Raw genomic sequence first — 132987 nt, forward strand, 5'->3', positions numbered from 1 at the left:
AGCGTATGATAGAGTTGATAGGGAAGCAATGTGGAATGTGATGAGGTTATATGGAGATGGTGGATGGTTGTTGCAAGCAGTTTAAAGTTTCTACAAAGGTAGTAGAGTATGTGTTAGGCTAGGAAATGAGTGAGTGATTGGTTTCCGGTGAGAGTGGGGATGAGACAGGGATGTGTGATGTCGCCGTGGTTGTTTAACTTGTATGTTGATGGAGTGGTGAGAGAGGTGAATGCTCGAGTGCTTGATCGAGGATTAAAACTGGTAGATGAGAATGACCATGAATGGGAGGTAAATCAGTTGTTGTTTGCGGATGATACTGTACTGGTTGCAGACACAGAAGAGAAGCTTTGCCGATTAGTGACAGAATTTGGAAGAGTGTGTGAGAGAAGGAAGTTGAGAGTAAATGTGGGTAAGAGTAAGGTTATGAGATGTACGAGAAGGGAAGGTGGTGCAAGGTTGAATGTCATGTTGAATGGAGAGTTACTTGAGGAGGTGGATCAGTTTAAGTACTTGGGGTCTGTTGTTGCAGCAAATGGTGGAGTGGAAGCAGATGTACGTCAGAGAGTGAATGAAGGATGCAAAGTGTTGGGGGCAGTTAAGGGAGTAGTAAAAAATAGAGGGTTGGGCATGAATGTAAAGAGAGTTCTATATGAGAAAGTGATAGTACCAACTGTGATGTATGGATCGGAGTTGTGGGAAATGAAAGTAATGGAGAGACAGAAATTGAATGTGTTTGAGATAAAGTGTCTAAGGAGTATGGCTGGTGTATCTCAAGTAGATAGGGTTAGGAACGAAGTGGTGAGAGTGAGAACGGGTGTAAGAAATGAGTTAGCAGCTAGAGTGGATATGAATGTGTTGAGGTGGTTTGGCCATGTTGAGAGAATGGAAAATGGCTGTCTGCTAAAGGTGATGAATGCAAGAGTTAATGGGAGAAGTACAAGAGGAAGGCCAAGGTTTGGGTGGATGGATGGAGTGAAGGAAGCTCTGGGTGATAGGAGGATAGATGTGAGAGGGGCAAGAGAACGTACTAGAAATAGGAATGAATAGCGAGCGATTGTGACGCAGTTCTGGTAGGCCTGCTGCTTCCTCCGATGCCTTGGATGACCGTGGAGGTAGCAGCAGTAGGGGATTCAGCATTATGAAGCTTCATCTGTGGTGGATAACAGGGGAGGGTGGGCTGTGGCACCCTAGCAGTACCAGCTGAACTCGGATGAGTCCCTTGTTAGGCTGGGAGGAACGTAGAGAGTAGAGGTCCCCCCCCCCCTTTTTTTTTTGTTTCATTTGTTGATGTCGGCTACCCCCCAAAATTGGGGGAAGTGCCTTGGTATATATATGTATGTATGTATGATCAGATTGTGGAATGATCTTATTCAGGAAAAATTAACCCCTGGAACTTCATTAGTTCAAACCTGCAACAAATGTTTAGATGTTGAACAGGTTGACATAAGTCTCTCTTCAAAGTTTACACATGAGATCTATTTCAACACTGTTACTGATCTTAGAATATTTTATATTATTTATTCATTACTTTTCATTTACTTTTATTTCATTTCCTCACTGAACTATTTTTTCCTTGTTGAAGCCTTTGGGCTAATAGCATCCTGCTTTTCAAAATAGAGTTGTAGCTTGGCTAGTGATGAGGATAATAATATAACAACAACAATAATAATAATAATAATAATAATAATAATAATGGAACTTGGAAATATACTGGCCTCAAAAGTGAATTAATCAAAGTAACCAATAAGATTAAATATGTAACTTTCTTTGATTCTACTGTATCTGTACTAGGTTAAATACTTAAATGCAAGATGCTTTTACTTGGATAATATATGGGTGTCAATTTAAAGGACACATCAAAATTACAGTACTGATGTATAATGCTTCAACTGTAACATCTGCTCCGAAGTTCATGGCTTCTGAATACGTATGAATGCAATACTAGGATATTTGTTTTGACTTTGAGGCTTAGAGGAATAAAGCAATCTAACAACAATTTAAAATAAGATAAATAAAAATAATTACCATGAGGTAGTTAAACATATATAGCATATTCATTTACCTTTATAAATCACAAAAAATAGGGGTCCTTTTAACTCCTAGTAGTGAAATAAGGCAAAGGGCTGCAGAATACTCATACAGCTGCTAGGTAAAAACTACTGAAGGAAATAAAAGATATACAGTACCGTATGTAGAGAAAGTTAGTCAAGTACTGTAGTTTGCTTGATACAAGCAATGTGTATATTAGGTTTTTACTAAAGAAAAGTTCATTCAAGTGTTATCCAGATGTTGCCTTTTAAGCATATGCTTTAGCTTCCATCACATCCCTTTAATGCAACCCTCTGGTGGCTCACTTTTCCTCACTTGATTGCTCAAGTCCATTGTTAAAGTTTGCTTGCTGAACCATATTTGTTTCGAGTAGCCTTGTCAATCCTGTGCATTAATACTACAAAATACTGTAAAATAAAAAACTCTTAAAAAACATTTCTAAACTCACAGAGCAGAAAGGATGTGTTTCTAAATGAAGTGAAAATTGGAGCAAAACAAAATGATTGAGGTTGAACAGCTAAGTGAGAAGATGCAAAAGAAAACAAATGTCAGCAAGCTTTTAGCAAACTGTAGTAGGCATCAAGCAAATTTATAATAGGATACTTTTATCTCTTAAATGTTCTTTACTCTAAGTAAAGCGAAGAATAAATTACTTTCATTCAATTTTTCTTGTATTTCTATGCAATAAAAATCAACAGAAATATAGAATTAACACTTTCAATAAAACGAATAATTCATAACCATTAAGTTTATCACTTCATATTGCATTGTATATAAAAATTACATGACCAGAATTTAGTATTATTGAAAAGAGAAAGATGAACCATCCCAATGATTCAGACTTGATTCTTACATAGCTGGCTAGGACATTATCCAAATATGTTATTTTTATAATAAAATAAATTTTTGAATATACTTACCCGGTGATTATATAAGCTGCAACTCTGTTGCTCGACAGAAAACTCTACGTTAAAAATCCGCCAGCGATCGCTATGCAGGTAGGGGGTGTACTTCAACAGCGCCATCTGTCGTGCAGGTACTCAGTACTCAATGTAAACAAAGAACTCAATTTTCTCCTCGGTCCACTGCGTCTCTATTGGGGAGCAAGGGAGGGTCCTTTAATATATAATCACCGGGTAAGTATATTCAAAAATTTATTTTATTATCAAAATAACATTTTTCAATATTTAACTTAGCCGGTGATTATATAAGCTGATTCACACCCAGGGGGGTGGGTAGAGACCAGCAATAAATGTTTACATTATTATGAGCTAAGGATTTTTTATTTCATTTTAGCAGTTATCAAAATAACAAACTTAAAATAAATAAGTACCTGGTAAGGAAGTCGACTTGAACAATTACTCTGCCTTTTTAAGTACGTCTTCCTTACGGAGCCTCGCGATCCTCTTAGGATGCTGAGCGACCCCTAGGAGCTGAAGTATCAAGGGTTGCAACCCATACAACAGGACCTCATCAAAAACCTCTAATCTAGGCGCTTCTCAAGAAATGACTTTGACCACCCGCCAAATCAAGTAGGCTGCGAAAGGCTTCTTAGCCTTCCGGACAACCCAAAAACAATAATAAAACATTTCAAGAGAAAGATTAAAAAGGTTATGGAATTAGGGAATTGTAGTGGTTGAGCCCTCACCCACTACTGCACTCGTTGCTACGAATGGTCCCAGAGTGTAGCAGTTCTCGTAAAGAGACTGGACATTCTTAAGATAAAGACGCGAACACTGACTTGCTTTTCCAATAGGTTGCGTCGATTATACTTTGCAGAGATCTATTTTGTTTAAAGGCCACGGAAGTTGCGACAGCTCTAACTTTGTGTGTCCTTACCTTCAGCAAAGCTTGGTCTTCCTCATTCAGATGGGAATGAGCTTCTCGTATTAACAGTCTGATAAAATAGGATAAAGCATTCTTTGGCATAGGCAAAGATGGTTTCTTAACTGAACACCATAAAGCTTCAGACGGGCCTCGTAAAGGTTTAGTTCGTTTTAAATAGAACTTAAGAGCTCTTACAGGGCATAAGACTCTTTCTAGTTCATTTCCAACCATACGATAAGTTTGGAATATCGAACGATATTGGCCAAGGCCGAGAAGGCAGCTCGTTTTTGGCTAGAAAACCAAGTTGTAGAACATGTAGCCGTTTCGGATGAGAATCCGATGTTCTTGCTGAAGGCATGAATCTCACTGACTCTTTTAGCTGTGGCTAAGCATACCAGGAAAAGAGTCTTTAAGGTGAGATCTTTCAGGGAGGGTGATTGTAGCGGTTCGAACCTATCTGACATAAGGAATCTTAGTACCACGTCTAAATTCCAACCAGGTGTAGCCAAACGACGCTCCTTCGTGGTCTCAAAAGACTTAAGGAGGTCCTGTAGATCTTTATTGTTGGAAAGATCTAAGCCTCTGTGACGGAAGACTGATGCCAACATGCTTCTGTAACCCTTGATAGTGGGAGCTGAAAGAGATCGTTCTTTCCTCAGATATAAGAGGAAGTCAGCTATTTGAGTTACAGAGGTACTGGTCGAGGATACGGATACTGACTTGCACCAGTTTCGGAAGATTTCCCACTTCGATTGGTAGACTCTAAGGGTGGATGTTCTCCTTGCTCTAGCAATCGCTCTGGCTGCCTCCTTCGAAAAGCCTCTAGCTCTCGACAGTCTTTCGATAGTCTGAAGGCAGTCAGACGAAGAGCGTGGAGGCCTTGGTGTACCTTCTTTACGTGTGGCTGACGTAGAAGGTCCACCCTTAGGGGAAGTGTTCTGGGAACGTCTACTAGCCATCGAAGTACCTCGGTGAACCATTCACTCGCGGGCCAGAGGGAAGCAACTAGCGTCAACCTTGTCCCTTCGTGAGAGGCGAACTTCTGCAGTACCTTGTTGACAATCTTGAACGGAGGGAATGCATATAGATCTAGATGTGACCAATCTAGGAGAAAAGCATCTATATGAACTGCTGCTGGGTCCGGGATTGGTGAGCAAAATATTGGGAGCCTCTTGGTCATCGAGGTTGCGAAGAGATCTATGGTTGGCTGGCCCCAGGTGGCCCAAAGTCTCTTGCATACATCCTTGTGGAGGGTCCATTCTGTTGGAATTATTTGTCCCTTCCGACTGAGACAATCTGCCATGACATTCAAGTTGCCTTGGATGAACCTCGTTACTAGTGATATGTCTAGACCTTTTGACCAGGTGAGGAGGTCCCTTGCGATCTCGTACAACGTCAGAGAGTAGGTCCCTCCTTGCTTGGAGATGTACGCCAAAGCCGTGGTGTTGTCCGAGTTCACCTCCACCACTTTGCCTTGAAGGAGAGACCTGAAGCTTTTCCAGGCCAGACGTACTGCCAGTAGCTCCTTGCAGTTGAAATGCATTGTCCTTTGACTCGAGTTCCATATTCCCGAGCATTCCCGACCGTCTAATGTCGCACCCCAGCCTACGTCCAATGCGTCCGAGAAGAGAACGTGGTTGGGAGTCTGAACAGTCAGGGGAAGACCCTCTCTTAGGTTGATATAGTCCTTTCACCAAGTCAGACAAGACTTTATCTTTTCGGAAACCGGGATCGAGACCGCTTCTAGCGTCTTGTCCTTTTTCCAGTGAAAAGCTAGATGGTATAGAAGAGGACGGAGGTGTAGTCTTCCTAGTGACACAAATTGATCCACGGATGACAGCGTCCCTACCAGACTCATCCACAGCCTGACTGAGCAGCGTTCCTTCTTCAGCATCTTCTGGATGGATAGTAGGGCTGGGGGCTGATCGTCTTGTTCAGCAACGTCCTCATCAGAGGGTTCCTCATCCGAAACTGATGAGGAAACGGCAACGGAGTGGGCAACGTCTGACTCGCTGAATCCGGTCGCACTGGTGGATGCGTGACGGAGCCGGACGCAATATCATGGAACTGCTGCACAGTCTGTGAACTGTCAACAACCATGGGTGCGCGAGGAAGCACAGCGTCAACCCGAAACTGTCTAGACCGTCTGGGTTGTGCAGTCAACACCCTACCGGGTTGCTGAGGTTGATGCACTGCGTCACAACAAGTCACCTCTGCTGGTTGTTGAACGTCCTGAACGTCAACAACCACCTCCGAGCGTCGCTTAACGTCAACGTGCGGCTGGCAACCCACACTGGGTCGCATCGGTGGAGGAACCACCTCAACTGGCAGACGCGAGTAGGTTACCTCAGCGTCAACAGGGCGCACAACCGACCGGTTGGAAGGTTGTTGGCCAGAAGGTTCTTCTCCGCATTTAAGTCCTCTATCAAGGACGCAAGCTTGGACTGCATGTCTTGCAGCAAAGCCCATTTAGGGTCTACGGGAGCAGGTGTGGCAACAGACGGGGTTAGCGACTGAGGCGGAACCGTTTACCATCCCTGAAAGCCTTGTTATGCGTGACATAATAGTACAGCAAAACTTCAAAGGCTCGACAACAGCTGAGAAGTTGACCTGTAAACAACTTGGAGCGTCTCCTGGCTAGGCGCCAGGGAGAGTCTACCAGAATTGAGAAGTCTATCTGGGCAGAGGCATGAACTCCCAAGCCGAGAACTTCTCTCGTGTCATATCAGACTCTCGCTCTATAAACCAGTTTAAAAGAAGGGAAAGCAAAGGCTGTATCCCCCAAACTCCTCCTGGTGAAAAACCAGTCGCCTAGCCAACGTAACGCTCTCTAGGAGAGCGAGAGAGCACTAGCTTAAAGACAACGGCTTCGAAGTAGCTAGGCCTAGTGTAAGCTCTGACGTTTAGGCGAACGAGGAGCAGCAGTTACAAGATCCGGACGAAGATCCTTAAAAAAATCATCATGATTTAATTAAAGTCCATAGGAGGCTAAGCAGTTTAAGGCTCCTCTCCATCTGACAGAGTCCTCAAGGGAATATCAGTAGGAGGGAGAACAGCAACTTCCTCATCTACAGGAACCTTGTCCGATAAAAGCTGAGTCTCTCACTGGTGCATTAGTAGCGGACCAGAACGCAACGTCATGTAACTGCTTGACAGTCTGTGAACTGTCAACAACTGAACTGTCAACCACAACAGGTGCGTGAGGACGTACAGCGTCCACTCGAGACTGCTTTGACTGCCTAGACTGAGCAGTCAAAACAACTCTAGAATGCGGAGGTTGACGCACAGCGTCAAAACAAGTCAACTCCGATTGTTAGTGAACGTCTAGAACGTCAACAGGAGCATCAGCCAGTGGCCTAACGTCCAAATGCGGCTGAAAAACCACACGAGACCGCATCGAGTGTGGTTCTAAACAACCTGACTGACGTGACTAAGCTACGCCAACGTCAACAGTAAGCACAAAGGAACGTTAGGTTGGCTGAAAGCCAGGATATCGATGAGATAAACGGCTAGACTCAACGGACTAATCGGCAGAATAGTCTTCCATAAGGGAGGCAAGCATATACTGCATGTTTTGCCATACCACCCCTTAAGGATCAACGGAAATGGTTGTGGTAATAGATGAGGGTAACGTCTGTGACCGCAACACTTTGCCTACAAAAAAAGACTTTCGGAGTCTGTGTTACGCTTTTGTTAGGCGGCGAGCAGTTATCCGATGACTGCATAGGGTCAGAGCTGTCCTAATGGCTGTAACCAGGACGCTGGACCTGTCCTGAAAGGACTGACTTTCGCTTAAGGGCTTCGAAACCTTGTGACAGGTTTCTTATGCGAAAAGCCTACGGATGGCGAGGAGAAACAACGTCTCTCTCGTCTTATGGTAGGGGAGATCTTGGTAAGAAACACCCGATACCATAGAGGGAAAACGTCTGTTCGTTGGTCAAGGCCTCTCGAACCCATAAGTCTTTTGACATTACTTCTCCCCTGGGCTTGGGAGCTTGCAAGAGGTCCCGGACTAGGTGAACGACAGGCACGAACAGACGAACCCTCGGACGCAACACTGTAACACTTTGCGCCTCGGACGCAACACTGTAACACTTTGCGCCTCGGACGCAACACTGTAACACTTTGCGCATATCACTTTATCACTTCGATTTTCTGTTTTGCACTTATTTCTATCTGAAACACGCAATTCTACCCTTCATTAAAAGGTAGTAATTGCGAAATTAGTCGTACAATGCAAGCTCATAATACCAGCAAAAAACAGAAAACATATTTTAAGATAAAAAGAAAAATCAGTGGCTGGGAAAGAGACTAAACACTAGTTCATATAACTACGTTTTCAATCTCTCACCGCAATTAGCCTGGGGACGAGAAAAAAAACCTAAAAACGTTTTATCTTCCTCCCCGTACAGAGACTAGGGACGAGAGTAACACGAGAACAACGTTACCCGCTTGAACGGAACGTTTTCTCTACTCTCTCTCCCTCCGTCTCTATCTCTCTCTCTCTTTCTCTCTTGATTTCGCACCTAAGAGAAGAGCCCAATTATATATCGTCAAAAAAAACATGTTATTTGACTAAAGGAAAAAACTGAAAGGTTTTTCAAATAAAAAGTTCCTTTAAATTAGAATTTAAAACATTTAAGCTAAGAAAGAATGAACAAAACGTCAGAATCGATTTACTCTTACTGCAAAGTGAAACCGTGATACACTCTCTCTCTATCGTAACGATAGAGCGCATGTTGAACGTCCTGAACGTCAACAACTGCGTAGCATAAAAAACTAAACGTTAGTTCATCTTAAAAACAGTACGAAGACTATCAAAGAAATTCTTTCATAAAATATTACATTTAAAAAGTTTTAAATCCTTTAAAAGCTAAAGACGATAAAAGGGCTCAATGTTGATTAACTTCGGTTTCCAAGTTAGGACCGCCTACTCTCAGGAAAGGTCTATATAAACAAAGCATTAAAACTTATTTTATATGTTTATAAAAAATGGAAAGTTAATCGAAGAGGCCTAATAAAGGCGGAGAGATATAAAATATATAGAGGAAAATCTATAACGTGATAAGATAATTACTAAAAGCCTAAACACTCTTCCGTCTAAGGGAAGGGTCGGCCACTTAAAAGTGAAAGAAAGTCCATACTCTCTTTGTCACCATAATTAAATCTATCCAAAACGTGTTCAAGTTTTGAGATGAAGATAAAACACCTGCATAGCGAAAGCTCAAAACTAGAATAGTGTACTTCACCAATAGTTGTGAAAACAAATCCAGTTAGCAATAGCGAATTAGTAGGTCTTGCCGGTAGCCCGACAGAGAGAAAATTGAGTTCTTTGTTCACATTGAGTACTGAGTACCTGCACGACAGATGGGGCTGTTGAAGTACACCCCCTACCTGCATAGCGATCGCTGGCGGATTTTTAACGTAGAGTTTTCTGTCGAGCAACAGAGTTGCAGCTTATATAATCACCGGCTAAGTTAAATATTGAAAAATATATGGCATCATGATATAAAAAAAGAGTAGTTGAATGAAAAATCATAAGCCATAAATAAACAATTTTAAAATGCCCCCCTCCCCGCCACCCCCCAAAAAACAGGTTCCATAGTGGGTTGTGAGGCAGTGAAACATTTCATACAAACTTTCCTTCATTCAGTTATTAAAAGGATGACGATGAATAAGACAGCAGGTGTGATAAAAGTAGATCTCCTTGTCTCAGGTTTTGATACAGATAAATAATCTATCTTTAGTGCAAAAACTAGTCTCAATACCTAATCAAAAATTTTCCCAATCCTCTATTTTCTGAAGGCAAAATTTTCATTTTTGATAAAGAAAATAAACCAAATTTCTGTATAAATTTATTAAAAATATTTAACATCATGACTAGTAGCTATGTTGTACATTAATCCCCAAATAATTAATTATTTACAATTAATGTCTGACATATAGTCAGAATAAACTTATATTCCCCCCTTCCTGATCGACTTGGGCCATACAAAAACTTTAACAGGTTTAACTAGCTGTATAGTTGTAGCTGAATCATCTGACTTAACTACTGAGTGCCTCCTTGAAACCAAGACTTCTTGGTCACTAAGATCCAACACAAGTGATATTCCAACTTGACAGGCCTCAGACCACGACATCTGTGCAGATACTAAAACAGTGGTAAGAAGGCGGAAGGTTCCAGGACCAACAGGCCTCAAATGACCTTTAGGAGGTACGATTAAATGAGTGGAATGGTCTGGATACGCTACGCGTATGCGTAACGTAGAGGGATCTGGAATGTGAGACACCTCGGCATCTAAAGGTACTCCAACAACTAACCCGGCACTCAGTTTGTGGATTGATTCACTATCTCCCTGAGGTTCTGAAATTTCAGCAGAACACATGAGCACTTGAGCTGGATTTGAGATAGGAGCCAGTGCTGGAACAGGGTGAGATAGTAGCAGTGGCTGTAAAATACGTGCCACTGCTCCAGGTCGAGGCTCCTCCAGTTGACTTAACTCTTCAAATATGGCTTCTAAGAAGGAATCTGCTTTCAATTTTTCGTCTGTAAGGAATCTATGTAAAGCTTCAGTGTGCTCCAGAAAGTTATCACACAAACCCAAAGCAGATCCTGTGGATCCATGAACAACATACACCAACTGTAAGGCTAAAGTTCTAACACGGAGATTTCGTATGCTTGCTTCTTCAGTAGGACTCAAGTTAGTAAAAGCATGACGTAGCCGAAACGTGTTTCGCAACAACTGGTCCACATTACTTTTCAGAGCTCCACTCTGTTGCAAAGAAAGTGATGATGGCGTTAACCAATTCCTGGTGGACATTATTTTGTTAAACAACAACATACACTGTGTGTACAATGCAGAAAAATGAGCAGCAGGTGATAAAGCTGGATCAATATCTGCCAGTTTGATTAAATCTGAATAAACTGTTTGATAAACGGAGAGTCTCATCTGGGTGGAGGAACCATCTAAGCAGGCTACTTTCTCCAAGGACTCCTTTAAAAACCGCAGGGTGTTAGTGGTCACAGTTTCAATAGTTGGCTGCCATTCCTCATCAAGCTGTAAATTAAAAATAAAGATAAAGAGTCATGTAGTTATCAACTACACCAAATTCATACTTCTAATTTGCTTCAATTATTCCTTAAAAAAAAAAAAAACAAAGAGCATAATTCGATCATTATATTGAAATTCAAGGTACTGGTAATACAATAACCAAGTTATTCTTTATACATACCTCAATGTCACTTATCATATATTGTATATGATTTATAAGAATGTGTCTCAAGTATCTCTGGTATACCAGTCTAATGTTTGTCAGACAAAAGTTATCTACTTTATAAGTGCAAGTCACACTTGCAAATAGTATATAGAGAATCTTACTTTTGTGTAAATCTACTGTCTTTTATCATTTCTTCCCAGATTTCTTGCTGGAAGACTGCTGTTGCAGCCTAATTTTCACTCAAATAACTCGGGACAGGCAAAAGAACCTAAGTCCTCAAATTAACTGGCGCTTGTAAGCTACTTGCTTACTTGAATATGTCTAACAACTAAACTGTAAGTGTTCAACAGAAACTTACTACAGGTAGCCTACTAGGTACATCATTACGGTGTAAAACTTTAGAAGTAGGGCCATTTTGATTGGCTTCTAATGGCATCAATGGTATCAGGGTTGAAGCCATACTCAAATCCACTGTTCAAACTTTCCAATCACTAAAAATCAGACTTGGATTGGATTTATGAAATTGGGCAATATAGCCCAGTGCTTGGGCCTGTGAGGCTATTCAGCATCACAGTGCAACTAGAATACCCTGAAATTTCACTTTGAGGTAAAAGTAAGATGTGGACAGCAAAATGGAAAAAAAGGAAGTGGAATGGAGGTAAAGTAGCAGGATATCCAACAGGTCTAGCTAAGTGCTGAAGGAATGTTGCAAAGATCCATAGGTAATGTCTGAAGTGAAGTGTAAGGTGCATTGACAGCACTAACCCCCTACAGGGGAAGTCAGACTTAGGATCCATGAAAATTCGTTAATTTATGCTAGTCTTACATATATTAGTTATGAAAGCAACAAGGAGTGATTTAATTATAATACCAGTGACCTGTCTCAAAGTTCTTTGCTGAAGGAGTTGGTTCTCCTGACAGATGACAGGATAATATGACTATTACTTTATTCAGCGGTTCTGATAAAGTTCTCCTCCTACAGCTAAGACACAGCAATCCATAATTGGTCATTTAATGTTCTTGAGTAGCTGGTACCAAACTATTGCTCTGGTCTCTCAAACATCAGCTTTTGAGGGGTCATGGTTAGTAATGATGTTGCTCCAAGACTTTCCAGTACCAGCCCCTGTACAGTTACTGATAGACCTTAAGTGGTGGCAGATCTGCTAGCATCTTTTAATAGTTTCAGTGGTACCACTAATTCTAGAGATTTGGATATCTACAGATGTACTGAAACAAAGTTGGGTACACTTCTACTGGATATTTATGTGGAAGGTTCTTGGATGTTGCATGACTATGAGAATAATACTAACTTCTTACTTCTTGGCCTCCAGGCATAGCTAAGTAAATGGTAGGGAAGAGTAGTTTACATGCAGAATCAAGGAGACACTTACTCTGAAACTTTAGGATGCTTGGTAATGAAATTTTTTTTATGGGCAAATGAATTTGACATAGGATTTGGGTAAGTACACAAATATTACAGCTACCCTTCTGAACAAGATAAAAAGTGTTATAATACTAATAGACAAGGAACTCTAAAACCTGCAGGGCTCTTTGGTGTTTGTAAGGCACATTGTTCAGGGACTTGTCCAGCTTCAACATCTGAAACCTTGCTGGATAAACATAATGTTGTACCCTTGGAATGGATTCTGTGACTATGCCTTTCATCCTTCTGGCCTAACATGCAGGTTACCAAGTAGCTCTGTTCCACACTGAACATACAGAAGACAATAATAGATTACAGCAGAGTGATTCACATAATCTTTATTCAGGTAATAGAGAAACCACCCAAGAGCCTTTTGGTCTAGCAGAAGAGCCTCTCAAGCAGTCATTCTTATAAAATTTCACAAAGTTGAATATTTATCATTTTATGTAGATTAACCAGCAGGACCCTGTCAGAAGGAATTTTCTCTGGTTGCAAGAGCAGTTATTACAAAACCTTTTTAAAATTCAGAGAACAAACTCTCATGGGAAGTGGAACCGATTCCGGCACAGATGTAACTTGAGGGGCATTCAGTAGAGTGCAGTGTTTTGTTTAAACCAATCGGTCATATTAGAAGTGTCCTTCTATCATCTCTTTAACTAGATTACCTATGTATCTTCGATCAGACTGACATCTGAGCAGTGGACACCCTTCTTCTGTCTGGCACATACAAGAATGACAAACCTGGGATATTCTGGACACAAATATAAGGCATACAGTACTGTACATATGATAAATGGGTTTATAAGAAGCAGAAAACTTAAGAAAAAACATAAATTACTGTTTTAAAATGTACCTATCTTCAACATAGCATGTTATTATTATCAAGCTTCTTAACCCTACCATAAGTTCTTATAATAAATGCTATGGCTATAATGATGTATACTCTGTTCACTTTTTTAAACTCTTAGAGTAAATATATCAAACCTTTAAACATCAACTTAAAATATATTTTAAGTACAATTTTAATCTTTTAGTTATACAAATCTTTCTTTGAAATAGGCATACGTCCTTAGTGGTGATAGAACAGCCATTGAATCATTAACAAAATGGTTGGTTAATGACAAGAGGTGTGAGGCGGAAGCCATACCCACCCACATGTCATAAAATAGCCACTTTTGTCCTTAGGGCTAAGACTGTTAGGGGTTGGTTAAAGGTTTAAAAGGATTTAAAGGCCGCTCATGAATGTCAGAGGCAAGGGACAGTGACATTGCCCTAGCAAGCAGGACAATGCCAACCCTAGAGACTGACCCTGCAATGGCTGATAAACCTATAGGCTCACCCAAACCACCCATCCTTAGCTCACATGGATAGTGAGGTTGCAGCAATCAAGGGAACTAACAAGTTTGAGCAGAACTGGAACTCCAGTCTGGTGATCACCAGTCAGGGATGTTACCACATACACCACCACATCACATCACAAGAAGTGTTCCATCATGTACCTCACCAGCAGCCCACCATTTAAGGGTTGCTGCTGCTGCATACCCTCAAGAGAGGAACAACAAAGAGGTTAAAAAGCCAGTCCTTCTACCCCTCCACAATTTCAGGCAATTTGATTTCCAAATCTTATTTAACCTAGCCATTGTCTGATTAGCTTTTTCCAATCCTTCATTAAACTCCAATTCTATATAAAAAAAGTTTATAAATATAAATGAAGCAGGTAAAAAATATCAAATAAATATATATTCATTAAACATTAGCAACAAGACTTAAACTTACTAATAAAATAAAGCTGTCAGGTAAATCATGAATACGCAGATATGGATTGTGGGTCAGTAGTTTAGAGCTTACCGTACTTAAAAGAAGTTAAACAAAGGCAAAAATCACAGTTATAACGTAGTGAAAGACAAAACTTAGAATATCAAGCAAACCAACAATTAGCCAGCCTGGTAATTTTCAATATTTAGCTCGGCAGTCTAGTTAAACTATTCATCATAAACAAGACATTCTCAACATGAAAAATGAACATCAATAATTTTCTTGTTAACCCTTTTACCCCCAGGCTCTTTGGAAATTTCCAACCCTTAACCCCCATGGGGTTATTTTTTTCCCAGCACATTTTGCAGTATATTTTTTTTTAATTGATCTAACAGCCTTAATTTTTGTTGTAGAGAGGTCAGGTTGGTCTCAATCTCTTGGAAAATTCCTGAATTTTCTCAAAAAATTATAAAAAATATGAAAAAAAAAAATTTTATAGCATTTTTTTGCAAGGACGTACCAGTACGTCCATGGGGGTAAAGGGATGAGTTCTGTGAAACGTACCAGTACGTCCTTTGGGGGTAAAAGGGTTAAAAAATACAGGGTCCTTATAATTTGAGTTTAATGAAAGATTGAAAAAAGCAAATCAGACAATGGCTAGGTTAAGTAAAATTTGGAAATCAAATCGATATAAAAATCGGACTATATATCAACTTAGAGAGATTGGTGTTACTATATGGACACGAGTCATGGCATGACTATGAAACATTCTTCAACAGCTTTGGCAGATTTGAGAATAAAGCCCTCGGAAGGATATTGGGGGTTAAATGTCAGGACAGGATTAGAAATGAAACTATAAGTGAGATTATTTGAGTGCCATATGTGGAAGAGATCATGATGAGGGGTAAATGGAGATGGTTTGGATATGCTCTCCACACTCCCCACGAGAGATTAGGTCACCAAACATTCAGCTGAGCTCCACAACGGACTAGAAGAGTTGGAAGACCCAGGCCTACATGGCTGAGGTCTATGGAGCGCAAAGTAGGAGATGATGAATGGAGAAGTATTGAATTAGAAGCTCAAGATAGGCAACTGGCGAAATCTAACCGAGGCCCTGTGCACCAATTGGCGTAGGAGGAAATGATAATGATGATAAAAAAAGTAAAGTTCTTTTGCTAAAGACAATAAGATAGTGTATACTTCCTCATGCAATACTTTACCTTTAAAACGGGAACGAGCTGAGGCATAGTGTCACGAAGATAAGCGTAATGTCTGAGTGTGTGCTGTTCAAGAAGAGGTAGAATGGTTGGGCAGTGTTTGGCTGCATTCAAAACAAGTATCAGCTGAAAAAAGTGATAAAAGTACATTATAATCTGATCGGGTCAAATCACTTTTGCACCATTGTATACATAACCTAATTGAGATTTTATTTTTCAAGTCTTATGTTTAATCCAGTGTTGGAGAAATCCATGTTTGAATATTTCTCTTAAAAGTTAGATTAAAATAAGAGTATTACAAGAAAAAATAACTGAAGATATATAAAATATAGCACAATATTAGTATAAAAAAATTTGCAGCTCAGTAAACTAAAATTAGTGCATTAATCTTTACTTTTATTATTAGGTATCTTATTGACAAATTTATGCAGAGATGATTAAAAGGAGGCAATGAAGTTTATTTATGACTGAATAACTAGTTACAGGTAAATTCTTATTTGATTTGGAACCAACCATTAAAATACCCAAGAAAAAAAAATTACCATACACTGTACAAGACATTTAATAACCCTATTTATAAATGACGCCATTCAATAATTGTAGTTTTACCTCCTTATTATGCTTCTTTAGTTACTTTGCTTTTAAAGCTTAGTTAAAAGTCTGAGGTAATTACTGCATGGCAATAGATTTAGTTTCTACTAATTTGAAGTGTTCTTTATTTACAAGTGTTTATTGCCTCAGTATACCATCTACTTGCTATATTATATCTTTGTAAATCTTTTAACATTCAAATGGCATCTACAAGGTAATCTAACAAAAAATCCCAAAGGAATACTTGTAAGCCTTGAACCAATAAATGTGTGTTTCCACAACAGCTAATTGTGCATAACATAAAATTTTTGCATACAGCCTAAAATAGCAAAATATGACTTTGCCAAAAAATTCTTGTACTGTATATATTTACTTACCTTGCATATATATTCACTATCCTGTACGCTTGGCTCAACCCCATCAAAATAAGGATGTATAGCCAAGAGTTGTGGTACCAAACTCTGCACAAGGATAGGGTGGTTCGAGCCCATAAGACGCAGGCACTTGTGAATGCTGCGTTTATCCTGCAGAAGGAAATGCAATTCATTGTGTAATAGAAGATTGTCAACAGAAGATATTCAATTTTATTACAATATAAGTACAGCAAAAATCCCCTATCTATTTCTTTATCAACACCCAAAAATTTATTGGTAAAACATTTTCCTATGATCAGTAAAGCTACTGTACAAGTATTATTATTAATATCGATACAACTAGCCGAGCAACAATTAAGTTGTAAAAGCAGGATGCTACAAGCCCCAGGACTCCAACATGGAAAATAACCCAGTGTGGAAAAGACAGAAACGCAATAAATAAACTATAGATGAGAAGTAATGAAAAAATTTAAAGTTACTCTATATCAGTCACACAAAAACCATGATAAAATGCTTATGTCAACCTATTATAAAGGTTTAAAGGCTGCTCATGAATAGTAGAGGCAAGGGACAGTGACATTGCCCTATCAAGCAGGACAATGCTCTAGAGACTGACCATTATATACGAATGATCAGCGCCCAAGGCCCCTCTCCACCCAAGCTAGGACCAAGGAGGGCCAGGCAATGGCTGCTGGAGACTTAGCAGATAGACCTATAGGCTCCCCAAAAACCCCAATCTTTAGCTCACAAGGATGGTGAGGTTGCAGTGACCAAAGAAACTAACAAGTTTGACCGGGACTCGAACCCCAGTCTGGCGCTCACCAGTCAGGGACGTTACCACATCGGCTACTACGACCAACAGAAAAGAATCCGCAACAATTTTGATCTTAAGTTCAACATATTTAACTGCCAGATTAGAAAGATCAATCAACATGAGTGGGATATGCCCATCAATTATGCTGACCAGATTTCCATTCAAGAGAACAATAGGCTCAACTTCTTTAAATAATTGTCACCAATTCAAATGTAAAAAATCCCTCAAAGTGCCATTTCAGTCTGACTATAATATATCTTACAAAAATATGACACATCAGGGCCAGAGTGCTTAGTTTTAATTATCGAAGAAACCAAGGCATGTTCAGACGTCCCAGTCGGTGGACGAAGCTTTTTTGTTTTAATGCTAGGTGAATCAGTGTAAGGTAGACTAGTTCCAAGTAATTACCAGACTTGTAAGCAGCCTAACTCAGTTTGCTGACGACCTGATTCAGAAACAAAGTAAAAAAATTCTTCAGCTATGGCAATCAGAAGGAAAAATAGAACTTGACCACTTTCTATGGTGAGCACCAAAATTACCAACAAGCATAAGAGAGGCATTTCTATCATCATCTTATATCTTCGTCATAGCGTTAACCAGGTAATCAAAGCTGGAATCATCCAAGTCTAGATTTTAATAGATGGAACACAATGTTGTAAATGAGTTTTAGCTACCACAAAATTAACTAATGAATACACTAAGAAGCCATTTTATCCTTTAGAAACAAAACATAACTATATATTCTTTATAGTGATCTTTTGACAAAAACTGTAACTAAAGTTCAAGAATCCCATCAAATACAGAAAAGACTTAGGGAAGCTATAAGAAAATCTGACAAAAAACAACTGACCTGAGGATATCTTCTTAAATTCTCCAAAAGACCAGTTACACAAAGCTTAACACAGTCCATGGTGGAGAGCAATGTGGTTGCGAGAAAAGTGTGTAATGATTCTCGAATATCCAAAGATGCATCTTTTAAAGCATGGAGGATTTCTCCTAACTGGTCTGCTCTTAAAGTTATATGTGGGGCCACTTGTTGAAGAACCTGAAAAAAGTTGTTAACAATTAGATGACATTGGGTTAACAGTACTGTACTCCATATTTAAGCAATATGAGTACCAAATACTATTACCCTCCAATTTTTTTTTTATATCTTGTAAATAAGAAAATGTTTATTAATTACATTGTTATTTTATTTGACACCATCAACAGATATTATGATTCCACATAAAAAATACAAAAAATTAATAAAAATAAAAAAAACCATGCCCATCTCTTGTACATTCTACCTGATATCCTTAATGATCAAGGTCTCAATAGTTATAGATACAAAACCTATACTTTTATATCTAATTGTTTCTCATCACTGTCATAACCATCTCAATCTTTTATCTCATTCTCCTTTCCAGTCACTGGACAACATCCCTCTTCTGACCACACTCTAGACATGAACCTCAAGTGTTCTGTAGCAAATTTGTTTCATAATCTGTTTCCTTGACTAGTGGTGATGTCTCTGAACATAGATTATACATAAATCTTTATTGTTCTCCCCAGCTGTGATTACTCTACAATATATCTTACTGCCACCTCATGTCCCTGAACTAGCGATGTTCGACATATCATAAATACTGCACTTTGTCTTAATAAATGTGTATTTTACAGTCCTTTACATCGCTTATGACATCAACTGTTTAGATTTGATATATGGTGCTGAGTGCCAGTAGTATGTCTTTCTCAGGATTCACTTGGTCAATATTGATAGTATGTTCTCCCTTCCCATCATTAGCAACTGAGTTTTATCTTATGTGACTTTCTATCCTCTCACCTCAATTCCACCTTTCCTTCACTTGAGTATTTCTTCCAAACTATCCTCTAATTCTACAATTAATATTGGTCAATCTCTTATGGCAGGTCCCAGTGTCCTCCCTTTCTAAACTTCACAATAAGTTTTCTGCATCACCATGATAAAGAGCAATGAACTTAAGGTCGATCCATAAATAGCATTAACCTCAAATTCTTCTATATCTTGGGTTATGGTAAGAGTAATAATACTGTATCAATAAGCAGTCATCAGAAATAAAGGCCCAACACAATTTTATATAAGAATTATAAATTATACACAAAAAACCATACCTTTTATGGTCTTTTTTTATCCACTATTGAAAACAAAACTTACTGTACACAAAATAAGTTGCAAAAAACAAACTTGGCATCATTCAACTTATTTAACCATGTAGTGAAGTATTTTAGTTCAAGTTTACTGCTATTGATTATAATAGGGATGAACACGGATATCCTGCTTTTACATATACACACAGGGAAATACATGGATACATATGTACCTTATATCATTGACAGTAATCAGAAAAATTACATTTAAAAAACAAAAGTAAACTTTACCTGAATTGCCTTCAGTCTAACTTCTTCAATTTCATCATTGAACATGTCAACAAGGAAATCTAGTGACTGGTTTGCAAACTGAGCATTATTAAGAGCCAAGGCACATATTGAATCCAACGTTGCATTTCGAACCTCTGTTTGAAAGATAAATATGTTATTTTGATAATAAAATATATTTTTGAATATACTTACCCGGTGATTATATAAGCTGCAGCTCTGCTGCTCGACAGAAAACTCTACGTAAAAAATCCGCCAGCGATCGCTATGCAGGTAGGGGGTGTACTTCAACAGCGCCATCTGTCGTGCAGGTACTCAGTACTCATTGTAAACAAAGAACTCAATTTTCTCCTCGGTCCACTGCGTCTCTATTGGGGAGGAAGGGAGGGTCCTTTAATATATAATCACCGGGTAAGTATATTCAAAAATTTATTTTATTATCAAAATAACATTTTTCAATATTTAACTTAGCCGGTGATTATATAAGCTGATTCACACCCAGGGGGGTGGGTAGAGACCAGCAATAAATGTTTACATTAATATGAGCTAAGGATTTTTTATTTCATTTTAGAAGTTATCAAAATAACAAAAATAAAATAAATAAGTACCTGGTAAGGAAGTCGACTTGAACAATTACTCTGCCTTTTTAAGTACGTCTTCCTTACGGAGCCTCGCGATCCTCTTAGGATGCTGAGCGACCCCTAGGATCTGAAGTATGAAGGGTTGCAACCCATACCACAGGACCTCATCAAAAACCTCTAATCTAGGCGCTTCTCAAGAAAAGAATTTGACCACCCGCCAAATCAACCAGGATGCGAAAGGCTTCTTAGCCTTCCGGACAACCCAAAAACAACAATAAAAACATTTCAAGAGAAAGATTAAAAAGGTTATGGAATTAGGGGATTGTAGTGGTTGAGCCCTCACCCACTACTGCACTCGCTGCTACGAATGGTCCCAGGGTGTAGCAGTTCTCGTAAAGAGACTGGACATCTTTAAGATAAAAAGACGCGAACACTGACTTGCTTCTCCAATAGGTTGCGTCCATTATACTTTGCAGAGATCTATTTTGTTTAAAGGCCACTGAAGTTGCGACAGCTCTAACTTCATGTGTCCTTACCTTCAGCAAAGCTTGGTCTTCCTCACTCAGATGGGAATGAGCTTCTCGTATTAACAGTCTGATAAAATAGGATAAAGCATTCTTTGACATAGGCAAAGATGGTTTCTTAACTGAACACCATAAAGCTTCTGACTGTCCTCGTAAAGGTTTAGTTCGTCTTAAATAGAACTTAAGAGCTCTCACAGGGCATAAGACTCTTTCTAGTTCATTTCCAACCATATTTGATAGGCTTGGAATATCGAACGATTTCGGCCAAGGACGAGAAGGTAGCTCGTTTTTGGCTAGAAAACCAAGTTGTAAAGAACATGTAGCCGTTTCAGATGAAAATCCGATGTTCCTGCTGAAGGCGTGAATCTCACTGACTCTTTTAGCTGTGGCTAAGCAAACCAGGAAAAGAGTCTTTAAAGTGAGATCTTTAAAGGAGGCTGATTGTAGCGGCTCGAACCTTTCTGACATGAGGAATCTTAGTACCACGTCTAAATTCCAACCAGGTGTAGCCAAACGACGCTCCTTCGTGGTCTCAAAAGACTTAAGGAGGTCCTGTAGATCTTTGTTGTTGGAAAGATCTAAGCCTCTGTGACGGAAGACTGATGCCAACATGCTTCTGTAACCCTTGATAGTGGGAGCTGAAAGAGATCTTTCTTTCCTCAGGTATAAAAGGAAGTCAGCTATTTGAGTTACAGAGGTACTGGTCGAGGATACTGATACTGACTTGCACCAGTTTCGGAAGACTTCCCACTTCGATTGGTAGACTCTAAGGGTGGATGTCCTCCTTGCTCTAGCAATCGCCCTGGCTGCCTCCTTCAAAAAGCCTCTAGCTCTCGAGAGTCTTTCGATAGTCTGAAGGCAGTCAGACGAAGAGCGTGGAGGCCTTGGTGTACCTTCTTTACGAGTGGCTGACGTAGAAGGTCCACCCTTAGAGGAAGAGTTCTGGGAACGTCCACTAGCCATCGAAGTACCTCGGTGAACCATTCTCTCGCGGGCCAGAGGGGAGCAACTAACGTCAACCTTGTCCCTTCGTGAGAGGCGAACTTCTGCAGTACCTTGTTGACAATCTTGAACGGGGGGAATGCATATAGGTCTAGATGCGACCAATCTAGGAGAAAGGCATCTATATGAACTGCTGCTGGGTCCGGGATTGGTGAGCAATAAATTAGGAGCCTCTTGGTCATCGAGGTTGCGAAGAGATCTATGGTAGGCTGGCCCCATGTGGCCCACAGTCTCTTGCACACATCCTTGTGTAGGGTCCATTCTGTTGGAATGATTTGTCCCTTCCGACTGAGGCAATCTGCCATGACATTCAAGTTGCCTTGGATGAACCTCGTTACTAGTGAAATGTTTAGATCTTTTGACCAGGTGAGGAGGTCCCTTGCGATCTCGTACAACGTCATAGAGTGGGTCCCTCCTTGCTTGGAGATGTACGCCAAAGCCGTGGTGTTGTCCGAGTTCACCTCCACAACTTTGCCTTGAAGGAGAGACTTGAAGCTTTTCAAGGCCAGATGAACTGCCAGTAGCTCCTTGCAGTTGATATGCATTGTCCTTTGACTCGAGTTCCAAGTTCCCGAGCATTCCCGACCGTCTAATGTCGCGCCCCAACCCGTGTCCGATGCGTCCGAGAAGAGAATGTGGTTGGGAGTCTGAACAGCCAGGGGCAGACCCTCTCTGAGGCTGATACTGTCCTTCCACCAAGTCAGGGAAGACTTCATCTTCTCGGAAATGGGGATCGAGACCGCTTCTAGCGTCTTGTCCTTTTTCCAGTGAACAGCTAGGTGATATTGAAGAGGACGGAGGTGTAGTCTTCCTAACGATACGAACTGTTCCAGGGATGATAGCGTCCCTATCAGACTCATCCACTGCCTGACTGAACATCGTTCCTTCTTCAGCATGTTCTGGATGCATAACTGGGCTTGACTTGTTCTGGGGGCCGACGGAAAAGCCCGAAAAGCTAGACTGTGAATCTCCATCCCTAAATACACAATAGTTTGGGATGGGACCACTTGAGACTTTTCCATATTGACCAGGAGACCCAATTCCTTGGTCAGATCTAGAGTCCACTTTAGATCCTTCAGACAGCGATGACTGGAAGAAGCTCTTAGAAGCCAGTCGTCCAAATAGAGGGAGGCTCTGATGTCCGCTAAATGAAGGAATTTGGCTACATTCCTCATCAGCCTCGTAAACACAAGAGGAGCTGTGCTTAGGGCAAAGCACAGGGCTTGAAACTGGTAGACAACCTTTTCGTAAACGAATCTCAGAAAAGGTTGGGAGTCTGGGTGGATGGGGACGTGAAAGTATGCGTCCCTTAGGTCTAAAGAGACCATCCAGTCTTCCCTTCTGACCGCTGCTAGAACGGACTTTGTGGTCTCCATGGAGAACGTCTGCTTTGTGACAAAGACATTCAGCGCACTGACGTCTAGCACCGGCCTCCACCCTCCTGTCTTCTTTGGCACTAAGAAGAGACGGTTGTAGAAGCCCGGGGTTTGATGGTCCAGGACTTTGACTACCGCTCCCTTTTCTAGTAAGAGAGACACCTCCTGTTTCAATGCTCGTCTCTTGTCTTCCTCTCTGTACCTGGGAGAGAGATCGATGGGAGACGTTGCTAGAGGGGGTTTTCGTACAAACGGGATCTTGTAACCCTCTCTGAGCAACTTCACAGATTGTGCATCTGCGCCTCTCTTCTCCCAGGTCTGCCAGAAGTACTTGAGTCTGGCTCCCACTGCTGTCTGAAGAAGCTGGCAGTCAGACTCTGCCTTTAAAGGACTTGGTTCCTTTCTTCTTCCCACGTCTCCCTTCGGCACGAGCACCTCCTCTGCTGGAGGCTCTGCCACGAAAGGGCGGAATAAATCTGGACGCTGGAGTGTCCATCCTTGGTCTTGACAAGGTAGGCAAAGGGGTGGCTTTGCGGGCAGAGGACGCAACCAGGTCATGGGTGTCCTTCTGTATCAAAGAAGCAGCAATCTCCTTAATCCAGTCCTCTGGAAAAAGGCACTTAGAGAGAGGAGCAAACAGAAGTTCTGATCTTTGACACGGTGTCACTCCAGCTGACAGGAAAGAGCAAAGGTTCTCACGCTTCTTGAGGACTCCGGATACGAACGATGCCGCAAGCTCACTAGATCCGTCACGTATGGCCTTGTCCATGCAGGACATGATGAGCAAGGAAGATTCCTTCTCAGTCGGGGAGATCTTCCTGCTCAAAGCTCCCAGACACCAGTCCAAAAAGTTGAAGACCTCGAAGGCTCTAAATACTCCTTTCAACAGATGGTCTAGGTCCGAAGGTGACCAGCATATCTTAGAGCGTCTCATGGCTAGCCTGCGGGGAGAGTCTACAAGACTTGAGAAGTCGCCCTGGGCAGAGGCAGGAACTCCCAAGCCGAGAACTTCTCCCGTGGCATACCAGACGCTCGATCTGGAAGAGAGTTTAGCAGGGGGAAACGTAAAGGCTGTCTTCCCTAGACTCTTTTTGGACTGCATCCAATCTCCTAAAACTCGTAAAGCTCTTAATTGGTACTGCATGGTCTGCAGCAAAGACCACTTAGGGTCTGCAGGAGCAGGTGCGGCGACAGACGGTGTAACTGCCTGAGGCGGTACCGCTTTGCCTCTCTTAGGAGGTGAGCAGTCATCGGAAGACTGCAGCGAGTCCGAACTGACCCAGTGGCTACAACTGGGCCGTTGGACTTGCGCGGAAGGGACCGACTTGCGCTTAAGAGGTCGTGAGACCTTGGTCCATGGTTTCTTACGAGAAACCTCTTCCGCAGACGAGGAATAAATGGGCTCTCTCGTCTTTGTGTGGGTGGGGCGATCTTGGGTAGATACGCCCGAAACCACGGAGGGAACGTCTGTTCGCTGATTAAAGCCTCTCGAACCCAGTGGTCGTACGACATTGCTTCTCCCTTGGACTTGGGAGCTTGCAAGAGGTCCCGGACTAGGAGGACGACAGGCCCGAACAGACGAACCCTCAAGCGCAACACTATCCACAACACTATCACTCACTTTATCACTTCCCACTGCACTCTTACACTTCAGCTCCTTGACGTCCGCCATGAGCTGGTTACGGTCACTAGCCAAGGACTCAACTCTCTCACCCAGAGCTTGGATGGCACGCATCATATCAGCCATCGAAGGTTCCTGAGTGCCAGAAGGGGGATTAGGAGCAACCACTACAGGGGAAGGAATAGGTTGTGGGGCATGAGGAGAGGAAAAATCAACAGAACGAGATGAACTTCTCCTGACTCTATCTCTCTCTAGCCTACGTGTATATTTCTGGAATTCGATAAAATCGAATTCCGAAAGCCCAACGCATTCCTCACATCGATCTTCCAATTGACAGGTTTTATCCCGACAATTGGAACAAACGGTGTGAGGATCGATAGAGGCCTTCGGAAGATGCCTTGAACAGTCCCTAGCATTACACTTCCTGAATTTTGGGACTTGAGAAGGGTCAGCCATTTTGAATTGGTCAAAGGGGAATTCAAAAACTATCCAAAGTCATCAACAAATAATCCGATATCAAAAAAAGAATGCAAGGATTTATTGAAGAGAAAGCCTGCACAGCGAAAGCTCAAAACTAGAAACGTGTACTTCACCAAATAGTTGTGAAAACAAATCCAGTTAGCAACAGCAAATTAGTAGGTCTTGCCGGTAGCACGACAGAGAGAAAATTGAGTTCTTTGTTTACAATGAGTACTGAGTACCTGCACGACAGATGGCGCTGTTGAAGTACACCCCCTACCTGCATAGCGATCGCTGGCGGATTTTTTACGTAGAGTTTTCTGTCGAGCAGCAGAGCTGCAGCTTATATAATCACCGGCTAAGTTAAATATTGAAAATTTAAATATAATCACATTGAAGCATTTATTCTCCTCCAGAAAATTAAAACCAATACAACATAACAGAAATATCACACAGGTGACAGTAAATAATCCTTAAACATTTGCATCTTTCACTTAATATGTAACATATTTAAAAAAAGAAATTAGCAAAAGAATGAAGATAATTTATAACATTTTCAAAGAATGTGCTGGTGACATTTAAACAAAAGATGAATTTGCATAAGAGAGAGAGAGAGAGAGAGAGAGAGAGAGAGAGAGAGAGAGAGAGAGAGAGAGAGAGAGAGAGATCCATTGGTGTTTGTAAGTAATTAATGTATTTTCTAACAAGTGTTAATCAAAGTACATGTGTCATGTAAAGATTTTAACTGTACAGTTCCCGTACACTATTGTACGTTTACACTTCACGTTCAACGAATGCTACCACTACGCCTAACCTGTTTAAGTGGCCCCCGGCCTGGATGACCCATATTAATAGCTTTTAGTAAATATTATGGTATTACAAATATTTTAAATACAAATTCCTTCAGACGTAGCAAAATAGGAAAACCGTTTTGTTTGCGTTTAATCAACAATAGCAAACTGCCGCTAATGACAGTATGATAATTTACAATTATTCTAAACTGTTACGAAAGATAATTGTCCTTTCCAAATCCAAAATACTTTTCCTAACTTCAGTTATAAGTCAACTTGTACCCACCTCAATTATGGGGCCATCAGCAAAAGAAAAACAAAAAGTATTAGGCCGGTTTTTAAAGTAATCGAACAATTGGGTTACCGCTATAACGTTTGATGTGACAGAGATGGTGCAAGATTGGAGAAAGTAAGGAAAATTTGAACCATAATTGATTTTAATATAACAAACTTTATGAAGCAAAAAAGATTTCATATGCTAGAGAGAGAGAGAGAGAGAGAGAGAGAGAGAGAGAGAGAGAGAGATTATAATGATAGTTTTAAAAGTACTAAACAAAAAATACGATAGGTTATAACACATTGGTGCTTATGTAAGATTAACTGTATTGATGTTTTGAATAAGTTAAGAAATGGTGTAAAGAATACTTTGTTATTGTATTCGTACGCTCATATTCTTGAGAGCGGCAGCTACACATCAGCTGATCTGATCACAGCCAAAAGTTGAACAAAAATAAATCAGCAATACTCGATTTATAAAAGTTCCGAAATGTTACTTCTATAACGTTTGATGTGGCTGAGATAGTGCGAGATTGGAGAAAGTAAGGAAAATTGAATCATGAATGCATTTTAATATAACAAGCTTGTGAAACAACAAAGATTTCATTTGTTAGAGAGATAGAACGAGGTATGAAATGAGAGGTAGCGAAAGGTAGCCTAGCGAGAGAGAGAGAGAGAGAGAGAGAGAGAGAGAGAGAGAGAGAGAGAGAGAGAGAGAGAGAGAGAGAGAGAGAGAGAATAATGATAGTTTTAAAAGTACTAAACAAAAAATATGATAGGTTATAGCACTGTTATATTAACTGTATAAATGTTTTGATTAAGTTAAGAAATGGTGTAAACAATACTTTGTTATTGTATTCGTACGCGTATATTCTTGAGAGCGGCAGCTAGACATCAGCTGATCTGATCACAGCCAAAAGTTAAAAAAAAAATAAGTCAGCAATACTTGATTTATAAAACATTTCCAAAATTTAAAACACAAGTACAGCGGTTTCTTGAAGCACAATTAACTATTTAAACAGTAGAAATTTTCTAGAATAAAGTGATGTTTCCTAAAAAAATAGTGGTTTGCTGACGAAATCGGATGTCATATATTAAGCAACGATTGAAATGGATTTATACTCGGCATATTTTTTTTGTTTCATATTTAATTGACGCTTTATAAGGAAACCTATTTTAGTTTCTTCATCTACAGTATATGTAAGTATTGTATAACACCGGAGAGAGAGAGAGAGAGAGAGAGAGAGAGAGAGAGAGAGAGAGAGAGAGAGAGAGAGAGAGAGAGAGAGAGAGAGAGAGAGAGAGAGAATGCTGTGTTTTTGTTTCTTGTACCTGAAGCGAAGATTTGATCACCACAACTAACAATTTCTCTCTCTCTCTCTCTCTAGAGAGAGAGTGATTTTTATAATTACACCTTGTACTATACAAAACCAATCATTGTGAAGCAAATCTTTACTGTTTAGAAGATGACAAAATATTGCCAACTTGTTACCGAAATTTACGCTATTCACTGCCGGTAAAGGAACTCAGCCTACGTGTGAAAACCTTGAACACCCACAGGGAAAACAAGCTTTTAAATATACTGTACTAAACAAAAATGATGCTTGAATATACCATCATTGACACTACCATTAATATTATCGAAAGGTTAGTGAAAGATAAAGATTGCCGAGAACTAACCACAATTGTTTACACGTCGTCAGCTGGACTCGCATAGTTAAAAGCTGATTTCATTGTTGATATGGAATTTTTCCTTAACCCTTTAACCCCCAAAGGACGTACTGGTACGTTTTACAAAACTCATCCCTTTACCCCCATGGACGTACCGGTACGTCCTTGCCAAAAGCTGCTTTATACACTTTTTTTTTTGCATATTTTTGATAACTTTATAAGAAACTTCAGGCATTTTCCAAAAGAATGAGACCACCCTTACCTCTCTATGACGAAAATTAAGGCTGTTAGAGCAATTTAAAAAAATATATTGCAAAATGTGCTTGAAAAAAAAACAACGCCTGGGGGTTAAGGGTTGGAAAGTTCCAAATAGCTTGGGGGTAAAAGGGTTAAAATGGCTATTTATTATGAAATTATAACAATAAAATGTAAGATAAATATCACTTGGCAACATTTATAATCAAGCACTGTATTTGGGGCTACCAATATACTTAAAAAGACAATAGATTTGATATGTTTTGTAATGCTTGACTTTGAACAGCTTTGCAGATACAGAAAATTCGCATAATTCGGGACCATACTGTGTGTATGTATGTATGTATGTATGTATGTATGTGTACTGTACATGTATATGTGTATATATATATATATATATATATATATATATATATATATATATATATATATATATATATATATATATACACCAAGGCACTTCCCCCAATTTTGGGGGGTAGCCGACATCAAACAAATGAAACAAAAAGGGGACCTCTCCTCTCTACGTTCCTCCCAGCCTGACAAGGGACTCAACTGAGTTCGGCTGGTACTGCTAGGGTGCCACAGCCCACCCTTCCCCGTTATCCACCACAGACAAAACTTCATAATGCTGAATCCCCAACTGCTGCTACCTCCGCGGTCATCCAAGGCATCGGAGGAAGCAGCAGGCCTACCTGAACTGCGTCACAATCACTCGCTATTCATTCCTATTTCTAGTACGTTCTCTTGCCTCTCTCACATCTATCCTCCTATCATCCAGAGCTTTCTTCACTCCATCCATCCACACAAACCTTGGCCTTCCTCTTGTACTTCTCCCATCAACTCATGCATTCATCACCTTTAGCAGACAGCCACTTTCCATTCTCTCAACACGGCCAAACCACCTCAACACATTCATATCCACTCTAGGTGCTAACTCATTTCTTACACCTGCTCTCACCCTCACTCCTTCGTTCCTAACCCTATTTACTCGAGATACACCAGCCATACTCCTTAGACACTTCACCTCAAACACATTCAATTTGTCTCTGTCACTTTCATTCCCCACAACTCCGATCCATACATCACAGTCGGTACAATCACTTTCTCATACAGAACTCGCTTTACATTCATGCCCAACCCCCTATTTTTTACAACTACCTTAACTGCCCCCAACACTTTGCATCCTTCATTCACTCTCTGACGTACATCTGCTTCCACTCCACCATTTGCTGCAACAACAGACCCCAAGTACTTAAACTGATCCACCTCCTCAAGTAACTCCATTCAACATGACATTCAACCTCGCACCACCTTCCCTTCCCGTACATCTCATAACCTTACTCTTTCCCACATTAACTCTCAACTTCCTTCTCTCACACACCCTTCCAAATTCTGTCACTAATCGGCCAAGCTTCTCTTCTGTGTCTGCAAGCAGTACAGTATCATCCGCAAACAACAACTGATTTAGCTCCCATTCATGGTCATTCTCGTCTACCAGTTTCAATCCTCGTCCAAGCACTCGAGCATTCACCTCTCTCACCACTCCATCAACATAAAAGCTAAACAACCACGGCGACATCACACATCCCTGTCTCAGCCCCACTCTCACCGGAAACCAATTGCTCACTTCATTTCCTATCCTAACACATGCTTTACTACCTTTGTAGAAACTTTCACTGCTTGCAACAACCTTCCACCAATTCCATATAACCTCATCACAATCCACATTGCTTCTCAACTCTTATCATATGCTTTCTCAAGATCCAAAAACGCAATATATACCTCCTTACCTTTTGCTAAATATTTCTCACATATCTGCCTAACTGTAAAAATCTGATTCATACAACACCTACCTCTTCTAAAACCACCCTGTATTTCTAAGATTGCATTCTTTGTTTTATCCTTAATCCTATTAATCAGTACTCTACCATACACTTTTCCAACTACACTCAACAAACTAATACCCCCTTGAGTTACAACACTCATGCACATCTCCCTTACCCTTATATAGTGTTACAATACACATACAAACCCAATCTACTGGTACCATTGACAACACAAAACACACATTAAACAATCTCACCAACCATTTAAGTACAGTCACAGCCCCTTCCTTCAACATCTCAGTTCTCACACCATCCATACCAGATGCTTTTCCTACTCTCGTTTCATCTAGTGCTCTCCTCACTCCCTTTCTCGTAATCTCTCTCTCATTCTCATCTCCCATCACCGGCACCTCAACACCTGCAACAGCAATTATATCTGCCTCCCTATTATCCTCAACATTCAGTAAACTTTCAAAATATTCCGCCCACCTTTTCCTTGCCTCCTCTCCTTTTAACAACCTTCCATTTCCATCTTTCACTGTCTCTTCAATTCTTGAACCAGCTTTCCTTACTCTCTTCACTTCTTTCCAAAACTACTACTTATTCTCTTCATATGAATGACCCAATCCCTGACCCCACCTCAGGTCAGCTGCCCTCTTTGCCTCACTTACCTTGCACTTTACTTCCACATTTTTCTCTCTATATCTTTCATACTTCTCTACACTATTACTCTGCAGCCATTCTTCAAAAGCCCTCTTTTTCTCTTCCACTTTTACCTTCACTCCTTCATTCCACCACTCACTGCCCTTCCTCATGCTGCCTCCAACAAACTTCTTGCCACACACATCACTTGCAATCCCAACAAAATTTTCTTTTACTAACTTCCACTCCTCCTCTAAATTACCAGTTTTTCTTACTTTCACTTCGTCATATGCCATTTTCAACCTTTCTTGATATTTACTTTTTACCCCCGGTTTTATTAGCTCTTCAACAATCACTAGATCCCTTTAACATCCACCTACTCTATTCCCCCACTCTTTTGCTACATTTAGTTTTCCTTCCACCAAAAAAGGATCAGACATACCGTTAGCCACATCCCAAAACATGTGCACGTCTTTCAATCTTTCAAACATTCTTTTAGTTATCAACACATAATCCATTAATGCCCTTTCTACCATTCTTCCATTTGCCACTCTTACCCATGTATACTTGTTTTTATCTTTCTTTTTGAAAAAGCTAGAACTTATCACCATCTCTTGCTCAACACACACATCTACCAGTCTCTCGCCACTCTCATTTTCACCTGGTACGCCATACTTTCCAATGACGCCTTCTAACTCTCCAGCGCCCACTCTAGCATTTAAGTCACCCCTGACAACTACATAACTCCTACCCAGTCCTTCTACACACCTAGTTAATTCACTCCAGAACTCATTCCGCTCTTCTTCCCTTTTCTCACAACCTGGCCCATACGCACTGACAAAAACCCAACATTCCCTACCCAACCTAACCCTTAACCACATTAACCTAGATGATATCTCCTTCTATTCCACTACTTTACCTGTCATCCATTCACTCAGCAATAAAGCCACACCTTCTCTTGCTCTTACCCTTTCAATCCCAGACACTCTACCAGACATTTCACCAAACATCACTTCACCTTTCCCTTTTATCTTTGTCTCACACGAAGTCAATATATCCATCCTTCTATTCCTAAACATACTTCCAATCTCACATCTTTTACTCTCTATCGCACTATATCCATGCACATTCAAACACCCCAAAACTAGAGTGCGGGGAGCACTCTCTCTCCCCTCAGCTCCACCTTTTTGATGTCTCACAGGGTTATAATACAGGAAAAGGGGTTCCCAGCCCCCTCGTCCCTTTTCTTTTAGTTGCCTCTTACACACATACAAAGCCAGAAACATTCTCTTTATGATATAGGGGAGATGAAGCTAAAGATTAAAACAACCAAACGAGGCAGCAGGAGGTACACCTGTATTAGCTTGTGCCCAACTGTCAGGTGGGAGGGCTTTACCCTCCAACAGCCAGCAATTGTAACCACCTCATTAAGTTTAAACGACCGCTCTACCTTTGTCAAAATCACACTCATATTAAAGGACAGTGGTTTGTATTTGTTTAACAAATGAGCACTGAATAATGTGTGATAAATAAAGAATATTTCAAATATATTAGGTTTACCACTACTAAAGGGTTTTTTCTCAACAAATGTAAGAAACTAACATATAGGTATACAGTACTGTACTAAAAAAATTTTGCAATTCACTCACCAAGGAACTCATCCTCCAATCCATGCACAAAGGCACCACAAGCTCCAGTGTTGATGACTGACACAGAATCTGCCTCTACTTCCTCTTTAGGTGCATCATCTGCCCATCGTTTGCCCGATGACCATTCTCCTGACGCTACCATCGCCCGAGCACGTTCATGGGCAGAGCGTTTCCTCTGCAATTGAATGACATGTTAACTGTTCTAGTTAATAATTAATACAACTACAGTAGTAATTGCATCACTATTATTTATTTAAACACATCAAAAGGACCGTTAGGACAGACAATTTGACCAACACTTTTCTGGAAAACAGCTGGTTAAGCCTTTTTAAAAATATGATATTTTGATTATAAAATAAATTTTTGAATATACTTACCCGGTGAATATATAATAGCTGACGTCTCCGACGGCTCGACAGATTCCAAAAACTCGCGAGCGATCGCCGTGAAGGTTGCGGGTGTGCCCACCAGCGCCGACTATCGGCCAGATACCGCATATACTTGTAAACATCTCCAGTTCTTCTCAGTCCCCTAGGTCTCTATCGGGGAGGAAGGGAGGGCCTTTAATTTATATATTCACCGGGTAAGTATATTCAAAAATTTATTTTATAATCAAAATATCATTTTTAAATATTAAACTTAGCCGGTGAATATATAATAGCTGATTCACACCCATGGTGGTGGGTAGAGACCAGTATTAATACAATAAAGGTGTATATGCTCAAGAGTTTTTGACAATTATTCAAAAAACAGACTTAAGTATAGGTACCTGGTAAGGAAGCAGACTCTGATTATTACTCTGCCTCATTAGTCCGCTTTCCTCACGAAGCCCAGCCATCCTCTCAGGATGCTGAAAGACTCCCAGGAGCTGTTATATCCAGGGCGAACACCCCTATAACAGGACCTCATCAATACCCTTAATCTGGGCGCTCTCAAGAAACAACATTTGACCACCCGTCAAATCAAAAGGGATGCGAAAGACTTCCTAGTCTTCCGTACAACCCAAGACAAGATTAAAAACATTTCAAGAGAAGATTAAAAGGATATTGGGATTAAGGGAATGTAGTGGTAGAACCCTCACCCACTACTGCACTCGCTGCAACGAATGGACCCAGGGTGTAGCAGTCCTCATAAAGAGTCTTGACGTCTTTTAAGTAAAATGAAGCGAACACCGACTTGCTCCTCCAAAAGGTCGCGTCCATAATACTTCGAAGAGACCTGTTTTGCTTAAAGGCACCGAAGTCGCTATCGCTCTCACTTCGTGCGTCTTGACCTTAAGCAAACAACGATCTTTCTCATTTAAATGAGAATGTGCCTCCCGGATTAAAAGTCTAATAAAGTACGATAACGCATTTTTAGACATGGGCAATGAGGGCTTCTTAACGGAGCACCATAAGGCCTCAGAACCACCTCGTAATGGTTTAGTTCGAGCTAAGTAAAACTTAAGAGCTCTAACGGGGCACAGCACTCTTTCAACTTCGTTACCTACGATTTCTGACAGACTAGGTATTTCAAAAGATTTAGGCCAAGGACGAGAAGGCAGTTCGTTCTTGGCCAAAAAACCAAGTTGAAGCGAACATGTAGCTTTATTTGTAGAGAAGCCGAAGTTCTTACTAAAAGCATGGATCTCACTGACCCTTTTAGCCGAAGCCAAGCACACCAAAAAAAAGCGTCTTGAGGGTGAGATCCTTCAGGGAGGCTGAATGCAATGGCTCAAACCTGTCTGACATTAGGAACCTTAGGACCACGTTTAAGTTCCAAGCGGGAGTTGACACACGACGCTCCTTAGAGGTCTCGAAGGACTTAAGGAGATCTTGGAGATCCTTGTTATTTGACAGATCCAAGCCTCTATGTCTGAAAACAGACGCCAACATGCTTCTGTAGCCTTTAATAGTGGGAGCAGAGAGGGAGCGAACATCTCTCAGATGCAGGAGAAAGTCCGCAATTTGGGCTACAGAGGTACTGGAAGAGGAAATAGAGGAGGACTTGCACCAGTCTCTAAATACCTCCCATTTCGACTGATAGATCCTGATGGTAGAGGATCTTCTAGCCCTCGCGATCGCTCTAGCTGCCTCCTTCGAAAACCCTCGAGCTCAAGAGAGTCTTTCGATAGACTGAAGGCAGTTAGACGAAGCGTGGGGAGGCTTTGATAAAATCTCTTTACGTGAGGCTGTCGCAAGAGATCCATCCGTAACGGCAGACTTCTTGGAACATCTACCAGCCATAGAAGTACCTCTGTGAACCACTCTCTCGCGGGCCAGAGTGGAGCAACCAATGTCAACCTGGTCCCTTCGTGAGAGGTGAACTTCTGCAGCACCTTGTTTAGGATCTTGAAAGGTGGAAAGGCATAAACGTCCAGGTGAGACCAGTCCAGCAGGAAAGCGTCTATGTGGGCTGCCTCTGGATCTGGAACTGGAAAGCAGTAAGTCGAGAGCCTCTTTGTCAGAGAAGTCGCAAAAAGATCTATGGTGGGTTGACCCCATGTCATCCATAGCTTCTCGCACACAGTCTTATGCAACGTCCACTCCATGGAGATGACTTGTCCTCTTCTGCTGAGGCAGTCCGCCAAGACAATAATTTTTCCTTGCACAAATCTCGCCAAAGGAGAGATGTTACTTGCCTTAGATGGAGTTCCTTCTGATCCGTGGATCAAAGACCTGAGCATTCCAGACTGTCCAGTGGAGCTCCCTAACCCAAAACCGAAGCATCTGAATACAACACATGGTTTGGGTTCTTGATCGCAAGAGAAAGACCTTCTCGAAGTCTGATGTTGCTGTCCCACCAAGTCAGACATGTCTAGACTGGGTTGGAGATTGGGAAAAAGATACTCTCTAAGCCCTTCTCCTTGTTCCCATGGTTTAGGTGAAATTGGAGAGGGCATAGGTTGAGTCTCCTCAGAGAGATAAACTACTCCAGCGATGAAAGAGTTCCCACGAGACTAGTTCAAACTCTTACAGAGCAACTGTTTTCCTCTTGTAAGTGAAGGACTTTTAACAGAGCTTGTTCCATTCTTGTGGGAGACGAAAAGGCCCGAAAAATCAGACACTGTATCTCCATTCCCAAATAAAGAATAGTCTGGGATGGGGTACTGTAAGTTACGACTTCTCTACGTTCACTATGAGACCTAGCTCCTTGGTTAGGTCTAATATCCATTAGAGGCTCTCCAGACAGTGATATAATGACGACGCCCTGATTAGCCAGTCGTCAAAATAAAGGGAGGCTCTGAATCCTCAAAAAATGTAGAAAGCTTGCTACATTTTGCAAGGGCCTTGTAAAAACAAGAGGAGCAGGAATGAGGCCGAAGTACAGTGCTCGACATTGGTACATTACTTTCCCGTCCACAAACCTCAGATGTTGTTGAAAGTTTGGATGAATCGGGATGTGGAAGTATGCATCCTGAAGGTCGAGAGAGACCATCCAGTCGCCTTCCCTTACTGCTGCCAAGACAGATTTGGTAGTCTTCATCGTGAAGTTTGTCTTGACAATGAACACATTGAGCGCACTTACACCTTAAGTACTCCTGCAGTGAACGTGGCTGCCAGATCATTGGAACCATCCCTGATAGCCTCGTTCCTGCAGTGAACGAGGCTGTCAGATCATAGGAGCCATCCCTGATAGCCCTGTTCATGCATGACATAATTGTACAGCAAAACATTGACAGCTGGAGAGACCTTCTGACTTAAGGCTCCCAGGGACCAACCAACAAGTAAAAACTTCAAACGCTCGAAAAAAACTCCTAACAGGAGATGGTCTAGCTCTGAAGCCGACCATAAAATCTTGGAGCGTCTCATGGCCAGGCGACGGGGAGAGTCTATGAGGCTTGAGAAGTCTCCCTGGGCAGAGGCAGGAACTCCCAAGCCGAGAACTTCTCCCGTGTCATACCAGACGCTCGCTCTAGAAGCCAGTTTAAAAGGAGGGAAAGCAAAGGCTGTCTCCCCCAAACTCCTCCTGGTGATCAACCAGTCGCCTAGTGACGAAGGCGAACGAGGAGCAGCAATGCCAACAAGCAAAGGAGTAGCAGTAGAGGAAGCGACGTCAGGTCGCTGCTGAAAGGACTGAAAACCTTGTGACTGTCCAACAACAACAACAGGAGTTGATGGACGCTCGATGTCACGTCGGAACTGCATTGACTGCCTAGACTGAGCAGTCAAAACAACCTTCGACTGCGGTGATTGACGCTCAACGTCAAGTCGAGGCAACTGAGCTGGTTGGCAAACGTCCTGAACGTCAACACGAGACTGCGGCAGCGGCTGAACGTCAACACGAGACTGCGGCAGCGGCTGAAAGTCAACACGAGACTGCAGCGAGGGAGGATCCATGTCACGTGACTGACGTGAAAAACTCCTGACATCACGTTTCAAAGTACAAGAAACGTCAGCACTAACGTCAAACGGACGAGTAAATGCTCGTTTGGGCGGCTGACGGCCAGAGTCTCGTTTAGCGTAACAGCAACTCGAAAGCGAAGGTTCATCGTGAACCTGCTCAACGTCATACTTCTCCATAAGGGAGGCAAGCTTAGTCTGCATGTCCTGCAGGACAACCCATTTAGGATCAACGGGAGTCGGAACGGGCCGAGACGACGGTAACGTCTGTGTTGGCAAAACATTGCCTTTACCGCGACCCTCGGAACCCGTGTTACGCTTGCGTTTAATAGGCGAACAGTCTTCCGACGACTGCAAAGGGTCAGAGCTGTCCCCATGGCTACAGCCAGGACGCTGGACCTGTCCTGAAGGGACTGACTTTCGCTTAAAGGGTCTAGAAACCTTGCGCCAAGGTTTCTTTTGCGAAAAGTCTTCGGATGACGAGGAGAACACAGTCTCACCCGTCTTATGGTAAGGGCGATCTTGACGAGAAACGTCCGATACCAAAGAGGGAACGTCTGTACGTTGGTTAAAGCCTCTCGTCCCCTTAAGTCCTACGACATTACTCCTCCCTGGTGCATGGGAGCCTGAAAGAGGTCTCGGACTAGGGGAGCGACAAGCACGAACAAACGAACCCTCCGCAACACAGCACATGTTTTCTTGCACTCACTTCACTGATATCGTATTTTTCAATAATTTCACATTAGGCATGAATAAAACTGATATCTACCTGAAGCACGCAATTCTCCCTTACATCAAAAGGTTATAATTGCGAAATGAGTCGTATAAAGTAAGCACATTAGTACAAAATGAAACACACATGCAAAAATCAAAAAACATATACATATATATCGAATAAAACGGAAATATATAAAGTTAAAAAGGATCAGTGACTGGGGAGGAGACTAAACTCTAGTTCACTAAAGACTACGTTTTCAATCTCTTACCGTACAGTGCCTTGGGACGAGAATAAAAACTAAAAACGTTTTATCCTTTCTCCCCGTACAGAGACTTGGGACGAGAGTAAAAAACTGAATCGAGAACAACGTTACTGTACTCGCTCCCAAACTCCTTACTTGGGACGAGAATAAAGATCGGATCGTTCTCTCTTTCTCTCCGTCTCTCTCTCTCTCTCTCTTGTCACACACAAGAGAATTGCCCACTCACCCTTCGTCAATAAACAGGTTATTTGACCAAAGGAAAAAACTGAAAGGACTAAGAAATTGAAAATTAACAAGTTCCTTTAAAATCACAAATTTTAAGTAATTTGTATTTTTCCTAACAATACTTACCGAAGAAACACTTTATAGGAGATTACTGGTAACTCCTCTCCGACGACCAGATTTTTACGTAGTTTCCCCCTACTTCCATGTTCTATACTGTCCTGAATAACGGGAAATAACATGACCTGGGGGCATTGCCCAGGCAGGTCGCCCGTCTTTGAGAAGCTCTCCCCAGTAAGTTTTATGTAATGAACAAAACCACGAGGTCAGTGGGGCACTGCGGGGACGGTTGGGGGGGCCCTAAACCTAAAGTGTTTCTTCGGTAAGTATTGTTAGGAAAAATACAAATTACTTAAAATTTGTGATTTGTTCCGACACAGAGACTTACCTTGAAACACTTTATAGGAGACTTACACCTTAGGAGGGGGGAGTGCCCTTTAGCCCTGACCCCGATGGACAGTAGGGAAAACTACGTAAAAGACTCATTAAGTGTGATGTAACACTTACCCTTCTGCAATATCTTCGTTGTGCTTGATATGGCGAATTTTCGTCTTGTGTAATGAGCGATATTTCTTGATGACGACTGACGGTACGAGAAAGATAGAAAAGGGGGGAAAAACAGAACTCGGCTCCTTGTGTCTAGATACTTTATGTTTCGCGATTGAGCCTGGGGCTTGAGCCATCAAACCGAATGCAGGGCTGAGATGACCGGCCCGATAGAAAACCCGTCTAGAGACTTTCTCGTACAGTCCTTGAGATAATGTGCGGTGAAGGTCGACTGGTTGGACCAAGTTCCCGCTCGAAGAACCTGCGCTACTGACATGTTCTTTTCGAACGTTAGAGAGGTGCTAATGCCCCGAACATCGTGAGCTCTGGGTTTCCCCGGTGTAGGAAGACCTTGTTTTAAGTAGGCTTGCGTGATCACTTTCCTGAGCCAGAACGAAACCGTATTTTTGGATATGTTTTTCTTTATTTTTCCCCATGAGACGAAGAGATTCTTGATAGACGGGCGGAGGTTTGCCGTTCTCTTAAGGTATTTCCTAATAGTCCTGACCGGGCATAATTTTAGGTCCTCCGGGTTTCCTTTATTCGGGATTGCCGGAATCGAAAAACTCTCAAACCTCGGATCCCACACCGAGGGGTTCTGAGTCTTGGCGACGAAGGATGTGACAAACTTAAAGGTTACTTCCTTCCATCCCCTAGTGTGTTCCACCTCGAATGACAGTCCGTGTAGCTCGCCCACCCTCTTAGCCGAGGCTAATGCTAGCAAGAAGACCGCCTTGAGCGTGAGATTCTTGTCATCAATGTCCTTTAAGGGCTCGAATGGTGGTTTCCGTAACATATCTAGGACTCGCGCCAAGTCCCAACTCGGGATTCTAGGGGCGGAAGGGGGACATGATTGTTCGAACGCTCTGATAAGCATGGAGATATGCCTGGAGGAGCCGAGATCTATGCCCTTGAGAAGAAAGACTTGACCCAGGGCCGCCCGAACTCCCTTGATCGCTGGAACTGACATGTCTAACTTGTCCCTGAGATAAACCATGAAGTCGGCTATCACGGGCACTGACGCTTCCAAGGGCTCTAACTTCTTGTCCCTGCACCACTTCACGAATACCGCCCACTTAGACTGGTAGACGGCTGTGGATGATTTCCTCAGGTATAGCGACATCCTCCTGGCTGTCTTGCCGGAGTACCCTTGCTTCTTCAGGAGCCGCTGGATAATCTCCAGGCGTGAAGACGAAGGGCTTGCGGGTTTCTGTGAAACCGCTGAAAGTGAGGTTGTTTTAATAGGTCTGACCTGCCGGGTAGAGGCCAAGGAGGTAGGACGGTGAGGTTCCTTAGGTCCGCGAACCATTCTCTCTCCGGCCACCAAGGCGCTACCAAAGTCATCCTTAGGTTGGTTGCTGCTCTTACTCTGTTGAGGACCTGCCTTATCAGGGAGAAGGGGGGAAAGGCGTACACGTCCAGTCCGTCCCACTTGTGCTGAAAGGCGTCTTCCATTGCCGCCTTCGGATCTGGGACGGGAGAACAAAATACGGGGAGTTGCGCGTTCAACCTTGTTGCAAACAGATCCATTACCGGAGATCCCCACATCTGTATAATGTAGCTTGCCACTTGTGGGTGTAGGGACCATTCTGTTGCTACCACTTGCCCCACTCTGCTGAGGCCGTCTGCTAGGACGTTGTTCTTCCCTGGAATGAACCTTGCCGTCAGGATGACGTCCTTCTGTTCCGCCCATTTTAGGATTTGAAGGGCTAGTTCGCACAACTCTTTTGATCTCAGTCCCCCCTCCTTTTTCACGTAAGCCACCACCGTTGCATTGTCTGACATTAGGGCCACCGAATGCCCTCTCATGTCCTCCTCGAAGTGGTTGCAGGCTTCTTGGACCGCTCTCATTTCCAGGATATTTATGTGTAGGGATTTCTCCCCCTCTGACCACGCCCCCTTTGCTGTCTTTTCCCGGAGATGGGCTCCCCACCCGTCCTTCGATGCGTCCGTGAAGAGAAGAACCTCCGGAGGTTGGGAGGACAGTGGCATCCCCCTTAGGGTGTTCGACCGATCCTGCCACCATTCCAAGGCCTTCCTGGACTCCTGAAGGAGAGGGACCACAATGTCCGGGGAACTTTTCTGGTTCCAATGTTCTTTCAGGTTCCATTGAACCACCCTTAAGTTCTGTCTCCCGTGAGGTACCAGCTTCTCTAGGGACACCAGGTGCCCTACCAACCTTTGCCAATCCTGCGCTCTTCTGGGGCGACCCAGAAGGAAGGGCCGGAGCACTCGATCCAGGTTGTCCAGCCTTTCCGTGGTTGGGAATGCCTTGACCTGTAACGAATCCAGGACCATTCCAAGGTACGTCCTCCTGTTGGATGGGGTTAGCTGTGATTTCTCCAAGTTGACCACGATGCCCAGGGTCTTGCACAATTGAAGAAGATCTTCGCCCTGTTGTTTCAAGTCTTCCTTTGAGGATGAAAGGAGTAACCAGTCGTCCAGGTACCTGATGAGTCGAATGCCCCGTTCGTGGGCCCATATGGAGACCGTCGTAAAGACCCTCGTGAATACCTGGGGGGCTGTTGAAAGACCGAAGCATAGGGCCTTGAATTGTAACACCTGGGTACCCCACTTGACCCGGAGAAACTTCCTGCTCGACGGATGAATGGGCACTTGGAAGTAGGCGTCCTTGAGGTCTATAGAAATCATAAAGTCGCCCTCTCTCAAGGACGCCATGACCGTTCTTGGAGTGTCCATTTTGAAGGTCACCTTCCTGAGAAACCTGTTGAGGGCTGACAGGTCTATTACAGGTCTCCACCCTCCTGTCGCTTTTTCCACTAGGAACAGGCGGCTGTAGAACCCCGGACCCGGGAATGTCACTGTTTCTAAAGCTCCCTTCTGCAACAACGTCTTGACTTCTTCGTCCAACGCTGCCCTCTTCGCCAGGTCCTTGGGCACCAACCAGTCTGCCTGCGTTGCTGGAACTAGGGGGGGTGTCTCTTCCATGAAGGGGATCCTGTAGCCCTCCTTTAGTACTGTAACTGTCCACGGATCGTGGAGCTTCCATGCTTGCCAAGTGAGTCTGAGGCATCCCCCTACCTGAGGCTTGGGCAGGGGAGGGGGGCCTCCCATCTTATCTCCTACGGGAAGAACGGCCTGTTCTCCCCCTCCTGGAGGAGTAGAAAGAAGACCTATACGTTGGGGGGTTAGAAGATGAACCTCTTCGGGGGGGAACCACAGAGGAAGACCACTGTCCTGACGAGGGTTCCCTCCTTCCTTGAGTTGGTGTGGTACGCGCGGCCATGGGTGCTTCTGTCACTGGCCTCCTGAAGATGGGGCGGCGTGCCGCCTGTGGCTTCAGGGTAGGTAGCTCCCTCTTTTTGGCCAACTTCTCCACGACCTCTTCCGCCTTCTTCGTCGGAATAAGCTGCTCCCCCCAGACGGAGCAGGTCTTCAAGGCTTTAGCTTCCCTGTCAGGAATCTTAATGGGAAGGTTCTTGACTAGGGCGTCTCTTCTCCGGAGAATCCAATTTGCGGAGAGAGCCAAAGACTGAAAGGTCAGGAATTTAAGGGCGCGGCTACCTGACCCCAGCAACTCATTCAGAGCCTCCCGTTTTGCAGGTTCCATGGAGTCTGTAGGAATCTGGGTGCCTACTAGGGTGGTGGCCCACCAATCCAGCCAGGAGGCCACATTAACTAAGTCCTTGGACATCTCCTCCATCATTGCCGACTCGGAAGGGGAGAAGAAGGTAGATGCTGCCGAAGCCCTCCCGTCGGAGATGCCCTGGCACAGGATGTCTATGGTTTCCTCGGTCTTGCACGCACCGGTCGGCCTATTTTCTAAAGAGTAGTATTTCGACTGCGACTTCAAACCCTGTAGGAGCTTTGCTGAGCTGTGAGCCCTGCAGGAGTCGCTATTGCGGGATATGACCTTATCAATGTGAGTCTTTCCAATCCCCACGTTACTGGCCTCAGGGAGAGAGAGAGAGGACTTTTTCTGGGCGGGGACCGCTATGAACTTGTTCAGGCCTGAAGTCCAGGGTTCTTCCTCTTGAGTGGCGGGTTCTATAAGGTTGTTATAACCCCTAATTAAGGCAAGGACTCTCCTGTACGCTGAGTCCTCCGTCACCGCCGACTCGCCCTCCCCTCCTTCCGACCGACGGGGCGAATCGTGATCTCGGTCTCTGGCGTGATGTCGGGGTCCACGGTTCCCTCTATCTTCGACGTCCGCTGTACCTCTCCTCTTCGTGGCCTTTTTCGGTGAAACGGTGTCCTCCGTGAGATAGATCGACGGAGGTGTCCTTCCCCTTCTGGGGTCTCGATGGGGAGACCTGTCGAGGCTGCCCGGCCTAGACGACGGCCCCCTGCGCTGGGCGGGATAAACGTCTCCAGGACGGGTCTTAGGCCTGCAAGATGTAGCCCTTCGCTCATCTGGTGACTCCCTGACGCGGGACGTGGAAGTCCTTCTAGGGGGACTGTCTCCTGCCCGCTCATGTGTCGAACCAATAGGTTTGGAACAGACTTTAAAATTGTTCTCTGGGACAAACACCCACGTCCCTTTCGGAGAGACTGGTCTCCTGCTTTTGGGTGTAGGGGAACGGGGCCTCATCCTGTCCCGAGATCCTGTGGGAGACCGCGAAGGGGAGTTCCTCCGCACAGACCGACCTCGTTTCCGCGTCCCTACTGGGGGGGTTGTTCTCCTGCTTTTGGATGTAGGGGAACGGGGACTCATCCTGTCCCGAGATCCTGTGGGAGACCGCGAAGGGGAGTTCCTCCGCACAGACCGACCTCTTTTCCACGTCCCTACTGGGGGAGTTGTTCTCCTGCTTTTGGGAGGAGGGGAACTGGGACTCACCCTGTCCCGAGATCTTGTGGGAGACCGCAAAGGGGAGTTCCTCCGCACCGACCGATCTCGTTTCCTCCTCTGTCGTCTCCTCCGTTCACTGCTTGACGAATCCGAAGAGTCACGTCCTGACGAGAAAGACTGACCTCCGTATCGTGACCTAGCACGTGACTGCGTTTTCTTGGGGCTACGCCGTACCCCTGACGGAGAAGGAATGGGGAGACTCTCCTGTAGCGAAGTCTTCGGCGGCAACCATCCCGACGGGCCCGCCAAACCGGGGAAGGCCCCGCCAAGGCCTTCCTCCATGTCCAGTGGGGACCTCATCGGAGTCCTCGGCACGTCCCAAGCCAATGGATCTTCTTGCGGGGACTCCTCTCTGCCGACGCCACCACTCGTCGCTGATGACCCTGGAACTTCCACCCAGGAACCTGACGAAGAAAAAGGGACACTATTAGACCACATGGGGTCCCTCGACGAGACGTGGCCCTTATGAGAGAGAGCCACGTCCCCCGGACCCCCACTACACTCACTTACGGCCGCCTGACTTGCCTTGGCCAACGAAGGACCGCCCACAAATTCCCTCTCTTGGGAAAGAGGAGCCAACTGCATGTTCTCCTTGGACTTACCTCGCCCCTTACTTTGGGTAGGGGAAGGCGGATGTACCCTACCTGACCCTTCTCCTGCTGAAGTCGCAGGGGAAGAAACGCTAGTCTTCCTAGGAGACTTCTTCGATGCCTTCTTCTTTTTGGTACGGAATTTTATCCACTGGACCTCGGGCCAATCGGCACATTCGGAACACTTATCTGACGGCGAACAAGCTCTACCCCTACACGAGGTACACAACGTATGCGGGTCAACCTCGGGCTTAGACAGAAAAGCCCCGCATGATCTACCAGCCCTAGGCCCAGGACAACGGCGAACGTGTTCCATAACGCAACACAAAGGGCTGTAGACACAAGCAAGCCACAAAGGAAAAGCACTAAAACACTAGGAAAGCACAAGGGAGCGAAATCAAAAGCACGTAGTGAAAGCACTAAACACACACTAAGAGATCCCGATCACGTGGGAAGCACGTGGAACTAAACACAAAGGGAATCGCACGGAGTATGAGGAGCTTCGTGAAGCACGTGTGTTCACGAACCGACCAGAAAACTTACTGGGGAGAGCTTCTCAAAGACGGGCGACCTGCCTGGGCAATGCCCCCAGGTCATGTTATTTCCCGTTATTCAGGACAGTATAGAACATGGAAGTAGGGGGAAACTACGTAAAAATCTGGTCGTCGGAGAGGAGTTACCAGTAATCTCCTATAAAGTGTTTCAAGGTAAGTTTCTGTGTCGGAACAATTAGTATTTAAAACACTTCAGTTTGAAAGAAGAATGAACAAAACGTCAAAATCGATTTACTCTTTCTGCAAAGTAAAACCGTGATTCTCTCTTTCTCTATCGTAACGATAGAGCGCAAACTGCGTAGCATAAATAAACCAAACGTTAGTTCATCTTTGAAAAAACAGCACGAAGACTATTCAAAGAATATATTTCTTAAAATATTTTCTAAAAAATATTCATTTCATAACTCTTACAGAGCAAATGATTTAAACTTAACGAAAATAAAAGTTGAATGGGCTTAACGTTGTTTAACTTCGGTTTCCAAGTTAGGACCGCCTACATCTCGGACTAGGGGAGGAATAGGTAAAGGCCGCATATAAACAAAACATAAAATTTATCTTGATGTTTAGTATAAATGGAAAGCTAATCGAAGAGGCCTAATAAAGGCGGGTGAGATATAAAATATAGAGAGGAAAATCTATAATTATCAACAATAATTTATAACGTGATAAACTAATTACTAAAAGCCTTAAACACACTTCCGTACACTGAGGGAAGGGTCAGCCATCTTTACTCTATGGAAAAACCAGAGATAAAAAAGCAAGGGCAAAACACTTTTCCTCTCCTTTCAAAAGCATTTCTTTTGAAGATAGTATTGAATAATCCAACACGGCGAAAGCAATAAAACCAAAACCAAGTACTTCACTAATTCGGTAGAAAACTCGAGGTCATAAAGCGAGTGGAATCAACTTGTCGATGAAACCGACAGAGAAGAACTGAAGATGTTTACAAGTATATGCGGTATCTGGCCGATAGTCGGCGCTGGTGGGCACACCCGCAACCTTCACGGCGATCGCTCGCGAGTTTTTGGAATCTGTCGAGCCGTCGGAGACGTCAGCTATTATATATTCACCGGCTAAGTTTAATATTTAAAAACATAATTGTTAAAATATTGTCTAACTTTAATCAAAATAATTAGGGAGTGACAACACTACTATTATTACAGAATCTGTGCAAAATTTATCTTGGAATACACCATAATTACATAATTTAAGGTACTTACAATATTCATAAGGCATAAGGCAAAAAAGGTGAACTGTCTATCAAAATGGTCCATGAGTTTTAAAACTCATCAATCTTCTGCCCAGGAGGGGGAGACATAATAATTTAGTTAGCTGCTGAAAACTTGAGGAAATATATATCCTAATCTCTCTCTTATATTGTCTTTATTTTACAGCGGAATAACACATACAAAACTTTTTTTTTTTTAAATAAATTGTTTACATTAAAGTACAGTACAGTACTGGGTTTATGGTGAAATATATATACCATGACTTAACTAAATACCTAGTAAAATTACATTCACCTAACCATGGATAATTTTGATAAACTAATTTACAGGATATAGATTACCTAAGAGATCACAGTATTTTCAAAGATAAAAAATCTAAATAAATTTAAACTACAGAAAGCAATATATTTCAAATTGTTACACCTTTTAATGGCCTATTCAAATAACCAATTGTGACAGGGATTTTTTTTACAATTTATTAGCATATTCAATTATAATTAGCATCAAATGGAATGTTAATGTTATTGGTGGAATGAATTCAAAATACCTCCTTCACTATTGAAAAAAAAAAAAGCAATACAGTATTTATTCTTACCCTCATGTTAGACATAAGCTTCTTATCAAGGGTCTGCTGTAAGAAATATTCAGATACATTCGTCATGCTGCCCAAGAGTGAAGCTGCCTGCGTTCTCACACGGACACTCACGTCATTGACAACATTACATATCTGTGAGAAGGCGTGATCAGCTAAACGTACGTGGTGATCACTGTCAGGGATGGGAACTAATCGTTCAGAGTCACTCTCTGCTACAACCTGGAAAATCAGCAGAGAAGTTTACACACGTAATACAGTAGTTACATTGCAATTCTCATCTGAAAACTGTGCAACTGTATCATAATTTAAGAAATATTTACTATGATGTAACACAGTAAATATGGATTAAAGTACTGTTTAAATTTTTCCATACATTATATCATTAAATTATGAGTCACTCTACAAGGGCTAAGGAATTGGCCTGATGATTTAGTGGTACTTGGGAATGGATTTTTTAATTTGGGTTTAAAGGTCACCCACGAATGGCAGAGTGAAGGGACAATGATAATACGAACATCTTGCCGACGAATTGGACTTCCAACCCAAGGTGGACCCAAACCTTCAGAGGCGGCTTCAGCCATCTACAACAGTAGAGTTAACTCATGAGATCACAGTAGATCCTCCTAGGTCTTGTTCCCCTAATGCTAATCCAGATAATGACCTCAATACCGATTCTGACTTGATCGGTGATCTCCTCCAGCTACTAGTTTTAACGCTTCCGACACGGAGAAAGGCGAGGCTGAATCTGCATTCATGCCGGTTCTCGTTTGCATTTGTGTGGTCAATGGACTTGGTGAGGCCTATAGACGTGGTATGCCAGACTCTGAGAACCTACACACAATAGTTGGAGCTACCGTGGTCTAAGTTAGGTGCTCAGTCCATTATTAGCCGGCCGGCTAATGTAGTTTTTTAAAGGACAGAACTATGACATTCATACCACTTAATAAGGTGACTTAGGACATCTCCAAACTGCATAAGATTTTTGCCTCTGACCTTCAGTTTTGCGATGCCAGGTGAATTATCCTGAAAATTAGTGTTTTTCAAATTCTATCTCCTCCCTTGATAATTAATATTAAGACCTGGGATTACTAACCTATATAGACCTGATGTGGACCTTCAATGATATGAGGAGTTTTTTTCCCAAAAGTAATCTTTATGAATTTATTCATTATGGTAAAAAATTAAACCCTAAAAATCAGGGAAAAATTAAGAAAATAATTAAGAAACAGAAATTAGAAAAAAGGGCAACATTTGATTGTTTTATAATGTCTATCTAAGTTATATACCAAATTTCAATGCTATATGGTCTGTCAATGGTTCATGAGAATCAGGGATGATGGTGGCCACTGCTTTAATGACCTCCTGCAGGAGAGCTTCATGAGTCAGCATGATGGAACCTCAAGTCAGAGGGAGCCTGATGATCTCTTTACTGTACAACTATCATCACAGGAACAGACATAATCGGGTCTATGATCACTTTACTGTACAGCTACCATCCCAGGACGAGATATAATCAGGTCTGGCAATGATTTGTGACTAGTAGAGGGCACCTGGTGAGTTACCAAAGGTAACTGCATTCACTGAAGATTACAGGAATCTTGCAAGACCCAAGTGATGAAGTTAAGTCCATGCTAGGTTGCAAGATGAATACGAGAATCATCTGCGAACTCCTGAGAACTCAGCTCCAAAGAGCTAAAGTACGCTAGCAAGAAGTCGCACTGGTGCTTCAGAGCAGCCTGAGGATGTGGACTCCTAGGTAATGACAATCTCTCTTCCTCCTTCTGCCATACTGCTATCACTGGGAGGATGACCACTCCCTACACCTTGGGCAAGGGAAGCTTCTATGCAGGAGTGTCCTCTACAAGAAGGGTAAAGACGGTCAGGGTCTGTGCACTCCTGGGAAATGAAAGTAATACTGGAGCAACATGCCTTGCCTGGACAAACTTGTATATCGTGCACCCCTAAGTGCGTACTCACCAATTCAACACAGAAGGAAAAATGGGAAGTTTTAAATTTTAGCCAGCCCATGAGAACATAGAAGGAGACGTCTGTCTTCGACCATGGATGAGATCAAAGTGAAGAAGGTATGAATGAGTGGTGGCTGGTGCTTCTACCCACTACCTCTAGTAAGAACCCTAACAGATATTGACCCCTCGATAAATGTTTTTACAGCCATATGTCAGCTTGTGCTCATTTCTCCTCTTGTGTAAAGAACATAAGGTTGTTTGTATTTTGTATAAGAACAACTCTAATTATTGCGGTTGTAGTGAACAATCTAAGACTATTCTAACAATTATCTAAAGGTAAAATCAATCTAATTTAGGATAGGATATAAGCTGTGTCCTAAGTAATTCAATTCTAACTTTTATAATGTTACAGGCAATTACTCTCCAATCCAGTAATGTATCTGTAAAGTGGAGGGAAATCACTTGTAGACTCTATGACCATTACAATTATCAAGGTACAATTAACTTCCTATTGGATATATCTTATTTATATATAAAGAATATACAAAGACTAGTAATGTATTTTAATATGAACATCATTTTAATATCTTACCTGGGAGGAATGTAGAGAGGAGAGGTAACCTTTTTTGTTTCATTTGTTTGATGTTGGCTACCCCCAAAAATTGGGGGAAGTGCCTTGGTATATGTATGTATGTGTGTAAATTAAAAATAAACAACAAAAGACTAACCTTTATCAGTGTGAGAGCTGCCTCTCGAACACACTGGTAATCATCTGCAAGGGCACTGCACAGTTTCTCATAAACTTCCTCGGACAACTTCACTCCTTTCTCTTGTACAAGCAACTATAGTAAGAGTAAAAAGAAATACTAATATTCTGAGGCATATCTAAACTCTTAGAAATAAAAAAAAACATTTGCTCAGTACTGTATCTATTACAGTGTTAACTTGCATACAAAGACAAAGTTTATCTAAATATAAAACAGGCTTTTATCATGAGGGAAAAATCTTATTACAGTCCAATTATTTCATGAACAACACATATCTTATAATTTTAATGCACAAAATAAGATACAGAACAGTACAGTACTTACAAGAGCATTGAAAGCGGCTGTTCTCACACGGTTATCTTGATGTGTTGTGTGGTCAATAAGCGTGTTCATTATAGAAGTCTGCACACGGCCAACTTCAATTGGACACAAACTACCAATTGCTTCTAATGACCTCACCTAAAAATAAAATATGATATGACAAATTTCATAATTGGTAAATATCTTAAGTACCCGTAGGACTACATATTTCAATTATTTCAAATACAGTACCTGTTTAAGTAATACCTCTAGATACAAAATTAATTAGTTCCGGATTGACTCTCGTATCGTGAATTTTTAGTATATTAATGGCAGTTTTACATGTAAATCGCCTAATTCGTTCCAAGCCCTAGAAAACCCTCACATTAAATTTTATAATAACGCTATAACCACAATGAAATACTGTACAGCCAATTACATTTGAATCATTCAATATACCTGACCTAACTGTTGATACTTGTAAATTAAGTAGTTATTAGAACATAATGCAATAATAAATGGAAAATAATACATTACATACAGTAGTGTACATACTGTATATGAAATATATAGTACTGTCCATAATGTACTTTATTAATGTTACCCTTACTGTGGAGAGGTACGATTTCTATCATGCATAATCAAACCGAGATATAAAATAAGCACATGCACTCTTGGACTAGACTACATCGTTGTTCAAACTGTAAAGTATAGCCATTTACTGTAGTAAAAAAATACAGTCATATTTGAAATAAACCGGATTTTGATTAAACTGTGTCCAATAATAATGCACGTAATATTAATATTTTAGTAAAGTATTCATAAATAAAGCCAAAGCAAATTATAACCTTTTCCATTGTTTACATTTATATAATCTTTTCTACCGTTTATGTTCTCAAGCTGATTGATACTCCTCAACACTTTCCAAATCATCTGATTAAGGCAATCTACCAAAGGATATTTCATATTTCCTAATAGAAACAAAAGGTCTATCAGAAAACTAATTTCAATACTTTTATTTGAAATATTTCTCTCATTTCATTTACCTTTGAGTTGAATCGCATATAGAAGTTAACCGGAGTTTCATTCATGTTGCCAATGCCCGATAATTTATATCTTTTTTTTAGCTCTGGAACTTGATTATAAAGCATAGGAAATTATTTATATTGTGTTATAACAAAACTACGGTATATTCTTTGTTTCCAGACACTTTGTAACTTTATCTTCCAAATTTGGCATTTACATTTAATTATGGGATTTGCAAATTCATAGTTCCCACTTAAATTTCTTTTTTTTCCTTCAGTTTCAGACAGCTTTCCCCGATTCCAAACAGAATGGCGGTTATGAATATTGTTTGTTTTCTCGCCTTCATTTGTTAGTTTATATTTGGCAGTACTGTATATTTTCTTGATCTTTTCTCCATATTGAATAAGGATACAGTGATACCTCGGTACTCGACCATAATCCGTTCGAGATCCGTGTTCGACCTCCGATTTGTTCGAGTACCGAATTTTTTTTCCCCATAAGAAATAATGGTATATATTCTATTCCGTTCCCAAGCACTCGAACAGGCCCAAAATATTAATAAAACGTGTACCTAAACAACAATAATTATCTAAATGTGTATGAAATTGGTCAGAAAATCCTATAAAACAATTTTAAACCATTTACTGTACTAAAATAAAACAATTTTAAACCATTTTCTGTACTGTAGTGAACATACCTTTGAGCAGCGGTTCGATGGCATACAGGGATGGATGTGGAGAGGATGGAAGGGGGAGGTTACTGCTTGGAAGGAGAGTCCCCTTCCATGATGTGGCGGGGTAGTTCTCCTTCAGGAGTTGTTTCTCTCTCCAATGAAAGGGTGGGCAGATCTATTTCAGGGGTTTCTTCTCTTCTTTGTCTCTTCTTTGGAGGAGAAACAGGCTTTGATGTAGCAGCTTTCTTTTCTTTTGTGAAAAACTGGTCTATTGTTAATTGTTTCTTCCTCCTCTGCAGTATTCTTCGAAAATGATACATGACACTATCATTAAACATATGCACTGCCCGGTTTGCTACTGCAATTTCTGGGTGGTATTTTTCAGCAAAAGCCTGCACATCTGCCCACTTGGAACAAATTTCATTGATGAGAGAACTTGGAACATCCTCCCTTACCTCATCCTCTTCTGAAGATTCCTGCTCCACAATCAGATCCTGCTGCTGTTGTTGTTGCAGGTGCAACAATTCCTCCACAGTCAACTCGGTAGAATGGCTTTCTACAAGCTCATCAATATCATCCTTGTCGACCTCAAGCCCCAAACTCCTGCCCATGACAACAATTTCCTCAACGACATCAGTGTCATCAGAAATTACAGGGGTAGCAGTGCTTGGACCCGCCTCTGGTTGGAAACCTTCAAACTCCCTCTCTGTGACACATGATGGCCACAGCTTACGCCAGGCAGAGTTCAATGTCCTATAGGTCACACCTCGCCAAGCTTGGTCAATCATGTTAACAGAGTTGAGGATGCTGAAGTGTTCCTTCCAGAATTCCTTTAGGGTCAACTTCGTGTCACTGGTCACTTCAAAACACTTTCTGAAAAGGGCCTTGGTATAGAGTTTTTTGAAGTTTGAAATGACCTGTTGGTCCATGGGCTGGAGTATGGGAGTAGTATTGGGGGGCAAGAATTTGATTTTGATAAAGCTGTATTCTTCTTTCAAGTCATCCTCGAGACCTGGAGGATGTGCAGGAGCATTGTCCATAACCAGAAGACATTTCATTGGCAAGCTCTTTTCAATGAGGTAAGCCTTAACCTGGGGGGCAAACACTTCGTTTATCCACTCAGTAAAGAATTGTCTTGTGACCCAAGATTTAGTGTTCGAGCGCCACATAACTGGTAGTGCACTTTTACAAATATTATTTCGTTTGAACACCCGGGGGTTGTCCGAGTGGTACACTAACAAGGGTTTGATCTTGCAATCGCCACTTGCATTTGCACACAGCAACAATGTTAGCCTATCTTTCATTGGCTTGTGACCTGGCATCTTCGTCTCGTCCTTGGTAATGTACGTATTGGCTGGCATTTTCTTCCAAAATAACCCAGTCTCATCACAATTAAAGACTTGTTGTGCGATCAAATTTTGTTCATTTATGTACCGATCGAATTCCCCCACGTATTTATCGGCTGCAATTTGATCCGAACTAGCTGCCTCCCCATGCCTAGTAACACGATGAATACCTGTTCTATTACGAAACTTTTCAAACCAACCCCTGCTCGCTTTAAATGTAAATGAATCACTTTCACTGGTACTCGGACTTTTCTTCACTAATTCTTCATAGATATGCAACGCTTTTTCACAAATGAACGCTTCACTAACACTTTCCCCGGCCAACTGTTTTTCTTTAATAAATATTAAAAGCAACTTTTCCATCTCCTCAATCACTTGTGGCCTTTGCTTAGTTACCGCCGTAACTCCCGTTGCAACATTCGCCTTCTTAATCATTTCTTTATGCTTTAAAAACGTAGAAATGGTTGACTTCGCCATTCCGTATTCTACCGCTAAATCGGACACTCGTACACCATTCTCATATTTCGCTATAATTTCCTTCTTCAACTCGATCGTTGTTCGCACTGTTTTCCTCTTCTCCTTCCCCTTAACACTCATTACTTTCTTGGGACTCATTATGAAAGCTAAAAAAGCAATTAAAAGCACTGAAAATCACTAAATCACAACGAATGCTGATCGCGCGTTGTCTGAGTGACGCTCTCGAGAGAACTGATGCTTCCCGAACAAGCGAGAGTGGCCGAGATGGCGCGATCATCACAAAGCCCATGCGGTCGTCACGTGTTCGGCTGGTCGAGTACCGAATTTTTGGTCGAGCACCGCAGCAAAAATTTCTCGAAAATTTTGGTCGAACTCCGAATTGTTCGAGTATAGAGTCGTTCGACTACCGAGGTATCACTGTATATTGTAAAAATGTCAGTCTTATGCTACAATCGTACGATGATTGATATGTAAGCAAAACAACTGCTGATTCGATTGTTCATAACATAACAACTTTTTTCTTTGGTTACTATTGTGGCTGTATGCGTTTACGCAATGCTTATAACGTTAATACTGATACTTTTATCCGTGTCTTTTAATTTTCTAACCCCTTGAAGTAGAAGATGGGATAAAAAAATGGAGTAAAACTGGTAGTCTTTGTAATTTGGTTTCTCAAAAAGTAACTCTCATGATACACAAGAGATATGATAAAATCATATTTTATGGGTGAAAATTTGGGGGTCGCACAATACGCGAGATCGGCTTTTAAACGAGTATATAGGGTATTTATTTACCAAAATGAAAGAAAATATTGATAATGATTTGGAATGCGTAGTAGCATTGTGCGTACATAGATACACATAAACAGTACTGTTCATTGTGTTTTTAAATCTAAAAATTTACTTGAATATAAAATTAACTTTAAATAAATAATCATGACATTAAAAGGAAAAAATATGTTACGATCTGTTACTTATTTCCAAAATGAAAGAAAAATATAACGCCAATGTTTTGATATGCGTGGTAGCATCGTATTATGTACGTACATTCTGTACATGCACACATTACTAACTAACATTAAGGTAGGGAGATAACCAATGGGAGAGCAGGATGATAGTGATGAGTTTACAGTTTAGCAGTGCATAAATTTTAAAATAATTTTTCGTCGTCCAGGCGAATCTCGTTTCGTATCATGAGAGGTTTTTCGTAACATGAGGTGGAAAAAATCTTTGTATCCCTTTTCATATCATTAATTCTTCATTTAGAGAAACTATCATATCGAAAGGTATTACTGTATATTGGAACAAAAGATTTTTTAGGCAGTTATCACAAGAACAAAATGTAAACAATATTAAATCATGCAAAACCAAATAAATATATTTTACTTTTAAAATACATAATTTTCCAAATTACATAATTGTTTGTTAAACCTTTCCTTCGATCTGATAAAAAAATATGTATTTCTAATTATTTAGTGTGTAGCCACAATCACACATCATTATAACAATGTGACCTAACTATGAGTATAACAGAGCTTAATACATGCAAATTTTTCTAAGCCCCAATACCTTGGGTAACTTGAGAAATTGCTTGAACAATGAAAGATGACGTCCCAGTTTAACTTAGAACTGTAATTTAGTTCTTATTTTTTTTTTACAATAATTCTATAAAAACTTTTTACTACTTATGGTTCCATACCTATTTTGCTTAAATGAGCTCTTTACTTCTGAAGACAATAAATAAATATACAGTGCAATATATATGAAAGTGGAAGAGTGAAAGCCAAATAGATTACATCCTGGTTACCGAAGCTGACAAAAGCAATGTGATGAACTATAAAGATATTTTTGGGGAAGCATGTGTTAAAACATCATAGACTGGTAGTGATAGATTTTAATATGAGAGGTAGAAAACCCAAGAAGAGAGATTTAGGATTAAGGTTGGTGACCTTAAAGGAGAAAAGAGTGAGCAATTTAGGAATGTGAGAGAGAGAAGACTAGAAAGGTTGAACTTATAGAGATTGGGCAGAGTAACAGTTGAAAATATATAGGTGGGGATGAAGTAAATATATTTAGTCAGAAACCGTATTAGTGGGAAGAACCAGCGGATGTGGCGAGTCGAAAGATAAAAAGTGGTGATGGGACAGGTTTGTGAGTCAGTTTAATGGAAATCAAAGGCCTTTAAGGATTGGAGAGTAAGGCATGCACAGGGAGCAGAACAGTACACAGAAGAGGAAAAAGATTCTAGGAAGAAAGTAGGCATAGCTATTGGAAGAGCTATTGAGCAATTGATGAAACAATATATAGGAAAACGACCCTGGATTTGGATTTTCATATACACTAACTGTAAAACAACATATTGTAAGGTATATAAATATTCTTAAAATTGAAACATTAAAAAAATTTATTGTCAGCAACTACAAGTCAATGTCTCCTTACCTTTATGATATAATTTGTAGTGTTGCATTGGAATAAAGCTAATTGGATGACTTGATCCTGATATTTTGCATCAACAGGAGGACACTGAGATAAAGCACAGACAGTATGCACCACCTGTGCAAGGACCTTCTTTGACTTGGATCTCTTTGAGACACTCAAAACTTCTTCAAACACAAGCTGAAAAGGAAATTCTTCCATTACTCTTTTTCCTTAATGCTAGTAATCAACCAAAACTAGCCATTCTTTAGATGGTCATTTCCAATAAAATTTGTTTGTATGTACGATGGAAATGGACTAGCCTTACATTTTCAATGAGAGCGGACTGTATTCTGCCTCGATCAGCGAGTTTAAGCTGCTTACTAGGAAGGTTACTGCTAGTGGGGAGTCAAGCTTGCCCGGTTGGTGTTCTAATGAGCATCTCCGGTGATATAGAAACTGAAACCTGACACCTCTAGCCTGCATAGTCATAAAAAATAGAGCAACCATTCATTTGATAACATAATTAAAACACAACAAAAATTAGAATTTTTCCTAGCTATACAAACCTGAGTTATTTAAATGGGGTTACTTCAGGAAAATCTGGTTATGGCCAGTTAAATTATCGAGTCTAGCAGCCTAGTAAACTTTAAATGACTCAGGTTTATACAGCTAGGAAAAATACAAATTTGTAGTTTGCTCCTATGCAGATACAATCCGAGTCGTAATGGGAAATCTTCCTCGGGTGGGAGGAAGTCCCGAAGAGTAAAAAGGTTTCTTGTTGGCCAACAACCTGGTATGTCCGTGATAAAGGAGTACTGTAAAGGACACAGCTTTCTTTCATCCCGTCACCCATGGATATGCAGATTGGTCACTACCTGATGAGAAGGTTTAATTGTGAAGAACAGACATCAGCAATTATATGATTAAAGGATTTGCTGATAAGAAGTGTTCAAAACATTACCCTCAAAGGTGCTACCTGCATATGGAGGGGGATGAGGAAGAAATTTAACACTTTTAAGAAATAAGATGTAACTAATAACTGTGACACAATGCTACATGTTCTATAAGAGACAGTTCTCTACACCAACTACTGAGCGGCTATCGCAGATCAAATAGAAAAGGTGTTTAGGGATTTATGGGTACAATCCTTAAGGTAGTGAGCAGTAAAGGTTGTCTGTCTTTTCCAGGCCCCTATTTTAAGTACCCGTGAGACTGAATGGTTCTTGCAGAAAGCCATTGTTGCTACAATACCATGAATATCATATGCTTTGGGAGGCGGCCTGGTAGATACTTTTCCAGAATATTTATACGTTCTCATGATTGTCCCACACAGCCAAAAAGATAACTTGGTAGAATTAGGTAGAAGCAAACAGCTCTTACAGGACATAGTAGTAGATTGTCCATATCAAAAGTAATCTCCTTGATTCAGGAAATGAAGAAGTCACATCGATGATTGTTCAAAGCTGAATTGCGGATCTTCACTACAAATTTGGGTACCAATGAGAATGATAGTTCTCTCTACCCCTTGGAGTCTGATACAAAATAAGAGAGGCCATAATACTCACTCACCCTCTTTGAAAATGCTAATGCGAGGAGGAAGACCGTTTGAAGTGTGAGGTCCTTGTCTGAGGCCTTACTTAGATGTTCATATGGTGCTACTTTCAGGGACAGTAAAACCTTAATGACACTCAAAGTCATGGGTTTGAATTCCAATGGTGAACAGGACTGCTCAAAATTCTTTCTCAAGGCTGAGAGTTCCAAAGAGGAGAGGTCAATTACCTTCTGTTTAAAGACATAGCTCAAGGCTGAGTGATTGCCTTTCACTGTTGTGACAGAGTAAAGTTTCTCCTCCACCAGGTAATGTAAAAAGTGTGCTATCAGTTAAATAGTGACCTTAAGTGAAGCAGTGTTCCATTGATGACACCAAACACACAAAAGGGACCACTTTACCTGGTAGACCGTTGTGAAGGACTTGCGGAGATATCCTGAAATTTGCTTTGCAGTCGGTCTCGAAAAGCCCTTCTTTTGGAGGTGGTGCTAGATAACCTCCAGCTATAAAGAGACAGACACTCCACAGCTGTGTGAAAACTTTTCATGTGAGGTTGTCGAACAAGGTTTGACCAATTTGGAAGTTCTCTTTGAATCTCTACGAACAAATACAGAAGGTCCGGGTACCACTTCACTTGAGGCCACCTTGGCACCACTAGTGTTACTCAGAGGTCTTATGACATTCTGATTTTCTTCAGGACCTGGTGGATCAAACAGATAGGGGGGAAAGGCATACTCATTCATCCCATCCAAGTTGTGTTGGAATGCATCTTCCATCTACTGCTGGGTCAGGAACTGGGGATAACTCTCCCCTAGTCTGTGGTTGAGGTGAGAGGCAAACATATCGATAACTACACAAAGTCAGAAGTTCTCTTGTCACTAGATGATTAAAAGACCATTCAGAACCAACTACCGTCTTTAGTAGGCTCACATTGTCTGCTATCACATTCTTCCCCAGGATGAAAAGAGCTGTGAGGCAAACAACACTCACTACCACCCTATGATGCATCCTTATCACCAATTAACAAAGGAGGTGAGACATTGATCCTCCTTGCTTGTTGACGTACGTCACCACAGTTGTATTGTTCTTCATCAGTGACCCTTGATGGTTATCTGTAAAGTGGAGTAACACTAGGTACACTGCCTTCATTTCTAGGTACTTGATGTGGAATAACTTGTCTTTTTGTGTCCAATGACCAGAGATCTCTTCTATTCATAGATGAGATTTCCACCCTTGGTGGGATGCACCTGAGAACAGGAGGAAGTCTGGCAGATGGTCCTGTAGTGGAGACCCAACTATCAGGTTCTTTTCCTGTATCCACAACACAATATCCAATCTGACATCTTGAGGTACTTTCAGCAGAGTGGACAGAGGGTCGGATGTCTGGGTCCACTGAGACTTCAGAGCCCACTGAATGGACCCGAGATGCATTTTCCCTAAGGGAACTAGCTTCTCCAGGGAAGCAAGATGTCCCAAATATTTTTGATAAAGGTGGGCTTGGAAGAAGTCCTTCTCTAAGAATGGTGCTGCTACCTGTAGGAATCAAAGTATTCTGTCTCGTGATGGAGACATTCTGGCTTGGATCGAGTCTATATCAATGCCAACATACTAAAGCTGGCGCTTAGTTATGAGGACCAACTTCTCGAGTTATATACGGATCCAGAGATAGTGATAAAATCCAAGCAGAAGGTCTCTGTAGTGGATAAGTTGATCTCTTGAATTCGCCAGTAACAGCCAGTCGTCCAGGTAACGGAGTCGAGTCTAATCCCCATGGTATGACCCCATAAGGAGACTAGAGTGAAGACTTTTGGTTGAGGACAGGTCGAAGCACAGCACTCGGAACTGGAAGGACTAGAATCTGGATGTAGGCATCCTGGATGTCAACGGACAGTACGAAATCATTCTGTTGAATAGCTTGAATGACTGTGCGGGGTGTTTCCATCTTGAATAGGTTCAAGTGGTAAAGGTCTTCTGTATATCAGGTCTTCAGCCTTCTGTCAACTTTTCTACTAGGAAGATGATGTTAAAGAAACCTGGAGACTTGTCAAGGACTTCTTTAATGGCATTCTTTCCCAGAATCCTGTGAATGTCGTCTTGCAAGAGAAGATCCTTCTCTGATCCCCTCAAATGCAAAGACGGGTTCATTAGAGTCAGAGTGAATGGGATGCGATACCCTGAACGAAGGACTTCTACTGCCTAGGGCTCCACCCCAGGGAACTGACACCTTTCCAATAACTTTACAGGCATCCCAACACACCCGCCGTGGTAAGTTGGGGGAATTGCCATTGTTAACAGGCGATAAGGGGTATTTCGAAAGGAGTGACCCTTGGGAAGAAAGGAGTGCAAGAATTCTTCTTGTTTCTTATACTGAGGAGGGTCTTTTTCCAGTAGCAGACAAGTGGGAAGCATGAGGCTTAACTGTAGGAGAAGCAGGAAAATATGATGAAGCTGCTATCCCAGCTATCTTTCTCCAACTTTTCAGTGGCCGAGTAAACTTCTGCAGGCAGGAAAGAGTTTGGGTGTAAAGTAATTTGTTGTGTTGTGAAGGCTAGCGAGTCTCTATTTGCCATTTGACGCATGAATTTACGCCCAACTGCATCCATACGCTTAAGAATCTAGTTGTCCCAGAGAAAGGCATACTGATGAAACAGGAACTCCAGGACCTTAGCTCTGGAGTGAACAAGGTCTTTATATTGTTTTTGAATATTACAAGCTGACAGGCTTACAGAAACTGCATATAAGGACAATGCTCCTGACCAGTGGTCCAGCTAGGGGCAAGCTTAGAACGCTACTTATAGGCCATCTCTAGGTTAGTTAGAGCGGCAGTAGAGAAAGCAGCTGATTGCTGAGATAGTTGTTCCCTAGACACCACCGGCCTCAGAGTTGCAACATCCGAGGCGATGGGTAATGGCTTACGATGAGCTGTTTCTGATACAGTACATAAAACTTACATTGCCATGAAAGAGCAGGAGGTAACAGTTACGATGATCTTGCAGCTTTCGGAGAGTGGTTTGAATCCGAGACCTGCTTCTCCATTTGTCTCAATGTTAAGAACCTATTAAGACCATGAAAGATCTAAATTATGCCATGAACTCTGAACTTCTGGGAAAAACCCATCTATGAAAATACCTCTCCCAATGACAAGTGTAAATGGGTCTTCCCAAGGCCATTAATTCTTCTAATGATGCTCAGGACCTTTGATAAATGATGATAATTTTCTCATAGCTACAGTAGAAACCTCTGGAGGGACCACTACTGCTTGTTTGGAAGAGTCCACCTTAAGAGATCTAAATTCAAAATTCTTATGAACGACAAAGGAGCTCTTCTTGAGTTGGTTTCAGTACTACTTCTTGCCGGAATTGGAGGGCTACCTCCAGAACAAAGGCATGGCATTCAAGTCCTCCTCACCCTTGACAACGCTCATAGACCTCAGTTTGGGGTGATGAGCCCTAATGTTCAAGTGGTGGTTTTTCCTCCTAATACCAATGCCCTCATCCCACATCTATGGACCAGAGGGTCATCAAGAACTTCAAAGCCCACTACAGCCATCACCTGATGGCATGACTCCAAATAGCCAGCAATAATGACGATGACTTCAACACGACGGAGCATTGGAAGAAGTTCATGACTGCAGACTGTCTGTCTGTTATCAAGGATTCCTTCCACAATGTCAAGCCTGAAACCATGATGACTTCTATACATGGATAAAATAATCCATACACAAAATTAAAAATGCTTCAAAATTTCCAATGTACAACTTTGTGTACAAAATTTTCTTTCAAATGGTTTTTAGATGAATAAAAAACTAGGTTGAGATTTAAAAAAAAAAAAAAAGGAGTTAGAGTTTGAGGTAACTCCAAAATAATATATTTGTATTGGGATAGAGTCGTGCCCCCTAAAAAAAGTTGATTAATTTGTACTGTAATCAATTTTACACCTTTAATTAAACTTCAATTTACTGTACACAAACATCTTTATCTTTGAAAGCTAATCAGTTGAACATTCATATCAAGGGGACTTACGATACACTCTCGTAATATCCCATTTTAGTACATTTATCAAATTTAATCAGATGTTTACAATCAATATATCTAAAAACCAGGAAACCATTTCTAGTTGCATACACTTTTACTCATTAACATTTCACAAAATGATAAAAGCCTGATGAGGACTGTATCACATACAGTTTGGAATGGAGAAAATTGTAGGTATGAGAAGTTACAGAGGGCTAATTCTGTTATCCTTACTTTTCTGATAATATAATCCCGCTTCACGTATCATCCAAAATAATCAGTGCAGACAAAGAGCTATCTGTAGCTTTGTGTGTGTGGATGCAGCATTTATATCTACATTCAGTTATACTGAAAGTATTTGTATATTTTCTTATTTTGTTGTACTCATTCAATTCCACTCTTTTAAACTTCTAAGAAAAAATATACATGACATAGAGTAAACCACTTTTTAACTTGAATACTGCACATTATATGAGCACATCATACACTCAGGACTCACACTCATACACAGAACTGTTAAACTTTCCATCAAATTAAGGAAGTTTTTCAGATAAAAAACTCTACATAAAAAATCAAACTTACAAACTATTAAGATAATTCCAATAAAATAGATGTAAACAGGTTCATCTCATATCATGCTATTCTTCTGCATTGCCACTTGTTAGTTAAATAAGATAGAATCTCGACATATCTTTCATTCATGAGTAGTTCTTATCAGAATCTTTATCATTCACCTGATAACACATTTAGTCATCTCAACACATCTTTTACACTTGCTACTCTATAAACCTTGAATTCAGTCATAATGTAAGTACCACATTGTAACTTCTTCATCTGTTGAGAGTAATAAATTAACCTCCTCCTGGAATCATCAGAATCTGCTCTGATTACTATATAAAGCTAAAAGATCCTGGAGCCAAGAAAATCAAAGATGGTCTTGAATAACTGCAATGCTAAACACTTCTATTCAATGTAGAAAATGTGATTACAGTAATCCTAATTTCTGCACCAAAAAGATATATATTTCAATATTTCTTGTGTACCACAAATAAAAGTTTATGTTAACTGATTTTATCTTTAGATATTCCGTACAGCATGGACAGTCCAATTTGTTTACGGTTCATTATAACAGGGACTGGAATAATTATGATACTTTTCTCACATATTATGTAAAACTATGCTCTACTTCTAGAGAAAAAAAAATTATAACTAGAAAAGCACTCAGAGCGCAGACCTCCGCCATGAAAGCTTATTTCTCAAAACCAGATTACCTTTCCCAGAATCAATTTAGACCATAGGCATATTTGAAGTCTGTGTGACAACCATGTGCAAACTTGGGGTTAAGGTTAGGGTTAATTAGGTCGACCTTGACCTTTGACCTAGGTCTTTCATATTGAATCACTTCCACATCTCAGCTTAAAATCCCATTATTTGGACATGGTTTTCTTCCAGAGTTAAGGGGAATCCCAGACACCTAAAGGGAGTGTAAGAGAACAAAAATATTAACTGGCTCTAGAATATTAACCCAAGCAGCAGAAAAGTCTCAGGTGGTCAATTGAATCACTTTCTGTAAAATCTAATACAACTATTAAAGTTCTTTAGAATTAGGGGGTGAGAAACTTTGGTTGAAGTCCTAGGTTTGTATCAAAACATTCTAATTTGTCTTGAAAACCAAACCTGTTTCACTGTGAGCTTATTACTTAAATGAACATAAATGTGAATACAGTAGCACCTTGAATGCAGGAGAACTAGATGCTGATGCAGTGACATGCCAAAGGGGCTTAAAGAGACCTATGGAAGTGCTACGAATTAGAGTAGTACAAAATTTTAAGCTTCAAAGGGAACTGTGCATCAAGCACCAACTCAGCTCCCGTAGAAAATGTTACTTAGATATTTTAAGAGATGAAACATGTAACACAAGACTCTCTTTACGATACAACCTTGAAAATTTTACATTTTGTAGGCAAGCATGTTATGAAAGTGAAGGAAATGAGAAAGATCCTCCAAAAATATGCCCAGGTCCACTATAATTACTAGTTCAAATGAGACAGATAAAAATATATCTCTGCTTAACATATCTGCAGAAAGGTATAAAGTCCCAAAACCTTAAACTCTGGACAAAATGAAGTCCCATCAAGTTCAGTTGAAGAAAAACCTGAGAGGGAGATCAGTTAACTATTGGATGATCATGAAAAAATTACAGTATGAGACTGACACAACTCTGTCTTGAAAGTGTCTTTAACTGAATGGGGAGAAAGCACATGAAAATGTCTTACTGGGATACCACGAGGAGTTCATCCTTTTGGTTAGGACTAAAGGGAAGGTTGGACCAAAGATTTCATACAAAGAAAAGACTTTCAAGTCAGAAAAACCCCATAAAGGGGAGAAAAAGAATTCAAAGAAAACTTTCCAATGAAAACTATTATAATAAAGCTTCCAGGCAGATGACCTGCAATCTAAAGACTTGAGAGTGAAATAAAAGAAATGGCTCTTGATATGGAGAGACAGACTTCCACCTCTGTCAATAAATAAATTAATCAAAAAAGAAGGGAGGCTACCAGTATTGAAATCTGGTGGTACAGATGTCCCCAGGCCTGGCAATGAATGGTTTAACAACTACTATGGGGTCTATATACTTCTTGAATTAATGACTGAATTGCACACCTGGTCTTAGTCTGCCTAAGTCTACCCACAATGACTAAAATAACTTAGGTGATGCTTCTTTCAGAGTCTGAGGTGATAACTGTCAAGTACTGGTTCCCAACCAGTACCTCGTGAACTTTTTGTTTATTGCAGACAGATTGCGAATTGCTAAAGACGTGTGAACGAATGAAAAAATGCTTGTAATTCACGATGTTCATGTAAAATAATTTAAGATTAAAATGAAAAATGGCAAACTATATGCCCTGTTCAACAGGGTATTCTTGCATTTGGAAGAAATTCAAACTACTACTGGCATTACATAGCAGATTTAACATCCATAAATAGGGTCAAAGGCTAGTCACATAAGTGGTATTACCATCCAGTTATCCAAATACTTGGTGGACCAACCTAATGTAGCCAGATCTTAATTTTCTACAGTTAAAAGACAGCAATCTATGGTCAGACCTCTAGTTGTCTTATGCTTTGGATATACTTTTAGAGTGGAGTACGATTACACTTTCAACTACATAATAACCCTTGTGGTCCTCAATGTTTTGATTGTAAGCTTTCAAATTTTGTCTTATATATCTCTACCCCTATCAAATACTTGAAAAACAGTATAAAAAATATCTAATTTGAAAGAAAAAAAAAATATCCCCCCTGCATAGTGCTCTAAATTGTTTATAAAGTATTCAGCATAAAATATCTTAAATATAATTGATATTCAATATTTTTTCATGAGAGATCTCTGGTGAAATCTAACTTATCCTACATTTATCAGGCATTCCCTGTTATGGAACTTTCTCAAGGAAACCATATGCAGCCTTCTTCAAAATTTTCAAAACTTTGAGAACATAGGCAATTTCTAAATCTATTTCAATCCTATCTTCAAATAACAACAGATTGTCTCAAGTCATGATTAGATCTTCATAAACCTCACAGCTACCTTATATGTTAACCCTTTTACCCCCAATGGACGTACTGGTACGTTTCACGAAACTCATCCCTTTACCCCCATTGGACATACCAGTATGTCCATTAAAAAAAAAAAATGCTATTTACATTTTTTTTTGCACATTTTTTATAACTTTAAGAGAAACTTCAGGCATTTTCCAAAAGAATGAGACCAACCTGACCTCTCTATGACAAAAATTAAGGCTGTTAGAGAAATCTAAAAAAAATATAATGCAAAATGTGCTTGAAAAAAAATGCCTGGGGGTTAAGGGTTGGAAAGTTCCAAATAGCTTGGGGGTAAAAGGGTTAATAATGGCTGTAAAATCTTGGACATTGCTGGTGTATCTCCATCCTGAAGAATACTTAGTTCTGTCAACAGACATCAAATGTGAAACAAACAAGACAACCAAAACAAATTCATTCCTTAATCAAAATTTTATCACAACAGTGACATATAACTGAATACTATATACAAAACAAAACCATACCTGAGCTTGAGAGTGTGTGGTGATAATGGCTCCAATAATAGCCAAGACTTTGATTATGATAATAGGAGGAAGAGTGTCATTCTGAAGAAGCAGAATAAGAGCTTGGATCACTTCATCTTGAAGCTCCCCCTAGAAATAATATTGTGACATATTAGTACGGTCTGACATACTTTACAATGAGACAAATTTACAAATAGCATACAGTACATTATAATGTACAAAAGTAATTCATATACAGTACTGAATTTAATGGGAATAAAGATATTGAATTAAAAAAAAGTTATCCATCGGATTAAACCTACCGAAACAGGCAAAGAGTGATGCAAGTTCACTAATGTATGCAGCAGCTGCTGAGGATCTGTAGATTCTAAGGAAGCACTGCTAAACTCGCAGTGATCTATGGTGCGAGTGCGACGCACTAGCTGAAGCCTTTTGGTGGGCTTTGGTGGTTCCTCCTGAAATAATCACCAATAAGATATAAGTAAGAATCTTCAAGACAAATGGTCAGCATATTACAAACATTTCACAAAAAAAGAGTTCCTACTTTATGATAAGGATGCTTTTTTTTTTTATTCTGACAAACAGCAGGGGTCTGTTTTATTTAAAAATTTCTCAATACACACATCAAAATTATTGGAATGAATGAGCTTCTCATTTTATTTTCCATTAGAATTTTGGGACAATAAGCCTGAAGAGAATTACTTCTTTCAAACTTATTAGTCTGACTGAACAGTATTCAGGGTCTGACTAATCATGGATATTAAATATTTTTCACTCAGAATACAGACATGAAGTAAAATGAGATAAAAAGATAACAAAAAACATCATGAATTAATGCTACCTGCCAACCAATGAAAACACTAATAGTTATGGCACATAAAAGCATTACCAACTTATTCCAATTCACATATTTTACAGTAAAAGCTACATTTCTCAGGGGACAATGTCCCATTTTTACATTTCTTGTTTGATCTGTCATATCCAGATGTTTATCAGTAAATATACCAAATTCCTTACTGTCTACTGCATACTATTGGTACTTGTATTACATATCTAATTCACTAATTCAAGATTAGGCTTATCTAAAGTTTCTTTTGACTATGTTAATACAGTTTCATTCTTATTTGACTTCATAACTATAGTAAAATCCTTAAAATAGGCAGCATTCTGTATCACAGTTTTAAAATGTACACTGTACTTCAAGCTCACTCACTTTAAACATACCAGTAGGAAAAGGGTCTTTTAAAAGGGGAAAATAATTAGGACAGCCTATGTCTTGGGGCAGCCCATGTGGGGGCAAGCCAATCCAACTTAGCGCCGGTCTCAAGTCCAGATAAATGGGGAGAGTTAAATTAATAAGATTAAATTAAAAGGGAAAAGTACACGAAAGCTTGGAAAAGGATAGAGTTTACTACACAGGGGAGGATACAGAGCAATATGGGATAGGATATGCAAGAGAATATTAGCGGTCCAGTTTATTACTGTTGAGCTCATTGGCTGAAAGTTGGTGAAAGATAAGAGTATGTCACATAACATCTGCATACACTCATCAATAAGATTGTAGTAAAGAGGAGGAGGAATTCAGAGGGAAATTAGAAGAATATTTATTTAGAGAATTCAAAGAAGTGAACAGTTTGTGTTATTTGGAGACACTACGGTATTCTTAAAACTATCTGTAACAGATATAGCCTCAAGTATAATTCATACAGGGCAACAAAATTATCATTCATTGGCATCCTAATATGGTTTGAGGTCCCCCTTGCACACTGAGTAGAATATTGGGGATTAGCTATTCATAATCAAAGTTAACATTCCTACCAAAAGTATTATGCAGTATGCAGTTAGATATCTAAAGTATTAAGCTTTAAATTGATGTAAAAATTTTACCAAAATATAAGAACTGACAGAGGATTATTATTACTGTAAGGAGAGTTACCAGCCCAATGAGTCTTGCTCAACTCTTACGGAGATGGTCACTTGACAGTGGAATTGACAATACAATATTGAGTAGATTAATCACCAGAGGCACATAAAGCCCCGGTTATCCATTAGGGCTCCTTCTACTTATACAAATATCAGATGTCATAACTTGAATAAAAGGATTTAAAATTTGACAGGCTGACACGGAAATTTCTAAATCCAAGATTAAAGCAACATACAATTACATCGAAGGGTAGCTAAATCCCTAGGTTAGGTAAGGACTCAGCTCACTAGGTTTAACAAGGATAGTCAGAATGTATGGTACAAACATAGATTTGTGGACAGGTTGCCGTTATCAGCAGTATGTGAGTTTATTTGACATGCCAAGTATTTTTGCTATTGTGCTAAAATTGTAAGGAAACCAAAGAGATGCACCTTAACCAATAGTACCACACCATAACCTGACTTGGAGCCTTTGTATATCAGCGGCCAGTTTCTCCCATGTGCATAGAAGATGGGAATTTCTTCCAATTTTCTGGTCGTTCGTAATACTATTTCTGCAAAACCTCTACACAAGAACACCAACTAACTTAAACTTCCCCAACTAATCTAACCTGAAAGCCATGTCCTTACTTACTTATCTAACTGTGACCGCTATCATACATAAACCCCATCGACTTAGATGGCAATCACCTTACTAATCAGGGAGGGGTGTGTGCTCCACACCATCTTCCTTCACATAGCTACATATTAAGGTCACATTCTAATCAACGGCAAACATTACAGATGTTATAGTAACCCTACCACTGTTAAGTTTCTAACACTGTTTCTTTGCCATTATCTCTGAGATACTGTCCTTATCATCATTATTATTATTATTATTACTAGCCAAGCTACAACCCAAGTTGGAAAAGCAAGATGCTATAAGACCAAAGGCTCCAATAGGGAAAAATAGCCCAGTGAAGAAAGGAACTCAGGAAATAAATAAATGAGGACAAATTAACAATAAATCATTCTAAAAACAGTAAAAACGTCTAAATAGATGTCATAAAAACTATTAACAATGTCAAAAAGATATTTCATATATAAACTATAAAAGACTCATGTCAGCCTGGTCAACATAAAACATTTGCTCCAATAAGTGAATAATCTAGCCTAGGAATTAACCTAATGCAGTCAGGTGATAGAGATTGATCTACTTTTAGGGTCTACTCTGCTTACAAGATTCTGACACATTACATGAATAATGGTAAATAATAGTGGGGCATAATTTCAACTAATTATTGATAGGTTAGTTCCAATATAAAGAAAAGCAAACATATATGGATATAGTGAATACCTGTCGTTGGGAGTTAGCCAAAAATTAGATGATTTACTAAATAAAAATATGCAAACTTCTCTCATTTACCTATAATGTAATGTATTCATGTGCACAATCAATAAATCTTTTCTTGACTTAAAATTGAAAAATCTTAAACGAATTCAATAAAGCTTCAAGCTCAGGGATATCCTGCAATTGCAAAAATTTCTCATAGCTTTACCCAAAACAAGACCAGATTAGCACAACCTAACCATAAGAGATACATAAATGTTAATCACCCTCGCCTAAAAACTAAGGCATGACATGATTTACTTTCCAAAATTCAATAAAAAACATTGACCTCTTTCTACACAAGAAAGAGGGGGAGGGCCCAAATTCATAAGGCCGCCGACACTTTATGCTTAAATAACGTTATAATAAGGACTAAATAGTCCGTTTACTAGTGAAAGAAATGAAATATCATCTTACCACAATCGTCTGGCAATATTCAGCTAGCGCCCTCTTCTTTAATAACGCAGCCATTATGTCTCAAATAAAATATTTTCACTGCATTTAAGTAATCTTAGGCAAATTTTATACTTTTAATAGACGAAATACCATAATCGAAAACGATTTACAAGTGAGATCGAGGGAGGCGATCAGATTAAAACAAAGTCGAGGTTCGATCCTCTTTTGTTTCAATCTCTCATTTCCCAATTAGTAGTACTTTTCCAAGATTTGATCATGTGTTCAGGAATGTCTTTGATGAAATTTAAAATCCAAAACGTGTTATTATTAAATATATTTCGCAGCCATTTCCTAAAAAATAATATGTATTACAAAAACATTTTTTCCATCAGCGGAGAAAGTATCGTTTGGAAAATATTCCCCTTTCTACAACTATTTTGTTCAGCTTTTTATTTTGAAATTGTGGTAAAATTCAATATACTTAATTATCAAATACATTTTTGTCCTATATTTAGCCTTGTTAGACCAAAGAAAATAAAGTTGGACTTTGACTCACACTGTGGTGATGTTACATAAGACTACTGATTTTGATTTCTTACTCGACGCGTACAAACAATTATATAGAATTAGCCAGAACTTTGGTGTATAACCTGAAGAATTTCTTTGGTAAGTTTTACAGAGTAAAAAATTAAAAAACTTTGTACAAATCTACGCCTAAGGCGGTCTTTGATTGTAAAGCCCTTTTCTGAATGGGGTTAGATAACGTTACGCATTGTGGCGTTCATTTATTTACTACAGGAGCGAACGAGTCCGTCCTCTATAGTTGTGTGTTGATATGGCGTGCACGAGGCAATAGTAACTAAACAACAAAATGGAGTAAACTACAAGAAATTCACCATTCAACACACAACTATTAAGCAAGGTACCTCCATTAAGACCCCTTGCATAAGTTTGTTTGTGAATATTTTAGCTGTAACGTGTACTTTTAACTCGTAAGGTGATGGAAGTGTAGAGGCGGTGGTGGTGGTTCTGTGGTTGAACGAATGGAGAGGGGAAATTGTGAATATAATTAGACCTCCTTCACTTCCTGTGGCGTTACACAGCCGACCGCCTCGTCTCTCGAACTGCTTTTCATAAGTGCTTTGCCAAGTATATTGTTTATCATATGTATAGTTTTAACAACAGGAGGTTTATCAATATTACCGTAGGATAAAGTTTAACCGCTATCCTATGACCTTGAACTTGAGCGATGGATTTTGGGAAGTTGCCTCTACTAACCCCATGCGTTAGTATTAAGTAATTGGACTGTATCTATAGATTGTTTTAGAATTTTATTGTAACCACGGTAAACTTCATGACCCGAAAACTAGGTTGGATACCCATCTATAGTTTCTATTGGTAATGATACCCTAGGGTGGAGTGTGTAATGTAAGAACATAGTTAAAACCAAAGTGTTATGGTAAAGTTTTTACAAGTCTACTGGGTATCATTTCTAATAGAAAATATAGGTTTTTCTGTAGCAAATTATGTGATTTAACAGAATTTGACGTTCATTTCAACCGCAAACATACAGAACAACCAGTTCGACTAACTTCAAGTAGCCGAACTTGTTGTTGCGGTTGAAATGAAGGTGAATACCTGTTAAATCATTATTTACTAGAAGAAAACCTACTTTCTCTGTGAAAATGTTTAAATATAGTGGCTCTTGTTTCGCCGTGGGCTCGCTTCACTCCCCAGAAAAAAAAAACATCAAGCTCGTATGTACCGGCAAGCGGTAATGTTGACCTACGCACTAACATTAGCAACGCTAAATATAATGGGTCTTGTACCGCCACTGGCTCAAACATTAGCAACGCTAAATATAATGGGTCTTGTACCGCTACTGGCTCACTTCACTAACATTAGTAATGTTACGCTAACATATATATTTCTGAAACTATTCATTACCGATAGGAACGAGTGTCATTTTCAAAGAGAACGGACCTTTTTCTATTGAAAATATTTTTTTCCCTAGGTTATATTCTTCTTTCCCTAGGTTACATTACCTTGTAATAAACTATAATAGAACCAATATTATAGATGTGTAGGTAAAGAAAATTTTTAAATACTATCAAACTTGATTTTTAGGTCTTTCAGCCAGCTTACCTAATCTAACCTAGGATTATATGTTGATTAGTTTTCATTGAACAGTGCAATATTAGTCAGGACATTGAAACTCGCTCATTTGTATAGATCTTTGTAAAACCACAATTTTATATCCCATGTATGACGGGTGGAAGCCTCTATTAATGGGATTATAGATTTTGATTATAAAAATGACATGCTTTTATCACCAGGTAGTGCAGAAAAACTGAAAGGTGGTGCTTCTGTCGTCAGTTACTTAGTTGACTAGGAGCCTATGTATATTAGCGGCCAGTTCCTCAAGCGTTTATTAGAAATGATCAACTAGCCTAAACTTTTCCCCTAACCTAACCTACGAGCCGTGTCTTCACCTACTTTTCTAATGGGGGGCTGAAGCCCCCCTGTGACCCCCTTACAGTGCTGTATTCTAAGTTAGACAAAATAATACATACAGGTGGCCGCTATCACATATACACCCCGTTGACTGGAATAAGGGCCGGACATTATATATTGTAAACCTCTTAGTTCAGTATTGAATATCTAGTATAATTAAAGTTTTTTTTTTTTCTTTTTTGATAATGAAATCATAGGGTAGAAATGTTTGATATATTTAGTCTGATTTTGGGAAATTAAAGCCAAGTCTATGTTCAAACAGATGCTGGAGTGCTAAACTAAACCTCATTCCTATGTTAAGGTTATTTAGTTGATAATTAACAAAATAATTTCCTTTATCTATATCCTGTAGTACTGAATTGTGAATTTAGCTTATTCCATAATATATAAATTGTACTGTATACACATCTTGATAAATTAATTGCCCTTGATTTTCAATGCATAACTATTCTTATACTAATGCTCCTAGTAAAACTAAGGGATGTATTTTTCTAAGTAACAGATAAATGTGCATGTCTTATGGTCACCAGTCCTGTCACTTGCATAGAAAATTAGAATCCTTCTAAATAGTGTACGTAGTCACTTAGAGGTAATGAAGAATATTTACTTGCTGTTGGTCCACTGCACTAATAAATAACTTTGGTCTCTCCCTCTCCTCTCTCTCTCCTCTCTCTCTCTCTCCTCTCTCCTCTCCTCTCTCCTCTCTCCCTCTCTCTCTCTCTCTCTCCTCTCTCTCTCCCTCTCCTCTCTCTCTCCCTTCCTCTCTCCCTCCCTTCTCTCCCTCCCTTCTCTCCTCTCTCCCTCCCTTCTCTCCTCTCTCCCTCCCTTCTCTCCTCTCTCCCTCCCTTCTCTCCTCTCTCCCTCCCTTCTCTCCTCTCTCCCTCCCTTCTCTCCTCTCTCCCTCCCTTCTCTCCTCTCTCCCTCCCTTCTCTCCTCTCTCCCTCCCTTCTCTCCTCTCTCCCTCCCTTCTCTCCTCTCTCCCTCCCTTCTCTCCTCTCTCCCTCCCTTCTCTCCTCTCTCTCTCTTCTCTCCTCTCTCCCTCTTCTCTCCTCTCCTCTCTCCCTCTTCTCTCCTCTCTCTCTCTTTCTCTTTTTTTTTTTTTTGTGGAGACCATTGAACTCCTCTGTTTTGGATCCTTGTGTTTCTCTTGAGTGGGTAAATTCTCAGATCGCTGGTCTGAAAATTCCCTTCGCTGGAATTGTTTAAACAATCCTGTATCTAAGTGCCGGAAAAAGCAGATTCTTGACTCTTAACAATCAATCTGGTTGTACGAGGGAGTACTGACGACGGGGATGAAGACTCATATTAAGAGGGTACTATCTTGACCTCCTAGTCTCTGTCCATGGCAATCCTCAAAGTGATGTACTGGAGCAACCACTGTTCGTGAGTGGTTGCATATTTTTCTTCCTTAGGATTTGGCCAAGACGAAAAATAAATACACTGACCTCATCCTCTGAGACATGAAGGTGGAATCCTCTTAGGGCATCAATCTGCAAATCAATGAGTAAATTTGGTTCTAAAGAGATGATATACAGCGGCCTTCTGCTTCACCAGCCATGAGGGACAGGAAGCAGCACTTGCCTGTCCATTGTAATAAATCAAATCCGTGTTTATAATTGGGGTTATATATATATATATATATATATATATATATATATATATATATATATATATATATATATATATATATATATATATATATATAAATACTATATTACATTAGTGGTTCTGTATGTTTCATTAGAATCTAAATGTAATTTTTGTATGAATAAAGATAGTTTTTTTCTTTTTACTCTAATGGTAATACATTGAAAGTATACAGCAAGGTGGAACTGCACTTTCCACAATACCTTTATAGATTTGCATGCTGGAGTCACATCTTGATGACTGAAAATATTAGGTTAAGAATTCATTAGTTATACAAAAATTTTCTCCAGCTCTTCAACATCGTCATAATAAGCACGAAATTGAAGCCAAACGTGTGAATTTGATGACCAAAATCTTGGTTGAAATTAAACAAAACTTGACAAGAATTAGCAACCTAATGGTGTCTGAACCGTGCTGACCAGGGAACAGAGGATACCCTTCAGAAGTATTCAGACATGTTGCAGAAAGACAGCAAAGTTAAAAGGGTCTCCCTTGTCCTTAGGTCCAGAATATCACAGCCATCTCGATGAAGCAAAGGGTTCATTGTTATGCTAAAGCGTGCAGTTTTTGAAAGAACAGTATTACATTTATTTTTGTCACGTATTACCAGGAACGATGTCTTTCTTAACATTGTGATAAAACACTCGCTGTGAGGGAGCATTCATTACAGGAATTATTCTTCCCTTAGTCGTGTTTTGTATCTGTAAAAGATGACACCCCATTCCAAAGAATTTATTCCAAAAGATATATTCGTGTAGTGTATCATAGTCTTACATCCATCTGTACTCAAAGAAATTTAAAGGTTAAGGTTAAGATCCTTGTTAGTAGGTGGTATCCTCCCACTCACACAACCATAGGTTTTTATATACTTTACTGTGTGTATATATATATATATATATATATATATATATATATATATATATTTTTTATATATATACAGTATATATTTATATATATATTTTTTATATATATACAGTATATATTTATATATATATTTATATATATACAGTATATATTTATATATATATTTATATATATACAGTATATATTTATATATATATTTATATTTATATATATTTTGGGTGTCCCATAAGTTTTCACACATAGTAACAAACAAATGTTTCTTGACAAAAACCCTTTTTATTAATATATCCTCAATATGTCCGTAATTTTTTCGGAAACATTTTAATGCGTGTCCTCCTCTGCTGAAGAACGCTTTTAATAACATCTAGATTTATGTTTGTAATGGCGTTTGCAATAGGTTCCTTGAGATGTAAACCGTCTCGGAACGTATCACAAACGCCATCACAAACATAAATCCAGATGTTCTTAAATGTGTTCTTCAGCAGCGAAAGACACGCATTGCGATGTTTCCTAAAAGGCAGTCTTATAGAGCATTTATAAATGAAAAGGATTTATGTCGGGAAATGTTAATTTTTCTTATTTATGGAGGTTCATGGGACACCGTGTTTATGCATGCATGCATACACGGATTCAACGCTTCCATCCCCTTTCCTAACTGCAACACAGCAGTTCTGGCAATTTGTGGAAGAGTACTGTGCACACATATATATATATATATATATATATATATATATATATATATATATATATGTGTGTGTGTGTGTGTGTGTGTCTGTCTGTATATGTATGTATGTATGTATATAAAAGTATGTAAAATAATTAAAAAAAAAAGATAAAACAATTCCTTATCTTTCATAAATTACTTTACCCTTACCTGTACTTATACATTACATGTACTATTAAATTGTAATTAATACATGTACCAATTCCTGACCTTTTATTCCTTTGGTTTACCCTTGTATACCCTTGTACTGCCATCAGAAGTCTCCTATAACACATTACCCCACTGTTAGGTATTGCTGTTAGTTGATCTCTGCAGTCATCTCCTTGTTGTGGGTGTCGATAGTGGCCAATGGTGCAATGGCAGGTGTATGGCTTGAAAGCAAAGAAATAAGCTAGGCGTTCATTGAAGTTGGACTGAGCAACTCCTAAGAAAACACTGGTGAAGTTGTCGCCAGGAAATATGTTAGAGGGGTCAGTAAAGCCCAATTTGTCAGCAGCTTCCTTTAGGCTTTGCTGGTGTGCTGGGAACTTTTTAGAGTTCACTGCTCCCGTGCAAAGGCTGAGGGATTTTTCGCTTTGTCCAAAGGGCCTGCTGATTACAAGTTAATCTTCCTAGGTCGTTCAGGTAGGGCCGCCATGCCTATGTTGAAGGAGTTTAAATAGGTTACGTCTTCCTCCCCTGGGTACCCCCTGTGCAGGTTTGTGATCTTGGTCTTCCTTTGGTCTTTCAGGTTGGGCCCTCCGTGACGGTGTTGAAGGTGGTACCCAAGGCTACCTCTCTTTCCCTAATGCAAGTTTGAAATTTTGTAGATCCAGGTGTGAAGTTTCGGGGTGTTACCCTTTGGTGTTAGGGAATACGCATCTTGGTTACTCTCTTCCAGGCTGGCAAGGTGGCCCCCATGCCTGAGAAAGGTAAGGATAAGTAAAAAGAAAATGAGATCACAATCCCTGACTGTGTCAGTCCTCCCCACCCCTTCCCTTGTGGCAGGGTGACCAGGGTCTTTCTCTCCCCTCCACTGTCAGTGATTGTGCCTTCTGCCACGCGTGTTGATTGGCCACAGAGCCTTGTGAGTATTGTTTCCCTGTGATAGTGTATGCCAGTGTTGTGGTTCCTACTGGAGCAACTCGAGTGGTTTCTCCCCCTGGGTTAGCCTTGTCATTGACTCATTTCTACCGCGACTACTCCGAGGAAAACCAGGAGCAAGAGCTATGAAGAGGAAGAAGTGTGAACGTTGTGCCTCTTTGTCGTCCTCTTCTTTGTCCTTCAACTCAGACTCCTTTTTTTTCAGCTGAAGAAAAGGTCAAAAGAGGGCCAGGAAACCTGGCCATATTTGTAGGGACAGGCTTCCTGTGTCACTCCCCCCCCCCTCTTTTGGAAGGTGTGAAAGGTACCTGTGTGATCCCTGGCACTGGGACCTTGCTTCTTGGACGGGGTTTGTTGCCCAGGTTTCTGCCACCTCTGCTACACTTGAAGCACTTCCTGGCCAGGTAGCTTCAGCTGCTGGTCAGCACATGTGTAAATGCTGTTTCAAAGTCTGTTCTAAGATTGATGAAAGAGCTTTGGCAAATTCCATTTCCCTTCCTTCCTAGGCATGGGATGTCTGTTCCTCTTTCTCGTTGAGTTGTAGTGGAAGAGAAGATTGTATCATTTGACGTTGCACTCAGATGCGTGCATTCTTTAGTAGACAAAGAATGTTTGGCAATAGGCCTATGGTGCCAGAGACACAGTGTGCCTCACTGAGTCACCTACTAGGACTGCCATTGCCATAGGTTTGCCCAGCCTTCGTCAGTCCCCAATCATAAACCAGGTACGGTCATACTCTTGGAGAGAGTGTGTTTCTTCACCCGTAGTATCAGACGAGGAAGCTTAGGGTTAGGATGTCTTTGGGACTATGGACCGCGGTCCAAAGCTGCTGACTGCCCTAGTCTTAGTGTTTGTTTGGGAAGGTCCTTGCGCTCGTCTGTGAGTGCAATGGCCTTGGGAATGCGGCTGTGGCTCCGATAATTGGTAGGCATTTCGGTACCCCTTAAGGATGAAAGCACTCATTTTAGTTACCATGATCGTATCTTGTAGATTTAGCCCTGAACCAAGTGGGTGATCAGGTCTGTGACTTTGTTCAGGCAGGGCAGAGTGGTTCCTACATCCTCTCGTGGCGGAAGGGCTTCCTGCCTTGGGGCGCTCTCTAGTAATCAACTGGGTTGCCATGTGGCTGAACAGGAAGCTTTCCATCTTCTGACCTATTGTCCCAGACCCATGGGTAATGTTTGAATACCCATTCCAACACCCCTGGGATCACCTGGATGATTATGCCTTACCCTGTTCAGCCTGATAGGGAGGTAATCAACAGGAATCAGGATGACCCTTGTGGCTCCCAAATGGCCACATGCTGAATGATATCCCGATCTGCTTGCTCTTCTGGTTGAGATCTTGAGAGAGCTTCAACTTTGGCCACTCTTCTGTCAGCCTCACCGGCAGAGGTACCACTAGTTCATGGAGTCAGCTGTTCACGAGTGTAGATTATCCAGCATCTCCAATCGAAAGGGTTTTCATAAGGCCCTGTGCATATGTGTTGATATCTCTGGTGAGCTTTTACTGATGTCTACCAGGTTAAGTGGGCCATCTGCAAATAGTGTTGTTGAAGGGAGTATTTTTACGATTGGAGCGTCTAACACAGATCAAAGATTTCCTCGTCTTGCGTCACTGAGAGAAGTGTCTCTCGGTTGCAACCATCAAAGTACCTCTCAGCCTTGTTTTGTCTTTCGACTGGAAGGTATAGACCTCTCGGTTTCTGGGAACTGTCTATGGTCTTTAGAAGCTTTCAGCAGTCTTGTCCACCCCCAGGATCTCTGGGCCACAAAGTAGGATGTGACCTTTGTCCTTGGGTTTCTTTTGTATATTTCATTCGAACCCTTGAGGAGGTTGTCAAACAAGGACCTGACCCTCACCACTGTCAGCAAAGAGAGCGAGCGAGTTGCACGATCTTCCTTGCATAGTCCCCCACGTTTCTGGATGGAAGGTTTTGTGCTGGCTTTGCGGCCAAGACTTAGAACCCGGCAGTGCAGACACCAGGTTTGATTCTTTCTCCATCCTCTCCCTCAGGGTGGTGATGAAGACAAGATGCTAGTGTCCTATGAGGGCTCTGTGGTGCTATCTAAAGAGAATCCAACACCTCAGGCCTGAGTGTAGGAGTCTTATTTGTTAGTACTGTTATGTCCAAGAAAGTGTCAAGGAACAATAGCTAGTTGATGCATCAGCTAGTTAGAGATATTGCCCAAACTCCTTCTTTCATAAGGAACCTGTTGGTGGGCCAAGTGATGAAAGTAGTCTTGAAGATGTAGACCACCTTCACGCCCTTTATCTACGACAATGTATCCACAACTCCCTTGACACCTTTATGTTTGAACCTGTGGTGGCTGCTCTAGTCATTGTACAGCAATCCTAGCTCCATCATAATTTGGGAATGAATTTATTGTAATGGCTCCTCTTGAGGTCAGCGGTCAAGGCTTTACAAGCTTGTCGGAGCAGATGCTGCTGGTAAGTTACACTTTAAGAGTGCCATTCTTTGTATCCAGAGAACTGTGTCTCATCCCCCATGTGAAGCTGGGTGATGGCAAAACTAATACCAACCCATTACTTACTTGCCTATTGTTGGATTCTTACTGACGTTGTTCTTTTAGGGTAGGTTTTATTTCATTTTTTTTTACGAATAGAACTTACCTGGCAGTTATGTATACATAGCTATAGCCTCTGTCGGTCCGGCAGATTTTTCAAAACTTGCGGCAACCGCCGAGTGGTAGTTGGTCGTTAGGTGGTTAAAAATCCTTACAGGGTGGTACTTGGAATCATTCCCGTTTTCTGTTCCTCAGATCATCTCTGCCCGTTGGACTGACAACATCGTTGCTGGTTCTCCATCGGGTTTTTCGCTCGCTTCCCTGTCGCTGTATTGGACTAATTATTGGTGACGTATACTGACCTGTGGATTGGCAATCGCTTTTGTGGCTCTTTTTTTATTTATTCTTTTGATTGTTCTTTGGATACGATGTCTGATGAGCATTTTCGAGTGTGTGTGAATGAGGAATGCAAGGTGAGGTTACCGAAAGCTTCGGTGGACTCTCACACTGTTTGTTTAGGGTGCAGGGGCTTTGAGTGTGCTCTGGATAAAAGGTGTAAAGAATGTGAGGTTTTGGATGAAAAGAAATGGATAGAAATGAAACACTATGTGGGTAAATTAGAATTGGAGAAAGTTAGGAGGGCTTCTAAATCTAATTCTAAGTCTGTTAGTTATGTTAGTCTAGACATTTCTTTTAACCCCTCAAGTCCTAGATCTTCTGTAGAAGTTGAACCTTCTCCTGAGGTGGTAGCCCCTGCTCCTTCTACAGGAACTGTGACTACTGTGGATGACCCTCAGTATGCCAGGATGGGGGCTGAGATGAAGGATCTTAAGGACCAGCTTGCAGCCTTGAAGGAAGGTAAGAGTGCAAGTGAAATTAATGATAGTGTTGAAAGTGCAGTGGAGGTGGCAACTGATCGAACCTGTCACGCCCCTAGGTCTAGACCTCTACCAAGCTCCCAGGACCAAGGGAGAAGGTACGTTGATGACCGCAAGGGGGTGAGAGGTACGTATCCTCGGTCAGCCGTCGCCTCAAGCAGTCCTGTTACTATTTCCCGGGCTGCTTATGACCGCCACGGAAAAGGCATGTCGAACGTGGTAGTGTCTTCTCCGAGCCCCTCTCCTAGACGCAGATGGCAGTATGAGGCATTGAGGCCGACCAAGAGAAGGAGGATGCTGCAAGCTGACCAGACCCGTACTCTCTCCCCTTTCGAGTAGATGGAGTACGTAGCCTGGAACCTATTCCTTCCGACGATGACTGGAACGCCTCTCCAGCGAAAAGGTCTAAACCTAGAACAGACTATTCTCCGCAGGACGCTTGGAGGAAGGAGAGATCTTTTCCTTCTGGTGACGAAGGACTCTCGAGAGATCCTTCTCCTGCTACCAGTGTGACTCGGCAGCCTTCTCCTTCGGAATCGGGAGACCCAGCAGCGGTTGCGAAATCCTTCATGACAGTCATGCAAGACCAACTGGTGTCACTAGTTCAAGCTTTTAGCTGCCCCCCCCCCCCCCCAGTTGGGCACACGTAAGGACGACAAGTTACCAGTGAAGTTCAAGCAAAGAAACACCTGCAAAGTTTTCTTCAGCTAGTAAGAGGGAACGGAGTTTCTCTCCCTTTCGGGACTACAGACAGCACCGTTCTCGCGGTGAGGGGAGGATACGTCACACTTCGCCCAGGGAAACGCCCCTCTCTTTGCACTGCGAAGTTCCTGGCGCCAATCAGGGTTCTTCTCCCGACTCGACGCCTTGGTTCCAGCTCTCGACGACAGGACGCATACAACTCTCGATGTCTGGACGCAACCAACTCTCGACGTCAGGACACATCCAGCTCGCGACATCAGGACTCTTCCAGCCTGCCTCTCCAGGATGCTTCCAACTCTCGACGTTAGGACGCATTCAGCTCTCGATGCAAGGACACAACCAGCTCTCTACGTCAGGACGCATCCACTGCTCGACGCCAAGACATAACTAGCTCTCGGCTCCAGGACGCATCCAGTTCTCGCCGACAGGACGCATCCGGCGATCGGCTTTACTCCTCTGACGCAGGTAAACAGCTAGAAGGAAGTGATACTTATGCACGCCGGACTGAAATTAATTTGGATGTTAAAGAAACCTCTGACTTAGTTCCTACAGCTCAAAGGGAAACAGAGTTGGAAGGAATCCAGGACTTGGAGGATATTTCGGAGGACGAAGATAAACCTACTAATGTGGCTGCAGACTATAAGGTCCTCTCACGCTCCCTCCTTGATCTGTATGGAGAGGAGTTTAAACTGCTGCTCCTCATTCTCCTAAGTCACAGTTCATCAGGAAGAAGTCGAAGAAGCAGTCAGCTTTCATCAAGATGAAACTGTCGTTTTTGGCAAAGAAGGCTCTGGTTAGGATCAATGACTGGCTGAAAGAACGTAGACAATCAGTAAAGACCACCTTCTCGTTTCCACCAGCTAGACTGTGGTATGAGACTGGAGAAGCTCTTGGCCTGGGAGTACCTGCCTCCTCCCAGGGAGACTTCTCCGGCATAGTAGATTCGTCTAGGAGACATGCCCTTAATTCTGCTAAGGTGATGTGGTGTATGTCGGAGCTAGACCACCTCATCAAAGGAATCTTCAGATCCTTCGAAGTGTTCAGCTTCTTAGACTGGGCATGGGGAACAGTGGCCAGGAAAGCAGAACACACACAAGCCACAGGGACAGAAGACCTAACCAGTATTATGGCCTGTATGGATAAGGCTCCAAGAGATGGGGCAAACGAGTTGGCTTCCCTGTTTTCTGCGGGAGTTCTGAAGAAGAGGGCTCTATTATGCTCCTTCACGACCAAAGCGGTTACGGTCGCACAGAAACGCCTCTCTCTCGGAACATCTTTTTTCCTGAGTCCCTAGTCAAGGACATTTCCCTTTCACTGACACAAAAGGCTACGCAAGACATCCTGACGCGCTCCGCAAGGAAGGCTCTACCGGGAAATCCGTCATCTTTGAAGAAGGAGGAGAGGAAGGTTCAGCAGCCCTTTCGGGGTAGAGCCCCAACTAGTACGGAGTTCAGAGGAAGAAGGCAGGAGACGGGCAGTAGAACGAACAGAAGGACGTTCAGGGCCCGCGCTTGGAATTGAGTCACAAGTCCTCCAGATAGCAGTAGGAGCAAGACTGTCACTCTTTTGGCACACCTGGAAGGAAAGAGGGGCAGATGCCTGGTCCCTCTCGGTCATTAGAGAGGGGTACAAGATCCCCCTCTTGAAGAAGCCTCCTATTTCAAGAACACCCCTAGCCTTAGTGGCTCAATACTCGAACGCCGTGAAGCAAGGGACACTACTGGATTTGGTAAACCAGATGGTGGAAAAGGGAGCGATAGAACCGGTCCTGGAACTAGAATCCCCTGGGTTCTACAATCGCCAAGTTTACCTTGGAGACGACTCAGTCGGTGCTGGCAGTGGTCTGTCCAGGGGACTGGATGGTGTGTCTGAACTTAAAAGACGCTTACTTTCATATCCCCATCCACCCGACTTCAAGGAAGTTCCTAAGATTAGTAGTTCAGGGCAGGTGCTTCCAATTCAAGGCCCTTTGTTTCGGCCTCAACACGGCCCCTCAAGTTTTCACCAGAGTAATGGCAAACGTGGCGGGATGGCTTCATCAAGAGGGGATAAGAATATCCCTATACCTGGACGACTGGCTGATAAGGTCCCGGTCGAAGAACAGGTGTCTGGAGGACTTAACCAAGACTTTTATGATGACCCAGGAACTGGGTCTCATCAACAAGGATAAGTCCCAGACCGAACAGAGTCAGACGATTCTTTTTTGGGAGTAGTTCTGGACTCTGCTTGTTTTCGGGCTTCTCCCTCCCAAGAAAGGCAGAACAGGTGCCTCGAGAAGGTGCAGGAATTCCTGGGGAGGCTGAAGTGCTCGGCGAGGGATTGGTCGAGTTTGCTGGGCACCCTCTCCTCGCTCAAGCAGTTTGTCTCCCTGGGAAGGTTGCATCTCGGACCTCTACAACACTTCCTTTTAAGAGTATGAGACAGGAAGAATCAGGAGGACTCCTTTTCCTTCCCCATTCCAGCGGAGATCAAGAGACATCTGAGTTGGTGGTTGGATCCGTCGATATCAGGGGAAGGAATCTCCCTGCTCAGGAAGAACCCAGACCTAGTGTTGTTCTCAGATGCTTCGGAGTCAGGATGGGGAGCAGGGAGGTCTCAGGCTCTTGGGAAGTGGAACAGAACGAATGGCACATCAACAGGAAAGAGTTGATGGCCATTCTGTTAGGATTGAAAGCCTTCAAAGACGCTGTCTCGGGGAGTGTAGAAGAAGTCAATTCAGACAACACCACAGCCCTGGCTTACATCAAGAAGCAAGGAGGGACTCATTCTCTGTCCCTGTTCGAAACAGCAAGAGAGCTCCTTCTGTGGGCGAAGGAGAATGGCGTAGAGCTTTTAATGAGATTCGTGCAGGGACAGAAGAATGTAAGAGCAGACTTGCTCACCAGAAAAGGGCAAGTTCTGCCCACAGAATGGACCCTCAACCATCAGGTTTGCCAGAGGCTGTGGAAGCTATGGGGGAGGCCTTCAATAGATCTCTTAGCCTCCAACCAGAACAAGAGAATCCCCAACTACTGCTCCCTAGTCCCGGATGAGAAAGCAATAGCAGTAGACGCATTCTTGATGGACTGGACAGGGATAGACACTTGTGCGTTTCCCCCCCGTTCAAGATTATCAACCTGGTCATCAAGAAATTCGCTCTCCTCGAGGCAGGGAGAATGATCTTGATAGCTCCATTCTGGCCAGCAAGAGAGTTGTTCACAGAGGTGGTGGAGATGTTAGTGGACTTTCCAAGAAGCCTGCCTTCAAGTCTAAAGCTTCTCAAACAGCCCCACTTCGAGAGGTATCATCAAATCCCCCTCGCTCTACGACTGACTGCCTTCAGACTATCGAGAAGCTTGTCAGAGCGACAGGCTTTTCTACACAAGCTGCAAGAGCAATCGCCAGAGCTAGGAGGGTCTCTTCACAGAGAGTCTACCAATCGAAGTGGGAGACCTTTAGATCGTGGTGTAAACAACGCAAAGTGTCTTCAACCACTACCTCTGTGAGCCAGATAGCTGATTTTCTATTGTTCCTCAGGCAAGACTCTAAGCTGGCCATATCCACCATAAAAGGATACAGAAGTATGCTTTCGGCTGTTTTTAGGCACATAGGCATAGATTTGACGCAAGATAGAGACTTGAAGGATCTCTTAAAGTCGTTTGAAATGACTTTACAGACTCAATTGAGATCCCCGGCTTGGAATTTGGATGTGGTTTTGAAGTTCTTATGCAGCAGGAAGTTCAAGGCCATCTCGCAAGCAACCCTTAGAGACGTAACTAAGAAAACTCTGTTCCTGATGGCTCTTGCCACAGCAAAAAAGGTCAGCAAGATTCATGCAATAGAGAAGCAGGTGGGCTTCAACCAGGATGGAGTAGTATGTGCGTTAAGGCTCGACTTCCTCGCTAAGAGTGAGAACCCATCCAAACCCTGACCGGGGACGTTTGAGGTTCCTAACCTCTCAAATTTAGTGGGCCAAGAGGAGAGACTCCTCTGCCCAGTTAGAGCCCTTAGGGCATATTTATCACGGACGAAGAATTTAAGAGGTGCATCCAGTTCTTTATGGTGTTCGGTAAAGAATCCACAATAGCCCCTCTTGAAGAATGCGTTATCATTCTTCTTGAGGGAGACGATAAGAGAAGCTCACCTCTTATGTGAGGAGAACTTCGGTCTGTTTAAAGTAAAGGCTCACGAGGTGAGAGCCATTGCAACATCACTGACATATCGTAAGAATGTCAGTTAAGCAAATAATGAATGCAACATTTTGGAGAAGCAACTTTGTGTTCGCTTCTCATTACCTCAAAGAGATAAGAATTGACTATGAAAAGTGTTACACTTTGGGCCCATACGTAGCTACTGCTTCTGTATTGGGTAAAGGAGTTACTACCTCCCCTCAACCTTAACTATTGTACAGTATGCCTGTAATTGGGTTTGTGTTTTTATGGTTGTCTGAGGGTACTGACTTGTGGAAGCAGCACCCTCAGTCTAGCTAGATAAGCAAGGTATCTAGTCTGCAAGGTTAAGTGGTTAGGTTGAGTAAGGTTGCAGATAATAAAAGGGGGATAGGTAGGGCAGAAGTCTAGTCACATTGTTGGTCTGGCCCCGTTTGACAGACTTATTGAATTGTTTCAGCGTAACAGGTCTCCACCTGGCTGGGACTCCTAAGGGAAACCGACTCAAGAGGCAGGAACCTTTGAAGTCAGGTACCTTAGCAGGTAAGGAATCAAGGTGATTACCTACGACTTATAGTTGTTTCCCAACGATGTTGGTTGTCTTTCACCCACCTCCAACTGTGTGAATCAGCTATATATATATATATATATATATATATATATATATATATATATATATATATATATATATATATATTTGTTCCGACACAAATACTCACCGAGAACTACTTTTCTTTGGAGTCACTTGGTGATCTCTCAATCTCGACCAAGGTTTTCCCGCCGTTGCCCCCCTTACCCCGCTCTATATAGGTTTACCCCCGCCGCCAGAGAATGCGCCCTGAGGGCAGGATTAGGGCAGGTCACTGCCTCTCTGGGTCAGCATCGTCATTAAGTTCTTGGTCGTGAGCTGTAAAACATCTCGCTCTCTCGATCCTTTGGCGCGTTTGTGATTCCACGTGTTTCCAGTGTGGGGACTTGTGTTTTTCTTGCGTAGTGCGTTATTCGCAAGTGTTACAGTGCGTTTTCCCTGCGTATATCCCAGTGTACTTATAACTCGCTAGTGTTGGCCCTTCGTGTGCGAACGATGGAGCATGTGCGTCGTTGCCCTGGTCCTAGAGCCGGAAAGTCGTGTGGGGCTTTCCTCTCTAAACCAGAAGTAGACCCTCACTCCCTTTGTTCCACGTGTAGGGGTAGAGTTTGCTCCACCGCGGACACGTGTCCGGAGTGCGTAAGCTGGGATGATATACAGTGGGTACGGTACGGTACCAAAAAGAAGAAGTCTTCTAAGCGTTCCCCCAGAAAAGTTAGTGGCGTTTCTTCGTTACCGTCGGCCAGTGATCGGTCCGACGAAGCCTCGGCTTCTCCGTCTCCTTCGCAGAGGAGAGGGCAGCAAGCCCCCAGTGTTGTGATTAGTCATAGCGTTCTTCCCGGTGAACCCAGTGTGAGGGAAGAACCAAGGGCAGGCCCCTCTAGAGATAACGGAGGGTCCGGTAGTGCTTCTGGTGAATCAGGCCTCGTGGCAGGGGACCACGCGTCCTCAGAAGACCCCGTATGGGGCAGTGTTGTTATTTCAGAGTCTCCCCCGCCCTCGTGGGCCAGTGCGTCGGGCTCTCCCCCGCCAGAGGACAACCACGCTAGAGTTCGCCGCCCGAGTAGCGATGCCTTCGGGTGGAAGTTGCCGAAAACACCGGGGAGGTCACCGCTAAGAATGGACGTGACCCTGGCCTCCTGGCATAGATAGAGTAGACTCAGTGCCGACGATCTCCACAGCGGTCCCCGAAGACTTCCTCCAACATCCAATCTCGGACGTCCGACGGCGAAGAGCTTCCCCCACGCATCACGCGGGCAGCCGTTACACGAGGAACGTGGCGCCCTCAGACTCGTCAGAGATAGATTCATCCTCCGGGGGAGAAGTCAGGGAGAAACGGCGCGGGAAGAGAGAGCTGTCCGAAAGCGATCGTTCCCGCTCCAGGTCAAGGTCGCGACATAGCAGGAAGCGCCCCCGCTCTCACTCCCGTAAGTATAGGAGAGATGCCTCTCCCGGCGGCGCTTGGGTCTACGTCCCTTCAGGAGAGTCCAAGAGGCTCCACTCTCCAGACTCTCGTTCCAGTGAACGAGCGTCTAGGCTGCCGCTCCCTACGCACAGCCTAGAACCGCTCGACCTGCCACGCAGGAAAGACCTCGCTCAGAAGCATAAGTCCTCGAGGCCTCCGGTTCACCCCGCCCAGCCGGGGGGAAACGCGCTTCTTTGAAGGCAGCCTGACCGAACCAGCCCAGCTGGTGCGGTCGTCGAGCAAGAAGGATCGGTTCCCGTTGTCGGGTCAGCCCACCGGGACCGTGACTTCGGCTTCCAGAGCCTTGGGGCAACCGAGGGCCCTCCCTGAGCCGGTGGCACCCGCCTTGCGGTGAGATCCAACCTCCTACGGAGCTCCCTACGGTTATGGGTCGACCTCCCTGGACCCAAGAGGAGGACGACCGGTCTACCGTTCAAGCAACCCGGCACCCCCACGCCAGGCCGAGGCCTCGGCTGACGGAGGCGTAGCTCCCCCGTCGGAGGACTCCGCATACAGAAGGGTGGTGGGTCTCATCAGGAGGCTCCATGGGATCGCAGAACCCTCGACACCTAAGGTGAATTCCTGGAGGTCAAGCCTCCTGAGATTCACGCATCACGACGCCCTTCCGAAGTCCTCCCTGGCCCTTCCTCTTGCCCCAGACCTAGTACTGGGACAAGAGTACATAGATAACTTGGTGGCCAGCAATGCGGAGGCCCCCAAGTCCCAGAGTGCCTCGAAACTGCTCCAGGGCCTCAAGACGCAAGGGAAGGTGTACATTCCTGAAGGGCGGCGCCCAGGCCCCTGTAAAGTGGACCCGACCTTAGACATCCTGGGACAAGGCGGCTCGGACGAAAGGGCCTCTTCAGCCCCAGTTTCCTTCTCGCCTACAGAAGCCGCCATGATGGAGGAGATGTCGAGGGACCTGGTGAACGTCTCCTCATGGCTGGACTGGTGGGCCTCCACGTTGGTGAACATGCTAGCCTCCATCGACCCCGAAGATCCAGAGCAGCAGAGTCTCCTGACGGACCTTCTCACCTCCGGGGGGAAAACTCTCAAGTTTCTGGCGTACCAAGCGCTCGCCTTGACGGCCAACTGGGTACTTATGAAACGTGACACAGTTCTCTCTAAGTTGTCGAAGAAGATCCCGGACAGGGAAGCCTGAGCTGTGCGTAGCCTACCCTTGGGGGGTGAGTCTCTGTTCCCTTTAAAGGAACTGGAAGTTCTAATGGAGAAGGTGTCCAAGAGGAGAGAGGCCAACTTCCCCAGACAAGCGTCTTCCAGAAGGCCGCCATACAGGAGATCAGCCTCGGATAGCGCCGTGACTCCTCAGGCCGCCCCCAGCTCTTCGAGGAGGGACGCCCCTTCCTCCTCCTGGACAACAACTCCGCAGCCCTCCCGCAGAGGAGCACCAGCTTCTGCCAGCTCCTTCAGGTCGGGTTACTCCGCCTCGAAGAGAAGCAGATCAGGCCGCCCCTCTAGGAGAAGGTAGAGGGAGAGGCCCCCTACTCCCGCCCAAGCCTCGGGTTGGGGGATGCCTCAGACCTCATTGGCAAGCATGGAAAACACAAGGGGCGGATCCTTGGACGGTGTCCGTCCTGAAAGAAGGCTACATGCTCCCCTTCATAGCAGACCCACCCCCTCTTATTCCAGCCAGCCAGACAGAATGGTTGGCCCCCAGGGACCCGATGAAAAGGGCCACCCTTCAAGGAGAGGTTTCCTCCATGTTAGAGAAGGGGGCCATGGAAGAAATCCTTCTCCCAGGCCCGGGCTTCTACAGCCGCCTGTTCCTGGTAGAGAAAGCAACGGGGGGGGGGTGGAGACCCGTGATAGACCTGTCGGCCCTCAACAAGTTCGTCAAGAAGACGGACTTCAAGATGGACACCCCGAAATCCGTCCTGATGTCCTTGAGGGAGAAAGATTACATGATGACGGTCGACCTCAAGGACGCATACTTCCAGATCCCTGTCCACCCGTCGAGTCGGAAGTTCCTCCGGGTAAAATGGGATTCCCAGATCCTGCAGTTCAAGACCCTTTGCTTCGGCCTGTCGACGGCCCCTCAAGTGTTCACGAGGGCCTTCGCGACAGTCTCAGTGTGGGCTCACGAACGAGGTATCCGTCTCATCAGATACCTAGACGACTGGTTGCTCCTTTCCAACTCAAAGGCCCTCTTGGAGGAGCAAGGGAGAAACCTCCTCCAGTTCTGCAGGAATCTGGGGATCATAATCAAACTGGGAAAACCGAACTTAACGCCATCCAACAGAATGGGATACTTGGGGATGACGTTGGACACCGTGCAGGAGAAGGTCTTCCCCTCGGAAGACAGGATACGGAACCTCAATCACATCATTCAGCCGTTCCTGTCAGAACATTCCAGGAGGGCGGAAGACTGGCAGAGACTGATAGGTCACCTGGTCTCATTAGAGAAACTGGTTCCCCAAGGGGAGATGCGGCTCAGACCCGTGCAATGGAACCTCAAGGGCCTCTGGTCCCAGACAGGCTCTCAGAAGGCGTTGATTCCTATCCTTCCAGACACGAGAACAGCCCTAGAATGGTGGCACTGCCAGTCGAACTCCCTCAAGGGGATGCCCCTCGGGTCCTGTCCCCCCGAGTACCTCCTGTTCACAGACGCCTCCAACCTAGGGTGGGGAGCCCACCTTCGGGAGGAGACAGCAAGCGGTACCTGGTCGGAGAGCGAAAAGCATCTCCACATCAACGTCCTAGAGCTAAAAGCAGTCCAGAAGGCGTGTCTGCACTTTGCAAGTCGGTTGAGGGGAAACACCGTGGCCTTAATGTGCGACAACGCCACGGTGGTAGCCTACATAAAGAAGCAAGGGGGCATGAGATTGAAGGAACTGTGCGACCTCACCATAAGCATCCTGCATTGGGCGGACGAGCAGCAGGTGGTACTGCTAGCAAGGTTCATCCCCGGGAAGAGAAACGTGCTAGCCGACGGCCTCAGCAGAATGGGTCAGATAGTGGGGACAGAGTGGTCCCTACACCCGGAAGTAGCCAGACTCATCATTCAACGCTGGGGCTCCCCGGTGATGGACCTCTTTGCAACAAAGCTCAACGCCAAACTACCGGTCTATTGCTCCCCGGTACCAGACCAAAGAGCAGCCCTAGAAGACGCCTTCCAGCACAGGTGGGACAACTTGGACGTGTACGCTTTCCCCCCCTTCACGCTGATAAGGCAGGTACTCAACAGAGTAAGAGCCTCCCAAAACCTAAGGATGACTTTGGTAGCGCAGCGCCCTGGTGGCCGGAGAGAGAGTGGTTTGCGGATCTAAAAGACCTGGCAAACCAACCACCTTGGCCTCTGCCCGCCAGGTCAGACCTGCTGCGTCAACCTCACATCCTCAAGTTCCACGACAACCCTCTCTCTCTTCGCCTTCACGCCTGGAGACTATCGAGCGGCTCTTGAAGAAGGAGGGGTACTCCTCCTCCACAGCTAAGAGGATGTCCCTATACCTAAGAAAATCCTCTACCGTGGTATACCAGGCGAAGTGGGCCGCCTTTACGAAGTGGTGCTCGGAGAAACACATAAGACCTCTTAAAGCTTCGGTCCCGGACATAGCTGAGTTTCTCGTGTACCTTAGGGATGAAGTAGGGATGTCAATCCCAGCCATTAAAGGAGTACGGGCAGCCTTAGGCCAAGTCTTCCTCCTGAAAGGCATCGACCTGGGGACCTCGAGACATATAGCGATGCTGATTAGGAGTTTCGAGCAGTCCTGCCCTCCTCAAGCTAGGAGAGTGCCCAGATGGGATCTGGCCAAGGTCCTGAAAATGCTAAGTCGTCCTCCCTTTGAACCCCTCAAAGATATCGGGGACAAAGACCTCACCCTCAAGACCGTCTTCTTGCTAGCCTTGGCTTCGGCTAAGAGAGTGGGTGAGATCCATGGTCTGTCTTACGACGTGGCGCACTCCAAAGGGTGGAAGGAAGTGTCCTTCAGGTTCGTACCCTCCTTTGTGGCGAAGACTCAGAACCCAGCAGTCTGGGACCCGAAGTTTGAAGGTTTCTCAATTCCGGCCATTCCCAAGACAGGCAATACGGAAGACTTGAAGTTATGCCCAGTAAGGACGCTCAGAAAGTACCTGGAAAGGACGGCTCATCTCCGACCAGGTGCCAAGAACCTCTTCGTCTCCACAGGTGTTAATAAGAAACAAGTCTCCAAGAACACCATTTCCTTCTGGCTGAGACAAGTCATCGCTAGAACCTATGAAGAGGATAAAATGGCAGTGCCAGGCACTCCCTGCCCCCATGATATCAGGGGCCTGAGCACCTCCTTGGCCTTTGAGAGAGACATGGCGGTGGGACAGATCCTACAAGCTGGCACTTGGTCGCACCAGTCGACCTTTACTGCCCACTATCTCAAGGATTATTCAAGGAAATCCTTGGACGGATTCTCCATTGGGACAGTCATCGCCGCCCTCCAATCTGTGTAGCGGTAGGCTAGAAGATGTCCCCAACGGGGAATAAATTCTTCGCTACTTCATCAGGAGAAAATCAACAGAAGAAATTTTAAGAGGTGAGTCTTAGATAATAGCGTAAGGTTCCGCAGTTACCCTCTCTCCGCTCTCTGATAGGCCCCGCATTCCATAGCCCTCTAGGCACTATGTGCCGAACCAAGTGGCAGAATGGCACTCCCGCCTCCTAAAGTATAAGTCTCCAAAGAAAAGTAGTTCTCGGTGAGTATTTGTGTCGGAACAAATCAAAAATTTTAAATGATTTTTATTTTTCCTAACATACTCACCGAGAACTACTTTTCGGGTAATGGCCCTCCCTTCCGTCCCCGAGTGCCATCCTTCCATTGCCAAGTTGGGCTAAACGACAAACTTAGTGACGATGCTGACCCAGAGAGGCAGTGACCTGCCCTAATCCTGCCCTCAGGGCGCATTTTCTGGCGGCGGGGGTAAACCTATATAGAGCGGGGTAAGGGGGGTAACAGCGGGAAAACCTTGGTCGAGATTGAGAGATCACCAAGTGACTCCAAAGAAAAGTAGTTCTCGGTGAGTATGTTAGGAAAAATAAAAATTATTTAAAATTTTTGATAACTGCCAGGTAAGTTCTATTCGTAAAAATTAAGTTTTTATGATAAAACAAAGTTTTATGAATACTTACCTGGCAGTTAGTTATATATATATTTAAAGTCCCACCCAGCTCCCCTCAGGAGACAGGTCGGGCAAGAGATGATCTGAGGAACAGAAAACGGGAATGATTCCAAGTACCACCCTGTGAAGGGTTGTTAACCACCTAACCAACCAACTACCACTCGGCGGTTACCTCGAATTTTGAAAAATCTGCCGGACCGACAGAGGCTATATCTATATATATATAACTGCCAGGTAAGTATTCATAAAACTTTGTTTTATCATACAAACTTCATGTTTGGTACATGGTACAATGATTTATAAGTCCCAGGACAAGTGGTGTCTTCACTCCTCCTCAAATCAAGCCTTGAACTGTAACTTGAGTTGGTTCTAGAGAACTTCCGACCCTCCAAGAAGCTAGTCTTCCTAATTAAAAGACGAGGGTGTTTGTATGTTGCATAGGAACAAATAACATTTTTAAAGTGGATAACTGCTCATTTTTCATTTCAACAACAGATTTTAGCTCGTACCAAACTAATCTCTGTAATTTAAGGACTCAGGTTTGTATTGCTATGAAGAATACAAACTTTTTTTTTTTCAATTTTTATCATACAGTAGGTACCGTTTGAGAGACAATATAAAGTTGAAACTCTTGAAGGAAGGAACAATGTGGTAAAGTTAATGATTTTCCATATGATAATCTATTATTATGAAATATCAGTGGCATTAAATGAAGAAGTTTTGCCGGTCACTTCTCCGTATCACTAGTGTCAAGAAACTTACATTGATTGAATTAAATTTTCAGACTATAGAATCTGTTGCTTTTGGTGTTGATAATACTGTACTGTTGGAGGGTCATTCATTATATATGCTTTATCTACATCTGAACTGTTCAGTACTATTTGATATGCTTGCTCTGCTGATATATGCTACATAATCAGGCAAATAAAGTTTAAAATCACAGGGAAATCAATCCTTTGTTCGTGATTCTGTTCTTCTCTCGTGGCGTCCAACTTTGTTTCTTGGCCTGGCCCATATGGGCCAAATTCAATATATTCCAATCCAATCTTTATTACTGAATTGTATTTCTCTTTGACCTAGAACTTTGAATTCATAGTAGTAATTCCAGGAGTATTGGATATGCAACTTTGTCAGTGATTTTGTATTGCATATTTTCATTGCATATACTTTTTATTAATGCCAAGAAAATTTTTCATAAAGGTAAATTATGAATACAACTACAAAGTTGAACAGCAAAGCTACACAATTTTTAAATGGAAAAAAGTACAGTAAGGTAACTTGTGCTGAAGAATAAAAGACTACTGTATAGAATTGATTTAGTATTAAATTCAACTTTTCAACTGTTTACCACATCAAAAGTCACTAGCATTACTTTGATGGTAATTTTTTTTATAAAGAAAACGTGTTGGTATTGTTATTTGACTTGAGAATATAATGTTCTTTAATTTTCCTATGCTTTAACATTTTGTGAAAGACTTTATTTGATGAAATTTTAAGTGGGCATACCATTAATTTTTGCTGAACTCGGTTAAATTTTGTCTGTTGTGATACTTTTCTTAGTGTAAATCTAGAATGTTTTTTATTGTTTATTGGCTGATAAAAATTTTAAGTAAAAAATGCTTAGTTTGCCTTGAATATTATATATATATATATATATATATATATATATATATATATATATATATATATATTATATATATATATATATACACATACATACATACACACCAGGGAAAAGAAGTAAAATATTGTAAGATGAAGCATTTATCGATTGTTGTCCATGAAAGAGAGAGAGTCACGTTATCCAAAATGTAATTTTGAAGGCAAAAATTTTATCTTCCCATTCAGTGTTATTACGATCTCAAATGGTTGAAAAAAGCAACTACATTATCATATTTTATTAGTGTTTGCTTGTGGTCATGGTTGTTTAGCTTCGGATATTGCCCGTCAAAACTTCTTACGTACTTTAATAGCTCTAAGTTTAATTGTAATAGAGTTTGTCCTTAACCATAGTCTCGCTTGCCTTTAGACACCTGCCCGTATCCACTGAATACTGAATTTATAAGAAGTTGACATTACCAACTTAATTATTTTAAAACTTTTAGGATGTTGCAGCTTTCACTCAGAACCTGTTGAAAAATTTTTATTGCTACAGCTAAATAATCCCCGGTTGATGTTTCTATAAAGGCTGTGTATTGAAGTTTCCTTTTCCATAGGGGTGTGGAGGTTGCGGCGATGCTCAAAGTGGGCAGTAAGTTCTATACATTTGATGAGTTGAGCAAACGGTTGGAGGAATTTCAGCAACTAGAAAAAGTACAACTGTGGGTACGTGACTCAAGGACTGTCGTTGCTGCCGCAAAGAGGGCGCGTCGCAAGTCCCTCAACCCAGCTCTCAAGTATGCTGAGCTGACCTACTCATGTGTCTTTGGTGGGCGAAGACCCTCGGACCAAACAAAAACACATAATCAGTGAGTAGCATTGCAGCTCGGGAAGTTTTCTTTCTAAATGCTTATTGTGGGTAAACTTACTTTCAGAAGCAAAACTATATGATTCCTCGAGTGTTAGTGTGGTCCCACAATTTATTAAATATATGAAAATGGGCTAAGACTGTCCATATTGAACATTTTCATAACTTAAAAGAAGCCAAATTATCATTGTGTCCGTAGTTACTATGTCAAACGAACAAAGTTTTAAACATTTCTTTTTATACCAGATATTGACCTCTCTTCGACTCTTTGTTTAGATATAAACTGAAAGGGACTGAATTATACTAAACCATTTCAATGCCTAACATAAATTTTCATTTTATGTGAAATTTTATAATTCATGGTAATTAAACCTCTATTCCTCCCGACGCAGTTAACTTGAATATTTTGTTTCTGTGCTTTTCTGATTCATTTGTTTCACTTAACCAATGATGTTTGAATTTGATGTCAAGATTTTATTCTGCCTTTGGATACTTGATTGTTGCTTTTTTTTGTTTTAAGTGGTCTAAAAGTACTGCATATGATGTTTTTGTATTCATCATTACTGTCAGGGGTTACATCATTTGTAGTCATTCAATAGATATTACTGTATGTTGAAGAAAAAGCAATATTGAAGATATAGATGTTAGCTATTAATTAATACAGTAAATCAGGAAAAATAAAAATTATACTGATAGCTAAGAAATTACCTCTTGCTCTTTCCCAATTTACTTTATCATAAAAGTATTTGTTAAAATTCAGGTATATAGTTTTTTATTTTATGGATTCACCTTATACATTTGTAAAATGATTAGAATAGGAATTGCAATATTTATAAAAGCTAAAACTAAATTGTCAGTATGCTAAAATTCAACATGGCAGCAATGACAAAACTAGTATTGTAGCTTATCTGGTAATCATATTTATTAGGTCTGTAAACAAATGCACTTATTTACAAAATTTTAACATTATGCTTATATTTGATTGAATTATTTGATCATAATTTTATATTGAAGTTTCTAGTAGTCTAATATATTTAAGGGTGCCGACTAGTAAGCCAGTGTATGGGGGAATAGGGCAAGAAATGCAAAATCCTAAAAGGCTTTTAGCTCAATAAATTAGCTCAATAAGACAAAGCCTTGATCCCTACAATAAAATGCAGTATTTATTTTAGATTTTGATAATTATTACATTTTAATATCAAACGAATTGCGAGCTATAACATCTGTTGAGATTCCTTGTCACAAGACGGGAATATGAGCTTGCACTCTTTAGTAAGAGCTGAAACTTGAGAGAGAGCACATGTTCAAGTTTGGCCTCTGGCATTTTCTTGGTTTTTCATCTTTTTTCTTGGAGTAAGAATTTCATGTCAAAGATGCAAAGGCAATCAAAATATCTTGCTCTCATACAGAAGAAAATTTGGTGAAATAAGAGTTCAGAAGAGCAGAATAAGTCAAGGTGGACCAGGAGCCTAAAGAAGCAGATATTAAGCAAAGGGATCTTCATTAATGATAGTTATTTTGCCTAACATGCTTATTACTTTAATACCCAATAAGGATTATAAAACTCATCATAATCATGATTTGTTAATATTATCTTTGTTAAAAAAAAGTAACTGAGCCTATATCTCTTAAACTAATTATTGATCTTCAAATTCTATCCTCTCCCTTAGTTTTAAAACTACAGCAGTGAAATTTGCTATATAAATTAAAAAGAAATTATAGATCTAGCAAAAAATTTGTTTAAAAAAAATTTTGATTTGAGGATTATATCAGGTCATATGGTAGTAATCCCAGGTCTTAGTATGAAGTAGATAAGAGATAGAATTTGAAAAAAAATTTTCTTGATGAATTGCACTGGCGCCACAAAACCAAAGGTCAGAGGCAAAAATCATATGCTGTTTGGAGTTGTCCCAAATCACGTTTAGTGAAAATTGAATGCCCTGTCCTTACAAAAACTGCATTGGCCGGCCGGCCCCTTAAGTATTTTTTAATGGTGTATTATTAGAGTTGGATATGTATTAAGGAATTGCCTAATATGCCATAAAATTTATGTATCTGTATTGCAGAATTTATATTTTTCTGTGATGGTGGTGGTCTGAGTGACAGATGGGTTTGGCATTGAGTGGTGATGGATGCTGATGTGAGAATGAGTCTAGTTGAAGGTTCCCCCCCCCCCCCCCGCCCTCCAAAGCAGTTGGATTTAGACCCTATTGATTGATCACCTCTAAAATTCCAGTCTAAAAACCTTTACAGATTAGTTACTTATGCCTGCAAGAAGTGTGGATATTTTTAGAGTAAACACAACTGCAAAGTTGAGCCCAACCCTGTGGGAGTTAATGAGGTCTGTGTGAACTACTTTGTATTAAATGATTGTGAAGATAGTATTGGTAGGTAGTAAGAGTTATCAAATCACCAGCCGCATTTCTTTGGTTAAACATACATTGTATAGTCTTGTATATTTTAATCTTACTTGTCATGCCTCATACATGTGATAACAATAAGCATACCTTACATTACTACATGTTACAAGTTCACTTTTCAGTGGCTATTTGCCTGTTTGATGAGCGAAGAAAAAATCCTTAGTTTTGCTTCCAGGTGAAGGACACTGCACATTAAACCATTGTTTTCTACTTTTGAAGAGATTACCTTTTTCCTTATATTTTTCATTGCCCTTGTGATCTTAATTTTCAAAATCACAACTGCCCTTGTCTGTTTCTAGAAATATTCAGCATCACATTATTATTGGTGTGTCATTTCTCTTATAGTTTATTTCTTGTTTCTTCTTTTTCCATGTGGTGCTGGATCCCTATGGCTGGTAGCATTCTGGTTTTACATCTAGGGTTATGGGTTCAATTTTAATGAAAACTCATATTTAAAAACTAGAGGATGGTTCGATCATATTTTCATATAGTTAAGCAAGTATGCAAGAAATATTTAACCAAATATATTTGCATTAATGTGTATGTATAGGTGTGAAATTTGGAATGTGATAAGGTCATTGGAAGGTTGTTGCAAGGAGTGAAGTTTCCAGTGAGAGGGGCTGAAACAGATGTTTGATGTCCCCGTGTTTGTTCAAATTGTTGATGGAGCTGTGAGATAGGTGATTGCTCGAGGATTGAAAGTGATAGATGAGAGTGATCATGAGTGGAAGGTGTACAGGTTTATCATTTCCTTGTGTATTAATGTGTTCTTACTTGTAACAGTTGTGAAATGGAATACATTTTGGTACACTATTATTAGTCATAAGAAGCCTAAATTATGTTGAGGAAATTCCACTTGTACCTAGCCATTAACTTGATAAAATGTCATTCAAATCATGGCATGTTGCTCACTGAATTCATCAGTGCAAGGGTTTTCACATTTTGGCTTGTTTGTTTATTTATCTGGTCATTCCCCATGAAATCTAACTTTGCTTTAAATCTTCATGATTAATTGTTTTTCTTGAAGTCATTAAAGTGGAGGTGATTTTATTGTTAATTTTTGTAACAGCTGGATATATTTCTGGTAAAATTTTTTGTGGACTAATTGGTAGATATATTTTGATCGTTCTGAAGTATAATTATTTTATTATTGTGTGTAAATTGTTACAAAATAGTTGTTTCTGCTTTTGTTTTAAATTTGATTGAGTTTGCATTTTGATGAGTTTTAAAGAGTGCAGAAGATCCTCAGGTGTTACATTTCAAAACTACCCCTTCTGCAATTGCTGGAAAACGGAAATATACTTGTACAGAAATCTATAGTATATGTAATGTTATAGTTTTTCATATATATATGTATATAGATTTAAACTTCTATAAACCCTCCTTCACTCTTAAAAACACTACAATATTTAAAGTAAAACTTACTTTTATTGTAAACATCCATACATAAATTAAATGGAAAAAATTGAAATGGGAAGACTTGCCTTTGAAGATGCATAAACTTTATATTCTTCTGGTCTTTGATTTAGCAAATGGTGGATTCGTTGATGCTATAATGGTAACCTACATCTGCATACCTTCTCCCTTCCTTAACCACGTCAAGGAGTTTAATTTTCTCGGCTATATTAAGCATCTTTCTGCATACCTTCTCTCTTCCTTAACCACGTCAAGGAGTTTAATTTTCTCGGCTATATTAAGCATCTTTCTGCATACCTTCTCCCTTCCTTAACCACGTCAAGGAGTTTAATTTTCTCGGCTATATTAAGCATCTTTTTTTTATAATTGTGGGGTTCACTCTCAGAACCTTAGAAGGTGCTGAACATTTACCTGGCATTGTTGGGCTTAAAAGTAATTCACAGTTTAAGCCAAAGATACAAATAAAGATGTTAAGAGATGTCACATACGTATGCGTAGAATCATACTGGACGTCAAGGTATATTGAAAGCTGCAGTGTTCTTGAGAGTATTGCTGTGGTCCAACAGCCAATCTGTGGTCTGATTGATGATTAAGGATGGTCTGATTGGTCATGTGTCAACTGTCTGAAAGTGTGCCTTCTATGAAATCATTTGGGCAAGCACGCTTCTTGAATTGATGGAAGTGTTAAGGATATGTCATATTCTGTCTTAAAGGTATGCATGACCATAGGACGACAGGATTTTGAGATGGGGTTACCTCATTGTTCATTCCTTGTATATCTGATTTTCTTTTAGAGGGTTTTAACCTTCAGCTTGTTCATGATGCAGTGCCTCCAGCTTTTATTGGCAAAGTTATAGCTTTATTGGTGTTATACTGCATCCAGGTTCCATTAATCTGGTAATTGCTTTTAAGGTATAAAAGTTGTAGAGTAGCCTGATCTCAGATATCAGGGCTGTGATAACCTGTTGAGGCCTTCCTGCTTGGCGGTCTGCTGGCCGCCGTTTTGAAACTCGCTCGAGCTAGATAGCTTCTGGTAGCATTTGCAACCTCGCCATCCTGGAGCTATTGAATGGCCGGTTTTCAGAATTCTATATGCCTATCTGCTGAGTCATTGGTAGCCATTGCCTGGCCTTATCTGCTCCTAGTGTAATGAAGAAGGGCTTTGGTGCTAATCATTTGTGTTACATTGTCACTTCCTTGTCTTTGCCAATTATGAGTAACCTTTAAACCCACTGGGAGAGATACTGCCAACTTGAAGTAGTGATTTTCTAAGAGGGGAAAGAGTACGGGGTCACAACATTCGGAAGCCAAGGGATATAGTTGTATGTGTTTCTCAACCGGGTGTAATAATAGTAAGTGTGATATAGTTTGCATTGTCCTTCTTGAAGCACATTGACTATCTATAGGGAGAAAGTTAGCTATCATTGGCTCCAAATTTTGTTTCCCGAACCAGGAGATACATTCATGAGACTTCAAAATTCATTTCTTCAGCCTTCATGAGACTCCAAGATTCATTTCTTCAACATTCATGGACTTCAAGATTCATAAGACTACAAGATTCATTTCTTCAACATTCATGAGACTTCAAGATTCATTTCTTCAACATTCATGAAACTTCAAGATTCATTTCTTCAACATTCATGAAACTTCAAGATTCATTTCTTCAACATTCATGAAACTTCAAGATTCATTTCTTCAACATTCATAAAGACTTCAAAATTCATTTCTTCACAATTCCAGTGGTACTCTTCGGAAGATGCTGTAATGAACTATTAGGCTTTTAACCTAGACTGGCTGCCCACGCAAAAGGCTGTTCTCCAACCATGTGGGGGGGGGTTAATCTAAAAAAAAAAGATTGAGCCTAGACCTTAAATTAACAAAGAGGTCTTGCCCCCTAACTTCTAGTGTGTTAATTCAGGAACTAAGGATATCTATCAAAAAGCTTAATTGATTCTATCTCCTAAAGGTGTTGAGAGCATATCCAGATGTCCCTGTGACAGGTAACTTTCAGTTGAAAATTTAACTTCCATGAAGTGTGAGCTGTATTGACTTCTGTGGGATTTAAGCAGCATGCTGAGATTACTTTCTGTGGGCTTTGATGTGCATGCGGAAATTACTTTCTGTGGGATATGAGCTGCATGCAGAGATTACTTTGTGGGATTTTAGCTGCATGCAGAGATTACTTTGTGGGATTTTAGCTGCATTTGGAGATTACATTCTATATTTTCCCTAGTTTTTTGTTTTGATAAACATCATGCAAAAATTTTCAATTGAGTCTATAGTAATGGCAGGTCATATTCTGCCAGGGGAGCAGATTTGGAGTTTGATCTTGAGGTACTTCATTTCATCTTCCAATCAATTTCAACTTCTGATGGTTTGGCAGTTATCTTGTTGATATGATTTGTGGTATAGTAGTTCATAACCCATGTGGATAAGTGATTAAGTTTATCTTTTCCTCTTATGTACAGCATATTGCTCATTCAGAAACTTAAATGCATTCTTGTAGTAGTTGACCCTTAATCATTTGCACATGTAATCTGGAGAGAATGCAGACTTTATTACACTTACATATTTTGTATTAAACTTGGTAATTATAACATTATTCCATCTTCTCTTATTGCCAGTTTTTTTTTTTTTTTTCCCCATAGTTATGACATTATTCCCTCTTCTCTTTCTGCCACTCATTGGTTTCCACTTCTTTTAGGAAAACTTAACAACTTGGTAATTATAACATTATTCCATCTGCTGTGTCCACCACTCCTTATTTTCCAGTGTTAGTAAAACAGAATGATGAAAATTCTCAAGATTATGATAGAAAACTCTGGTATACGTAGTACAGTACTTCTTTTTTCATGATAAAACAAGCTGGTACAACTGGGATTTCCTTGACAGCATTGAATGAGTTTGTATGAAAATATGTTCTTAAATAATGGAAATTATGTACCAGAACTTCTCGCCCTGTGAAAAACTTGACGCATCCAATTTTCCAGGACATCAGCGGGTGGTTGCCCGTTTAAGGTCCGGCTGTCGACTTCAATTGATGGCCAAGCTCTTGTCGTAAAAGAGATATGTCATGATCATAACCATGAGCCAGGCAAAGTGAGTAGTGTGTTGTCATTTATTCTTTAAATCTGACTAGTGAAATGCTGCTTGTTTTCATGGCTTAGTGAATGATGCAGAGAAATAACACTACAGTACTATGTTCTGTATCGTAACCCAAGGTGAGCATTAACTTACAATGATCAAGGTCATACGTTATATCCGGACAAAATACATAAGTTTTGAATCTTTAGATCTTTTAGTAACCAATGAAAAGTTATGTCTTGAAAATTTTTGTTCACTAGACAGTATCATTTTGTTTTAGATCTTAAACATCACGAGTCACTCCATTTTATTTAGTGGGTCACTCTTGAATTTTCATTGCACAACATACTGCAATCCTTATAATGAGCTGTTTCCCTCCCACTACATTTGTTTCCACTTCATGTTTGATCCTATCCTATTGATGATTTTTTGATAGTGCTACGACACAGATTTTTCTTTGGTTCAGTGTCTGACCCCTGATTCAGAAATTTAACAGCAGCCCTTCATCTTATAATGTCTTTAGTATCTGGTGTCCTAATAGAATTGAAATGTGATTAGCAAGAACTATTGTATAGCATAATTTCCTCCTGAGTGTTCAGTATACTGTATCCTGCAGTTAAAATATATATTTCTCATTCAGGTAGAAAGATTTATCAGCAAAATGCAACCTCTTTAAAATGGTTTGCTAGCAAAAATCCACTGTATAATGGTAACCATGGTTTGAGTAAATATATAAATTTTATGTTTTCATTTTATGGTGCGTGTTCATGTGCCATTCCCGTTCAATAAGTAAATACTGTATCGGTTTCAAATGATTCAAGTTTTTTTTTTTTTTTTTTATCTTTGCAGAAGCTTCATGAAGAGCCCAGGCGATTGTACAAAAAGACACCAAACCGCACAACTGTGCGAAAGCCCGTCCGTTATATTGTGAATAAACAGCGTGTGAGTAGTAGTGACAGCAAGAGTAATAAGAACCGCTTGGAAAATAACGAGTCTCATATTCAGTTGGGTCAGTCTCCTTTCCATCATCTTCATCTACATAAACAGCAATACCAGCAGCAACAACAACAAATTAAATTGCAGCTGCAACAACATTTACAACAACAGCAGTTGGAGCAGCAGTTACGGCAAAGGCAAGCCGAGATCATACAGCTGGACTCTCCTGATCATATAGATACTCCTGACCACCTGAGCTCTCCCGATCTCTCCACAACCTTTGATCAGCTGAGTTCTCTCAACAACTCCGTCGATCAGTACTCGTACCTGCCACCCTCACCCATCTCTCCCAGGTATGATATTGAAACTTGTTTGAGTATGCCTTTATATGTTTTGTTAGTGCAGTTTCTCTAATGAAAATATCAAGGATGAAAAGATGAAAGAATTTGAAATTGGTTCCTTAAAGATTGTAGATGAAGTTTTGCAAATTAGATACAGTTATGTACAGTTGCTTCAAATTGCCATGAAGGGTTCTGTTTGAATTGGTTTAGTGTGAAAATAGGTAGATTATCTGGATTCTCTTGTCAAGTTATTTGCATTAGAGACTGCTTTATTTCTTATTAAATAATAAACCATGTTAGGTAGACACAAATTGGTTGTATTTGGCCCATAAAACATGTTGAACACTTGAATCATGGCAAATAGTTAATATCCAACAAAAGGAGAGACTTTGCAATGTTTCAAAGTGTCATAATTTTAAGGTTGCAAATTACTGCTCTGATTTTCTTGTAGCTATTTTTTGTGTGTGTAAGTTTTGAGATTTACACTAGAGTAGCATATAGAGTAATGTTACTAGTCTTAAGTTGATTATTGTCTCTCCTTGGCCACAATCCATGAAGAATTTAAAGCCATGACAGAAGAACTTTTATATCCGTAGACCACCGGGAGACCTTATATGGCATAGGTCATTGTCCTCTTGTGAGAAGGCCAGCTAGTACAAGCCTCCTAATAATAGCATATATTCAAGTTACTCGGTTAAACTCGAAAGAAAAACATCCCATTATGAGTCTAGAGATGTGACTTGGTGGTTTGGTTGAACAACTATACAATAATAAAAGCTCGAAAAGGGAGAATAGCACAAAAAGGAATAGTTCAATGCTTGTATTTGCTGTTCCCCTCACATGTGACGCCTGTTTGGACAACAGCAGATTGATGACAGAAAATGTGTCGCCCCTGCAATTATACCTATGCCAGAATTCCCAATTTCAGACGCCTTGGCTGTAGCCGGTTGTTGGAGTGGCGACAGCGGGGCTAGCGAACATGTGGGTCGCTTCATCTCATTGTCGACAGATTCATCACTAGTTTGAACCTTTGACATCTAACTCGACATCAACCCAATATCCATTGCACGTTCCTATTCCACATTCATGTAGAGTACGTTCGCTTTTCTTTGGTGACCTTTTTAGAAGTTTGAGTTTTTTCAGCAAGACATTTTGAAGATTTTCACAACATAGAATTCTTTTATTATTATCCTTATTTTGAAGTGGCCTTCATTGTTACTATAATCAATTAAGTTCTTTCCTATTCATTAGATGTTAAGCCATCAGTAATACATGTTTTGAATAGTAAAGCAGAAATGACTGTCTTTGAATTTCAGGTAATATTGCATGGGTAGGTTTTCTAACTGTGGTATTTTGCTTATTAGCAGAGAAATTTAGTTTTTAAGATCAGTCAAAATCCTTTGCTGTAGTACTGTTATTACATGTCAGTGAACTACTTTATACATCAGAGCAGGCAATAATATTGGCCAAAGGCAACACCAATGATCAAGCTTACTTTGCGGCTGATTTTGGTTTGACATGTGCCGACATTCCCCTCCCCAGCCCCTGAGCTTGGTGTAATTGGACCAAATTTCAAGCTTGTTGAATGCTTGTAATGATGAAATTTATTGTTAATAAGACATCGCATGCATGTGAAAGCGATACTTCACTTATATTGGTCTTGGAATTTGGTCATGATTATGCTATATCCATCCCTGTTGGTAAGAACAGCACTTACAGGCTTAACATCCTTGTGTATTTTTAAGTCTCTCGCATGCAGTATTGGTACATATGCATCTTTCGGTATGTGTACCCTTCTTTTCCTCTCTTTCTCTTTTCTTTGCTTGTGTTTTTGAGGTTTTTACTCTGTATGGAATTATACAGTACAGTATATGGTTAATGTTTTTATTAAAATGGTTTTTTATATTGCTTGTCTTGTTTGCTGTGAAGATGATCAAGTACCTAGTTCTTATGTGCATAGTATGTCACTGTTTAATCTGCTGTGAAAACCCCTATAGCTGGCTGAAAATTGAAAGGTAAAGCCTTACAACTTTTGCTTCAATGTTTAAAACTGTATGAGCATAAATCCAGTTGTTAATTTCTTTTTATGATTCTATGATATAGCTCACTAAGAGAGAATTATGAACATTATGGTAATTTCTTAAGAGCTAATTTTTTTCTCGTATCAAACCCATCATTCATATTAGCCCCTTATTTGTGTCTGCAAATGTCCAGATGCTATCTTCTGTCTTAAAGACTATGAATAAGATGTTATTGTACCTGCCTCGGCTAGACCCTCCTGCTATTCATCTTAGCCTGAATACTACTTCTTCATTGTAGTAAATCAATAAATATAAATAAAAGAAAAATCTCAAAACAGTGAGTTGGAATTCACTGATAAATTCTATCTGTCTCAAGGATTTAGTTTTTTTTTTTTCATATAACTAAAAGCTATTTATAGCCTTTACTCTGTTCCTGTTCTTTTGCTTTTATCTTTGTGCATTCTAAATTTATTTTGGTGTTGGTAGGTTTGAATGAGGGTTTACAGGATCCAGTTGACTAGCAAGTTGAATAATTAATACAAAGTGCTCACTGTGTTACTATATAATCATTGTTATTTTGAGATGTTTTGTGATTTGATAACTCCAAAGTTGGTGAGAATTCCTTATTCTACACAACTGGAAATAATTAGTCACAGGATTGGAAAGGATGGGAGAATTTTCTTGGTCTAGAATGATATAAATTTATTGATTATCCTTCCCTTCTGACCCAACATTACAATGAAGATGTATTCAACTGTGGAAGTGTCCTGACCAATGATTGTGATCTGACTTGAGGAGTCTTCTCCCGAGATCCTACGGAGCCTTATCTCTAGCCCTGCTTACTTTGTCTAAGATGTTAACATTACAAAAATGAGTTTGGTCAATACTAAGACCTTCGATAAGAACTTGAGAGAATTGTTTACTCCTCCAAAGGCAGCTGTAATACAAGTCATCCTTCTATCCCAAGAAAAGTAGTTGTATATAACAGCACTCCATCCATTCATCCTCTTAACAAAGTTTTGTCATCATGGAACCTGAGAATGGCTGATGCTTCTTTTGTGGCATCAACAGGAATAGTTTCCACTCACCATTGTATAATTGAACAGTTTGTAGAAACTATCCAGATAATTTTTAGAATAAGAGGTTTATATTCTTAAATGGCCAAAACCATCTCCCACCTTCACATCACTACCTTTTACAAAAGGGAATGAACCTGGTTCTTGGCATTGTATACTAGAAAGGTATTAATCATGTTGAATTTTTCATATCCTTTCCAGGCATTGTAGGAAAAGAATTATCAAACAGTCAAGTCCAAGAGGATTTTTTTTATATTTGATCCCTATAATCAAGAAGAGTTAAATAAATCATGATCTTTCAAGAAAGACCAATCACATGAAGAGTTCAATCACACACAAAGAGTTGGGTTACTTCATGCCCTTTTAGAAAAGGTCACTCCTATGAAAGGTTGGTCACCTATGGAATTATCCTTTCCTTCATTTTATATTTTAAAAACTTTTGGTCATTTAGTTTGAAAGGTACATATTCTGACAACCAGCATGAAAATCACCTGCTTTCCCTCATCAGAGCCATATTTTCTTATTTTGAAAGAACAAGAGTACTGTCACCTTCAAGATCTTTCTTTGAAGTGCTAAGGCAAATACCATTTGCTATCAGCACAAGCAGGTCATCCTCAGTGTCTTCAATATGTTGAAAGACAACGTAGGGGAAGCAACTGCAACATTATTCGAGATGGAGCTATATCTACATGTGTTGTTTGTAAATGCAAATTATTTTTATACGAGAAAATATTCATCGAAATGTTTTTTGTGATGGATCTGGAAAGAGGATGTAAAGGTTTTTTCATCCTCATCCTCTAACCTCTCACTTTTCCCTCATTATGGCATATACGTAGATATAGAATGTGTTGTGGTTTAAGTATCAAATTGTCGCTTAATGCCTTAGTCTGTTATCTAGTAGGCCTTGGATCTCTACATGCCAAATTTGTTGGACCCACAAATATCAGATGAGTAGCCAATGTGACCCAATCCCTATATGCCACTGCATTATTATTATTATTACTTGCTAAGCTTCATCCTAGTTCAAAAAGCAAGATACTATAAGGGTAAGGGCCCCAACGGGGAAAATACCCCAGTGAGAAAAGGAAACAATTGAAATATAAGAATAGTAACATTAGAATAAATCTCATATATAAATTATAAAAAAGAAAATAAAAAAAAAATAGAAGGAAGAGAAATAAGATTGAACATTGTGCCAGTGTATCCTTAAGCAAGGGAACACTAGCCTAAGACAGTGGAAGACCATGGTACAGAGGCTATGGCACTACCCAAGACTAGAGACCAATGGTTTGATTTTGGAGTCTCCTAGAAGAGCTGCCTACCGTAGCTAAAGAGTCTTCTACCCTTATCAAGAGGAAACTTGCCACTGAACAATAACAGTGCAGTAGTTAACCCATTTAGCATAGAAGGATTGTATGGTAATCTCAGTGTTGTCAGGTGTATGAGGACAGAGGAGAGTATGTAAAGAATGAATCGATCAGACTTCTTGGTGTGTGTAGGCAAAGGGAAAATGAGCTGTAACCAGAGAGAATGATTCAATGTACTACTGTCTGGCCAGTCAATGGATCCAATAACACTAGTGGTAGTATCTCAATGGGTGGCTGGTGGCCTGGCTAACCTACTACCTAAGGATCTTTTCAGCATTCATTATGGGCCCTAGCTGCACTTCCTTTATCACCATTCTACCTTCCCCTCTTCCATCATGTTATCAAACCTCTCTAATTTTTACTTCATTGGGTAACTGCAATCTTTTCCTCAGTTTCATTTAAAGTGCTGAATGGAGAATGGTCTCGCAGGCCCCAGAATTAGGCTATATAGCCCGGATTCATAAATCAAACCAATCCCTGTTGATGTAGGTCAACCCTAGCTGTGATAACAGCAAAACATTTATTTAAATGTACTCTTCAGTTAACAGCATAAGTCTAGTTTTGGATACAAATCATTTTTAGAGATTGTCATTGCATCATTTATATCCATTGATTACTGCATTTTATTGGATAAAAATGAAATTTTAATACATATTGAAGTCATACCCCTGTACCCATTTGTGTATGAGTCATGTATTCAAACTGTGGTATTGTTAAAATACCTAGTAATGTCAGTGGGCCTTTCACTCAGGGTTTCGGGTTACACAGATGCAGTAGCTTAACAATTTCCTGTCTCTTGAGACAAGAGAATCAATTGTCTGGGCATTTGCAGATACCGAGACTGGCTAAATATGAATGATGGAATTGTGTTGAAGAAAATTGAATATTTAATTTTGTAAAAATGTGACCTACTGGTTTCTTTTGACAAGAGTAGTGAGCCAGCTTTTTTTTTAATATATAGAGCCAAAGATCTAATCTTTATTGAATATCTACAGTTGTATGTTAGGATTGAATTCTCTGGAGGTGTATTTACAAAGTTAATGTTCTTCCAATTTTTGTGGTGTGGGCTCTCTTTCCCTTTTAATAACTCCTTAGTTTTTTTAAGCGATATGGCTGAATGGATTCACTTGAATTTAGAAGGTTGTCATTGGCCTCCCTCTTCACTGTATTCAATCTCTCTCTTTTTTCTCTCACTCTCTCTCCTCCCCCCGTTGTCCCATTTTTCTTTTGTCGTTATCATTTTCTCCCATCACTTTGGGATAAGAAAAGAAAAATTAATTTTCACTGCATATGATAGTTGAGATTCAGTAGTATGGTTAAAATACCTTGTTGTTATCGTTAATGGTTTGGTGTTTATGCAGTTGTTTTTATGTTATTCAGATTTTCATTACATAGCAAAAGTAGTGGTAATCATTGTTTCTTGATGCAAGTGTTTTCCTCATAGTTAACTGTGCAGTAGTTGGGCCACAATTCTGTGTTTTGTACCTATTACCACTAGTTTGGCTTCCTGTAACCTTGTAATTAGATGATGATTTGGACAATGTGGGATTTCAATTAGAGAGTACATGAGGTGAATAAAATTGAGAACTCGGTTCATGCCTTAATTTTAAAAAAGAAAAAAAAAATAGTAGTGTGAATATTAATGACCACAACTGTTCTCATGTTATTAAATAACTGTACCTTAATGTTGATGATGCTCAAGTATTTCTATTCTCGTGTTATGAAATAACAATACCTTGTTCAAGTCCCATCAACTCTGTATCAGTTGCCAGTAAGTTTGGAAATTTGCTCATGGGTCAGTGAGAATGGTGGTTTAATAGGTTGTGACTATAAGATACTTTTGCTGCCTTAATTATTTTTGACAATTTTGTCTCTATGATGGTTAGACAGTGAAGAAATATGAGGCCTTTTTTTTTTCATTGTAATTACGCATATAAGTCATGAGGGAATTTAAACAAATAAAATGACTCGCATTTCTAGATTCTTATGAATGAAAATGGTTGACCAAAGGTATTCTTTAATTATGAGTGAAGAAACAAGTGTTAGACATCTAATTAGGAAGAAACTAAACAGAATGGATGATAAGTTGAGGTCACCTAGCAAAAAGGAGGGTGGGGTGCAGTGCAAAAAATCCTAGTACCTACTAAAATTCATTATTTAAGATTTAATACCATTGCTTTTATGGAGTGATTTGACTTGCTTAGCATTTCTGGAATTCCTTTTTGTTCCATAACTGGAATACAAACAACGCTATTTATTAGGGGTATTACTTTCGGCGTAGCTGAAATGATGAGCCATTAATTTTTAACTAGGGTTAATTACCCACACCGCTAGTGAGGGTGGTTAGGGGAGGGTAGCTTGCTACCGCTCCCCCTCACACACCTGTGATTGAGCTCACTTTGCTTTCGGCTTGGATGGTGAATGGACGTTGCTGCTCTTCATCCTCGCCGAGTATTGTCAGCCATTAATGACTTTTTTTCTTTTTCTCTAGTGTGTGTGTGTGAAGTTGACTTCTGCGACCATGCGCACCTGCCCTGGACTCTCCGGCCGCCCTTGTGGGACATATATGTCGGCGGTGGAGACTGATCCTCACACTCTTTGTCCTTCATGCACAGGTCTACGGTGTGATAGTGTTAATAAGTGCAATGAGTGTAGGATGTTCCTCCCAGTGGGAGAGGTTTGCCCGACGGCGGAAGTAGTAGTCAATGTGGGATATTTCTCCTTCATAGGTTTCTTTGAAGGAAGAAAAACACAAGACCTCTTCTTCCGTCTCCCGACCCTCCTCCGAAGCTTCTACTCATTTGTTCTCTTACGAGAGACCGTCGAGTAGTAGCGTAGTCCAAGTTATTATCGGCCAACCCTGGTTCTCAAGAGATGATGTTGCTTCCCTAGCGAAGCAGCCCCACCTCTCCCCCCCTGGTGAGGTCTTGTCACTAACTCCCCTCCTACAGATTTGGTCTTCCTTGGGCTTACGGGTCCGCCCTCCAAGGAAGCCTTGCTGCAGTTCATCTTCATGGGTGCTTCTGTTAAGCAATCATCGTCGCCGTCAGAGGTAGATTCCCTGACCCCTGTCGACATTGTTGTGTCAGAAGTGTCTAATGCGGTTTCATCCATCTCCTCTGCCACTCCAGACTTTATATCAGTTGCTGCTGACTTAGTTTCCCCCGTTCCTGATCATCTTCCATGGGGGAAACTAAGTTCAAGGTCTGTCTCCTGCAAGTGTTTCTCCCCCTCGGGGGAGTTCACTTATAAAGACTCCTCTTCAGAGGACTGCTGCGGCGCACAGTCAGCTTGCTGATCCAACGGCCCCCAGAGGGCGCATCCATCGGAAGGCCTCTTCACCTTAGAGGTATCCCAGAGGCGCCTCTTTGGTTCATCGTCGTCGATGCAGTCCCCTGCAGAGGAGCCTCCGCTGCATTCAGACAGTCTTACATCAATGCCTACGCACCCTTCTCCAATGTGCCCATGATCTCCTACGCGCCAACACACTCCCGCGTGCCATTATTATCCGGCACACAAGAACACTGTAAGTGAGACAGCAATCACATTGCAGCCCTCACCTACGCACCAACTCTGACTGGCGTGCCGGCGCTCTCCTGGACATTTGCACTCACCTGCGTGCCAAATATCTCCCGCGAGCACGCACAGAGACACGCGTGCGCCACCACGTGCCCTCGCGCCTACTCTCACCTACGCACGCGCGGCAAGATTCTCCTGCGCGCGTGCACTAATATTCTCCCGCGCAAGCACGCACACCAACAGGCACAGGCGCAGGATCTACACGCAGCAAGGTCCCCATCGCCTCATTCCCCTTCCCCGCAAACGCATTCCAGTACGCCCTGCGGGAGAAGGGAAACAAACACAAGCAGAGGGGTTCATGATCTCTAAACTGGCTTCTAAGGCGGACCCACCTATTACAGTGACTTCTTGTAGGGAACCTTCGGTCCCTTTCCCCTCAGGGGATCTGTCTGACAGTACATCCTTCAGTCAGCAGCCTTGGTTCAGTGCCTTAGTCAGTGCCGACAACATAAAGTACAGTGATACCTCGGTAGTCGAACGTCTCTATACTCGAACAATTCGGAGTTCGACCAAAATTTTCGAGAAATTTTTGCTGCGGTGCTCGACCAAAAATTCGGTACTCGACCAGCCGAACACGTGACGACCGCATGGGCTTTGTGATGATCGCGCCATCTCGGCCACTCTCGCTTGTTCGGGAAGCATCAGTTCTCTCGAGAGCGTCACTCAGACAACGCGCGATCAGCATTCGTTGTGATTTAGTGATTTTCAGTGCTTTTAATTGCTTTTTTAGCTTTCATAATGAGTCCCAAGAAAGTAATGAGTGTTAAGGGGAAGGAGAAGAGGAAAACAGTGCGAACAACGATCGAGTTGAAGAAGGAAATTATAGCGAAATATGAGAATGGTGTACGAGTGTCCGATTTAGCGGTAGAATACGGAATGGCGAAGTCGACCATTTCTACGTTTTTAAAGCATAAAGAAATGATTGAGAAGGCGAATGTTGCAACGGGAGTTACGGCGGTAACTAAGCAAAGGCCACAAGTGATTGAGGAGATGGAAAAGTTGCTTTTAATATTTATTAAAGAAAAACAGTTGGCCGGGGAAAGTGTTAGTGAAGCGTTCATTTGTGAAAAAGCGTTGCATATCTATGAAGAATTAGTGAAGAAAAGTCCGAGTACCAGTGAAAGTGATTCATTTACATTTAAAGCGAGCAGGGGTTGGTTTGAAAAGTTTCGTAATAGAACAGGTATTCATCGTGTTACTAGGCATGGGGAGGCAGCTAGTTCGGATCAAATTGCAGCCGATAAATACGTGGGGGAATTCGATCGGTACATAAATGAACAAAATTTGATCGCACAACAAGTCTTTAATTGTGATGAGACTGGGTTATTTTGGAAGAAAATGCCAGCCAATACGTACATTACCAAGGACGAGACGAAGATGCCAGGTCACAAGCCAATGAAAGATAGGCTAACATTGTTGCTGTGTGCAAATGCAAGTGGCGATTGCAAGATCAAACCCTTGTTAGTGTACCACTCGGACAACCCCCGGGTGTTCAAACGAAATAATATTTGTAAAAGTGCACTACCAGTTATGTGGCGCTCGAACACTAAATCTTGGGTCACAAGACAATTCTTTACTGAGTGGATAAACGAAGTGTTTGCCCCCCAGGTTAAGGCTTACCTCATTGAAAAGAGCTTGCCAATGAAATGTCTTCTGGTTATGGACAATGCTCCTGCACATCCTCCAGGTCTCGAGGATGACTTGAAAGAAGAATACAGCTTTATCAAAATCAAATTCTTGCCCCCCAATACTACTCCCATACTCCAGCCCATGGACCAACAGGTCATTTCAAACTTCAAAAAACTCTATACCAAGGCCCTTTTCAGAAAGTGTTTTGAAGTGACCAGTGACACGAAGTTGACCCTAAAGGAATTCTGGAAGGAACACTTCAGCATCCTCAACTCTGTTAACATGATTGACCAAGCTTGGCGAGGTGTGACCTATAGGACATTGAACTCTGCCTGGCGTAAGCTGTGGCCATCATGTGTCACAGAGAGGGAGTTTGAAGGTTTCCAACCAGAGGCGGGTCCAAGCACTGCTACCCCTGTAATTTCTGATGACACTGATGTCGTTGAGGAAATTGTTGTCATGGGCAGGAGTTTGGGGCTTGAGGTCGACAAGGATGATATTGATGAGCTTGTAGAAAGCCATTCTACCGAGTTGACTGTGGAGGAATTGTTGCACCTGCAACAACAACAGCAGCAGGATCTGATTGTGGAGCAGGAATCTTCAGAAGAGGATGAGGTAAGGGAGGATGTTCCAAGTTCTCTCATCAATGAAATTTGTTCCAAGTGGGCAGATGTGCAGGCTTTTGCTGAAAAATACCACCCAGAAATTGCAGTAGCAAACCGGGCAGTGCATATGTTTAATGATAGTGTCATGTATCATTTTCGAAGAATACTGCAGAGGAGGAAGAAACAATTAACAATAGACCAGTTTTTCACAAAAGAAAAGAAAGCTGCTACATCAAAGCCTGTTTCTCCTCCAAAGAAGAGACAAAGAAGAGAAGAAACCCCTGAAATAGATCTGCCCACCCTTTCATTGGAGAGAGAAACAACTCCTGAAGGAGAACTACCCCGCCACATCATGGAAGGGGACTCTCCTTCCAAGCAGTAACCTCCCCCTTCCATCCTCTCCACATCCATCCCTGTATGCCATCGAACCGCTGCTCAAAGGTATGTTCACTACAGTACAGAAAATGGTTTAAAATTGTTTTATTTTAGTACAGTAAATGGTTTAAAATTGTTTTATAGGATTTTCTGACCAATTTCATACACATTTAGATAATTATTGTTGTTTAGGTACACGTTTTATTAATATTTTGGGCCTGTTCGAGTGCTTGGGAACGGAATAGAATATATACCATTATTTCTTATGGGGAAAAAAAATTCGGTACTCGAACAAATCGGAGGTCGAACACGGATCTCGAACGGATTATGGTCGAGTACCGAGGTATCACTGTACCAGTTCAAGGTGCTGTGCTTCGGTCTTTCCACAGCATCCCAAGTTTTCACCAAAGTGTTTGCCCTAGTGTCATCTTGGGCACACAGGATTGGCATCCGTCTCCTCCGTTATCTGGATGACTGGCTAATCCTAGCAGACTCTGTGTCAACCCTTCTTCAACACCGAGACAAACTTCTGAGACTTTGCCAGGTTCTGGGGATCATGGTAAATCTTGAGAAGTCTTCTCTGCTTCCTACACAGAGACTGGTATACTTAGTCATGATCATAGTCACCAATCTCCACCAAGACTTCCCATCAGACGACAGGATAACAAGACAGAAAGGTCGCAAGACCTTTTCTCAGACGAGAAGAACTTTCAGCCCAAACGTTGTTACGTCTCCTCAGTCACCTTTCATCGCTGGCTCGTTTAGTTCCCAATGGTCGACTCGGGATGAGATCCCTCCAGTGGCAACTCAAGTCCCGGTGGAATCAAGCTCACGACTCCCCGGACATCCAGATCCCCATGGGATCAGCGGAACTTAACAGACGAGAATCTTCGAAAGGGAGTGGATCGTCTCGTCCTGCCCCCTGATTTGGTGCTGTTCTCAGACGCTTCAAAAAAAAAAAAAAAAAAGTGGGGGGGCACGTGATGTACCACACGACCTCAGGCCTCTGGTTAGAGTCAGAAAAGTACCTCCGCATAAATATCCTAGAGAGGAAGGCTGTCTTTCTGGCCCTTCAACAGTTCCTTGTGGGCCACTAAGTGGTGGTGATGAGCGACAACACCACAGTAGTGGCTTACATGAACAAGCAAGGAGGTACTTTTTCGCAGCAGCTACCCCATCTAGCAGTAGAGATACTGAGATGGGCCGAAATCCACTTGATACCACTATCGGCACGCTTCATTCCGGGCATTCCGGTGTTCCACGGAGTTGTGTTCTTTGCCCATTACTTTTCATACTATATACACATGACATGTGGTTTGGCATAGAAAACAAGCTTGTTGCATATGCAGTTGATGCTACTTTCTTTGCATGAATTCCATCCCCTGAATGTAGATCTGGGGTTGGTGAATCCCTTAATAGAGATTTAGCTAAAATTAGTGCATGGTGCAAATTATGGGGTATGAAGTTGAATCCTAACAAAGCTCAAAGTATGATTGTAAGTAGGTCAAGGACGGTGGCTCCTCAACATCCGGATCTCAGTATTGATAATGTTTCTTTAAATTTGTATGACTTTTAAAATTTTAGGTGTGATTCTCGACAGCAAATATACTTTTGGGAAACACATTCCGTGTCTTCTTCAATAGCACAAAAATTGGCTTATTGAGAAAGTCTTACAAGATTTTAGGTGATCAATCTATTCTGAAGAAGTGTTTTAATTCTTTTATTCTAACTTGTTTTGAGTATTGTTCTCCTGTCTGGTGTTCAGCTGCTGATTCTCGTCTTAATTTGTTGGACAGAAACTTCACGGTCTATTAAATTTCTTATTCCTGATCTAGATATTAATCTTTGGTACCGTCGTTCAATTAGTTCATTATGCATGTTGCATAAGATTTTTCATAACTCTGACCATCCTTTACATTCAGATCTCCCTGGACACTTCTATCCTGTTCGTAATACTAGGCAGGCAGTTAATTCTAATAGCCAGGCCTTCTCCATCATGAGGCTCAATACTACACAGTATTCTAGAAGTTTTATTCCAGCTGTTACCAAGTTGTGGAATGATCTTCCTAATCGGGTAGTTGAATCAGTAGAACTTCAAAAGTTCAAAGTTGGAGCAAATGTTTTTATGTTGACCAGGCTGACATGAGTCTTTTTATAGTTTATATATGACATATCTGTTTTTGACATCGTTAATAGTTTATATAGGACATATCTGTTTTGACGTTGTTACTGTTTTTAGAATGATATATTGTTAATTTATTCTCATTTATTTATTTCCTTATTTCCTTTCCTCACTGGGCTATTTTTCCCTGTTGGAGCCCTTGGGCTTATAGCATCTTGCTTTTCCAATTAGGGTTGTAGCTTGACTAGTAATAATAATAAGAATAATAGAAGGAATGTGCTCGCCGACAACCTGAGCAGAGCATCTCGGGTAGTGAGTACCGAGTGGTCTTTGGATCATCTAGTAGCTAACAAAGTACTGACTTTGTGGGGTGCTTGGACTGTGGACCTCTTTGCAACAGCCCTGAACTTCAGGCTCCCGCTGTATTGTTCCCCAGTCCCAGACCCCAAGGCTCTCTGGCAAGATGCTTTCCAACAACGGTGGGACAACATTGACGTTTATGCCTTTCCCCCGTTCTGTCTGATGAGGAGGGTACTCAACAAGACCAGAACATCGGTCAATCTTTCAATGACCCCCATAGCTCTGCCATGGCATCACGCATAATGGTTTCCGGACCTTCTGCAGCTCCTAATGGAACCTCCAAGAGAACTCCCTCCATGACACAATCTACTCTAACAACCACTTGCCAACATATTCCACAAAGCCGTAGCTTTGCTACGACTTCACGCCTGGAGACTATCCAGTATCTCCTCTCTCAGAAAGGATTTTTGCAACAAGTTGCGACTAAGATGTCTGGATACCTGCGTAAGTCATCAGCAGTAGTCTACCAGGCAAAGTGGAAAGTCTTCTGTGGTTGGTGTCGTGGAAGGAGTGTATCTCCACTCGATGCCACTATTCCAGCAATAGCGGAGTTCCTCGTGCATTTGTGTGAAGAAATGCGCCTGTCAGTCTCGGCAGTAAAAGGCTATCGCTCAGCCTTAAGCCTCGCCTTCAGACTGAAAGGAATGGACATTTCTCCATTGCTAGAACTTTCCTTATTCATACGGAGTTGTGAACTTACCTGCCCCCAGTCAGAAGTGAGACCTCCTCCATGGAACGTGGTGAGAGTTCTCAGGTCTCTGAAGAGACCTCCCTATGAACCATTACGGCAGGCAACCGATCGCCACCTGACTTGGAAGACGGTGTTCCTGCTAGCTTTGGCTTCGGCCAAGCAAGTCGGTGAACTTCATGGTCTCTCATACGACATCGCCCATTCAAGGGGATGGGGAGAGGTAACGTTCAGCTTTGTCCCTGAGTTTATTGCTAAGACTCAGAACCCAGGAGTAGCTGATCCACGATTCGACTCCTTCCGGATTTCTAGTCTCCGTACTGTAACAGATGAACCAGACCATCTCTTACTATGCCCATTGAGGAGTTTGAGGCTGTATCTTGAGAGAACTGCCGTAGCCCGTCCTCGTGTACGTGCACTATTCGTCAGCACAGGAAGGACCAAGAGGAGGGTCACCAAGAACATCATCTCAGCGTGGATTCGCAAGGTCAATAGACCTTGCACTGAATTCAGATCCTCCTTCACATTGCCCCAGAGCTCATGATGTCATGGGCGTAACTATGTCCCTGGCATTCAAGAGAAACTTCTCAGTGACGCAGGTTCTTCAAGCTAGGGTATGGAAGCGTCAGACCACGTTTACATCCCACTACCTGCAAGACGTGACCCACAGGAGACTTGATACGTTCTCTATCGGTCCTGTGGTGGCTGCACAACAGCTGGTTTAAAACCTCAAGCTCCTTATTGGACAAATAGAAGAAGGTTGAGGGCATTGTTACCTGGTTTTAGTCTGCGTGAATGAAAAGGTTGGACTGGCCCTTATTTTTTTCTTCATTCTCCCCTCTCTTGGGGAACGCAGCATCCTGGGTTCTCTGCATAGCTGACCTCAAACCACTGCAGGTAAACCATACTCCCTTGTGTACATAGTATTAAGACTAATACTGTTGCATCCCCATACCCTGATGAGGTGGTATTGGGAAAGTCCTAGTTGCACAGTTTTCCCTTCTGAAGAACTTGGAAAAACTTTACCAGGGCAGTCACACTTCTACATACCTCATCACATAGCTTGCGTAGGCCGCAAACCTTGCAAGGCGCAGGGACTCCTTATTTTTTGAGTACTTATACCCTCGGATGAAGAGCCCCGGGTAGAAGCCAAAAGCCAGATTGGCTGGGACATCCACCCTTCCTAATGGGTGAGTCACCCCTATTGAATAGCGTGGTTTATATTTCAGTTACAGAACAAATGACAAATTAGTAGATAATTTGTATTTTTCCTAACTATACAAACCTTAGCTATTTAAGCAAACTTACCCGCCAGCCCTATCCCCCTTGAAGTTCTACCTCCAAGCAAAGTGAGCTATCCTCCCCTATCCCCGCTAACTACCGGTGTGGGTAGTTAACCCTCGTGAAAATTTAATGGCTCATCATTTCGGCTTCGCTGAAGTAATACCCCGATTAAATAGCTAAGGTTTGTATAGATAAGAAAAATACAAATTGTCTACGAATTTGTTATTTTTTTAAAAATCATGTACTTTATATTTGCACTTAATTTAATGTAACTAAGGAGGAAATATGTTTTGTGGGTTTTATTGGTGTAATGTACCCCATAGACTTTGTTGGTGGTATTGTTTTGAAGCTAGGCTCATCTTTAATGATCTTCTAGATTGTTCGTGGTTTTTTTGTGGAGTATGTTTGCTGTTTGATCTATCAATGATATTATTGTTGGACTTGGTAAATAAGCTAAAATGATAGATAAAAGGTAAAACTTGAAACAAAATAAAATTGCTGATTGTCTTTGCAGTGGTCCGAAGGGCACAACACTTGAAAACATACTTGGTGTTATCAGAAGCAATGTTGTTCAAAAGGCAAAACTCCCATTACTTGTCAAGTTAGGGATGAGTTTGTAGATCTTTACTTATTTACCTTTTTTGGAAGACCAGCGAGCTTCTCTTCTCTCGTCAGAGGCAAGTCCAACTTGCCTTCCATGTTGCTTAAGCTAGCTTGACTTCCATAACGGTTTGGATTGTTCATTGCGCATTACAGAGTCGAGTTCTTCTCGTAGTTTTGAGTTTTATTAATTACTTTAGATCCTTCTGCAGCTAAACCCTTGTGTAGTACCATGGTAACTGGCCTGCGAGTTTAATTTATTCTGTGGCTGAGCTCGTAGCTCAATTTGTTCATACACAAAACCGATTTTTCATATTGAAATACTTGTCTGCCCTGAATTTGTTCCAACCTACACACTGCCACCCCATACTTTCATGTTATTAAATAGGACATTTGTAAATGACAAATATAGTATGAAAACATATTAGAAAGTGTATAAAGGTATAAAATGTTTTTATATAGTATACTTACCGAAGTCACTAGGCGAGATGGAAATTAGAGGAGATAGGCTGAGGAGGATTGAAGACACTTGTGGACTTTTTGCTATCACTACATACTGTACACTACGTGTCCCTAAACTTGATTGTTACTTCACAGTTGTGTTTTTCTTATTTATCTATTTATAGTTTTTTAATTTTTACTTCTTTGCTTATCTTAACTTTTGTCACTGTCTTCACCTTCTTCACCTTCTTCACCTTCATTAGTTCTTGGGTTTTCTACCACACTTTCCCCACTTAACTAAAGTCCTTTTCTTAGTAAACCTGCCCAAGGACGTGTTTTATTCTCCCTTTCAGAATGTTTCAGAAACTTGTTAGGCAAGCATCATTAAATAGCTCTGTTAATCAACTCTCCAAAATCGAGCAGAACGTAGACTTTAAACATTCGTACTGCCTGGCTAAGTTCTTTTCTTATACACTTTCTTCATGTTTCTCGACAATTTCATGCTTTCTTTCACTGGAGATCATCAACCTCTCTGCATTGTCAGTAGCTCATACTTTTTTTCCAAACATGGTTACAAGAAAATCAGGAATTCCCACAAAACATAAGCAAGAAACTGCAAGCCCAACAAATCTGTATTGACTCATAAGATATGAGCATTTGAAGAGAACGAGAAAGCTTGTTGGAGATTGGGGGAACCTGTGCTCACTGTGCCATCTTTCAGTGGAGTCGATCTCGTACCTCAATTCATTGCTCTCATGACAAAGCAAAATATCGACCAAGTGACGACTCTGGGTAAACTTTTACTTCACATACAGTTAGTCTACTTGAAGGTTAAGGTATTTCTGTATTTAAAAGGTTAGAATTCTTTACTGTTGGAAATTTTTATCCTGAAGATCTCATAGCTAAAACCTTTTTTTAATTGGCATTAGCTTCAGTTTAACACAGTGAACTTCAAGTGCTGGTTGTCTAAGTACCATAAATTTTTGAGAAAAGAAAAGGATTGTGTCTTTCAGGGCTAAAAATCTATTTTGCCTCAAATTTATCATATCCTTTCTGAAAATGGATGAAAGCATTTCAGCAAAATACAGGTTTCTTTGTCCAGTAGAGTTGTTCATTATTATTTGGACAGAAATCCATGTATTAAAGTTACTGTACCTAATTTTTTTTCTGGTATTAAGGTCCCTAATCTTCCTATTACCAAAAGAGCAATCTGTCATTCAAAGTTCTCTGTTTAGTCACATTAGCTCTCAAAGAATTATGTCCAAATCTTATAAAGGGGATGAAAGTGAAGGTACATGATGTTAGTAGTAGAACTGCTGCCCTTATATTTTGTAGAACCTTTCTTTGGAAAGTTTTTTTTCAGTAACTCAATGGTGTACCAAGTTTGTTTTAGTTACGCAAACGTAGAGAATCCTGGTTTGGTTATAAAGTTTGCTAGGCTCTATGCCTCATAGTGGCTGTAGAGCTGTGGTCTAATTTATTTTGTGTTCAGTGAATTTATGATTAATTAAGATAGTATGGGGTATTATTTTGATACATAATCAATTTGTAATCAATTGAAAGTATCATTTTGATCAAGGACTATGATTAACAAGACAATCTACAGTCTGGTATTTTAAATAGCTTCAGTATTTTTCATGCTCTTTGAAAAGTAGTATACAGTAGACTAGGGTAGTAAATCTTAACCATGGTCTATTTTTTATTTTTTTAAATTTAACCTATCTCTTTCCTTCACTGATGTCCCACCTCCAGCAGTGTGGGAGTTAGCAGTATGAATATTGGGGAAGGTTCATAGAAATAAACAATTTTGATAAACTTTTTATAATTTTATACTGAGCTGATGTTCATATGCATGCCCACCCTCCCTACTGCCTTGTGGTATCCAAAATATAATGTAACTTTTACTTCAAAACTTAGAGGCAGAGAGACTGGTGTGTCGGTTACCTCTTGCGGCTAGTATTCCTTCCTTTACTAAGAACATGTGTTTATTGAAGGGAAAATTTAGACATTTTACGGTTAAAAATCGATAAACCAAGCTTCTCTAGAAGAGGCAATATGAATATCAGTTGATTATAGAAATATTTTTTTTTATTTTAATGAAAATATGAACTACATTACATGGAATATACTAGCCTGAGTAAATGCGGCTATTAATATAAACATTTGTATTTCTCTGCTTTCTAGATACATTGTAAACTAACATGATGCTTATCATTAGCTAAATCCCATATATTGTCACATACATTGATCATTGTATCAGATACCAGTTCAATATGTCGGTCTTCCCATAAATTTTATTAAAAGTTAATTCATTATTGCTTATACAAGAAAACAACCTAATTTTGATGATATGCTTAGAGACAATGCCATATCTTGCTGAGCTTTGGTAAGAATAATCTTCACTCAATTTTAATATTCCAATAACTAAGCTTTATTCTTTCTGGAATATTATCATGTGCTGTCTGCTTGCAGTATTAGTTCTGTTTTTCAAATTGCAATAACATGAGAAGAAATTTTACTTCAATTATTTCTTTAATTTATTTGTTACGAATGCATTATTCCGATTGGGTAAATATTTGTGGCCAAAGTAACAGAAGTCAGGTTTTAATCTTTGCTGATATCCTATTGGTTCTATAATCTTCATCCATTATACTCCTGAGTGTAAGCTGTAAGAAGTTTTGCAAATTATCCCCCTTCCTTTTAGATCTCTCTCTCTCTCTCTCTCTCTCTCTCTCTCTCTCTCTCTCTCTCTCTCTCTCTCTCTCTCCCTCCCTCCCTCCCTCCCTCCCTCCCTCCCTCCCTTCCTTCCTTCCTTCTTTCCTTCCTTCCTTCCTTCCTTCCTGTGTTTTTAGTTTGAGTCAAGCAGGTCAGATAAGTGTCCAACAATTTCTACATGGTGGTGTTAATGCCTAAGTGCTGTTCTTGCCATTACATCTAAGTTATAGTTGGGAAATTCCCTTATTTTTAGGTTGTTTGGAGAGGGCAGATTTCTGTTTTACTGAGTGAGGCCTAATGAATATGATTAAGTATAATTATATTTAGTATTATTATTAGACTAATGTAAATCATAATCTTTTTTCTCATTTTCACATTGAATATGTGGTGTTAGCAGGGTGAATATGCTATAGAGTCTTTTTCCTCTGTTATTGTAGCAATATATTTCAGAGGGAATTGACTCTGTGTAAAGTTGTAGATTGCAAACATTTTTGCCTTGCAGCCTGTCTAGTGGTTGCCTGATTGACTGTGAAGAGGAAGAACGCCTGGAGCCGATTCTTGATCTGGAGGAGGCCCTAGAAGAAGCCCTGGGTGACCTAGACAGCGTGGGCAGTATGGAGGTTGACGCTAACCTTCGACTGTCCACTCTAGGGAGCTCCACTTGTCTGGTGTCGCAATCTGAGGCGCAGTCGACTGACGAACATACCGGTCCGCCTCCGGCCAAGAGACAGCGTGGGCGTCCTAGGAAACAGTCATTTACAGGAAGTACGTATGATAGTAGTGTGGACATTCCAGATCTTGATTTCAGTCTAAGCGACTTGATGGACTTTGACGTCTACCTATTTTAGCCGAGAGAGGGTGGTGAGAGGAACTGACACCCGTAGCTACAAAGTCTAAGTTCAAATGTGTACAGCTGCCTCTTATATGAACTGGACTTCATAATAGTTGATCAAATTGTAGTAAAAGATACTGTACCTTTTCTTTTGTAAATCTTTTTTCTCTTCTGTTTCTTGTTTTATGTCAGTTTATATGGAACTGAGCTTGAGTTAACAAGGTTTCACTCTTTAGGGTCATGGCTATATTTTTATTAGTTCTGGTTCAGTGGTAGTCATTTATCCAAAATAACTGTCACATGTAAAATTGCACTATAAAAATGTGTTGGTTACAAAAAATACAACCACAAAGCTTTACATGATGTGTTTTATTGTTGTTCCTTTTAGCGTGGTGGCACTAATGCTTGACATGGCAGTATAGTGAAACCTCGTGAACTCGTACTCAGATTCTATATTTTTCTCATGAATTTGAGTGGTGGAAAGCAATTCACAAGCACTTTAATGTGTGTTTCAATTGGACATCCTTAGCCTTCAAAGGCCACTGAAGTCCTCTTGAAAGTTGATCAGTCATTCCTATCTTGAGTTTTCGAGGTTTCACTTTTTCTTGTCATCTAAAATTTGATTTATGTTAGGGATTGGCTCAAATATTTCAGGCAGTTATCTTATATGGTTGAATACTAGTAGAAGTAGAATGACTGTTGGAATTAGATATAAAGTGTGGTGGAACTACCATGCTACTTGAAATATTTTCTGAGCTCTCTCTACATTGAACTTGTTTTCTTGAGAATATCCAAAGTAGTTTTTGCCATATTTGCTTCTGTGGTTGTAGTTTGGTAGTGTCAGTTCAAGAAATATACTTTGAAAGGAAATTATTAGGTTGGTGATATGAGTATTTTAGCTCTTGATCAATATCTACCGTTATGTCTGTCATTATGTTGAAAATATTATAGGATGTACAGTAGACTTGAAAAAAGGAATCTTGAACGCAATGTGTTTGCCATAACGTTAAAAATATTACAGGATTTAGATTTGAAGAAAGGCAACTCAACTCCATATGTCTGTCATGACGTTAGAAATATTACAGGATTTAGACTGAAAGGCAACTCAAATTTTGCATTCACTGAAGTAGGTTTGGAATAATACATTGCAGAAAGTACCACAAGGTGCGGTGGATTAGAAGTATGAAAGATTCATGTGCTGTGGATGTATTCCTTAAATAATCTTTTATTACTAGAATATTGGGGAAGGGCTCATTATTATCTTATTGAAAGGAATTGAGATATTTGTGAGTGTTGATAGACCTGAAATGATATTTGCTATTTTTTTTTGGGGGGGGGGGTGAGAAAAGGACAATAGTGTAGGTTATCTGATTTAAATGGAATTGTTCCACTTGCCATGTTTCCTCAGATCACCGCCTTGCCTTTCTCCAACTCTGCGCTACCTCCTTGTCTTTTTTGTCTTTGTAAAGGTTTCCCCGGTCCTAATCGTGGAGTATGAGGGTGCCCCCTTTCACCCTTATATATCAAGCCTTGTTGCTACATACTGTGACACACTAGAAGCAAGTTGTCAAACATGCCTACTCACTCCCCGGCCAGCCACCTTAACCTTTTACTTGTAACAATATAAAGCAGGACACCAGTTTAAATGTAAAGTATGTCAATTCATCTATCAAACATTTCAGAAAGCGCATGAATTGTCAGACTAAATATGAGAGAGGATTATACCTTCTGGCAAAACTTCTCAAAAATACTCCTAAACTTATTAAAATGATAGAAATATTGGAAATACAAAAATTTATTTAGAAAAATAGATGATTTTGGAAATACACCAATTCATATAGAGTGGTCCTATAAACTGTGGAGATGTGGGAGAATACCTGTAAAACTAGGTGCCCACCCTATTGCCCATTTCTTGCTGCAATGAGTATAACTGCAAGTACAGTATGAGATTATTTGCATGTGTCAAGATAGTGATGGTCAGGTTATGAAGTTTCGGAAGCATTTCTACCGGTAGTGAAGTAACCAGTATTGTAGGCAGATAAAATAGGATCATGGAAAATGAAGATAGTTGCTCTCCACTTGAAACTAAATGCCTTGCGGTAAGGATTAATGTAGTACTTTTATCAAACGGGAGTGTATTTCCTTAGTGTACAAGAAATGTTGGTTCCCACTGATGGAAATCCTTCTTTCCTGGAACAGCTAGTTGCACTGGCGTTTACCTTTACCATGTTACAATTTTTCAAACTATTTCACTGGTGAGAAAACATAATTGGTAAACAAATGGGCAGAGTTTATTTTCCCAGAAAAAGGTGACATAGGAAAAAATCAAGAGGTAAAAGCAATATTTTGACTTGCTGCATCTTTCCAGGGGAACCCAGATAAGTCCTTGTGGAAATCCAAATGCTGGCTAATAGGAAATGTGGATTTTTGAGAAACTTTCAGGAAGAATTTAGCCACCCTGCTTGAACTACAATTTATTAAATATAATCATGATTATTATTAAAGATGAGCGGATGAGCAACCTGGTGAAGTAATGAGAACTTTGGGCGTGGAGGAAATGCCCCCCTAAATCTCAAAGATGTCAATGATGGCAGGGTGACGGACTGGGTTTAAGGCGATAGACAAGCTCTCTCTTCGGTTTATACACCCTCAATGCTTGTCAGATCTTACTAGAATTACTATGGACCGGCAGGGGCCACTTGCCTTAGTTAGATACACTGTGGATCATAAGGAAATGGTTATCATTTGATAAATCTAGCCAATGAATCCTCTGTTGATTTAGTTAGTCTATGGAAAGAGAAAATGACAGTCCCAGCCATACTAGAGAAAAATTGGTAATTTCAATGTTGGAACCATAAATCAGATAGCGAAGTTACAGCAAGTCCAGAATGAATTCATGAAGTATAGTTTGGATATCTTGGCCTTGTGTGAAGTGCATTGTAAAGGGACTGGTAAAGAAATCTTAGACAAAGGCAATATATATATACTGTATATATATATATATATATATATATATATATATATATATATATATATATATGTATATCTATATATATGTAAATATGTAAATAGCCAATTGTTACTTGCAAAGTGTGAAGAGTGTGATAGACGAGATCTCGGAGAGATATGAAAATTGTGATAGGTGACTTCAATGCTAAAGTTGGAAAGATTAATCAAGGCGTAGAGAAAGTGGTGGGTGTTGAGGGACTTGGCAAAGTTGCAAATGAAAATGGAGCCCATTTTATAAGTTTTTGTTCAGCAAACAATCTTGTTATTGGAGGTACTCTTTTCCAGCACAAAGACATCCACAAATATAAATGGACTTCACCATTTGGTAATTACAAAAATCACATAGATCACATAGCCATTGATAAAGAGGAGGAGGACTGAAAAATGTGAGAAGCTATAGAGGTGCAGATATTGGTGGTGATCACCAGCTTCTCATTGCCACACTTAAATTTAAAACAAAGCACCCAACAGAAATGTAGATAGAATACCTAGGTTTGATACAACTAAGCTTCTAGAAGATGAGCACAGGGAAACCTTTGCAATTGAATGTAAGAATCAATTTGCAGACAATTAATGAAGAATGGTGTAATAAGAACATATATCAGTCAGCTGGTAGGGAAGTTTTGGCACATGTAGTTACAAGGAGGAAGCCTTGGAAATCAAATCATACTTGGGATACTGTACTATAAAAAGGAGACAGAAACGGAAATTGATTGTTGACAGTTTTCGAGGAAGTAATGAAGATTACGAGGTAGAGCATGTTAAGTATTCCAGTATTGATAGTGAAGTCAAAAGAAAAGCCAGGAATGACTGGAGAGAATATTGAGACAGTAAAGCAGATAAGGCTGACAAAGCTATGAATTCAGGTAGTGGCTATGGTGTAAGAATTGTTCATAGAATTATTAATGAAATCCCCACTGGGCCAAAGAAGAAGCATATACCCGTCCGAAAGAGATATGGATTTGTTTAACAACCCAAAGATGAAAGGCAACGTTGGATGGAACACTTCAGTGAGGTCATGTATAGGAGATATGAAGGGAATAATTTGATTGATATACCTGAAGCTGAGGAAGACGATGTGCCCATGAATGAATTCAGTGTCTTTTAAGTTTAAGCTATTCTTAAAAAACTCTAGAGATGGAAGGCCTCTGGAGATGATGAAATAACTGCTGAGATGATATTGGCCAAAAATGAAGTGACTCCCAGAATACTTAGAGGAGGATTTTGTAGAATGTGGCATGAAGAGGCAAAACCTGATGAACGGGAGCTATGAGTGTTGGTGAAAATGGCAAGAAAAGGAGATTTGACTGATTGCAAATAATTACAGAGGCATCACACTTACGTCAGTTGTCGTGAAAATATATGGTATGCTAATTCTACAGAGGCTAGAGAGAAAGATTGATGAAAAGCTGAGAGATGAACAAGTAGGATTTAGAAGAGGTAGAAGTTCTACTGACCAAATATTCATTTTAAGACATGTACAGCAGTGTAGAATATAGGAATCCAATGTTGGTGGCATTTGTGGACTTTGAAAAAGCCTTTGATAGTGTGCACCGGCTAAATTTGTGAAGAGAGTTACGTTATTAATGGAGATTCTCTTAAATATGTAAATTTGATCGTCTTTTTATGAGCATAGTAAGTCCAAAGTTAACGTTAGTGGAGTCTTATCAAATGAATTTCCAGTGAACAGTGGAGTACCACTTCAAGGGAATGTGTTGTCACCTATGTTGTTTATCCTCCTCTTGGATTTTGTAATTCATAGAACAGTATTACCTGACCTAGAGTATGCTGATGACGCTGTCCTTATTAGCAGAACACCACAGGATTTGCAATGCTTGCTTACCAGAATTCATGAAATATCTCAAGAGGTTGGGCTGAAGATAAATAGAAGACAGAGGTGATGAGAACGGACTATGCAATGGAAGATGAAATATCATTGGAGGGAGAAAGGATTAATGAGGTAGAATCATGTAAATATTTAGGAACTATGATCTCTAATACAGGGTCTTTAGAATTGGAGTTTGATGAAAGATTGAAAAAAGCAAATCAGACAATGGCTTGGTTAAATAAAATTTGGAAATCAAATCTGAAATTACACTTAAAAATCAGTATATATATACTGTATCAGTTTAGTGAGATCGGTGTTACTGTATGGACGTGAGTCGTGGTACGAAAATGAAACAATATCCAACAGATTTTGTAGATTTGAGAACAAAGCCCTCAGAAGATTATTGGGAGTTATATGGCAGGAAAGGATTAGAAATGAAACTATGAGAGATTACTCGAGTGCCATATGTGGACGAGATCATGGTGAGGGGCAGATGGAGATGGTTTGATCATGCGCTTCCCACTCCCCAAAAGATGTTAGTTCACCAAACTTTCATCAGGGCTCCACAAGGCACTAGAAGAGTTGGAAGACCCAGACTTGTATGGCTGAGGACTATAAAACGTGAAGTAGGAGGGGACGATTGGAGAAGTATTGAGCTCAATATAGAGACGACTGGCGAAATCTAACCGAGGCCCTCTACGTCAATAACCGTAGGAGGAGATGATGATGATGATTATTGAAGATATGCTTTGAATCAGCTGTATTAGAATCTATTGTTTTGCAAAGTTCTGGTTTAACAAATTACTATTCCCCCCCGGTGAGTTATGGCCGTCAGGACACACAAGCAGTACACTATCGGTGTTATTAAGGTTTGGTAGTTTATGTTAAGGTCCTCGGCGAACCCCTTTTAAGGGTTTCGTCCTTATCAACTGTTCATTTATGTTTTTATCCAAGCCTAATGAATGTATTGTAGTTCATACTACAACAGAGATTATTGTCCACTTTCATCTTTACCCCATTTCATCTCATTTTCTTTTTAATCCTGACTTCCTGTCTAAGTGCTCCTAACTCCCTCAAGCCACCTTAATACTTTGCTGAATAACTAAGGGTTTTCTGTGCCTGACCATCAAACAAAATCTTCTTGCATATAATAATGATAGAGGGATGAAGCATGATGATGGAAAAGGTAAATAAAACTTGGAGACTGGTGGAATAAAGATTTACCTGCAAGAGGAACTGAAAAACCCTTTCCTGAATTACCTGGGAAGAAAATAGATTTTTTAGGGGATGTGGTAAAGCTGGAAATCTGAAATGTTTTATGAGTCTTAACAGTTAGAAAGAAAATATTTATGATAATGATTACTATTACATTGAAGTTTTGGGAAAAATAGCAAAGGGACAAACTTGATATAGCTGCCATTGGATCCTTCTCTTTGGTTACGGTTTTCTTTCCCCTTGCCTACACATAAACCGAATACACTGGCCTATTCTTTACAGTCTCTCCTTTGTCCTCATACACCTGACAACACTGATATTACCAAAGACTTTAGCTATGGTAAGCAGCTCTTGTAGGAGGACACTCCAAAATCAAACCATTGTCATCTAGTCTTTGATAGTGCCATAATCTCTGTACCATGGTCTTCCACTGTCTTGGGTTAGAGTTCTCTTGCTTGAGGGTACACTCGGGCACACCATTCTATCTAATTTCTCCCCCTTTTGTTTTGTTAAAGTTTTTATAGTTTATATAGGAGATATTTGTTTTAAAATTATTCTTAAAATATTTATTTTTTCCTTGTTTCCTTTTCTCACTTGGTTGTAGATTCCTGATTATTCTTTGCCTGGATTAATTGATTTGCATGAGTTAGTTTGTTTGGAGCCTGCTGTCTGAATTGTGAGTGCAGTGATGGGGCCTCTGTGATGATATGATGTTATATGTGATGTTTTGTATGGCACTTGAGGTCATGCTGGAGCTTGCCCTTGAATACTTAGGGAAATTCCTGAAGGAGGTTAGAGATTTATAATCCCCACTTAGAGCTTATTGCTGCTCTTGGAGTTTGCGGGCCTATAGAGACATCTCTTTTAATACTGTGAGTTGCTGCCTGGATAAGCCTACCAGCATGTCATGTTCCTTCAGGAACTGTGCTCTTGAGTAGCACAAAGTTGTCGTATTCAGTGATGAATGTCCAATTGTACGGTCAACCGACGATCGCTACTTTCGTATTTCTAGTTCCAAAAATCTTTTTGGGAGACACATGGAGGGTATTGTGGGCCGGATGAAAGATTTGTATGAGCCCGTATCGAAGAGGAGTTGTGTTGGACATTTCATCAGTGATGTAGAAATATGTACTCAAGTTCTTTTTCTGTTTCCTGAAATAAAGACAGCAAAAGGCAGACTTTTCCCCATTTGAGGCTGAACTGCAGTCCTACTGTAACTTTTTCTTTAGCAGGAAGTCTTGATCACACTTTCAAGCCTCACATCCAAATCTCTTTGGTCTGGCTATTTGATAAAATCCTTGAAGTTCCATAATTAACATACAGGAGTAGTGAGGGTATCAGGTTTGCCATATGTTTTTGTGTAACCTTGGGGTTGTGGCTTTGTCGAGACCAATACTACAGATTGTTGAGTGGATTTTGATAATATCTGGGCCTAGTGAGAGTCATCCACCATTTTTTTTTGGAAAACCTTGAGGGGCATGGTGGATGTGCTGGGAATTTCCGTGACTGCTTTGTGTGGTAACTTATCAGAAGGACTTCACCCTATAAATCCAGCATTGTTTCTGGTTGGTCTTCATTGAAAGGAGTTGTTACTAGTCATTGAAGTTTCTTGTAGATGTGTGTGGGCTGTTGATCTCTTATTGCCAGTCCTATGTTGTCTAGAAATTTTCCTGCAGTGAGGACTGTGGATGTGCTGAAGGATGACTGTAGTTGTGCCTTCAGAGTTTCATATGCTATTTGTTTGGAAATGTTTTTGGGTAGGAACTTGATTATGACATTAACTTTTTGTGATGATGACATGATCATCTTCCCCTCTGGGTGTCTGCTGAAAAAAGATTCATCTTGATGGAGATGGTGATGGTGAGTTCGTTGGTAGAGTTTAGCTGGAAATATTTACATAAAAAAATTTACAATAAATTAGGTATCTTCACATCTGGTAAACACTCGTATTATCTTTAATTTACAGAAACAAAAGCATTTTGATATAAATTAATTTTATGCCCAATAGTTGGTATTGAATACTGGTTTCTGTTTTATAGATAAAATTTCATAATTCCTGAAATAAAAAGGAAATCAATTTTCAACATCCCTAGTTTGTTGTAAGGCCGTTTTCAAGCCGTCCACGGGATATGTTTTCGTTTTCCAGTATTTTATTTGGGCACTGGCTAGCTTTTCTTTCACTATTACAGGACTGCATTAAAATATTTAATGTCCTTGTAGATTTGATGAACCTCTTAAAGCAGAATTTGTTCCGTAACTGGAATACAAACCAACGCTATTTAATAGGGGTGTTACTTTCGGAGAAGCTGAAAGGACAAGCTATTAAAATTTAGCGAGGGTTAACTATCCATCACGCTAGTTATCGGGGGGGCAGGTGGGGTAGTTTGCTACCCCTCCCACTCACACTCCTGTGATTGAACTCACTTTGCTTTTTGCTCTTTCTCTTCGCTTTTTTGGACTATCATTAATCTTTTGACTTTTTAGCGAGCACGCTGTTCTGCCTTGTTTCTCTTCCTCTTGTTTTGTTAAAGTTTTTATAGTTTATATAGGAAATATTTATTTTAATGTTGTTACTTCTTGTTACTCTGTTTCATTTCTTCACTGGACTATATACTGTTGGAGCCCCTGGGCTTATAGCATTCTGCTTTTCCAACTAGGGTTGTAGCTTAGCAAGTAATATATATATATATATATATATATATATATATAATTTATATATATATATTTATATATATATCTATATATATACCTATATATATAATATATATATATATATATATATATATATATATAGATATATATATAGATATATATAGATATATATATATATATATATATATAGATATATATAGATATATATATATATATATATATATATATATATATATATATATATATATCTATATATATATATATATATATATATATATATATATATATATATATATATATATATATAGACACACATACATGCAGTATTCCCTTGAATATATTCGAAGATCTGCGGAGTTGGACAAAACCATTATTTTTACTTTATCTAATTGTTTATAGGCTGTTTAAAACCATCCCTCTAATGTTTATAACCCACCCTTTACTATATTAATGATAATAGAAAGATTGTAATACTTGTTAGGTTGTACAGTACACTATTGTTGTTCAGTGCTGTACGTAAATACACCTGTAACACTAGAGAATTGAGCAAGTACGTATATGCAACAAGTTAGTTACTGTGGCAATACATGTACAATACATACATATATATGTAAAAAAATTGATTTCTAAAAAGAAATTACAAATTAAACAAATAAATAATTATTCTAATAAAATAAAAAAAATAATTTAAGCAAGTAGAGAGAGAGACAGAACCTTAATAATACGTACATTCGTATGAAAAAAAATTAAAGAACCTTTACAATATGTACATGCGTATGAAAAAGAAATTAAAGTTTTTATCTGAAACAAAAATTGCAAAATAGAGGCAAATAATCATTAAAATAAAAAAAAATATATTTTTTGTGCTTACCATGGAAGAAGGAGACATCAACTTGGATGAGAAAGGATTCTTAAAGTTGAATGATTACCTAGGCTATGAAGGAGACGACGACGATGATATGATGATGATGATGATGATTTGACTGCGCAATTGATATTATGACACTGACTGCTTTTATGACTCTTCTGAAGTTGGGGGCTCGTATCCTCTGGCACCGCCTCCTGAACTTCGGCTGCAAGAACTTTTTTTCGGCGCTCGAAGAACATGGTGATTGGTAACTGCCGTCGTTCTTTCTTCATTTTTTCTAAAACGACCTTATACGGCTGCATACCACCGTCCAGATTGTTGCAGAATTGCAGAGAATATCATGGTTATATTCCCGTGAAAGTGTTGCACCTCTTTCAATAACCTTCAAATGGTCGAGAGCTGTTCTAAGGTTAGGCCAGGGTCAGGATCCTCTTTCTCTACCTCTTCCAAATCGTCTTCCTCTTCGCTAGCTGACTTTGTTAGTTCTTCTAAGTCTTCTTCAGTTAGTTCTTGGGAGTGGCAGTCAAGCAATTCGTCAACATTGTCCGTAGTCATGTCGGCAAATCCTTCACCACCAAGGATAGCAGCCAACTTCACAGCCTTTTTTACCTCCGAATGCTGGAGTTCGGCAGGCGTAAGTCCTTCGTCATCGTAGGCGATCTCAGGCCACAACTTCTTCCAGCTGGAGTTAATGGTGGAAGGCTTCATCTCTTTCAACACCTTCTGGATATTTTCAAGGCACGTAGCAATCGTGTACGTGCGCCAGTATGCCTTCAGGTTAAAGTCTTCTTGTGCGTGCATATCCTCCACTTTAGCAACCAGGTCTGCCAGGGCATTTCTCGTGTAGAGAGCCTTAAACGCCCTAATAACTCCTTAGTCCATAGGTTGAATTAGGGATGTAGTGTTAGGTGGCAGAAACTCCACTTGGACCCCAGGGAACATCAAGTTTGTTGCGTGACCACCAGCATTATCCATAAGCAGCAGGACTTTGAATGGAAGGTTTTTTCCAGGAGGTTAACATTGGTGGAACCAGTCACTTGTCAGCGCCTTCGTTATCCAGGCCTTAGGATTGCTCATCTAATGGACGGGAAGGCAATTCTTATTCTTATGCTTCAACGCCATTGGGTTTTGGCTAAGATACAAGAACATGATAGAAAGGCTTCTTTTGTCTGTTGGTGATTTTAATGCTCACCATAGGGAGTAGTTAAGTTCTATCTCTCCTACCGATCGCCATGGCTTTAGAGCTTCAGACTTTGCCTCAGAATCAGGCTGTGAGCAAATCATAAATGAAGTTACTCACAGGTCTGGTAATTGCTTGGACCTCGTATACACTGACTCCCCTGACGTTATAACTAGTAAGGTTGGTTCTCCAGTCAGGACATCTGATCATGCCTTGATTTCATTAGTAGTGAAGACTGAGCAGCCTGTCCCTGATATATCATACTCTTTTAAAATTTATATGAAATCCCAAGCAGACTGGAATGGGATTTTGCATGATCTTTTGTGCTTGAATTGGTCACAATTATATAGTAGTGTAGATCCTGTTGTCCCTTTGAATGAGAATCTAGTCAACATAATTGATAGGCGTATCCCTTCTCGTGTGCTAAGGTTCCGAGTGAAGGACAAACCGTGGTTCAATGATTATTGTAGATGTGCTTATTTGGAGAAGCAGGAGGCCTATCATCTTTGGAAGGGTAATCGATCAGATTTGACCTGGAACAACTATACTCAGCTTCGAGCTTTTGCTCAGAGAGAGTATGCCTCAACTGAAAAGGAATACAATTTAACCATAAAAGAAACCCTTTCTGGTACAACCCAGGAACATAAATGGTGGTTTACCCTTAAATCTGCACTCTCTGGTGTAGATGCAACAGTTCCTCCTTTACTTAAACCAGATGGCTCAGTCACTCACTGTCCAAAGGAAAAGGCAACCCTGTTGGCTGATGTTTTTGACAGTAAACAGAGTAATGAAAAACTTGAACTTCCTCATTCCTGTTTTCCTGAGGCTAAACTAACTAATTTAGCTTTTTGATCTCGTGAGATTAAAGCTCTGTTGATGGACCTAGATGCTTATGGAGGTGTAGACCCAAATGGCATTTTTCCTGTATTTTATAAAGACAGCAGATTTCTTAGCTCCAAAGTTATCTGTTATTTTGCGCAAGTTAGCAAGAAGAGGAGCTTTTAGCACTTGTTGGAGAATTGGTAATGTTACTCCTCTATGTAAATGTGTTTGTGGTAGCTCAAGTCCC

General features: G+C 41.0%; 2 protein-coding genes across 4 annotated transcripts; one reads left to right on the plus strand and one right to left on the minus strand.

Annotated features, from left to right (window-relative positions):
* Positions 1 to 9718: 9718 nt before the first annotated feature.
* On the minus strand, positions 9719 to 68735 carry IntS4 (integrator complex subunit 4). 2 transcript variants are annotated; one of them, XM_068362681.1, is made up of 13 exons: positions 68579 to 68735; positions 65172 to 65324; positions 64870 to 64998; positions 55244 to 55420; positions 49308 to 49442; positions 48945 to 49058; positions 46250 to 46468; positions 32342 to 32516; positions 19669 to 19802; positions 18119 to 18313; positions 16458 to 16604; positions 15493 to 15615; positions 9719 to 10934 (listed from the first exon to the last, which is right to left on the minus strand). In XM_068362681.1, exons 1-13 carry the CDS (start codon positions 68630 to 68632, stop codon positions 9834 to 9836), a joined length of 2856 nt encoding a protein of 951 aa, XP_068218782.1. In that variant the 5' UTR covers positions 68633 to 68735; the 3' UTR covers positions 9719 to 9833. The 2 variants fall into 2 exon arrangements, with proteins under 2 accessions (XP_068218782.1, XP_068218783.1); XM_068362682.1 differs by lacking the exon at positions 68579 to 68735 and adding an exon at positions 68423 to 68505.
* Positions 61573 to 121524, plus strand: LOC137631077 (uncharacterized). Of its 2 annotated transcripts, none has more exons than XM_068362683.1 (5): positions 61573 to 61591; positions 93025 to 93276; positions 100102 to 100210; positions 101045 to 101484; positions 120837 to 121524. In XM_068362683.1, coding segments are annotated over exons 1-5 (1149 nt in total). In that variant the 5' UTR covers positions 61573 to 61589; the 3' UTR covers positions 121183 to 121524. The 2 variants fall into 2 exon arrangements, with proteins under 2 accessions (XP_068218784.1, XP_068218785.1); XM_068362684.1 differs by lacking the exon at positions 61573 to 61591 and adding an exon at positions 69321 to 69479.
* The last annotated feature ends 11463 nt before the right edge of the window (positions 121525 to 132987 follow it).

This window comes from Palaemon carinicauda, chromosome 39 (genome assembly GCF_036898095.1).
Source record: "Palaemon carinicauda isolate YSFRI2023 chromosome 39, ASM3689809v2, whole genome shotgun sequence".
Lineage (NCBI taxonomy): Eukaryota > Metazoa > Arthropoda > Malacostraca > Decapoda > Palaemonidae > Palaemon > Palaemon carinicauda.

What these genes read in the sequence shown, in the direction of transcription:
- LOC137631077 (XM_068362683.1), top strand. An exon ending in CAAACAAAAACACATAATCA is followed by an intron (nt 93,277 to 100,101) that starts GTGAGTAGCATT and finishes CCAATTTTCCAG; the next exon opens with GACATCAGCGGGTGGTTGCC. An exon ending in ATAACCATGAGCCAGGCAAA is followed by an intron (nt 100,211 to 101,044) that starts GTGAGTAGTGTG and finishes TTATCTTTGCAG; the next exon opens with AAGCTTCATGAAGAGCCCAG.
- IntS4 (XM_068362681.1), bottom strand. Translation starts at nt 68,632, where the DNA reads ATGGCTGCGTTATTAAAGAAGAGGGCGCTAGCTGAATATTGCCAGACG. An exon ending in CCACACACTCTCAAGCTCAG is followed by an intron (nt 55,421 to 64,869) that starts GTATGGTTTTGT and finishes TTTCCTTTTCAG; the next exon opens with CTTGTGTTTGAAGAAGTTTT. An exon ending in CTACAAATTATATCATAAAG is followed by an intron (nt 49,443 to 55,243) that starts GTAAGGAGACAT and finishes TTTTATTTTTAG; the next exon opens with GTGAGGTCATTAGAAGCAAT.